This window comes from Hevea brasiliensis, chromosome 9, assembly GCF_030052815.1.
Source record: "Hevea brasiliensis isolate MT/VB/25A 57/8 chromosome 9, ASM3005281v1, whole genome shotgun sequence".
Lineage (NCBI taxonomy): Eukaryota > Viridiplantae > Streptophyta > Magnoliopsida > Malpighiales > Euphorbiaceae > Hevea > Hevea brasiliensis.
Window position 1 is genome coordinate 28,259,447 of NC_079501.1, and position 144,179 is coordinate 28,403,625.

Sequence of the window (144,179 nt, forward strand, 5' to 3'; positions counted from 1 at the left end):
TGATGAGTTATAAAAAAACTAAATAATGCTCATAAAAATCAAGAAAAAATTTTAGAAATCAAATACACTAAGGTTAAATGAGTCGAAACCCTAGGGATGAGTAACCCATAGGGAAAGTGACGGTGAATGCCGTTAATAACCCTAGACCCGAGAGAAAAATTATAAAATAATTTTGAGGACTCTAGAGAAGGGTTATTGAGGTTCTTATGGCATTACAATGCCAAGGAAATACATAGAAAATTTTTTCTATCGGTACACACAATTTTGGCTTGTTAAGCCAAACGGAGGGCATTTTGGTCATTTTGTCTTTAGAGATGATTTTTGACTAACTTGTTCATTTATGTAATTGAATTATATGACATAAAATATGAACAAATATTGATGAAAAATTATTTAAAAATGAATAGGAAATGAAAGAAAAAAAAATGAAAATTATGGGAGTTATTACCTCATGCTTATGTAAGCATGAGGTAATTAAAAATGCAATGGCCAATCAAATTAAAGCAAGATAATGATAATACATTAAAAATAAAGAAAGGAGGCAGAATTCTAGAAAACAAAACAGCAGCCCTCTCTTCTTCTTCAAGCCGTCCCACATACCCTTCCTTACTCCACCATTAACAAACTTCTAAACCTCAATTTCCCTAGCTTTCTTCCACCAAAAACCCTAATTGTCAACACAAAAACTTGCTCTTTCATCTTGGTGAAGCTTTCGGGAGCAAAAAGAATTAAAAAGAAAGAGTTCTTGCAAGCTTAGCTCCCTAAGAGGTTAGTGACTTAAACTTATGTTTCTCTTCAAATTCATGTTGAATAAGGAAGATTGAGTGCAAAATTGCAAAGAATTTGATAAATATCTTGTGTATGCCCATCCCAAAATTTTGGGCAGCCTTTAACCTAGCAGAGTTTTGAAGATTTCTTAGAGTTAAATTGAAATTTGGCTGCCTTTAACATCAATACATTGCTTAGGACAATGGAAGGTATGGAAATGCATGACTTAGGGTTAGGGTTTGGGCATAAATTTGAGACCTTGATCATTTAATAGTGAAAGTAAGCTTTAATGGTCAATTAGTGACCATTTGGTTCTGTTTAAATAAAAAACGAAGTGTGTTGAGTAGTGGGATTTGGGTTTGGTATGGCTGCCCTTGGTGACCTGCAGAATTGGACATGAGTCCGGCAGGTTTGGGCAGCAATAACTTGAATTGTAGAGGTTCAATTGGTGCAAGGCCAATTGAATATGAAACTAGACACATAATGGCATAACTTTAGTGAAGAAACCATGGCCAGCAAACCAAACCAAGTTGGCCAAAAGTTTGCCCTAATCCGGGTGACCTGCAGTCTGTCTGGGCTGTAATGGCCGGGCCCACTAGTGATATTGTCCGCTCTGGGCCGAAGCTCTCACAGTTTTAAAACGCGTCACTAGGGGTTACGAACCACTAACTTATAAACCCAGCATCTCTCCCGTGTTTTGCCGATGTGGGATTTGCCTAGGGTGTTACAATCCACCCCCCCTTATAGGACTCAGCGTCCTCGCTGAGGTTTTGCCCCACCATCGCTCAAGGTTGCACGCGGAGCGGCTCTGATACCACAAATGTAATGGCCCGGCCCACTAGTGATATTGTCCACTCTGGGTCGAAGATCTCACGATTTTAAAACGCGTCACTCGGGGTTACGAACCACCAACTTATAAACCCAGCATCTCTCTCGTGTTTTGCCGATGTGGGATTTGCCTAGGGTGTTACATAGGAAAAATGACCAAATGAACAGTGTTTGGTTATTTGGCCATAACTCAGTGTAGAAAGGTCCAATTGACCTGAAATTTTACCAGCAACAAGCTGAGATATAGATTAACAACTTTCATTAAGAAACCAAACAAAAATTATGACTAGAACATATTCAAAATGTAGGTTGCAATCACTGTTCCTAACACTGTAGATTTGGTCAGTCCAGAAATTCTGGACAAAATTTCAATCCGGCCAGTTGTGGTTTTTGGGCCATAACTAGAGTTACAAAACTCCAAATGGAGTGATTCAAAAAAGGAAATGCAACTAGACAAAATAAGAAACAACTTTCATGTTGATCAGTTTGCCAAATTCCCACTGTAAAAATGACTAATGGAACAGTAAAAACAAAGCATGAAAACTGAAAATTCTGTCCAATTAGCATTAAGCTTAGAAATGGTATTAGCAACCAATACCAACAAGTTTAAAATGCAAAATGTGGTATGTTGATGATATTAAAACCAATGTACCTATTGTCTATGCAAAAGTCAACATTTTAGTTGACTAATAAAATGAATAGTAACATTCAAACTTGAAATTCAAAAATTGTGAAATTTAAAAGTGTAATATGCCCTATTATACCTAACAAGATTGGTTTGGATAGCTTGGCATGCCAATAGGGTTCTGTTAGCAGTACTGCATATGGCTTCATGCCATTCTGTGTTTCATGGCTTTCCATGCCATTCTGTGACATAATAGCCTTTGGCTATGTTATTTGAGTTGTTACACTCGGGTTTTAACCCTAATAATTATTACAGCTTATTAGCTATTCTGTTGCACACCGGGAGACACAATGTGACCGATGATGTGATGATCCGAGGTACTTAGTATCCAGTGCCAGTTACCCGTTTATCCAGTCCAGTCAACTAGTGTGGGTTACTCGGGCAATGATAATAAACTTTATCAAATTTTAATTAAACAATACTGCAAATAATATCAGAAATTAAGTCTACCCAAAAAAATGTAAACATACATTCTGCATACTTATTTTTATTTTATTTTATATTGTCACCACTAAGCAGAATTGCTTAGCGCGTCGCTTTTGCCACGCACAAGTACTGGAGACCTAGCTGGGGAGCCCAGCAGACATCAGACGGGGTGAGCCTTCAGAGCTGCATCCAGGGTCCAGAGTCACCGCACATCTGCACTGTATATGGTAGGATATTAGGACTATGGGTGGCCCTTTTGTATTCTGCATTTTGTATTAGTTTGGATTGTAACTATAAACTCTTGTAATTATTTATTAATGTAAATATATGAAATTTCATATTATTGAAATTTTCTGCATAATGTATGTTGATAAATGAAATGTTGAGAAATATTTATGAATGAGCTTCCAATGATGATGTGAACTGAAAAGAAAAATTTCTGAAAATAGTGTTGTGATTTGAGATTGAGATTTTGAAATTGATTTGAAATGTGTATAATGGAGTTTGGATTTGGAAATTTTATTGGAAGTGTTTTTAAACAGGTCCAGAAGAACTGTTTTTCCAATTTACAGCCGGCACTCTGCCGGATTTTCTATAAAATTTGTGGATAAATTCAGATTTATCAAAAATTAAAAATAAATGAATTAAAAAGGATAAATTGTAATAGAAACATAAATTGGTGCTCCGATACACTGAGTGGTATAACTTGCTCGGCTACACTATAGACGGGTAAGGGGTGTCACACCAACGACCTAGCAACCATGTTATAAGAATCAGACAAATTGAAAGTCAGGCTACTTCCATTCAAGGTTAGCATGGCTTCCTTAGCATTGCAAATTAAAGTTAGACAGTGCCCATCCTCCACGTGTAAGATTTTATTGTAGCATAAGAGTCATAGCCGATATCCTCATATGCAACCAAGGAACTCGTATATGTGCCATCCAATTCCTCGTATATGTGACATCCATGGGTCATATGCATCATTTGGCCTCCTTACTAGGCTACTTGTTGGTGCCATTCTTAGGCACTCTTACTTTAAATCCTCGCGACTAGAACTCAGTTAGGGAGGATTCTAATACCAGACATGAATTATTGTTTCAAGCTTTGGAGGTGGATTCCCATTTAGCACTTGCATAGAATTGGTGGGTGTTTCAATTGAGGCATCTAACACTCATGGGATTTGCTCTGATTTGTCATTTCCAATTGGGGTAAAGTCTAGTGGTGAGCTTCTTGGGAATGGAAACATGAGTGAGAAGGAGAGGGAAAGGGAAAGGGATAACAAAGAGGAACAAGTAGTGGCAACAGTTGAGTAGGTGTGTGTAAAGGTGCAAAGAAAATTGATAGTTTAAGAGAGATGAGAGGGACAAAGAAGGTGAGAGAGGGAAGAGAGAGAAGAGAAGTGGATTGTAACCGAAAAATCGGTTATAAGAGGTTAGAGCGATTTTTTCTGCAATTAATCATGCACACACGCATGCACCTTCTAGTCAAATGAAAGTACAATATTATAATTATTAATAAGCATCGTAATGTAAGTAAAATATAATATTCTAATAAGAAAAAAATATATATCAGCATAGACCATTGGAAGCTTTTATTCAGAGATGATCTAGGCCTATGATAAAGTTGCTATACTTTGTGACTCGCAGGAGAGTTTAAACGACTAATCTTTAATAGAGGAATATGTTGCATTATCAGATTCCAGTGATAGAAGATGATTATCTATACTTGAGAATCGAAAGTGTTTAACAAAAAAAGTGCAATGGTCCATACTATATTTTAAATTGCTGCAACACCCACTAATGGTAGACAAGGGCCCCTAGTATTAACAGAAAGAGCAAGAGCTCAATATTGGGGAGAATTTATTATATTCCTAATCAATACAGATTTGAGAAGCTAACTCAAATATATTCCAAACGACTACATATTTGAGAGTTTATTATAAAAAAAAATAATAAAAAGAAACAAAAAATAATAATTTGGGGTAGTCATGATAAGAAAACTCACATGCTCACTCAAAAAGAATATCTAAAAAAAAAAAGAAAAAAATGATGAAGGATGAGAAAAGAGAAGAGTTTCTAAAGAAAGGTGATAAAAGTCTGTCAATACTTAACTTAAAAATATTAAATTATACCTTTTTATTGATAATTTGACATATTAGTGGTAATAGACTTGTATTATTCTAGTTAAATGATTAACAATTATTAACCATCAGCTATCATAACAATTATAAATTACTCTCCCATCACAAACAGTTAAACTAAATATGTCATTTTTCATGTTAGTTAAACTAAATATGTCTTTTTTCATGTTAGTTAATAGTTGTTTTTTATTTTATTTTTTACTGAGACTAACATACTTTTATTAAGGTTATTAATAACAAAATAATAATTGTTTAAGATTATTTTTTATATAATAAAATTATATAAATAATGATTGAAATAATAATGATATTCGTAATTATAAGCAAGAAAATTTGAGTTACTAAAAATATATAAAAATAGATTTTTTTTAATTAATTTTAATTTACTATTTTTTTAAAAGTAATATAATATATATTAAGGTAGTATTTAGTTTACCGTTTTGGGGTAATTGATAGTTGTTTCATACCCAACAGCTAGCACGTACTCTATATGTGTTTGGTAAATTTATGAATCAACTGCTAACAAGCAATTTTAGTCTTAGTCAACTGTTGATTCCATCAGTTTTATTTTTTTTTAAGTTTTTTTTCTTGTAAGTTAGAAGCTAATTTGAATTTATTTGTTATTTAAATTATATTATTTTTCAAATTTATTAATTATAAAATTTTTATCTTTAAATTAATTTTTGTATCAATAAATTATTTATCATTATTAGAAATATTAGACAAATATAAAAATATTATAAATAATAATTAAACTAGTTATAATATTTATTTTTAAATGATAAAATTAAATATAAGCATATACATTAAAGAATAATTATATTTTTTAGAATTATGTTTTTAATTCTTTTGTATGTTGAATAATAAATTATATATATATATATAATATTAACAACAATAATTAGATATAATTTTATTAAACACTTTGAATATATAAATTACAATTATTTATCATAAATAATTATTAATTATTAGCTACATCTAATAATTAAAATCAAATAGATAATAAATACATTTTAAAATAAATTATATCTTTTTTATCATTTAAAAAATATTAATAGTAACAATTTAGTAATATTTTATCAAATAACACAATTATTAATTATCCAATTAAACTAAATAAGCCTTCTTAACCTAAAAAAATCCATTTTTTTATTACAATGACGAGAGCAGAATCTCAAGTACACATGAGCTACTTGAATTTCTCAGTCCAACCGAATCAAGTATCGAATGAAGAGAACCAATAAGCTTTAGCTGCTTGAAATGTTATCGTTGCCCATAAGTAATCCCGCTTAAAAGCCCTATCAATTAATGTTTAATTTCAACCATCCCATTAGAAGAGTCATACCCATTTAAGTAGAGCCAAAAAATTATAAATTTAAGTCCTGAATACAATCAGTGATTAATATAAATGTTTGGATTTATTTAATTAAAAATTAAAAATTAATTTTTTAAATACATAAATAAGATAAGAAGTTTAAGATATTATTATTAATCTTAAATTATGAAAATAAATTCTTATCATTTTGAGATTTTGTTTATTGCATAAAATTAATTCATTGTTTATTTATATAGAAAAAAAAAACATTATTTTCTACATTTGGTATATTACACAAAATCAACAGAGAAATACTAAATATGGATGAATGTGCAATAATCAAAGGAAGATAAGAGGTGATAGGATATGGGTTTGGTTTGATAAGACATGAGAAGGAGATCCACGTCCACCATCTTATGTCACTACCATCTCCATCTACTCAAGTGCATGAAGACATATGTATCACAGATGCAATCTTCCATCATTCATGTTGGGTTCATTGGGCTACAACGACATATATTTTCCACGTGCAAAGTTATACCTAACTTAATTATTGTGATAATAAGACGACAATTGTCGGTGATGAAGAGATGATTCTAAATACTTAATATTAAAATATTGTATATAATAAAAAATAATGTTTAGATTTAGGTTAGGTATAACAGGTACCATTTCTGTATGTGGCGTTTAGATTTTCAGATGCATCTGAATCGCAATATTCTAATAGGAAAAAAACAATATACAGAAATACAGAGAATGTCTAAATTTTGATGACTTTGTCTCATAATTATTAAATTAATAAAATATTTATCTTAATTTATAAATTAGTTTAATCAGCTTATAACTATTCATTTATAATAATTTTTAAATTTTTAAATTATATTTATAAATAAAAATATAAATGAAAAAAAATAAATTTTTTATTTTGATATTTATAAGTTCTGTGTTTATAAATTAGTTTAATTAAATATTTTATTATATTATTCTCTTTTAATTTTTAAACTTTTATTATAAATCTCATTTAATATCGTTTTTTGTCACTTTTATAATATATATGCTTATAAGTTATTTTTTATCAAACACATTAACTGCTTATCAGTCACTTATAAGTACATTAACTATTTATAATAATTTTTAAACTTATAAATTAAACTTATAAGTAGAAAAAAAAATAAACTTTTTATTTTGATACTTACAAGTTCTGTGTTTATAAATAGTTTAATTAAATATTTTACTATATTATTCTCTTTTAATTTTTAAACCTTCATTATAAATCTCATTTAATATCATTTTTTGTCACTTTTATAATATGTATGCTTATAAGTTATTTTTTATCAAACATATTAACTGCTTATCAGTCACTTATAAGTACTTTAATCAAATACATAACTACTTAAGATTTCAAATGCTTATAAGTTTAAATTAGTATATAAGTACTAAATTTTCATAAGCTAAGTCAAATATCCTTTGAATATTTATTTTGAGATGTATGCAAAATTAATTAAAGTATGTAAATAGATTGCATAAATCTAAATACAAATATTTAATTTATAATTTATAAGCTTATTTTTATATGAGTTTGAACTTATAATAGTTGCATTCAATTTTAATATTTTAGACAAATGAAAATTGAATAATGAAAATTGAATGATTGCTGGTAGAGGTAGGTATTTTATTGCCCAAAATCTCATGATTTAAGCCATATCATATCATACATATCTATTCTGCCAGTCAAGCTTTGCCCTCTTCTCTTGGTTTCGGGTTTTAGGTTTTGGCTGATGCCTTGTGTCTTTCTAGCAACACATTGAATTTTTATTTGGTGAAACCATTGTATACACAATGGTTTAATTATAATCATTAATTATGATGGAACCCACCACAATAAACAGTTATAATGAAATCATTATATGCACATCGATTTCATTGTATAATTTTTCCAACACATCTCATCTCATGTGTCCAAGTTTCTTTTTTTTCTAGATATTATTATTGGCCACCAAATTAATAACACAATGGTGAATTTTGTTTCTTATTTTACTTTATTTTTAAAGACAAAAAAATACCTGATGTAGGCTCAGCAACAAGGACCAAGTGGGGTTGATCCAATGTTTGTTAATTAAAGAGTTCAAAACACATGATTGCCCAAGAACCAGACAAGTTCAGCAATCACATTTTGCATCATCACCAACAATGAAATTGAAAGATCATCAGCTTTAGGCCATTAGTGATTAGTGCTTCAAAATGAAGTTATTTAGCAAAACTGTGTGTGACAATTATCTCTCATGATCTCAGCACAATATATACCGTTAAATCTCATTTGACAAGCCATTTGGCGATATTTCCGTCATTCACTAACAGAAAAATGTTTGCCTTATGCAAATACTCTTGTTGGCTATCATCAGGTGGATTGTCTTATGGCAAAACTAAACCATCAAAAACATTTCTAACAGACATTCCCACTTCGATCAACGTATGAGTATGATTGATGCTTTTTACTTGTATTTCCCCTTGAACTTAAGATATAAGCAATCATAACAACATAACTTCAAAACCTGTAAGTTCTAACCATTGGGGTCAGACCCAGTTGCATGAATTTCGACTTAGCTAACTGATTTTTGTCAATCTCCACAGAGACATAACTTACCATATTATGGGTATGGATGTTATCTTAGGTTAGATACAAAAAGTTGCATAGATCAAGACAAGGGCTTCAATCCCGAAGATAAGAAATAGCAAAATGGCAGGAAATTTTTTTTTCTCCTTATATGCTCACATGTATCTATGAATACATTATGCAAATGAATGCTTCACGCAAGCTTCTCTTTGCTGCCCTCATTAAGTCTGCTTTGCCATGCAATATAATGGAAGGCAACCAAAGTTTTAGTGAAAGGAGCAAAAAGAAGCTTGGGAACTGAACTAACTTCCTTAAGAGGACCAACTGTTTGTCTATAGCTTTACTTTCATGTACATCTACTCTATGAAAAATTAAGAAAAAGCACCCTTTTAAATGTCATTGGAAAAAATAATTTTATTATTTTAGTATTTTTATATTAAAATATGTCAAATTTATTTTTAAATCAAATTTTAGTGCTCTATAACTAATATATTTAAGAAAGTATTTTTCTTAACAGTAATTTTAATAACAATGTCAAATAGACCCACCTTTTTATTTTACAATGTGACACTGTCACATATCGAATTGGTTAAAGATATAATGAGATTATGACATAAGGGACCTTTATATAATATTTTTAAAGTTAAGATATTTTTATGTAATTTTTAAGATTTTTATTTATTGAAGAAAGTACACATAATATGTGATTTTAGTATTTAGAGTTTGTGAAATTTTTTGTTACAATTCAAAGATGTGATTTCACATTATTAACACTTAACTGACAAAATATTTAATGGTATTAAAAATGCTTGCATTACTCATAAAAAAATTCATTTTGTATGACTTAATAAATATAAGTCTCACATAAATTAAAAAATATATATAATATAAACCACCATTCCCCCAAATCTCAAAATTAAATTATAATTTAATGAATTGAGACTTCAACAGAGTTGCTTATTATTGCATTCACGTAATCTACTCTGGTTTTTAAAACCTCAGAAGTAAACCAGCACCCAAATGACAACCAAAGGGAGCAAATCAAACAAGGTGAAATGAACTTTTTAGAAATTTGATTCCAACTGCGATAGAGGTCTCAATAGAGAATAAATGCGTGGCTCTAGTAGTTGTCATGAACCCTACGATCAAATCTAACGACGAGCAAATCAACACCTTTCCCAATGAAATGTTTTGTGCTTACAGTGAGTTCATCGATGGTGAGAAAAGTTTAATCACCGATGGATTGTTGCGTACGTATGATAATAGAGCTAGTGAATCAATCAAGAGACTTTGATGTGCTTGAGCTTATTATCCGTATTATCCTTATTCTATTGCCATTTAAGGATGTTCTTAATAACCTTTCCGTTCTGTCTATATCAATAAAGCCTTTATAGTCCTAATTCCTAAAATAAGGAAATTCTGAAACTCCTAAAGACCTTTGTACTATAACCTTATGCAATGTAATCTTTAAACAAATTACTAAAACCATTGCAAACAGGCTCAAAAAAATTTTGCCTTCTATCATTGGTGAGCCTCAAAGTGCCCTTGTGCCAAGAAGATTAGCCAAGGATAATGGCCTCATTGCTTTTGAAATATTTCATCCTATGAAAAAACAAATTAAGGGCAACAGATGTCATTTTGCATTAAAATAGAACATGAGTAAGGCATATGACAGAGTGTAATGGCTTTTCTTATAGCAAATTATGTTAGAATTGGGTTTTCACCCTAGGGAGGTACAACTAATTGTGTTTTGTGTCTGTTGTGTATCTTATAAATAAATATTACATAATTAAAACATAGCCAAAAGTTATATTATATGATATATTTACTACTATGTTATATAGTTTATTATTTTATAGTTAAAGATTATATAATTTAAAACTAGCTAATATATATATATATATATATATATATATATATATATATATATATATATATATATATATATATATATTATATGATATATTTTTAATTAATAACTAATTTTAAAGTTTAAATGCTAATTCAAGTATAATTTTTTATGGAAATAAAATTGTTTTAAGAATTGAAATCCAAGTTGAAATCATATTGAACAAAATTGAAATTGAAGAATGAAGAATCAAAGTGAAATTGAAACATCAAGAATAGAATTGGAGTCAAACCAAATTTCAATTTGGTTCTGATTTCTAAGCCGACTCTAAACAAGAATTAGAATTGCACACCCCTAATTATTATTATGGTAAATTTTCTTTTAATAATTACGTTAAATAAAATAATGTCATATAATTTAATCACATCCTATCAAACACGGGTAAATAATAATAAAAAAAAACTAAATTTTATGGATTAAATTTATTGGGCTTAATATGAATGATGTAAAACATTGAAATAATATAGTAATGAAACATTGAACAATGATAGGGATAGTTTTGTAGTTAATAGCAAAGGTATGCAATCAGTTATTTCAATTCCAAACAAAACAAACTGCAAAAATTGAAGAATCGAAAAGTATATTTTTGTGAATCGCATAGAACTAATAATAAAATCAAATTGAAAAAATTAATTTATTTTGATCAATTGGTTCTTAGGGCACTTTCTCTTGTCCACATTACAATGCAAAGCAAAAATTACAACATGCAACGGATCTCAAATCTCAAACTCAAATCAAATACAAATCTTAAATCATCAATACATTTCACAAAGAAAAAGCAAAATCTCAAATCTGTAAATCCAAACAAACATCTATAAATTTGAGTTTATAAATATGTATACATCAAATTAAATACAAGAACCCATTACTCATTTGCTTAGGTATACAGCTGCCAAGGTGAATCAAAGGCTTGGACATGCAACAACATTGTGACGCCCCTTACTCGTCTACTATATAGCCGAGCAAGAAGTGCCACATTCGGTGCCGGAGCACCCTATCTTGTTTTATCATATCTATTGTAAACTTTTGATGTCATTTAAAACATGTATTCTATGTGTAGAAATTTTTTTTTTATGACTTATTTCTGTGGAGACCCGGACAGAGCCTCCCCTGTTTTATTAGTATCTGCCGGGTTCCACTATCACCTGTTAACATATTCATAGTTATCTCACATTTTTCCATATCATATTCTCTTTTATCATATCATTCACAACTATTTATGAGATCTCAAAATGAAGTATCATTTATTGCATTCATATGGAAATTCATAGATAATAAATTACAAGTTTTCATTTCAATCTCAAGTTTAATTTCAAGTACAAAATGAAATATATCATAAACTAGTAATTACATCATGACTAAACATAATAAACCAAAATACTAGTCTATATATGGGCCCTACCAAAATACAACTGTAGAGGTGACTAGTAAACATTGGCAGATCTGATTGGTCTCTGTGTGAGCACTACTACTGCTGCTGCTGCTGCTGCGGCTACTGGGACTGATCTCCAGTACCTACGCGATGGAAAGCCAACGCGCTAAGCATAACGCTTAGTGGTGCATAATTTATAATAATAATAATTTAACAATTGAAATAATATCTGCAAATCATAATTTCTGGGTCTTTTACTTTTTTATTGCTCTTTGGAAGCAATTAATATTATCGGGATCTTTTATGATTACTTATTGTATTTTAAGTCTTAATTAATTTTTATCAATGCCCAAGAAACCTATAACAAATTATAAAAGCTGGATGCACGGGTGTTTACTGGTTAGACAGCCGTATGTCTATCCAGTATATATCTGTTAGGCACAAGGCCAACTGTCTGGCACGAGACCCGCTGTCAGGCTTGTAAAGCCAGAAATAAAGTAGGCACAATGGCCAGTAATTAGGCATATAGCCTGTAGAACAATCATACCAGACATATATTATCAGTTCATGATTTTCTTGGTAGGCAGTACTGCTATCTGTAGTCCCTAATTGGTATACCAATTTATCCAAACTAAATAAATAAGTCTAGGTATACTATGGGCAATTAAACATTTTTAATTATTTTAGTACTATTCACTGTTACTATTTTTTGGTACTGTTTATTGGTACCATTAATTTCATATTAATAGGACATTAGTCCCAATTTACATATTCATATCATTTTTAATATTTAATTATCCTTATGAGTATTTTAATTATCATATATAGCATTTTTCCCATGAACCTTTCTTTAGGTTCATGTTGGTGTGTTATCTTTATCTAGGAATTTGACTAGGTTAGGATGTCTATTTAGTCAAACTTCCTTCATAACAATTACTCCTCTATGTTTAAACTTCAATTTTAGTTTTTGAATCACTGAATTTGGGATTATAAAACTCAAGTTATGGTCAAAATACCATAACAGGTCCCTTTGCCTCTAAGCTGTCCAGAATTTACAATTCCTAGCCAATAAATTTTGACCAGTCATTTGATCATTTTATGGTCATTTTTAGACTTATGTTCCTTCACAAGATATGTTCCTCTATGTCTTAGGGACTCCCAGGTACAATTTCATAATTTTTCAATCTTGGTATTGTGAGTTATAGTCAGTGTATTAACCTGGACTCTCAGTCCTATAAGGGCAATAACCAACTTCAGGGCAGTATGTTTAACCCTCTTTTTAGGGTCTTTACACTTAGAATTTGGCAAAGGTGTCTAAATCAATGTTATAGCCCTAAGTATCATGTTTCCAAATCATATTGGCACATCTTAAATGGAATTTCCTAGTGGGAGTTATGGCTAAATGAACACACGGGTATCAAATGGCATTCTGGGTTCAACTTAACATTTTCCAGATTTTAATTTCTAACTTTGGCTAATATTTTCCCTAGGATACAATGGTTTCTAGAGCTTGGTCAAAACATAAAAATTATTGTGCTATGTCTTATAAAACTTTTGGCACTAGTTTCACTCAATTTGCACCTTTGGAGACCAAGTTATGGTATTTTTGCCAAAACTGGTCAAGCATACCAAAGGAACAGTATTTTGGATAATTTCTGGATTGGCAGTGTGACGCCCCTTACCCGTCTATTATATAGCCGAGCAAGAAGTGCCACATTCGGTGCCGGAGCACCCTATCTTGTCTTGTCATGTCTATTGTAAATTTTAATGTCCTTTAAATCAGGTAATTTACGTGTAGAAATTTTTTTTTTTTTTTTTATCTTAGTTTTGTGGAGACCCGAACAGATCCTCCTCTGTTTTATTAGCATCTGGCGGGTTCTACTATCACCTGTTAACATATTCATAGTCATCTCACATATTTCCATATCATATTCTCTTTTATCATATCATTCGTAACTATTTATGAGATCTCAAAATGAAGTGTCATCTATTGCATTCATATTGAAATTCATAGATAATAAATTATAAGTTTTCATTTCAAGTCCAAAATAAAATACATCATAAACTAGTAATTACATAATGACTAGACATAATGAACCAAAATACTAGGCTACATATGGGCCCTACCAAAATACAAAAGACTGATGAGGTGACTCTGATCGGTGGCAGATCTGGTCGAAACTCTGTCCGAATACTACTGTGGCGGCTGCTGATCTTCAGTACCTACGCGATGGAAAACCAACGCGCTAAGCATAACGCTTAGTGGTGCATAATTTATAATAATAATAATTAAACAATTGAAATAATATTTACAAATCATAAATTCTGGGTCTTTTACATTTTTTTACACTTTGGAATCAATTAAAATTATTGGGGTCTTTCCTGTTTACTTATTGTATATTCAGTATTAATTAATTATTATCAATGCCCAAGAATCCTATAACAAATTATAAAAGCTGGATACACGGGAGTATACGGGTTAGACAGCCATATGTCTACCTCAGATACATCCTGCCGCACGAGGCGGTATCGCACGAGACATTGTCGAGCTTGTAAAGCCGTAAATAAAGTAGGCATATAGCCTGTAGAACAATCATACCAGACATATATTGTCAGTTCATGATTTTCTCGGTAGGCAGTACTGCTATCTGTAGTCCCTAATTGGTATATCAATTTATCCAACTAAATAAAGAAGTGTAGATATACTATGGGCAATTAAATATTTTTAATTAATTTAGCACTATTCACTATTACTATTTTCTAGTACTATTCATTGGTATCATAAATTTCATATTAATAGGACATTAGTCCTAATTTACATATTCATATCATTTTTAATATTAAATTTTCCTTATGAGTATTTTAATTATCCTATATAGCATTTTTCCCATGAACCTTTCTTTAGGTTCATGTTGATGTGTTATATTTATCTAGGAATTTGACTAGGTTGGGATGTTTATTTAGTCACAATTCCTTCATAACAATTGCTCTTCTATGTTTAAACTTGAATTTCAGTTTTTGAATCACTGAGTTTGAGGTTATAGAACTCAAGTTATGATCAAAATACCAAAGGAATAGTATTTTGGGACATTTTCTGGGTTGGCAGTTTCAATGACCCAACTTGTGCTAACAATTTGAATTGGTTAAAGGCAAAACTGGGTTAAGTGGTCTTCATGAAAAGTGTAGCCCTATGTCTAAACTTTCCATGGGTAAAATTTTAGGTCATTTGGACCAGTATAGAGAGAGTTATGACCAAATGAACACGTACTGTTCATTTGGTCATTTTCTGGGTTGGCAGTTTCAGGGAAATCCGAATTTGGACAGTATTTAGGTCAAGTTTTGGACAGAATTTGGGCATGGTTTCTTCATGGAAAATGGGCTATTTTGGGTCTAGTTTCACCTCCAATTGGCCTCATACCAATTGGGGTCACATAATTTTATTTATGGCCTAAAATGTACACTGCCCTCAACAAACACAACCTGCAGAAAATTGACACTTCCAAAACTCAACCTCCTCCAACTTCCTTACTTCAATTTGCATGCAATACACTTCTATAAGCAACAATCTCATCCCAATAGATCAATTTCAACATTTTACACAAAGTCCTCAACATTTACACAAACCCTAATTTTCAAAGTTTCAAATTTACACAATCAAACACCCAAACATTTCAACTAATTACACATTCTCATGGAACCATTTTTCATCACTTAAAAGCAATAAATTTCAAGTTCCATAGCTGCCAAAAATTCAAGGGTTCTTTCCTCTAGATTTTCTTTTTGTTTTAATGGTATTTATGCTTAGCTAAACATGCTTTTCATGTTTAATAAAGAGAAGAAGAGGGATTAGTGCACTAACCTCTTGTGACCCACTTCAAACTTTAATCTTTCTTCTTCTAATGGGTATCTAAAGCTTCCTTATGGTGTGGGCTTAATTTTTTGTGAAGGGGTCTATGGGTTTTGGGGAGGAGAAAGCTTGGAAAATCAAGCTTTAAGAAGAACAAAAATGGAGGGAGGGAGACACTAAGGGAGACGGCAAGGAGGGAGAGAGAAGAGGAAGAAGAAGAGGGTTGGTGGGTTTTGTCTCTTGTGGGTATTTATATATATATTTATGTGTACTTTATTGTTTTTAAATTTCATAAATCTATTTCCTTTCTTTTCTTTTCTTTCCTTTTCTTTTCTTTTCTTTTCTTCTTCTTTCTCTTCTCAATTTTCAATTTCAAATTCATAAAATTAATTTATGTTAATTATTCTATTTCCAAATTTTAATTGACATTTATGTCAAAATTCACATCTAGGGGTGAAATGACCAAAATGCCTTTCATGGTGCATATCGGGTTATTTTTATTATTTTTGTACCAAATAAATAAATTCTCTAAATTTTATTTTATTTCTCAAAATTTTTCCTATATTTTTTTAATATTTATTTCATTAATTTATGCCTCCTCACTATAGTTTAAGTGTAGTTCCAGACATTTTTATTGTCCGTACAGACATTAGTCATCAGAACAGTAAAATGTACGGACTACCTTTGGTGAGGACGTTACAATTCTTCCCCTCTAAATAAAATTTCGTCCTCGAAATTTACACAGTGTAATTAATCAAGGGACCGCTATCTCCTTGTCTTTTCACCTTTTTGTGTTATAATACTTTACTTTGTTTTTTTTTAGTCTGTCTTATTAATCCTAGTTCTACAATCTTATCCTTATCTCGATTTACTATTGGAAATACGTAGCTCTACACAATAGTCCCAAGTCGCATCAGAATCTGACTTACAAAGACAAACATCAAGAGCATTGCATAGTTACCACGCTATATCCCAATAGACTATCTCTTTTTTTTTTTTTTTTTTCAACCAGTACTCATGTTCTTTCATCTCACATACAGCCCCCTTCTCATTTCCATCTATTATCTTTAACACGATCCTTTTCGGTTGATAATCTATAATCATCTGGTGACCTAAAGGGTTGGTGACAAGTATGTCATCTTCTGACCCATCCTCAATTGGTAAGAGGCGAGTAAAACCGTGAGGTGATATGGGTTCGAATCCTAGCTCTGCAGGGCCAAGGGATTAACTCCACCAAAGCGGACAGTACTGATTTGAGTTGCAGGCCCGGCCTCTAGAAGATGCAGACCCAGACAGGCTAGGCTCAAGCCCCTATGGGTGGCCTTCTTGCAGCGTGCCCTTCTAGAGGCGGACTGCGACTCAAGTCTTGTCGCTTTGTGGAATTAAATCCGCCAAGTTAGATTCGAACCACTTATCACGGCTCGCCTCTCTCCAATTGTGCTCAATTGGTTCAATTGGTGAGAGGCGAAGCAAAACCGTGAGTGATAAGGGTTCGAATCCTAGCTCTGCAGAAGCGAAGGGATTTAATTCCACAAAGCGGACAGTACCTTGTGAGTCGCAGGTCCGGCCTCTAGAAGGGTACGCTGGCAAGAAGGCCACCCATAGAGGGGCTTGAGCTGGGGCCCCCTAAGCCGGGGTGTGACAGTTTTTTTTTTATATTTTTGTTATTGAGATTTAATGTTGAAAATAGGAAATCTTACAAAATTTAGTTTGATCGGTTTAAAACCAAACCGATATTTATCGATTTAGTCGGTTCGATTCCCTCTTAGTGATCGATTTGGTTCGGTTTTTAAAATTCTTGATTTTTAATTTTTGGTTTTATTGATTCGGTTCGGAACCGAACCGATCGTTTGCACACCCCTATATTTCACAGAGCAAAAGCAAAATCTCAAATATGTAAATCCAAACAAACATCTATAAATTTGAGTTTGTATACCTCATATTAAATACAAAAACCCATTACTCATTTGCTTAGATATGCAACTGCCAAGGTGAATCAGGGCTTGGACATGCAACAGCATGGTGGATCGAGAGAGAGGCATATGTGGAGATAGGCATGTGATGGATCCAGGATAGTCGACGTAGTGTGGATTGAGAATATTTGGCATTGTAGGTTGAATGGGAGAGAAGAAATTGAGAGGTGATGCATTTTGCATTAAATTCTTTGCATTTTGAAGGATGGGTATATGGATTGCTGGTATGGCTAAAGGTGTGTTAAGTTACTCTAATAGGTAATTTTTATAGCTCTTTGGATAAGGCACCCCTAAAAATTTTGCATCACATTTTAAAGTTTGCTTGAGGACAAGCAAAAGTTTGAGTTTGGGGGTATTTGATGCATACATTTTGCATAATCATTTAGGTTTAATTTCATAGCCATTTTATTTGATTATTAGTCATTTTTAGCTAATTTCATTAGTTAATTAGTTAGTTTTTCATAATTGTCAATTTTGGATTAATTTGTAATTTTTACTTTGTTTTGTAGGAAAAATGGTGTTTTGGAAGGACTAAAAAGAAATTTTGCCATTGAGGAGTGATCTCTGACCAAAGATGTCAAAAACAAGTTTCAAAGTTGAAATATGCATTGGCCAAATTGCGCATAACTTGCCGCATAAGCCATGCAGATCTGCATAAGGAGAAAAATCACTGTTCCAATACCTGCCGAATTGTGCATAAGGAGAGTACATGGCTTATGCGGATTCACGCCCCCTTATGCAATCTTACGGAATTGTGCATAACCTATGCACCTGGTCATGCAGTTTCGCATAAGTGAGCCAGAAACCAGCCGAAAACTGCATAAGGGACTGCATGACTTATGCAGTCCACTTATGCAGTCCCACAAAGATTTCATTAATGAGCTGGCAGAAGATTCCCTCAGAAAATCCCTCCTAAAACACACCATTTTAGGGCTCCATGTCAGAAAATGCTATAAATAGCCCAATTTCCCATTTTAGAAGGAGGGGAGCAGAAAAAGGAAGAGGAGCAAAAGAGCAGCTGAAGAGTCATATCCATTTTCCATACCATTTCCAACCAGATTTGGAGATTCCTTTCTTTTCTTACATTTTTCCTACATTTCTAGTGTTTAGTTTATTGTTTCTTAGCTTAGATTAAAGCTTTATTTCCATATAAACTCAATATATCTTGTAAGCATTATGGATAGTGAGTAGTTTTACTTTGATTCTGGAGTAAGGGATGTAATATTTAGTTATTTTTGTGGATTTGAACTAGGTTAGTCCCAATTTAATGAATTTATGAGGTTTAATCCATTTCTTGTGTGCTTATTCACATGCTTAATAAAGGGCCCCATTAAGTTATGTTCTTAATCCTTTGTTGAAGCACCGAAAGGAGAAAACCAAGTGATAGTTAATCAAGAAATTGGACTTAATTAACTTAGATCTAGAAATAGACTAAGGGTTAAGAGGGTTTTAATAGATTGATTAAAAAACCTAATGGGTCTTGGTTAATTTTAACTCCACGAAAGTAGGATTAAGTTAATTAAGGCACTCTTTGTCTCACTCGAAAGAGTTTTCAAAGGATTTTAGAATTAATGTCCTTTAAACCCATAAATTTCATGGATTGGGCTAGCTAGGAAAAATCCCAAAATGACTTAAATATGAACCCTTAACTCCAGAATCGTCTTTCATCAATTATTGCTTGGAATTTTACTTTTGAGTGTTTAGTTTAATCTCATTTTATTAATTTTCATTATTATCAATTTCTTTATTTTGCGAATTATTAAATTAGTCATTGTTTAAATTTAGTTTTGCATTTTCATACCTTATGCTTCAAATTCCTAAATTTCTTTTATTAATTTGATTAAAATACAATTTTAACATATTTTATTTTATATCAAAAATTCAATCATTAACACAACTCCTCGTGGGAACGATATCTTTTTCTATACTACTTGAATGACCCGTGCACTTGCGGTTAGGACACATCAAGTTTTTGGCGCCGTTGCCGGGGAGTTGTTTGTTTAAGATTGAATTCTTAATTATTTTAGTTGTTTATAGTTTTATCTTTGTTATCTTTTCATTTTGTGTTTGTTTGTTCTTTTTCAGGTACTTTTAATCTTTTATGAGAAGAGCTAGAAGCACAAGTGACACATCCTTATTTTCAACCCTGAAATTAAGAAGTTTTGTAAAGCCAACAAGAAAGAAACCAGAAAAAGAAAAGAAGCTTTGAGAGCAGCTAAAATTGAACAAGAAATGGCTGAAGAAAGAGTTGGAATCGGTGGTGATAATGTTGAAAATGATCAAAACAATGAAAATGCAGCTCATGGTGAAGAAGTTGTAAATGCTAATGTGCTTAAGGGAAGTATGATGGATCACGCATTTCCTCATTTTGATGATTTAAGAGAGAGTATAGCAAGACCAAGAATTGATGCAAACAGTTATAAGATGGATTTTGGAGTACTACAAATGATTCAGAATTCACAATTCGGAGGTCATCTTTCAGAAAATCCTCATACTCATCTTAAGAAGTTTGTTATGATCTGTGACATGCAAAAGCAACCAGGAGTATCTGATGATGCAGCAAGGCTAAAATTGTTTCCATTCTCTTTGAAAGATAGAGCATTGGATTGGCTTGATTCTTTACCTCACAACTCAATTACAAATTGGGAGCAGCTCACTGATGCATTTCTTGCCCAATACTTTCCACCTGGAAAAACTCAAGAGTTGAGGAATCAAATGATTGCTTTTAGACCAAGAGAAGATGAGACTCTTTATGAGTCATGGATGAGATGGAAGGAATTGGAGAGACAATGTCCACATCATGCCATTCCTAAATGGATGATAAATCAGAATTTTTACACAAATGTTACTCCTGCTATAAGAGGAATCATTGATGCTTAAACTGGAGGGGAATTCATCATTAAGCATGAAGATGAAGCTTATGAGTTATTAGAGAAAATAGCAAAGAACAGTCATCTATGGAGTAGTCCAAGAGGGTCAACTCCAACTCAAAAAAGGCAAGTTGCTGGAATGTATGAGCTTGATCCATTCAACATGATCAATGCCAAATTTGATGCACTCACTAATGTCCTTGCTAAGAAAATGGAGGATTTAAGTATGCTAGTCAGTTCATCATCATGTTCTGGAAGTTCTCAACAAGTTACTTATGCAGAAGGAACAATGAGCTGTGGAGTAGATTATCCTTCATATGCTTGGAGGAATCATCCCAATTTTTCATGGGAGAATCAGCAAAATCAAGCTTCAACTCAGAACTTTTCACCACAACAACAAGGGCATCAATACCAACAACCTAGGCAACAACCACCTAGTTTTCAGCAAAAAAATGCAAATCCTGCACCTTTACCAAAACAGCAAGAACAAAGTTCCACCACAGAGGCTTTATTACAACAAATTCTTGCTAATCAAACTAAGCGTGATGCAGAGTTGAGAGAGATGAAAGCAAGGCTGGAACAAATGCAAACACACAATAGGATGCTGGAAAATCAGATTGCACAACAAGCATGCTCATCAAGTACCAATTCTATGGGGAAACTTCCTAGTCAAACAGAAAATCCAAGGGAGCAATGTCATACCATCACACTGAGGAGTGGTACAATAGTGCATAATGAGAAGAGTGAAAAAGTTGAAAGGAGAGAAAATGAGGAAGATTTTGAGGGAGATGAAAAACAAAAGAGTCAAAAAGGGAGTGCAAGAAAAGGTAAAGAGGAGGTTGGAGAGAAAGAAGAGAAATATATACCTCCAGAGCCTTACAAGCCACAGCTTCCCTTTCCACAGAGATTTCAAAAAGCCAAGCTTGATAAGCAATTTGGGAAGTTCTTAGAGGTTTTGAAGAAGCCATATATAAATGTGCCTTTTATCGATGCTCTTTCCCAAATGCCTTCTTATGCTAAGTTTTTGAAAGAAATTCTCTCAAACAAAAGAAGACTTGAAGATTATGAGACTGTAGCCTTAACTGAGGAATGCAGTGCTATCCTCCAAAGGAAACTTCCTCCAAAGCTCAAGGATCCAGGGAGTTTTTCAATTCCATGCCACATTGGGGAATCATGTTCTGTAAAAGCTTTATGTGATTTAGGGGCTAGTGTAAGCCTTATGCCCCTCTCCATCTATGAGAAGCTTAACATGGGAGATCTTCAGCCAATCCACATTTCTCTTGATTGGCATGCATCAATTAAATATCCAGAAGGGATCTTGGAAAATATACCACTGAAGGTTGGAAAATTTTACATCTCAGTTGACTTTGTCATTTTGGACATGGAAGAGGATTCTCATATGCCAATCATTTTGGGGAGGCCTTTCCTGGCTACAACTGGTGCTTTGATTGACGTGAAAGGTGAAAAGCTTACTCTTAGAGTCGAAGAGGATCATTTAGTCTTCAACATTGGCAATGATAAGAAGAAGCAACATGAAGATGTAGACTCTTGTTTGAGAATTGATATAGTTGATGAGTTAGCAAAAGAGCACTTTAGAAAGAGCTATCCAAAGGCTTCTCTTAAAAGTTGTCTTATCCATGAAGGGAGTATCAATGATGAAAATCCAAAAGAGGCTGCATTTGCACAACATTTGAATAGTAATCCACCTTGTCCTATGGCACCAATCTTTCAAGTTGAGCAAGTGGAGAAAAGTGAAGCCAAGCAACCATCTCTCAAAGAAAAAGATGCACCAAAGGTCATCAAGAAAGAAATGGTTGGATTTTTAGACAAAGCAACAAGGATCTTCTCATATGATGGAAAGAAAATGAAGTATAGATTCATTGAAGAACCTATTGGAAACAAAGGCAATAAATTCCAATTTCAGCCGCCATGAAACATGAAAAGAGTCCAGCTAAGGACTATAAATTAGCCCTCTTGGGAGGCATCCCAAGTTCTTTTATTTTCCTTTTTGTTGATTTACTTTTATTTACATTGCTTTTGTTTTTATCTTAAATCTCCAAATTCAATTTTTGACATTGTTGAATCTTGTCCCTTGTAGATGTATTTCAATGGAGGAAGGCTAGTGAACTGCTGGGGAGTGACCCTTAACTGATATTTTATCCCTCAACTCTCCCAAAACTGATTAATTTTTGCTGCATAACCTATGCAGGTTTGCTCTTGGTTTATGAAGAAAAATGAAATTTGCAGCAAATGAGGGGGTCTGCAGCAAATGACTTATGTTCTTGGTGAGGTTGGGTGTATAACTTTTAAGTATTTGTGCTTATAATGTTAATATGGTGGTAAGTGGGTCATTTTTACAGTTTTGAGCCTATTTGGGTTGTGGGATTTAAGGTGGACATATTGCATTTTCTTGGCAAAACTTGGGGAGTCCATTCTCATTTGTGGATAGATGCAACTTTATGCAGATTTTATTGAGTTTTAATGTGCTAAATGTTGATTTGCAGAATTTGAGTTGAAATGGCATGATTCATAAATGCCTTTTATGTAGGATTCACTTTTACAAGCTTGTGTGATGCAATTTTGATGGACTTTGTATATATTGATGTGTTTTTTGTGACAATTTCTCATGGTTTATGCTTCATAGAATTATATTTCTTCATTTTAGGGTATTTTTCACACTTGCAAATCATTTTCATTCGTTCTCTCAATTTTATTGAATTGTGCATAAGTAACTGCATAGCTTATGCAATCCTGCATAACCACAATTATTGCCATTTTCATCTCTGTTGCAAACTGCATAAGGAGGTGCATAACTTATGCAACTCTGCATAGCCACATTTTTGTCAAATTTCATACCTACCGAGACTTGCATAAGTGTGTGCATGACTTATGCACATTTGCATGACTTCAAATCCTGCATTTTCTCTCTCTGCCGAAGTCTGCATAAGGAGGGTGCATAACTTATGCACTTCCGCATAACCAGAAACTCTGAAATCCAAAATCTGCCAAGAGGTGCATAAGCAGAGTGCATGACTTATGCACAACTGCATAACCAGAAACCCCAAATTCCAAAACCTGCCGAGAGGTGCATAAGTAGAGTGCATGACTTATGCACTTCTGCATAACTACAAACCCTGAAAATCAAAACCCACCGCAAAGTGCATAAGCAGAGTGCATAGCTTATGCACAACTGCATGACCACATTTTTCAAACACCAAAATCTGCCGAGACCTGCATAAGGAGAGTGCATAACTTATGCACTTCCGCATGACCTATTTCTCTGAAATCCAAAACAGGCCAAAACTTGCATAAGTTAGCGCATAAGCTATGCACTCTTGTATAATCAGTTTTTCACACTTTTTTATCACCCACCGAAACATGCATAAGAGAGTGCATAAGTTATGCACACTCACTTTTCACTTATGCAGTTTTACACAAACCCTGTTCAAATCAAAATTTCTTTTCGGCAACCATTTTTCCCACCTCCTCTTCCCGTCTTTTCTGTTCACGACTGTCCCTCCACTTCCATCTCTCCCGGCATTACCTCTCCTCTTCTTCTCCACTCCTATTTTCGCCGCATTTGCCTTAATTTCTCTCTGCCTTTTTCATTTTCTCCCTCATCTCCTCCATCCTCATCATCGGCAACCAATGGAGTTGCCTCCTCATTCCCCTCAAACCTCCCCTCTCCAAGTTTCGCCCTTGGCAATGCGGCCTCCCAACCCTGATTCCCCTCCACAAGAAACTCCTCCTCCACCTCCATCACCTCCTCCAAAGACCATCACTGACAAAGAACCAAAGCAAAGAACCCTTAGCAGCATCTTTGGACAAGGGCAAAACAATAGAATTAGATTAGTTTCTGCTTTACTTTTGTTCAAACTTGTAGGAGTTTTTATTTGTAGATATGTTGAAATAATTTTAGTTTGTTTTGAATTCTGTTTTTCTTGAAGTTTTATTGGATAGCTATTACATTAGTTTTTCATTGATTTTCATTGCCTTTACTGCCCTTTTGTGCATACTTATCCATACTCTGTATATATTTGCATGCTTTTACTGGTGTTTGCATTTTTCCTTGCTCATCATCATGCAGCAACTTTTGAATGTACTTCACAAGCTGTAAATCCCCTTATGCAAATATTTTGCATAGCCTGTGCAGTCCTTATTGCCACTCATGCAGAAACGCACAGCTTATGCACCTTCCTTATGCACCTATTCTGGACAGCACTTTACTCTGCATAACCTGTGCAGCTTCTTATGCATCTCCATTATTTCTTGAATTCTCATCTGCTCTATACCAGGTAACTCCTTCTTTTTGCTCTTAAATCTCACAATTCCTGGTAATTCCTATTTACTTTAAGTTTTTATAATACAGTGCTTGAGACATTGAGGACAATGTCTAATTTTGAGTTTGGGGGTGCACATTTTGATTTTTGCTACATTTTTGTTACATTTTTCACATTTTGAGTATAGGAACATCTCATCCCATTCCATTTACATATATTGTAAATATTTTACATATATATCCATACATACATATACATAACACATTTACACACACATTATACATCACTTAGAAATTGTACACATTGCACACAAATAGATTTTCTCGATTTAGTTAATGCATTGCTCATTTTTAGGAATCATGCATCATGCATTAAAATCTTTTGCCAAATCCCTTGAGTATTGAAAATGTGCCTATGATAGTAATTTGACTTACCTTTAGTTGGGTTTGTGAATTGAAAGTTTCCTAAGAGGTGCAAGGTTTTGAAGTGTCTATCCCTTGCCTATATCTTCTTAGCCAAAAAGCCACCCAACTAGTCATTTGGAGATGGAAGTGTTTAGAGGGAGTTATTGGATATAAGGTAGTCAAATGATGTCTCACCAATCCTAGAATAAATTTTCTAAACCTTTCGAGGCGAAATACCAGCTTGTACTTGAAAAGAGAGATGATTAGGCATTCTTTGATTTAAACCTTCTCATTTTAAACCTTTGGCCCTTTTCCTAATTAAAATTTACCCTTGCAAACCCCTTTGAGCCTTTTTATTCCTAATTTTTCTTGAAATCCTTATTGCTACCTAGCCAATGAACCAAACACTCCAACCCTTTTCATGAGGATAATTGAATATTAGGTACATAAAAAAAAAAAAAAGAGAGAAAAAGAAAAGAAAAGAGAAAAAAATATATACAATAAAAGGGAGAAGAAATGCTTGTCATCTTGTAAAAGTGCTAGAATATGTGTTTTTCATTATTGTCATTCAAATTGAAAAAAATCCACCCAAAGTATTAAAAGGAATGAGTTTGGGGGTGGCATTTTTAGGGACAATCATCAAAAGAAAATGCAAGATACAAATTTAAAGTATCAAAATGTCTCTCCATTTTTATGTGTTTTGTAAATTATGCTAGCACTTGACAATCCTCATTGTATATTTCTCTCTCCCATATAAATTAAAAAAAAAAGAAAAAAATATAATAAAATAAGAAATATACCTTATGTTGTCAAGATTGAAAATATTCTCATGCTTTGAATCCTTTTTACCCATCTTTCTTCTTAGCCTCATTTTGAACCCCATGGCCCCATTACATCCCTAAAAAGACCTTTGATCTCTTGATAGTACTTGCTACATTAGTGGAGATAGGAGTAGGGAATTTGCCTATGGGATTGGAAAATTATCCATTCATTCATTTAATTCCATCATTCTATATAGAGACACTTTGGTTATTGATTGTCCTAGAATTCCTTTTGAGCATGACTTTCTCTTTTGATTGGTTGGTTTGGGGATTTTGAATGATAATTGACTTGATGGCTAAGCGGTGAAAGCTTGGATAAGCATTAAATTCTTTGCATTTTGAAGGATGGGTATATGGATTGCTGGTATGGCTAAAGGTGTGTTAAGTTACTCTAATAGGTAATTTTTATAGCTCTTTGGATAAGGCACCCCTAAAAATTTTGCATCACATTTTAAAGTTTGCTTGAGGACAAGCAAAAGTTTGAGTTTGGGGGTATTTGATGCATACATTTTGCATAATCATTTAGGTTTAATTTCATAGCCATTTTATTTGATTATTAGTCATTTTTAGCTAATTTCATTAGTTAATTAGTTAGTTTTTCATAATTATCAATTTTGGATTAATTTGTAATTTTTACTTTGTTTTGTAGGAAATATAGTGTTTTGGAAGGACTAAAAAGAAATTTTGCCATTGAGGAGTGATCTCTACAGCCAAAGATGTCAAAAACAAGTTTCAAAGTTGAAATATGCATTGGCCAAATTGCGCATAACTTGCCGCATAAGCCATGCAGATCTGCATAAGGAGAAAAATCACTGTTCCAATATCTGCCGAATTGTGCATAAGGAGAGTACATGGCTTTTGCGGATTCACGCCCCCTTATGCAATCTTACGGAATTGTGCATAACCTATGCACCTGGTCATGCAGTTTCGCATAAGTGAGCCAGAAACTAGCCGAAAACTGCATAAGGGACTGCATGACTTATGCAGTCCACTTATGCAGTCCCACAAAGATTTCATTAATGAGCTGGCAGAAGATTCCCTCAGAAAATCCCTCCTAAAACACACCATTTTAGGGCTCCATGTCAGAAAATGCTATAAATAGCCCCATTTCCCATTTTAGAAGGAGGGGAGCAGAAAAAGGAAGAGGAGCAAAAGAGCAGCTGAAGAGTCATATCCATTTTCCATACCATTTCCAACCAGATTTGGAGATTCCTTTCTTTTCTTACATTTTTCCTACATTTCTAGTGTTTAGTTTATTGTTTCTTAGCTTAGATTAAAGCTTTATTTCCATATAAACTCAATATATCTTGTAAGCATTATGGATAGTGAGTAGTTTTACTTTGATTCTGGAGTAAGGGATGTAATATTTAGTTATTTTTGTGGATTTGAACTGGGTTAGTCCCAATTTAATGAATTTATGAGGTTTAATCCATTTCTTGTGTGCTTATTCACATGCTTAATGAAGGGCCCCATTAAGTTATGTTCTTAATCCTTTGTTGAAGCACCGACAGGAGAAAACCAAGTGATAGTTAATCAAGAAATTGGACTTAATTAACTTAGATCTAGAAATAGACTAAGGGTTAAAAGGGTTTTAATAGATTGATTAAAGAACCTAATGGGTCTTGGTTAATTTTAACTCCACGAAAGTAGGATTAAGTTAATTAAGGCACTCTTTGTCTCACTCGAAAGAGTTTTCAAAGGATTTTAGAATTAATGTCCTTTAAACCCATAAATTTCATGGATTGGGCTAGCTAGGAAAAATCCCAAAATGACTTAAATATGAACCCTTAACTCCAGAATCGTCTTTCATCAATTATTGCTTGGAATTTTACTTTTGAGTGTTTAGTTTAATCTCATTTTATTAATTTTCATTATTATCAATTTCTTTATTTTGCGAATTATTAAATTAGTCATTGTTTAAATTTAGTTTTGCATTTTCATACCTTATGCTTCAAATTCCTAAATTTCTTTTATTAATTTGATTAAAATACAATTTTAACATATTTTATTTTATATCAAAAATTCAATCATTAACACAACTCCTCGTGGGAACGATATCTTTTTCTATACTACTTGAACGACCCGTGCACTTGCGGTTAGAACACATCAAGAGGAGGAGAAGAGATAAGAACAATCGAGATGGCATGCAATAATGTGATGCAGGAGATGAGGGATGAGAGGGCATACAATGGGTCTAAGGGCGCACCTTGGCTAAAAATATTTGGGGGGTGGGGTGGCCAAGTACTAGCTATTTGCATGATTATATGATAATGTATTTTAAAAGTTACTAAAGTGCATTTTTTTTTTTCAAATTTCACAAAGCATTATAAAATAATTTTAAAGAAATAAACACAAATAATACCTCTTTTACAGTACTCATTGATGTTCTTTTAAATCTCTAAATTCATCAATGATGAAATCTGAATTAAAAAGTACAGAAATTTCTCTCTCAATATTGATGACTAAGGGCTTGTTTAGCATTGCTGTTGAAACTGATATTGAGAAAATTATTTTTTAAAATATATTAGTTAGAGAGCATTAAAAAATAATTTAAAATTAAATTTAATAAGTTTTTGTCATAAGAATACTAAAATAATAAAATAATTTTTTTCAAATTATTTTTTTCAACAGCATCTAAAATAGTACTTTTATTTAGAAAAGCAGTTCAACCCTCTAAACACAATGCCAAACAGGTACTAAATTATCTACAAGAAACTCATCTTCCAACTTATTACGGAGTCTTGTTTTAACTAACTTCATTGTTGAAAAGGGTCATTTTGTAATAGCAGTAGACACTAGAAGAGTTAATACCAGGCAAATCAATCAAGCAAGTAAATAATAGACCTTTGATTTTTCTATTACTGACAGTGCTTTACAGAGATTTTAGAAAGAGATTTCAAATTTGGATCATAAGGTGCATCACAAATAAAATATTGAAGCTGAAATTTCAAGTTGATCTTCACTTACTCAACGAAGTCCATGGGATCGTATTTCTCTACAAGCTTGCAAATATATATATATATATATATATATATATATATATATATATATATATATATATATATATATATTCTTAGGAATCAAAGATGAGCAAAGATAGAAGAGCTCTATAATCTCCTCACTAAATCTATAATTCAACTCCTGCAATTGTTTATGTATTGCAACAAGAAAAATGTCTACTCGATAATGATGTTCAATGGTAACTTCATCTTATTGGTGAAAAGCTCGTCCCCGACGCGCTATATAAGGAGCACTAAATTCAGGAATATCAATAAGATGTTATTGATAGAACAATTTAGCATTCTCAAATAGAACATCCCACCTCTTAATTGTTGAATGAGATTTTCAGTTGTTGCAACATATTGCATGGCATTTACAATCTCCTGAAATTGTTGCTGTAGAGCATCATAGGGAATATTAGTAATTCCCATAATCTCTTTTACTAAAAGTAAAATGAAGACAAATTCAATTGAATTTATTAAATTGTAAACAGTATCAGAATCTTCACGTTGAGAGTAAGTGGCTTCATCTTTAGAAATGCTTTAAAGAATAGCATAAGTTGCACCAAACATTGTAATTATACCAAATCAAAATGAGAACTCCAACGAATATCACCAGCTCATTTTAATGTGGTTCTTTGGTTTGCCCAAATTCTAACAAATATGCAATTTCTTCAAGTTTAGCAACTTCCAGTTCATCATGTCATTTGCTTGAACTACAAATTATATTTATTATGAAAGTTAAGTTTACAAAGAATTGATGAATTGGAATATAACCTCTCTCGAAGCAACAAGTGCAAGTTGTAACCTGTAAATGATATTATAATAAATTAATAACATATTAATAAAAAAATTATTAACTAATTAAAATCTAGAAATAAAATTAATCAAAATTTCTAACTTGTGAGCAAAACAATGCACATAATATGCATATGGACATTCCTTCTAAATTAATGCCTGCAACCCATTAAACTCTCCACGCATGTTGCTAGCACCATCATATCTTCATATCCTTGACCATAGAAATTTGGTATATCAAGACAATATCAAGCAAAGACAATTTTGAGCAAAGACATTGAACAATTCATTTTTAAGAGTTGCTCCTATAGTATCTTTAACATGCACTAAATCAAAATATCGTTCTTTGACAAAACAATCTTTGTCAACAAACCTCAAAACAATTGCCAATTGCTCTCTTTTTGACTCATCACATGCTTCATCAACAATAATGTAAAATTTAAACTCACCAATCTCCTCACGAATATAATTTCGAACCCTACTTATAAGGATATGTAAAAGCTCCTTTTGAATTTTAGGGAGAAGTCCACTGAGAATTATATGGGGCATTTTGCAAGACAACTTTTGCTACATCATCATTATATGATGCCAAAAACCTGATCATTTCTAGAAAATTCCCATAATTTTTAGAACTTGATTGCTCATCATGCCCTCTAAATGCACAGCCTTGATAAGTTAACCAATGAATTTTGTCAATGGAGACTTTAAGTCTCAATCTCTTTTTTTTTTTTTTTTTTGGCTTCTCCTCCAAAGATTGCACATTTATAATATTATGAATATGTTGTGACTGATTCAATAAAGTGTCATAACATTTCACTGCATTATTATGCAATTGATAACTAAGGATTCGAGTGATGTCTAAAATGGTGACACGTGGCTAGGATGGTTTTGGGATGATACGAGTGCTAGAGGTTTTTTTTTTTTTTTTTTGAGGTTCATATGATTATTTCTTTATAGTATCATGTTATTACGACTAATTCTAGGAAGGAAGTTTTAGGGAGAGAGTAAAGCAACATTTTGGTTGGGATCATGGAGCTAGCTAGGAAAAATCAAAATCTCCCAATGGGGAAGGATCCTTGTTTATAGAACAAGTGAGCCAATTGTCAGACAAGTGTAAAGGGGCTACAAGTGGGTTTTCTTAATCACTGAAGCCTATTTGGAAGGTTTAATTAGATCATTTTAGAGCAATAATAACTTTAACATGCCTGAGGTGATAGTAACATGTAGTAACGAGTCAAATCGATATAATAGACAACTCATCCGACTTGTTTATTTGAGACAAGCAGGTTAGCAGACATACTTTTTGGAGACACCTTAACTCAAATTGGTCGGAAGGAGACATAAACTATGCCTAAATAATACAATACTTCTCAATCGTGCTTCCTTGAGCTGTGCATAGGACAATTAACAAATGTGATGGCCTTATAAAAGAATTTAGTTTCCCATATTTGCATGTTCCTTAACTATGCCAACTACTTTGTCTCCAAGATACTTTCTTATGACCTACCTCCCCAGTATGAATGAGTGTTGTAGACAAGGCTCCTTATAGAATATGACTAAGGGTCATCTCCATCTTTTCACCGTGTAAACTAGTACAACTATAATCCATACCCTGTATTTGTTGGGCAACCCCTTTTCTCTTATAACTAGAGATTGTGCGACTCCCTTTTTCTTAGAACTAGAGATGAGATCGTTATCAGTGCAATTATGCTATAAAATGGAATCTTCATATAAAGATAGTCAGTAGCTTATATGACTTCTTCACATGCATACACGTATCCAGCATATACAAGGACTTATGTACTTATACCGTAAGGAGCGTCACCGTATACTCGTATTGTATCAGCAATGAACAAGGATCATCTCCAACATGATTAAGGAATGCACAATTCATATTATTGACTTTCTTCCTATTATGAAATCCTTTTTACAGTAAATACATCTGCTATAAGACCACCACTTAGTGACTTGCCAAAGGGATAATATGGAAAACAATATGCAGCATCCTTTGCAACTTAGTATTCTTACCTTGGGAACATTAAACCATACAACACAAAATCTACGAGGATGTTTTTCAGAACAAGAAAGAGGATAACTTTGAAGGCGAATTTGATATGCTCCCTTTTTCAAATATTTCCTTCTCATTTCATCTCTTTGATTGATTGGAAATTCCAAAATTTGACGACGTAATCCTAGATCTCATTCTATATCATTATCATCATCTTTTTTAATATCAATTCTCCGACTTTTAGAAGGACTTTTCTCAGGAGTACTTTTAGCTGTTTGAATTGATGTTGAAGTTACACTTTCATGTTGATCATCAACCTTTCTCTTAAAAAAAGAATCAATAGTTTTTGTCTTAGCTATAATGAGTTGAGACTTGACAAGTTTGTGTAAAGTAAGAACAAGTTACACTTTCATGGTAGCATTGCCACTAGCACATAACTTTTGGCTAATTCAAAAAAACCTCAAGTTTTATTTGTTGAATTGGTGATAAGTTAAATATAATTAGTTATCAATTAATTAAATTTAAGTGAAGCCTAAACTTGAATTTCGATAACAAGACTATTAATTCAAATTAAGAAAAAAAAAGAGCAAAAGAGTAATAATTGAAATTACCTGAGATAATGAGATGAGCAAACCAAACTAATTAATTTTGAAAAAAGCGAGTCACAACGTAAGAGCACTAAGAAAAATCTAAGTGTGCGATGATCCAAATGCAATAGCCTAGAGATTGGAGGAGGTTAAAGGTTGAATGGAGAAAAGGGTTTTATAATGATAGAGAAAAAGCGATCTAGTGACTTAATGCATTTAAAATTATTAATAATAAAGGAATTCCCCGTTGGGGATTCTATTGAATGGAGAAAGTAAAAAAATGATAATCTTAATCAATAAGAAAATGATGAAGAGAGATACCCCGCAAATTATGACCACACCGCTAAGAGCTTGAGACTTTTGGATTATGAGAGAGAGAGAGAGAGAGAGAGAGAGAGGATTTATTGGTTAGGAAATCTAATATGCCTTTTATTTTTTTTTCCATAAATTCTTGAAATTTAAATCACGGCCTATTGTAATTTCATGGGCTGTGTGAGTTAGAGAGCTGTTGTCCATTTAGTCTTTATGACTTTTCTAAATATTACTTGAAGTTTTTTGGATACCATATATGTATTTTTTTTTTTTTTTTTTAAAGTTTGGGGTTGCACGGCCCTTTATGCCCCTTAAATAGTCCGCCCTGGATGGGCCCATGGAAACTTGGGGACTAAGGGAGAAATTAGAGAGGGAGGGAGAAAGGTGGAAACTTTGGGACCGAGAGCATACAATGGGTTAGATGGTGGCATCTAAGCATGCAAGGCTTTGGATATGAAGAATGAAGTGGACATGGACAGGAGAGGCAGGAAAGGAAAGCTAAAGGATGAGGCGTGACCTCATAATTGAAGGAAGTGAAATTATTTACTGAAGTCCACAGTAAGGAGGGTTTATATACAAAGACTAAAACACGCAACATTAAGGCACAGTTGGGTTTGGTTTTTTTTTTTTTTTTTAATCTTAATAACCGAATCAAACTGAAAAAACTGACATTTTTTCAAAAATTACTATTTAAAACCAAATCAATTTGCCAAAAAGTAAAACTAAACTGGTTCAAATTTTTAGTTAAAATCGATCAATATTCAGCCCTAGTTAAATAGCAATGGTGGAGGGCATTTAATGAGTAGTGTTTTGAAGAAGTTAAAACGAATGAACAGCAATCAAAGGGCAAAAGATTGAATTCAAATATAACATTGAGCCTAGCAAAGACAATGGTTGGTTAAATGCAGAACTATAATTTCTCTCTAAGTCTTCTCTCATTTTTTTATTTAGTTCTAGGGTTCTTCTGTCGCTCAGTTAGCTTTCCTCTACCCTTCCGAGTAGGAGAAGGCATTACTTCTCTCAACCGGTTTGTGGGTTTACCTCCCCACCACTGGGTTGGGACTGTAGATATTGTTTTGGTTCTAGCAGTGCAACCGAAATTTATTGGTTCAAGGATCTTGAAGGGCTGCCTTGTTCTACTTTGTTTTATCTTCTTTTCTTGATTGTGCGTGTTGCTGTTGCAGGAGACTAGTTTTCGTCAGAGATTGGTTACTAGTTATCTCGGGGACATTTCAGCGCCCACTAATGGCTTTCCTAGTTCCTAAAAGGCTGTAAGAGACTGAGAGTGCTAGAGCTCTGCCACGTTTCTCAGTTTCATCCAACTGATTCCATGGTTGCTGGTGTTCTTTTTGTTGTTGTTATGGGTTCTTTTAGTTTGCTCGACGCCTTGTGGTTGATGTATTATTGGGGTTCTTCTATTGTGGTGATACGACCATGCATAATCCCCTTGCGCTTCATCCGGTGGTCAGCGTCTGTATTGAGATGGCTTCTTCCTGAGGTTCTATTAGGACTTAGCGGCGGAGTTCTGTTTCAACAACTGGATCCCTCTCTCGAATTGTGTCCCAACTGAGGTTTTTTTTAGGGTTGGGCCTTAGGTCTTTTCAGTGCTAAGTTGGGCTATCTTTAGGACTTAACCTTCAAACCATGATTTCTTCTCGTTGTGGTTTTCTATTTGTGAGCCTTGAATGCTGAGTTTTGTCTTGTATATGATATTTTTGGGTCTTTGTTAGAAACTAACTTTGTTCTAGGCCCCTAGGCCTTTTATCCTGGTTATGAAACTCTAACTTTCCAATATATATATATATATATATAAGCCAGCAAATAGGAATATATGACCAGCCGTTGATACGCCACATTGATTGATATAAGATTCCAACGTTTTAAATCATCAAAAATGCATATTACGGGACGTGATACACATGAACTGCACTCAACGTAGAAATGAATACATATAAAAATAAATTTAATAACTGTCGAAAAAATTTTATGTTATTAACTTAGATTGAGATGAATTTTGAGTTAAAAAAAAAGTTTAAATAAATAAACAAATAAAGCTCACAGTAGGAAATATAATTTGTTAATTTTTTTTAATTTTAATATTTTTAAAAATATTAATTAATTAAAGAAAAAAATTCTGGGAAAGCAGTGGCCTTTCACCCTGGGAAATGGCAAGTAATATAGTGATTTGGTTGACAAAGGTGAAAAGTAGATAGTTACTGTATAAGAAAGGTAGAAACACGTGGGGTACAAGTGGCAGTCACGTGACACGCATGCACTGGAGGGGCACGGAAAAGATTGGTCGGCAACCTTTATATGATTTGAAACTTTTGTATGTTTTTCATTGCAAGTGCCGCCCGCCAGCAATTGGCTGTGCCTTTTTGTGTGACTTGCTAATTTAGCATGAAAAATTATATAATAAAGTATAACATGTATGTGAGTTATAATAAGTGAATATATATATATATATATATATATATATATATATATATATATATATATATATATACATGAGTAAATTCAAAATTTATATGTAACACCCCAAAATTTTAAATTTTATGAGCATTTTTGATATTTTAATTTTTTTTAAATTTTAGGAATTTTTTTTGAGATTTTTTCGGATTTTAAAAATCGGGTTCGATTTTTTAAAAATATAAACTTTGATAATTTTTAGAAATTAATTTAAAGACCACGTGGCAAAACTAAAAATATATTTGGAGTCTACGTATTTTTCTGAGTTTTCTGAAATTTTTTCGGAATTTTTAGACCTCGTTTTCGGTCCCGAGGCAGAGTAAAAAATTCAAAATTTTGTATTTCGAATCGAACCGGCCGGATCGAACCGGACCGGATCGGACCGATCGAATCGGACCGGCTCCCTTTCCTTTTTTCTTCCCCGCGCGCGTCGTTCCCTCTCCCCTTCTCTCTCTCTTTTCTCTCTCCTCCCTCCCCTGCCACCACCTCCCGCCACCCAGTAGACTAGCGCGCCACCACTGCCACCCAGCCCAGTGCGCGCCGCAGAAGCAGCCGCGTAATTTCCTCCCTCCGTAGCATGTTTCGACTTCTCCGGCCAAAATCCAGCCGATCCGGCCACCAATTGGACCGGGTCTTGTGTCTAAAATCATCTACTCGGCGAGAGCTTTCCATAGACACCAAGAACGCCGAAATCCATCGAGCGGTTTGTCCGATTTTTGCTCGGGAAGATTTGAGCCCATTTCGACTTTTGGGCTAGATTTCTCGAAAACCGTGAATCCCACGAGAAAACCGAGGGTACCAGCACGCTCCACTCGTCGAGAGCTTCGCGGCGACATAAATGTCAAATTTTTCCGACACCGTTTTTCGGTGGGTCCCACGGAACTTCGCAGTGTTTTTCCTAGCCTTTAATGAGTTTAGAAAATTCTAAAAAATTTATGTACTAACCCCCGTGTTATGGGCTTCGTGTAGGTATCCTCAATTGGTGGAAATTCGACGATTAGCAAGTTGCGAAATTCCACGGACATACCGTTCTAGAAAAGTCTCCGAATTGAACCGAGGTTTTGGCTAGCCCCCCATTGTCAGACATCCCGAGCGCGTTCCCGAAGTCGGAATTGGCAAAGGTAAACCCGAACCTTACTTTTTCGTAATTTTCTAGTGCTTAAATAGGATTAAAAATCCATAAAATATTCGTGATAGCTTAGAAAATTATGATTCTTTTTGCAATAGCCTAGTAATATTGCTAAGGACCGCGGGGCAAAGTTTTAGAATTTTTAGAGCTTATTTGGGCAGTTTTTGCAAAAATGGTCAATTATAAGGACTAAATTGAAATATTGCATACTGTGATGGATGATTGATTTGATGGGCCCAGGAGGGGCTGTGTGATATGATTGAGCTGTGGATATATGGATTGTAAATATAGAAGTGTGTTTTGAGCCATTTTGCAGGTTGGGTAGGTCCTAGGTATAGGGGAGACTCTGCTGGATTTTCGGCACGACTTAGGACGTATTGGTCTTTTTCTTTGTTTGTATTGAGTCAAATTTATTAAATGATTGTAATAAAATTGTCAGGTGAGCCGGGACAACCTTCTTCCTCCGCCCAGCCACCACAGTGATTGTCGTCAAGTCTGTGAGTAAAATATTAATTTTAATTGTAATTTCGATATTATTATATGTTCAGCCTGCCCATGCATCACTTATATGCATATATTTATGTAGTTAAACTCTAGGCACGATTTATGTTGCATTGATAACTGTTAAAGTGCCATGGATGTTGTTGTGGTAATTTGGAGCAGTGTGCGTGCGTTGGCGTGCGTGTGATGTGGTGTGGACTATGGATAGGACGGGTAGTCACGGCTTGAGTTCTTCGCTGGGACCCGATCCTTCGAGGGGTAGTCACGGCTTGAGTTCTTCGCTGGGACCCTCGATTTGGTTTATTAAGCGAAAGTCCGGCTTTAGTTCTTTGCTGGCACTAGGTTGGATTTAAGAGAGCTGTATAGGGGATCAGCTCCCATATGTTATGATTGATGCTACAGGGTGCGTGAGTGCTCCAAATTACCTTTTTGATGTTATGATGTGAAAATGATGTCGATGTTGCATTTCACTTTATAGGGTGCATTAGTTTTAGATAGTTATAGAGATTATGGTTAAAATTGATATTTTACTCTCTGAGTCGAACGCTCACTCCTGTTCAATATTTTTTTTCAGGCTACAGGAGGATTTTATTTTGGTTAACCTGCTTTTCTCCTTCGCAGGTTGTTTATCAATATTTGTGTAATTTTATTTACTCCTAGAATTTCTGCATGTGTTAGAAGTATTTATTTGATTATGGTCTGTAATATTATTATCATGTTGGACCTGTAAACGTATAATGATATGCATGTTTGATGGATTGGATGAGGGAGCTGAGCTCCCATTTATTTTTATGAGGATATGAGTATGTGGAGGGTGAGCTGAGCTCCCCAATTGAGTATTTATTATGTTTACAGGTCGGGTGAGTCGAAAACTCCCCGTTGGGAAGTCCATTTTATGGCCGGACTCTGTCCGTTTGTTTTCTTGATATTGGGCCCAAATGGGCCTTAGAGTTGGGTTAATGAACAGTTAGGCTTACTACGGGCCTCGGGGGCTTTAGGCTGGCCCAGGTCCTAGTGCCGATCCGGCCCATAGGTTGGGTCGTGACAAATGTGGTATCAGAGCTTAGGCTCCAGATTCTTAGGGAATGTTGTCTAAATTGTTGGGAAGAGTCTACTAGGAGTCACATGCGGAAATATAGGGTCCACATTCGTCTTGCATTGTCATCTTTGCTTCTAGTTTCTGCTCCATATTTTATGTATAAATATGAGTCTACAGAGCTGTGTAATGAGCAGTTTTGAATTTTTGTGGGCTAATGCTGCTGAATTTCAGGAAAATGCGTAGAAGCAGGAGAGCTGCCACTGCACCAGAACCAGATGTGCCCGACGAGGTGTCGGCACAGGATGAGGCGCCTGCCCCGAGGAGGCGGGGTAGGAGGCCTAGAGCTGCTCAAGTAGAGGAGTAGCCACCCCCAGTACAGGATCAGTCCTTTATGGCACAGGGTCCCATGGACCCCATGGCAGCTACTCTAGCTGGGTTGCAGAGGACCATTGATATGATGGCGCAGTATATGGTCCACCCTCCACAGCAGCAGCAGTCCACCGCACCAAGAGAGGAATCTTACAAACAGATCATAAATTTCAAGAAGTTGGTGCCTGGTACTTATGATGTGTCAGACGATGCATATCGATTTTTGGATTCCTGCAGACAGGCAGGAACAGAATTACAGTTGACTGATAGAAGACTGATAGAGTGTATGCAGCATGTCATGGGGCCTATGCCTAGACAATGGATGAATGACTACGTGTTACCCCGGATGGAGGGTTTGACATGGGCTCAGTTTGTGGAACTTTTTATCAATCGGTTTGTGCCAGAAAGCTTCAGAGATCAGAAGCAGTGGGCCTTTGAGGCCTTAAGACAGAATGGCAGGTCTGTAGATGAATATGCTACAGAATTTCTGGAATTGAGCAGATATGCCCCTGCAGCAGTAGCTACAGAAACTATGAAGGTGAAGAGATTCCTAAGGGGGCTTGACAGGAGGTATGCGAACCTAGCCATGATGTCTGATCAGTCTTTTGACGTGGTAGTTGATCGAGCTAGACAGATAGAGATTAGCTATGCTGCGGATGACAGCGGGAGAGCCAAGAAAAACAGAGCAGAGGGTTCCTCAGGTGTCCCTTCCATGGGTACTCCGGACAGTGGTGGCCAGAGTAATTACAGAGGAAGAAGTAGGAACAAGAAGAGTGGTTTTAGACACAAACCTCGAGGATTCAGACCAGGGTACGGATCCAGCAGTGGTCACGATTCGAAGTCTGATAGTTAGGTCCAGTTCAGGATCCTCCTTGGCACCTTGTGCACATTGTGGAAGAGGACATTCATGACCATGTATGATGAAATAAGGAGTAAGCTTCATGTGTGGCAAACCAGTACACTTTGCTAGAGAATGCCCCGTTTTAAGTGAGCCACAGATGGGGTCACGAGGTTACTTGCGAATGTTCCTCGCCGATTGTATCCGGTACTTCCAACATGGCAGTGATCGATTCGATGGCAACAGGCCGAGGACAAGGGGCGTGGATTTGGAGGCGGTCAGAGGTAGAAGTCGATCGTGGTTACGCCACTCGGGGTAGGGTCAAGCTCGGGTTTTCACCACGACCCACCGGGATGCTCAAGCTTCAAATGCGATTGTGGCGTGTATTCTTCCAGTGCATTCTTATGAGGCTCGTGTTTTGATAGATCCGGGTGCTACGCACTCATTTGTCTCCCCTGTGTTTGCCATGAGGTTGGGTAGAAACCCTACAACTTTAGAGTGCCCTTTGTCAGTAGCTACCCCACTTAGCGACAACATAGATGTAGATATGGTTTTTCCGGGTAGCCCAGTGGTAGTGAATGGAAAGATCCTCCCAGCAGACTTGGTTCCTCTACCAGTAATAGATTTTGATGTAATCCTGGGGATGGATTGGTTGTCGACTCACTATGCCACTTTAGACTGCAGGAACAAAAAGGTGTATTTCCACATACCTGGTGTGAAAGAGTTTAACTTTGATGGTGACAGGAGCGTGGCTCCATATAATTTGGTGTCAGCAATTAGTGCTAGAAAAATGTTGAGGCGTGGATGCCAAGGGTATTTGGCATTGGTGAGAGATACATCTGTAGAAGGTGTCAGCATGGAAAATGTTCCTGTTGTCAGAGAATTTATGGATGTCTTCCCAGAGGAGCTTCCAGGGTTGCCACCAGAAAGGGGAATAGAGTTCTGCATTGATGTTGTTCCGGGTACAAACCCCATATCAATGCCACCTTACAGGATGGCCCCAGCAGAATTGAAAGAGTTAAAGGAGCAACTACAGGAGCTGCTGGACAAAGGTTTTATATGTCCGAGCACTTCACCTTGGGGCGCTCCTGTTCTATTTGTGAGAAAGAAGGATGGGTCATTGAGGTTGTGTATCGACTACAAACAGCTGAACAAGGTGACTGTGAAGAACAAGTATCCACTTCCTCGGATCGATGATTTGTTTGATCAGCTCCAAGGAGCTAGATTCTTTTCCAAGATAGACCTGCGATCGGGCTACCATCGCTTGAGAATCGGGAATGAGGACGTGTCCAAAACGGCTTCGTGACAAGATATGGTCATTATGAGTTCTTGGTGATGTCTTTTGGACTCACTAATGCACCAAAGACCTTCATGGACTTGATGAACAGGGTGTTCAAGCCATTTTTGGACCGTTTTGTCATCGTATTCATAGATGACATTTTGGTGTACTCTCGGACCGAGGAAGAACACGTGTGGCACTTGAGAATGGTGTTGCAGACTTTGAGGGAGCACCAGCTATATGCCAAATTTTCAAAATGTGAATTTTGGCTAGAAAGCATCTCATTCTTGGGACACGTGGTTTCTAGTGACGGCATTCAAGTGGATCCCAAGAAAATTGAAGCTGTAACTGATTGGCTTAGGCCTACAACAGTCACTGAGGTGTGAAGTTTTTTGGGTTTAGCTCGCTACTATAGGCGTTTTGTACAAGATTTCTCCAGGATAGTGGCTCCCCTAACTAAGTTGACCAGGAAGAATGTTCCATTCATTTGGACAGATGACTGTGAGGTGAGTTTCCAGAAGCTTAAGGAGTGTCTAACCACTGCCCCTGTGTTGACACTACCTGTGAGTGGTGAAGGATACACCGTGTATTGTGACGCCTCCAGAGTTGGCCTAGGGTGTGTTTTGATGTAGAATGGAAAGGTAGTGGCTTATGCTTCAAGGCAGCTGAAGAGGCATGAGCAGAACTACCCCACCCATGATTTGGAAATGGCGGCTGTAATCTTTGCACTAAAGATCTGGAGACACTTCCTGTATGGTGAAGTGTGCAAGATATACACCGACCACAAGAGTTTGAAGTACATCTTCCAGCAGAGGGATTTAAACTTGAGACAGAGGAGATGGATTGAGCTTCCGAAAGACTATGATTGCACCATCCAGTACCACCCTGGGAAGGCCAATGTTGTAGCAGATGCCTTGAGCAGAAAATCTTTTGGCAGTTTGGCGCACATTTCAGTAGAGAAGAGACCATTGATTCAGGAGGTACATGAGTTGATGGATCAAGGTTTAATCCTAGATCTTTCAGATGAGGCGGTATTGTTGGCTCACTTTTCAGTGAGGCCAGACTTGAGGGACAGAGTTAGAGTTTCCCAGCACAGAGACCAACAATTGATGAAGATTATAGAAAGAGTACAGCAAGGTGAAGGTGGTGAGTTTGGATTTGCCAATGATGGCGCCTTAGTGTAAGGTTCTAGGATATGTGTGCCCGATGTGGACAACCTCAGGAATGAAATCATGCTAGAGGCACACTACACACTGTACAGTGTCCACCCAGGTTCCACCAAGATGTACCATGATGTAAAAGATAGCTATTGGTGGAATGGCATGAAGAGAGACATAGCAGACTTTGTGTCCAAGTGCTTGACTTGTCAGAAGGTAAAGTTTAAACACCAGAGACCGTCAGGGAAGCTGCAAGAGCTCCCTATCCCAGAATGGAAGTGGGAAATGATCACTATGGATTTTGTGACTGGGTTGCCTCGTACCACGCGAGGATATGATTCGATATGGGTAATTGTAGACCGCTTAACCAAATCAGCTCACTTCTTACCTGTAAAGACTACATACTCTGTGGCACAGTATGCCCGGCTCTACATTCGAGAAATAGTCAGATTGCATGGAGTTCCGCCCATAATATCCGACAGAGGGCCCTAGTTCACTTCTCGGTTTTGGAGAAAGTTGCGGGAGGCACTTGGCACACGCTGAACTTCATGCGGCTTTCCACCCTCGCAGACATTTAGCGATGCGAAAGGACAATCCAAACACTGGAAGACATGCTTCGCATGAGTGTCTTGGATTTTGGAGGTCAATGGGATGAGCAGCTAGCTTTGGTGGAGTTTGCCTACAACAACGATTACCACTCCGGATAGGGATGGCACCCTATGAGGCATTATATGGAAGAAAGTGTAGGTCTCCTCTGTGTTGGACAGAAATGGGGGAAGCGAAGGTGCATGATGTAGACCTAGTGCAGTACACTTCAGAGGTAGTTCCTTTAATCGAGCGGCGAGGGCGGCTTTCAAGATGGCGTAAGAGTTATGCACTCCCCAGACGGAGGGATGTGGAGTTTGCGATGGCGACTATGTATTCCTAAAGGTTTCTCCAATGAAGGAGTCATGAGATTTGGAAAGAAGGGCAAGTTGGCACCTCGGTATATTGGACCTTTTGAGGTTCTTGATAGAGTTGGAGCGATTGCCTCTGGGTTGGAGCTACCACCCAACCTCTCTCACGTTCATCCCGTGTTTCACATCTCCATGCTCAGGAAATACATTTCCGATCCTTCTCATGTACTGCAGCCGGATGTGATAGAGCTAAAGGAGAACTTGACATTTGAGGAGCAGCCTGTAGCCATAGTGGACTACCAAGTGAGACAGCTGAGATCCAAACAAATCCCTATGGTTAAGGTTTTGTGGAGTCAGTCAGTGGAGGAGTGCACCTGGGAGTCAGAACGGGACATGCGTAGCAAGTACCCTTATCTGTTCAATGTATAATCATGTGCTTTATTCTGCCTTGTGTAAAATTCGAGGACGAATTTTCTGTAAGGGGGGAAGAATATAACACCCCAAAATTTTAAATTTTATGAGCATTTTTGGTATTTTAATTTTTTTTTAATTTTAGGAATTTTTTTGAGATTTTTTCGAATTTTAAAAATCGGGTTCGATTTTCCGAAAATATAAACTTTGATAATTTTTAGAAATTAATTTAAAGACCACGTGACAAAACTAAAAATATATTTGGAGTCTACGTATTTTTCTGAGTTTTCTGAAATTTTTTCGGAATTTATGGACCTCGTTTTCGGTCCCGAGGCAGAGTAAAAATTTAAAATTTTGTATTTCAAATCGAACCGGACCGGATCGAACCGGTCGAATCGGACCGGCTCCCTTTCTTTTTTTCTTCCCCGCGCGCGTCGTTCCCTCTCCCCTTCTCTCTCTCTTTTATCTCTCCTCCCTCCCCACGCCGGCCACCACCTCCACTGCCAGCAGATCGGCCGCCACCACCGCCATCCCCAGCCCGGCCACGCCCGAACGGCGAAACCGCGCGAATTCTCCTCGCTGCGTTTCGGCTTCTCCGGCCAAAATCCGGCCGATCCGGCCACCAATTGGACCGGATCTTGTGTCTAAAATCATCTACTCGGCGAGAGCTTTCCATAGACACCAAGAACGCCGAAATCCATCGAGCGGTTTGTCCGATTTTTGCTCGGGAAGATTTTAACCCATTTCGACTTTTGGGCTAGATTTCTCAAAAATCGTGAATCCCACGAGAAAACCGAGGGTAATAGCACGCTCCACTCGTCGAGAGCTTCGCGGCGACATAAATTTCAAATTTTTCCGACACCATTTTTCGGTGGGTCCCACGGAACTTCGCAGTGTTTTTCCGAGCCTTTAATGAGTTTAGAAAATTCTGAAAAATTTATGTACTAACCCCCGTGTTATGGGCTTCGTGTAGGTATCCTCGATTCGCGGAAATTCGACAGTTGACCAGTTCATAAATTCCTACAGCATGCACTGCACTGGAAAAGTCTCCGAATTGGACCGAGGTTTTGGCTAGCCCCCCATTATCAGACGTCCCGAGCGCGTTCCCTAAGTCGGAATTGGCAAAGGTAAACCCGAACCTTGCTTTTTCGTAATTTTCTAGTGCTTAAATAGGATTAAAAATCCATAAAATATTCGTGGTAGCTTAGAAAATTATGATTCTTTTTGCAATAGCCTAGTAATATTGCTAAGGACCGCGGGGCAAAGTTTTAGAATTTTTAGAGCTTATTTGTGCAGTTTTTGCAAAAATGATCAATTATAAGGACTAAATTGAAATATTACATACTGTGATGGATGATTGATTTGATGGGCCCAGGAGGCGTTGTGTGATATGATTGAGCTGTGGATATATGGATTGTAAATATAGAAGTGTGTTTTGAGCCATTTTGCAGGTTGGGTAGGTCCTAGGTATAGGGGAGATTCTGCCGGATTTTCGACACGACTTAGGACGTATTAGTCTTTTTCTTTGTTTGTATTGAGTCAAATTTATTAAATGATTGTAATAAAATTGTCACCGAGCTGACCTTTCTTCCGCTCACCGCCACGATGATTGTCGTCAAGTCTGTGAGTAAAATATTAATTTTAATTGTAATTTCGATATTATTATATGTTCACCGCCATGCATCACTTATATGCATATATTTATGTAGTTAAACTCTAGGCACGATTTATGTTGCATTGATAAGCATAAAGTGCCATGGATGTTGTTATGGTAATTTGGAGCAGTGAGCGTGCGTTGGCGTGCGTGTGATGTGGTGTGGACTATGGATAGGACGGGTAGTCACGGCTTGAGTTCTTCGCTGGGACCCGATACTTCGAGGGGTAGACACGGCTTGAGTTCTTCATTGGACCTCGATTTTGTTTATTAAGCGAAAGTTCTGCTTTAGTTCTTCGGCACCAGTTGGATTTAAGAGAGTCAGATAGGGATCAGCTCCCATATGTTATGATTGATGCTACAGGGTGCGTGAGTGCTCCAAATTACCTTTTTGATGTTATGATGTGAAAATGATGTTGATGTTGCATTTCACTTTACTGGGTGCATTAGTTTTAGATAGTTATAGAGATTATGGTTAAAATTGATATTTTACTCTCTGAGTCAAACGCTCACTCCTGTTCAATATTTTTTTCAGGCTACAGGAGGATTTTATTTTGGTTAATCTGCTTTTCTCCTTCGCAGGTTGTTTATCAATATTTGTGTAATTTTATTTACTCCTAGAATTTCCGCATGTGTTAGAAGTATTTATTTGATTATGGTCTGTAATATTATTATCATGTTGGACCTGTAAACGTATAATGATATGCATGTTTGATGGATTGGATGAGAGAGCTGAGCTCCTATTTATTTTTATGAGGATATGAGTATGTGGAGGGTGAGCTGAGCTCCCCAATTGAGTATTTATTATGTTTACAGGTCGGGTGAGTCGAAAACTCCCCGTTGGGAAGTCCATTTTATGGCCGGACTCTGTCCGTTTGTTTTCTTGATATTGGGCCCAAATGGGCCTTAGAGTTGGGTTAATGAACAGTTAGGCTTACTACGGGCCTCGGGGGCTTTAGGCTGGCCCATAGGTTGGGTCGTGACATTATAATTATATTCTTTATATACGAAATATATTTCATTTTAGTTTATAAAAATTAAAATGATAATATTATGAAAAATTAAATAATAATATCAATAATAATAAAAATACTTATAATGAAATCAAAATGAGAATTAAATATTTAGTATAAAGATAATAACTACTATCATTATAAAGCATAACAATTTTTATATGGTAAGTATCGTTTAATAACACTAAAAAAATATGTCTACAGTAATACTATAAAAAAATATTTTTGCTTTATATATATAAATAAATATATTTAATAATTAAATAAATAAAAAATTGAGATAATAATTGTAACACCCCTGATTTTTTATATATTATTATTGGGCTTCGTGTAGGTATCCTCAATTCGCGGAAATTCGACAGTTGTCCGAATCTGTGAATTTCCGCCGAACAGACCTACCTAGGAAAAGTCTCCGAATTGGATCGAGGTTTTGGCTACCCCACCATTGTCAGGCATCCCGAGCGCGTTCCCGAAGTCGGAATCGGCAAAGGTAAACTCGAACCTTGCTTTTTTGTAATTTTCTAGTGCTTAAATAGGATTAAAAATCCATAAAATATTCGTGGTAGCTTAGAAAATTACGATTCTTTTTGCAATAGCTTAGTAATATTTCTAAGGACCGCGGGGCAGAGTTTTATAATTTTTAGAGCTTATTTGAGCAGTTTTTGCAAAAATGATTAATTATAAGGACTAAATTGAAATTTTACATATTGTGATGAATGATTGATTTGATGGGCCTAGGAGGGGCTGTGTGATGTGATTGAGTTGTGGATATATGGATTGTGGATATAGAAGTGTGTTTTGAGCCCTTTTGCAGTTGGGTAGGTCCTAGGTATAAGGGAGACTCTGCGATTTTCTACACGACTTAGGACGTATTGGGTCTTTTCTTGATTTGTTTTGAGTCATTTGTATTAAATAATTGTAATATAATTGTCGTGAGCCGGATGACCTTCTTCCTTCGCCTACCACCACAAAGTGATTGCCACAAGTCCGTGAGTAAAATATTAATTTTAATTGTAATTTCGATATTATTATATGTCAAGATGCCCATGCATCACTTATATGCATATAATTATGTAGTTAAACTCTAGGCACGATTTATGTTGCATTGATAATCATAAAGTGCCATGAATGTTGTTGCGATAATTTGGAGCAGCAGCGTGCGTTGGCGTGCGTGTGATGTGGTGTGGACTATGGATAGGACGGGTAGTCACGGCAGAGTTCTTCATCGACCCGATCCTTCGAGGGGTAGTCACGGCTTGAGTTCTTCGGGACCCTCGATTTGGTTATTAAGTGGAAGTCCGAAATGAGTTCTTCACGGCACCAAAGTTGGATTTAAGAGAGTCAGATAGGATCAGCTCCCATATATTATGATTGATGTTACAGGGTGCGTGAGTGCTCCAAATTACCTTTTTGATGTTATGATGTGAAAATGATGTTGATGTTGCATTTCACTCTACAGGGTGCATTAGTTTTAGATAGTTATAGAGATTATGGTTAAAATTGATATTTTACTCTCTGAGTCGAACGCTCACTCCTGTTTAATATTTTTTTCAGGCTACAGGAGGATTTTATTTTTGGTTAACCTGCTTTTCTCCTTCGCAGGTTGTTTATCAATATTTGTGTAATTTTATTTACTCCTAGAATTTCCGCATGTGTTAGAAGTATTTATTTGATTATGGTCTGTAATATTATTATCATGTTGGACCTGTAAACGTATAATGATATGTATGTTTGATGGATTGGATGAGGGAGCTGAGCTCCATTTATTTTTATGAGGATATGAGTATGTGGAGGGTGAGCTGAGCTCCCCAATTGAGTATTTATTATGTTTACAGGTCGGGTGAGTCGAAAACTCCCCGTTGGAAAGTCCATTTTATGGTCGGACTCTGTCCGTTTGATTTCTTGAAATTGGGCCCAAATGGGCCTTAGAGTTGGGTTAATGAACAGTTAGGCTTACTACGGGCCTCGGGGGCTTTAGGCTGGCCCAGGTCCTAGTGCCGGTCCGGCCCATAGGTTGGGTCGTGACAAATGTGGTATCAGAGCTTAGGCTCCAGATTCATAGGGAAAAATCATCTAAGTGTTGGGAAGAGTCTACTAGGAGTCACATGCGGAGTATAGGATTCTGTTTCGTCTTTTCCTGTAATTCTTTGTTTCTAGATTCTACGTTATACCTCGGGAAATATAAGATTACCTCAGTTAGTGTCTTGATTTTCGTGGAGTACACAGAAATGTGAAATAGAGTTAGTAGACATGTGAGGTCTATCGTGAGGATACATACTCCAAGAAATGTTATATTTTTGTCAGTATGGGTTTAAATGGTGTGCCCATTTCGTGTAAGGCACGAGTACATAAAAGTGAGTCTTAAAAGTACAAATTGCCTAGATAAGGATGAGGATACCACTCTTCGGGCAACATCGGTAGATGACCCCGCTGTAATAAGTTTGTGATAATAGAAGATTCGGAGAGATAAGAAATTAGGAGACCTAGTCCGACAGACGTATCGTAGTAACTATACAATGTTCTCGATGTCCGCTCTGTAAGCTACGATTACACAGCATCGACATGAGATTATTGTGTAGAGTGCGTGCATCCCCGTGGTGCTCCATAATGAGGGTGTTTGAGATGGCTTCGCTTTGGTACGCTTATGCCGTAGCAGAGTTCTATATTTGCAGAGGAGTTGGGAACTCCTGGCAAACAGTCTAGAGTTACCATATTGAAAGGTCACGGTTGGGTGATAACTAGAGTCGTTGACTCGATTACTCCCAAGATGAGCTAGAGTTACATCAAGAGTTGCCATCGACTAGAGGTTTCGGACTAGTTGCAAAGTAAAGGTGACACTTATAGAGTGAGAATAGTATACCTTGTGTGTATCAGTATGGAATAAAGTACAACTCTACTACCTAGAGAAGGTCGAAACTATGAATTGATGATTTATAGAGCTATGATATGATAAAAGAGTCATTAACTTGACATGGTTCGGCAAGGTGGTAGATGTAGTACCTTTGTTGCGACAAGTTAGGATATAGTCCTATCTTTCGTAATGGATCGAAGGTTATTACTGATAATGATGACTTATGGAATAGTGTCCCAGATGGGACTGTAGAGTGTGGTAGAGAGTAGTTGGCTCGGGTATCCTGGAGAGGATACAAGTTCCATTATAGGAATCATATATAATCAGATCACGATGGATGTAAATCCTTTGAATTGGATGACGGGTTTGGGTGCCCGAAATCTTAAGTTTTGGAATTGAGTAAACATGGAAAATAATAATAATAATAATAATAATAATAATAATAATAATAATAATAATAATAATAATAATAATAATAATAATAAATAAAATTACTGCAGAATCAGTTCTCGAGGTAGTAAGGGTATTATGTAAGCTAAAGGATAAGAATAGAGATCATACAATAAAAGTACGATCAGTAATTTGTTGAGTTCCTTTCTAATTTCAAATTATTCAAAACAATAGTATAATCTAATTATAATAGTGTTAAGAGTAATAAATTAGCGAAGATAAATCATGAAGGCCAATGGATAAAGAAAGTGCAGAATGAAAGTTTGGGCAATTGATTGCGATGCAATATAATCTAAATGCTAGTGGAAGTACTAGCTAGAGTGGTCAAAGGACCAAACTGAGTAGCATGGACATATGATAACGCGATAGAGACTCAAAGATATAGTTAGCAAGTACAACTATTATGTTAGGAAGAAGAATGGAACCAGGATAGAATAGTCAAGTTCTATTTTGGGTAAGATAAAGGAAATAAATGAAAGGACAACCTAAAGAGCGCATAATAAAAGGAACAAAGTTAAGATATAGGATAGGCTAAGTGTTATTCTTGGCAAGGAGAATGACAATGATGGAAAACCCAAAATGGGACCACATTAGTGAGAAAAGTGATGGAGGTATGGAATACAATAATAATGAGTAAATGTTAGAAGGTGTGCGATGGTATTGCGGACTACCTAAATAGGTAGAGAAAGAGAAGTTAGTAAGCAGTAAGTTGAATAAAAGTCAGTCTAAGGGATCAAATAGGTATGATGAGAGGAAAAGAATGATAGATAATGACACATAGGTTTTAGGTTAGACTTTTGAGATAGTGAGAAGGTAGTTAGAGGTTCGTTATGAATGTCAGGCAAACATTTTTAGTGTGATCAACAGAATCACTTTGTAGTGAAGCAATAACGACAGGACAATAGTAGGGTTAGAACGAAAAGTGACAAGTCTGGATGGTTATAAATCACTAGAAAGTTCAAGGATCAAATTAATGACCCTAGATAAGGGTGGAATTAGTGTTGGAAGAATTTATTAGTGAGAGAAATCTTTCAGGAATCAACAAAAGTTAAGGGCACAATAAAAACGATGATAGATATGAATCATAGGTCGAGTATAAGTAAAGTTAATAAATTATAAAATATTATGTCAAGAAGGAAAATGGTACGGTAAAGGGTTCATGCAGATGATACCTTATAGGTAGAGCATAATTGTGCTAGGAGATGATGAAATTTGGAGAGAAAGACCAAGAAACTTAGGTGAAACGTTATAATATGACAATCGGGTGTAGTTGAATATAAGAGGATATTTTCTTTCTTTTCAAGTTTAGCTTGTGCTTTTGGTTCTAGAAGGTTATATAAGGAACAGAAACTGAGTCAAGGAGACCTAGTTATTGAGAGTTTAGTAGGCACAAATTCATACATAATTTCCTGATATGAGAATGACAGTAAGTGCATACCTAGTATTAAGTATGAAAGGACGAACAGAGTAATGACAGGAGTTAAATTGAGTTAGCTACTAAGGCTTGCAACTGTTTTAAACTATGAGCTGGAGGAAGTACTATTTATGGTTGAGATTCAATAGATGAAATTGTTGCTGATGGGTAATTTGAGGTTGAAGTTTAGAAAGCTATGGGCAGTATATATGATTATATTAAGGAGAATGAACACGTGAAGTATCTTGTTTGGAATTAAGGCATGACACATATTTCCTACAGCCGTGTTAGTTCAGATGGAACTTATAGTTTATGGGGCTCATATTCATCCAGGATAAGCAATTTCCTACTAAGGCTGATAGGGAATGATAATGTTCTGATAGTTAAGTTGGAAAAAAGGGGATACAAGAAAAAAAAAATTTCTATGAGTAATTATAAGTGTTACATAAGGTGAAGAATGTGCTGGTAGGAGTAAATCATAGGGTTAGAATTCTTGAAGTAATGAAACTAGTATTCAAGATAAGACTAAGAAATAAAAAGAAAGTTAAAGTTGATGATGGGATAGACATCTTTGAAGGAAAAGGTGTAAGGATGAGATAAGACTAAAATTAAGGAATAAGTACAGCAGGTTGAAATGATACCAACAATACCAAAAATAGGAAAAGGGAAGTGGATAAGATGCAAAGGACAGGAAGAGAGCTCGATAGAGTCAGTTATAATGATGAGGATAAGGAGTGTCTAACCACTGCCCCTGTGTTAACACTACCTATGAGCGGTGAAGGATACACTGTGTAATCGTAACGCCCAGAGTTGGCCTAGTGTGTGTTTTGATGCGGAATGGAAAAGTAGTGGCTTATGCTTCAAGGCAACTGAAGAGGCATGAGCAGAACTATCCCACCCATGATTTGGAAATGGCGGCTGTAGTCTTTGCACTAAAAATCTGGAGACACTACCTGTATGGTGAAGTGTGCGAGATATACACCGACCATAAGAGTTTGAAGTACATCTTCCAACAGAGGGATTTAAACTTGAGACAGAGGAGATGGATGGAGCTTCTGGAAGACTATGATTGCCCCATCCAGTACCACCCTGGGAAGGCCAATGTAGTAGCAGATGCTTTAAGCAGAAAATCTTCTGGCAGTTTGGCGCACATTTCAGCAGAGAAGAGATCGTTGATTCAGAGGTACATGAGTTGATGGATCAAGGATTAATCCTAGATCTTTCAAATGACGGGGTATTGTTGGCTCACTGTTCAGTGAGGCCAGACTTGAGGGACAGAGTTAGAGTTTCCCACCACAGAGACCAACAATTGATGAAGATTATAGAAAGAGTACAGATAGCAGAAGGTGGTGAGTTCGGATTTGCCAATGATGGCGCCCTAGTGCAAGGTTCTAGGATATGTGTGTCCGATGTGGACAACCTCAGGAATGAAATCATGCGAGAGGCACACTACATACTGGACAGTGTCCACCCAGGTTCCACCAAGATGTACCATGATGTGAAAGATAGCTATTGGTGGAATGGCATGAAGAGAGACATAGCAGACTTTGTGTCCAAGTGCTTGACTTGTCAGAAGGTGAAGTTTGAACACTAGAGACCGTCAGGGAAGCTGCAAGAGCTCCCTATCCCAGAATGGAAGTGGGAAATGATCACTATGGATTTTGTGACTGGGTTGCCTCGTACCACGTGAGGATATGATTCGATATGGGTAATTGTAGACAGCTTGACCAAATCAGCTCACTTCTTACCTGTAAAGACTACATACTCTGTGGCACAGTATGCCCGGCTCTACATTCGAGAAATAGTCAGATTGCATGGAGTTTCGGCTTCCATAATATCTGACAGAGGGCCCCAGTTCACTTCTCGGTTTTGGAGAAAGTTGCAAGAGGCACTTGGCACACAGTTGAACTTTAGTACGGCTTTCCACCCTCAGACAGACGGACAGTCCGAAAAGACAATCGAAACACTGGAAGACATGCTTCGCATGAGTTTTTTGGATTTTGGAGGTCAATGGGATGATCAGCTAGCTTTGGTGGAGTTTGTCTACAACAACAGTTATCACTCCAGCATAGGAATGGCACCCTATGAGGCACTATATGGAAGAAAGTGTAAGTCTCCTCTGTGTTGGACAGAAATGGGGGAAGCGAAGGTGCATGATGTAAACCTAGTGCAGTACACTTCAAAGATAGTTCCTTTAATCAGGGAACGACTGAAAACAGCTTTCAGTAGGCAGAAGAGTTATGCAGACCCCAGACGGAGGGATTTGGAGTTTGCAGTGGGCGACTATGTATTCCTAAAGGTTTCTCCAATGAAGGGAGTCATGAGATTTGGAAAGAAGGGCAAGTTGGCACCTCGGTATATTGGACCTTTTGAGGTTACTGATAGAGTTGGAGCAGTTGCCTACCGGTTGGAGCTACCACCCAACCTCTCTCACGTTCATCCCGTGTTTCACATCTCCATGCTCAGGAAATACATTCCCGATCCTTCTCATGTACTGCAGCCGGATGTGATAGAGCTAAAAGAGAACTTGACATTTGAGGAGCAGCCTGTAGCCATAGTGGACTACCAAGTGAGACAGCTGAGATCAAAACAGATCCCTATGGTTAAGGTTTTGTGGAGGAGTCAGTCAGTGGAAGAGGGCACCTGGGAGTTAGAACGGGATATGCGTAGCAAGTACCCTTATCTGTTCAATGTATAATCATGTGCTTTATTCTGCCTTGTGTAAAATTCGAGGACGAATTTTCTGTAAGGGGGGAAGAATGTAACACCCCTGATTTTTTATATATTATTATTGGGCTTCGTGTAGGTATCCTCAATTCGCGGAAATTCGAGCTTGTCCTGGATGCAGAATTTCCAAACAGACCAGCTACCGGAAAAGTCTCCGAATTGGATCGAGGTTTTGGCTACCCCACCATTGTCAGGCATCCCGAGCGCGTTCCCGAAGTCGGAATCGGCAAAGGTAAACCCGAACCTTGCTTTTTCGTAATTTTCTAGTGCTTAAATAGGATTAAAAATCCATAAAATATTCGTGGTAGCTTAGAAAATTACGATTCTTTTTGCAATAGCTTAGTAATATTTCTAAGGACCATGCGAGTTTTATAATTTTTAGAGCTTATTTGAGCGATTTTGCAAAAATGATTAATTATAAGGACTAAATTGATATTTTACATATTGTGATGATTGATTGATTTGATGTGCCCATGAGGCGCTGTGTGATGTGATTGAGTTGTGGATATATGGATTGTGGATATAGACTTGTGTTTTGAGCACTTTTGCAGGTTGTGTAGGTCCTAGGTATATGGTAGACTCTGCCCGATTATCGGCACGACTTAGGACGAATTGGGTCTTTTCTAGATTTGTATTGAGTCATATGTATTAAATAATTGTAATATAATTGTCAGTGAGCCGATGACCTTCTTCCTTCGCCCGGCCACAATGATTGCCACAAGTCTGTGAGTAAAATATTAATTTTAATTGTAATTTCGATATTATTATATGTCAGCATGCCCATGCATCACTTATATGCATATAATTATGTAGTTAAACTCTAGGCACGATTTATGTTGCATTGATAACTGTTAAAGTGCCATGAATGTTGTTAAGGTAATTTGGAGCAGCAGCGTCGCGCGCGTGCGTGTGATGTGGTGTGGACTATGGATAGGACGGGTAGTCACGGCTTGAGTTCTTCATTGACCCGATCCTTCGAGGGGTAGTCACGGCTTGAGTTCTTCAGGGACCCTCGATTTGGTTATTAAGTGGAAGTCCGAAATGAGTTCTTCACGCACCAAAGTTGGATTTAAGAGAGCTGTATAGGGGATCAACTCCCATATATTATGATTGATGTTACAGGGTGCGTGAGTGCTCCAAATTACCTTTTTGATGTTATGATGTGAAAATGATGTTGATGTTGCATTTCACTCTACAGGGTGCATTAGTTTTAGATAGTTATAGAGATTATGGTTAAAATTGATATTTTACTCTCTGAGTCGAATGCTCACTCCTGTTTAATATTTTTTTCAGGCTACAGGAGGATTTTATTTTTGGTTAACCTACTTTTCTCCTTCGCAGGTTGTTTATCAATATTTGTGTAATTTTATTTACTCCTAGAATTTCCGCATGTGTTAGAAGTATTTATTTGATTATGGTCTGTAATATTATTATCATGTTGGACCTGTAAACGTATAATGATATGTATGTTTGATGGATTGGATGAGGGAGCTGAGCTCCATTTATTTTTATGAGGATATGAGTATGTGGAGGGTGAGCTGAGCTCCCCAATTGAGTATTTATTATGTTTACAGGTCGGGTGAGTCGAAAACTCCCCGTTGGAAAGTCCATTTTATGGTCGGACTCTGTCTGTTTGATTTCTTGAAATTGGGCCCAAATGGGCCTTAGAGTTGGGTTAATGAACAGTTAGGCTTACTACGGGCCTCGGGGGCTTTAGGCTGGCCCAGGTCCTAGTGCCGGTCCGGCCCATAGGTTGGGTCGTGACAATAATGATAATAATAAAAATACATAAATTCATAATTAAAAAATTTTATCTTTTTTGTATTTTATTATTTTGCATTTCTTTTATAAGTTTTCAATCATTAAAAAGAAATAAAAAATCATTCATTCAATTTTTTTAACTAAATAATTCTCAATTATTATCATTGTATTAAAGTTCAGAAAAAAAAACCAAGGCGAAATTGGAATCAAATCAAACTGTGTCGATTCAAGATAGCATTGGAATTGTGACAGTCAAAATCAGAATTGAAATTACTTTGAATCGAACCAAAATTAAATAGAAACTAAAATTAGTTAGGATCAATGTAATTTAGACTCATTTCAATATTTAGATTTTTTTTTTAAACAAAATTTAAAGAGAGAGGACTTTTTTTAATATTTAATTTTTTTAAAATTAAATTAAATTTTAAAATAATAATTTTTTAAAATAAAAATATTTTATTTTATTTAATCAATAGAATATTATTTTATCTTTGAGAACTCTTACCCGCCACACTTCCACACTTTTCTAGTAGAGCCCATAACAAAAAAGTTCGTATATACATTTCTTTCATTTGCCTTAACAAGTAACTAATGAAGCTGAAATGGTGATTATGGATATTTCCATCTTCTTTTTATAGCCTTTTCTTCCCCCTCCATATCTATAATCACAAGGATGAGGAAGCAAAAACACAAATTATCATTGAATTTCTTGGTAATTTTAGGGAAGTTTTTCCCAGTGGTAAGAGTTTTATTTGTAACGTTGCTGGGTTTCAATTTCACAAAAACCCCACTTGGGTTTTATTTTTTCTGTTTACTATGACTAGGGAAATGTGATAGTCTAATAGAGACTTGGCAATGCAAGATTTCATATACATTAATTTAATGAGAGAAGAGAACAATTGAAGGAAACAAAAAATAATTGGACTAAAATCCGGCCTTGTAATTGCTATTTATGTTATCATCGAGCATGTAGCGTGGTGGTTAATTGGATGGATGGCTTTGTTCCACTCAGTTAAACTCTTTACGTCAGTATGATAATTAAATATTATCTCTACTTAATAATGTAATACAAATTAACAGTGAGTTGTCCAACAGTGCGTCTTATTGGGTGTCATTTCAATTTCGGTAATAAATTCCTTTTTATTAAATTAGGTTAAATTAAAGACATAAATCAGTGACTCCAAATCTCAAATTTAAAGAGAGTATAACATTCATGTTTAGAGAATTCTATTTTTTTAGATAAAAAAAAATTATTTATTTTTGCATAAAGATTATCATATTCCTCCAATTAAAAGTCTAGAACTGATCCCACTCTCCAATTTAATTTACAAATTTTAATTATTAAGATGTTTGTTAGATTAAGTGTTTTTTCATTTATTCAATAAAAGCTTAATGAACAAAATAATATATGTTGAACTGCACTCTCTCATTTTCTTATCATATTGATAATCTAGGCCAGAGAAGGATCAATGTCGTTCAAGGCGAAACACGGCCCACCCTGCTTGCCTCACATGCGTGCTTAGCGTCAACGATAAACACGACATTTGTCTGAATTGTTTAGCTAAATGGCTAATCAAAATTGAGAATACACTCTTCCACTTCCACCTCCAATCAACACCACGTACGTAGAAGTAGCTTCACTTGCTACAAAGAAATCGAGTGGTGGTAGTCAAGATTTCGAGATCGAAAGCTGACCGTAGCTACCAGCAGTGATTCACAATGAACGGTAGCTATATGGAGCAAGTACAACCACTGCAGTGCTCATTGCCGCAAGATGAGTTGAACGGATGAGGGATTGTCGGATGCATTCGATCATTGGAGAAATTATTATCTAAACTTAATATATTATAATTTAAAATATAAATATATAAAATTTATATTTAATAGTTAACTCATATTATATATTTTATATTTTAAATTTATAATAAATTATTTTTAAGTGAAAAAAATCATAAATACAATATTCTTTTAGTGAAAAATATGAATAACATTTTTTATAAATAAAGAAAAGTAATATATTTATATCTAAAAAAGTGAGTAAATTACACTAATCATCTCTCGATTTATGTAATTATTTTATTTTAATTACTCAATTTTATTTTGTTATCATAAAGTCTTTCAATTTTAATTTTGTTTAAAAAAAAAATCTCTGTAACCTATAATAAAATAACAAGTTTTCAAATTAAAAAAAAGTAAAATTATCCTTTTATTCTTTTTCTTTTATTTTTTTTATCACCTTTATGATTAAATAAATTTATTTTATTTTAACCAAATTTATTAATAATATATATGTTATTTATTATTATTAATTTAAATTTAAATTGTAACAACATAAAAAATAATAATAAATTTAAAATTATATTTTATTATATTTTTGCTTTTATATAAAAAAATAATAAATAATGTTTATTTTAGTTAAATATTAATTTTGTGTTGATTTAAAAAAAATAACGTAAAAACTTGCATGTAGTCAAGGGATTTTATTTTTATAAATTGAAATTAATCACTGAATTGAAATAATTAAGTTGAAGAATATAAAACAATGTCTCCAAAATCCAATAATTTATAAAATATCACATTGATTATATCAACATTTCACTTGGAATAACACATCAATCATTAATCTTCACATAAACGATTACTGTTATATTTTAAAAAAAATTACTGATTAGTATTATTTTCTAATACCCATTAATGGATAGTTTTCGTTTCATGGAATAGCAGTACCGTGTAATTTCTCCCAAAATTCACCAGAGGATGACGACGAACGTGACGCGCAGCAACACTTACGCACACCATGTGGCAGCCATGCAACCGCCAAATAAACACCACACGTTACGTGGGCCTAGTAGCACCATGATACATGGTAGACACGTGGATCTCACTAACCAACAAGCGACACATGGTGAATACGTGAACCAGTCAATAGTTGACACGCCGTAGCGAACAGTTGAGACTAAAATTATAAGTCGGCCCTTCCTAAGGTTTTTCAATATCCCAAACACAAGTTACACGACGAACAGTTGAGACTAAAATTAAATACTCCCCTTGTTTATAAATCATAGTCATATTTAATTTTTTATTTTATTTAAAATTATTTATTATATTTAAAAAATTAAGAAAAATTAATATTTTTTTAATTATTTTTTATTTTTATAAAATATAATAAATATTTATATAATTTTTTAAAATTAATATTATTATCTATTTCTTAAGTAAATCAATTATTTTTCACATTGATATTCATGCCCGTCTTACAATTCCAAATCAATTCCTTGACTCAGGATTAATTATTAAAAGAATAAAAAATATAAGAGCAAGTCTTCTTTATATTTATACACCCAATTAATTAATAAATAACATATTAATTAAAATTATGATATGTCCAATAGATAAAAATATGTTTATGATTTTATATTAGTGGGTGAAGTGTATAATGATTTAAGTAAGAATTTTAAAAAATTTCAAATAGTCATATAATTATTATAATTAATAAAAAAAATTATAAATTGTATATTTTATTAATTTTAAATAATAAGGAAAATTTGATTAAAAAAGTCAATATATCATAATTAATATTTATTGCAGTATTTTTTAGCTATTTTAGAGAGTTAAAGTGCTAAAATTTCATAGAAAAACTAAATTTAAGTTTTAAGAGTTTAGATATATGTAGAAATATTTTACCCACTTTGCATATTATTTACTTTTTTTTAATTATTTTAAAATTTTATCATCAAAATATATTAAATTTAATTTTAAATTAAAATTTCATATTATTTAATTAAGATAAATTAAATATATACTTTCTCAATAATAATTTTAATGACAATGCCAAATATTGAAATACCAAAGCTAATTAGTAAATAAATTCAGATATCTATTTGTATTATTTATTTTATTCAAAATTTCTAATTTTGAATAATTTAATAAAAATTTTCAAAATTGAAAGAATTTTATTCAAAATTCATAATATAATTTGAAAATTTTAACTTTAATAGTTAGGGAATTCTGACTTATAACCATCATTGTGATACATTTTCAGGTGATAAAAAGTCAAAATTTTTAAATAAAATTATGAATTTTGAATAAAATTTCTACTAAATTATTCAAAATTAAAAATTTTAAATAAAATAAACAATACATATAAAAGTTGAAATTTATTAAAATATCAAACCTATCCCATTATTTAAATTCATGACCTATATGTCACAAATTCTCTACATAGAAGCAATTAGAGACAAAAACAACATTATAAATTTAAAAATAAATAAATAAATTCTAATGTTTTTCCTTCTAATTTGTATCTTTGTAAGAAAAGAACATGGCATGGCATGGCATTGGTGGAATTTACAGACAAAGGTTGGTTAAAAACTATGAAATCCATAAGCATACTTAAAAAAGGAACATGCCAAAGTCAACAATGGATATATAAATTTAAGAAAATGTAAAAGCCTAGAAGCACAGTTCAAGTACAGCTAAGATCTCTATCACTCCTAATAGCACAAATTCCCTTTCTCTCACACCCTCCTTACACACACAAAAAAGGTATACCTCAATAAACCAACCACAGCCACTCATAATGGCCCACGTGGAACATCATGCTATCCTCTGGACCCACAATCACTAGAAAGGGCGTCTATAGGGACATGATCATGACCATCCATCTAACCTATGGTTTCGCTTATTGGCCCCACAGTTACCCACTAACCCACATGACAGGTACCCTAAAATAAATAAATAAATAAATAAAATATGCAGAAATATTGGAGGAATTTAATTTTCCAGAATAAAAACAAAATAATGATATGTGCACTTCAGCTCCAGGTGTGCATCAGTGATTGTAATTAAGTTACTGCAGGATGAAGCAACTTTGACACCTGTCAATCAATAGGAGTGATGGTGTGCACCTATCTTTTTTGCATATTATTGAGTGGCAAATCTTCAAGATTCTGAGAAATGTTAGAGAGATGGAAACAGGTTCTTCCGGTTACCGGTCACGCTAGAAGACAGAAAATGGGTTTTGAACTAGAATGCAAATGTGAAAACGGAGAGAAATCCAATGACTGGTTTTGGACTCCATAGACTTTGCTTTAGCTCACCTCTCTCCTCTTCTTCAATGGTTTACAAGAACAGGTCAGAGCCTCCACCTTCTCCCCTCTCCCTCTCGCTCTCTCTCTCTCTCTCTCTCTCTGTCTCTCTTTCTCTCATTATAAGACTTGTATTCTTTTGGTGCATTTTTTGTTTGTTTCCTTCATAAAGGTGTAAACTTTTATGGTTGTTTTTGTATATCGTTTGAAGGGTTGGCATTGAATTTTGATCTTTAGTCAAAGGATTTATGGTTTTTTCTTATGGGTTTCTTTTCTAATTCTCTGTTTGCTTTTCTTTCAAATATTTTGGTAGCTTTCTGGTGATCAAGTTTTAAAGAGTTCAAAAAGTTTCAGTTTTGATTCTTTTGTCGTGAGTTTGGATTTTTCTTGAGGAAATTTAATTGCTTAGCTTGAGTTTGAGTTCACTTTGGGATGTGCCATGTGTGATGCAAGTTTGAAATATGGATTATGCTTTTTCTGCCTTGTCATACAGCTTACAAGTTGTGTGTACATAATTTGAGCAAGGTACTGAAATTTAAATTCTGTGTCATGAACTAGGTGATTGACGAGCACATAGATGCTTTCCAGAAATTTCTATTCGGGAATTGTGGGTTTGCTTTATTTATACAGCATTAGATGGTCTTTTGCTGGATTGATCTCATATTTGGCCTCATAATTGTGCTAACCCAGATGCTACAGTGGAATCAATAGCAGCTGAGTTAGTTGTGTGACAAAAGTTAGAAATAGAGTGTGGTTTTGATTAATGTTTTCTCATAATTAGGATTGTGCCTTGGTGGTATGGATATTCCCAATATCAATGGCATCGACCAGCCTTCATTACCATCTTGCAAATGTTACAAAGTATCAAACTTGACTCAGACTATTTTGGATGCTACTGAAATTTCAAATTTTAAAGATCGGTATGTCCTTGGTGAGCAATTGGGATGGGGTCGATTTGGTGTTATAAGGGCATGCTCAGATAAGATGACTGGTGAGCTTTTGGCTTGCAAATCTATTGCTAAAGATAGATTGGTCACACCTGAAGATGTGCGGAGTGTGAAGCTTGAAATTGAAATAATGACTAGGTTATTTGGGCATCCAAATGTCGTAAATCTTGAAGCAGTCTATGAAGAGGATAAATATGTGCATCTGTTGATGGAGTTATGTGCAGGAGGAGAGCTTTTTCACCAGCTTGAGAAGTATGGGAGGTTCTCAGAACATGACGCTCAGGTTATTTTTAGGCATCTTATGCAAGTGGTTCAATACTGTCATGAGAATGGCATTGTGCACAGAGATTTGAAGCCAGAGAACGTTCTCTTAGCCACCAAGTCTTCATCATCACCAATCAAATTGGCAGACTTTGGTCTTGCAACTTACATAAAACCAGGTAAGGCTTTTATCCTTTTTTATTTCATTAGCACATGTCATTATCAATAAGAAATTCAAAACATTTTCCATTCTAAGCACACAACATTTGCATGTACAGGGTATAATTTGCATGGAACGGTCGGAAGCCCATTTTATATTGCCCCTGAGGTACTGGCTGGAGGATATAACCAGGCTGCTGATGTGTGGAGTGCTGGTGTAATTCTTTACATTCTTCTTAGTGGGATGCCTCCATTCTGGGGAAAGACTAAATCAAGGATCTTTGATGCAGTTAGGGCTGCTGATCTTCGGTTCCCTCCTAATCCATGGGATCAAATATCAGCATCTGCAAAGGACTTGATAACTGGAATGCTTTGCGTGGATCCTTCAAAGAGGCTCAGTACTGGTCAAGTTTTAGGTATTTCCCATGCCTGCATGTTTTTATGACTAGATGAGGATTTATAGCGTGCTACCAGGAAAACTCTGCTTATGATTTTGCAAAGCTAAATCCATGGTTCCTTAATGTGATTGGTGGTTCATCAAAATTGAGAAATGATTTGATGATTGGAAGTACAGTAAAATTGAAGAAGTGTTTCTTTTTGACAGGCTGCTTAATTAGGTCATAATATATGAAGTGAATGTCCTGTGAAGGGCTTTTGTTTCACCTTCATTATTGCATTTTGTGATAAGCACTTATAGAACTCAATTCTGTTTCTAGTTTACAAAGAGTTACAAATTAGTTAGTTCCTTGGCCTCTGATTTTTTAAAATTCTTTTTCAGGAGAACTTATTTTTCTAAATAATATTACTGGAATGAATTTTTGGGAAGCCAAATTACCTCTTCTTTTTTTTTCTCTGGTTTTCAAAAGCTTTTTTTTTTTTTTTATTGAGTGCTTTATTTGGGAACAGTCAGTCAAATCTGATCCAGAGAAAAAAAAATCTGTATCTGAAGACGGTAGTTGAATTCTAAATGTGTCAATACACAGTGCTACTGCAAACCAGCAGCTTTTGCATCAGAATGTAAGACTGATATAAATGATGAGAAAAGGTTCTAGTAATTTTTTACGTTTTTTGGTATAGCCTATTTTAAGTCATGATCTTAGCTTTTACTTGGTTGAATATTATACCACAAGGCTCAGAAGCTCCTCTTATAATAGGGGTACTGTCTTTTTACAGCTCACTCCTGGATGCAGGATTGTGCAGAGACAACTCAATCTTACAAGCAGGACAACTTAGACTTTGAACATCTAGAAATGGGTGGTGATTCTTTCTCTATCCCGTTTATTACAAGGGGTCAAGACTATAGTTTCAGCTATGGATCACCTGTAACTGGTGAAGGTCAAGAGGAGCAATCCCCTACATTTACATCATTTTCTTCATTGCTAGCCGACAACGATACTCCATGCTCTGCATCAGGAGGTTTCTCTTTTAGCAACTGTGATGAATCCGGTGCAACAGAGTTCCCAACCACAATCCCATCAATGTTAAGCTTTACCTTCTTCGGTCCAAATTCTGCAGTTGAGAAAGGAGAGGTTGCCTTTGGATTTAACCCCATTGAGTCAAATATGGATTCAATTCATGGAGGTGCGTATGCGATGTTCTATGTTTTTTCCACTGTATATAGTAGCTACTGAAGTAATTCACTGCAAGAGATAACTATGGCATCACCTTCTTTTTACTCTACATTCAAGAACAATGAGAGTTTAAGGTTTTTCTTGGATTAAACTTTTCTATAGATAGAGCGTGTTATGTACATAAAACCTCTAATATGAGCTCTTGTTGGCAAATGCAGAGTCCACCACAGAAAAGCCATTTGTATTGCCAGACACATCTTCTGTGAAACGTGGAGTAGGAGAAATAATGCAAAGGTCGGAATTTCGACGAGAAGGAATCAATGGGTCAAGGGTTTCCAGCATCCACAGCAGAAGGAATCACACCATTGGACTTGGCGAGCTTGATCAACTTAATATCATAGTCACTGAGTCAATCATCCGCTGGGCATCATGTACACAAATCCCAACTGCCCCATCACTTAGATTATCACTTGTTTGCTAGAATATTTTAGCTAACACAGATTATTTGTACAACATTAACAAGAATCTAAGGAGCTGAACTCTTATAACGGACCTGTTTTGGCCTTATTTATGTGGTGTCGTGGAATAAGAGTTTTTTTTTTTTTTTTTTTTGGTTATTAAATGTAAATAAATATTAAATTTCTAACATATAGTTTAAGGGATACGCATTCTAGCCTATTTATTTGCATTTCAAAATATTTTATTTTGCATTCATTGGCTTTCTTTGTTTACTGGATTTTTTTTTTTTTTTTACTTAAATTCAATTCACCATATATCTAATATATTTTACACTGTAGTAGCACATATAGTGAACTGGATCCAAGCAAGCCCTTCTATTGGATACAAGCTCCAGAAGTTCTGACCGATTTAAAGCAATGAAGAACTATAGCCTTCCCTTGCTCATTCACCAAAATTACAAATGAAAACTGCTATACATCATTTAACAAGAAAATACCATATAATTTTAATGTTTAAATGGATCATTTTTTTTTTTCTCTCATTGTACAAGTAATTTAAATACAATTAATTTAACGGGACCAAATTATGAAAATTGACCCCAGTTAATTTTTGGCTCCCCAAACAAGTTGGCTTAGCTCCTAACAAGCTCATCACTGCAAAATTTGAGGATCATGTCATTCAATTAATTTCATGATGCAGGAGCATATTCTTGTATTGCTGTTGCTAATTTATTTCGATCCTCCTCTGTTTTTGTTCTAATTAAGAAGGTGCGTGCCACCACATTTTCACTATTGCCACCATCATCACCCTACAAAAGCCAATTTAAGTTTCAGGACATAGAATACAATAAGTACTCCGAGAAATACTGAGTCGAAAAAGATCTAAAGAAAGTGCAACTAGAACTCATTATTTTTTATGGCTTATTAAAAAATGTCCAACTGTGGACACTTAATAGCTTTTCACATGAAATTCCAGTAAAATAGCTAAAGAGCATAAAAATTGAATATTTATTTGGACAAGGATTGTGCTTCTCATATACACAAATATCTAACATAATAGCTTTTCCGACAAACATTTGAAAATTTTGTAGCTACTGGTTTAGGGGAAACAAAAGTTTTAAATGTTCCATTCTAGTGTAAAAACTGTAGGGCCGTAACACAAATAACATAATTTAGTGAAAGGTCTAAAGTTATCACATTTCAACGGGATAAAAAACGGATATCATGTTTGAAAAGGAAGGAGCTGCTATCTAAAGAGTTTTAGCAGTCTTGCAATTCCTAACCCCAGTGCCCACACTGACAGTAATGCATTTTATGTTCACCACTTCTCTACAGGAAAACAGAAAATAAACACACTATCAAGTACTATTATTTGATCCTGATGCAAATTAGGCTACAATAGTCTAGATCTAGGCTGGAATAATATATATTGCGTTTGGAGAAAACTGCAAAGAACAAGAACCGCATACAAAATAGTCTTACAAGACTATTTATGCTTTGGTTACATCACATCACATATTAAATCCATGCCCTTATTAAACCTTTTTAATCTACACCCTCCCATCTAACTTGGCAATCCATTCCACATGCTAATCACACAACTATTCATTTAACTAAATAATCCTTAAAGAAATACTGAAACTAAACTGAATAAATCAATATACTATATGGAGAAGAGGCACTTATATGATCTGAAGACTATAATAAACCTAACAAAAATATTGTAAATTCACAAAGGTACAAATACTCAGCAGAACAAGTGTTACCGCAGTATGAAATATTGCAACGAGGGAATTCTTTTGTGCATTTGTCTTGATTCCTGGATATAGCAAAGCATTTAATAACACTCTTCCCACCTGCCATCAGCATAACAGAACAGAAAGTAAATCAACACATGCAGCCAAATGCAATAGTTTTAATAGCAACAGTGTGGAGTAAAATTTATGGTGCACCAATTAACAGTTGCCATGCATAATAATTTTGCGATAAGGGTGTGGGGGAAGAAACTAGTTAATGATTATATCATTAATAAAATATTTTAAGATCCAAGATAAGTCTGCAATAGAACGTACATCATTTCGGACAACTATCGTTGGTTTGGATTCTTTTGTCCCCTTGCCAACATCCTCTTTGCATTTGATAGAAAGCTGCCCAGTACCTTTGTCTTTCCATGTGTCTTTGTCTGCTGGATCACTTGACTGCAGTGGGATTTGTCAGTGAAAGCAATATAATACATGTACACATGATATCTGTTAAGATTTAAGAAGAAAAAGAAAGAAAGGAAGAGAAGGGAAAGAACAAAAAAAAAAAAAAAAGCTACATATTTATTCTCATTAATTTTATAAAATAGAACATTACATATTTATATATAAATCTCCCATAATTACTCCACTTAATTAGTATTATAAATCCTAACTATATAGGTCTACTAATTAGGAACACAAATCATATCTATTTAGGAATATAAATCCTATAGTAAATAGAAATGCAACTAAATATAAATATTGACTTTTCATAACAATATCAATTTACTTTGAGAACAAATTTGGGGCAAATCTAAAATTTTCGTAGGTGAAATACCATTAAAATGAAATGTCCAAATAAATGGATGGAGCTAATAGGAGTGAGATTACTTTGGAAGCAAATTTAAAAATTCAATGTGGGCAAACTTAAAATTTTATTGGATAAAAATACTGCTAAAGTGAAATATCTATAGAAATGGGTAATGTTAGTGGAGCAAGATTATTTCAAGGATAACTTTAAAAAACCTAAAATTTTAGTGGGATCAAATATATATATATATATATATATATATATATATATATATATATATATAAAGAGATACAATAGCTCTGCTGCTGCTTGACTGGTCATACCAAGGAGCAAAAACCAAATAATTTATTCATAAAACACGAACAAACATCACTTCAAACGCCACAACAGTTGAAAAGGCTAAATTTTCCAACAATTCAAATACTTCTCCCCCCTTAATGCAGAAATTGGGAAAGTGAATAGCTTAATACCAAAAAGATGATCCTTAAATGCCTCCAAGGCATAGAGTGATATATTTTACCTTGACATACAGCTTGCACTTGACTTCATGAACTACAACAATACCCTTCTCTTCAGACTTTTTGACTGATGGGCTGCTGGGTTGCTCTGGTTCATTTTCTGATAAATCAGAAAAAAAAAAAAAAAAGCAGCTCAATTCAATATCAATGTAAACTAAAACTACTCATTATCATCATTATTATTTGTGTATTTTTTTTTTAATTTTCTTCCTTTATATATATTGGGTTGCGGCGCTGCCCCCCCAGTGGATGATTGGAATCTTTCAGGCCATGTAGGAAAATATCTCTGAAACAACTGATGACAGTACCCACTGCTATTTTGGATCTCAATTTTAAAAAGCATGCAAAAATATTGTTTAAATTAAGCTCTAAGTGGATAAGTTCTTCGACCACGAAAGAAAGCCAAAATCATGAAAACACAAATCTAAACCTAGATATTCTATTTTAAGCCTTTAAAACCTTTTTTCAAACATCATTATCACATGAAACCCAAAGCAATTACAATAGAGAAGTGCAAACTTTGTAATTATATCTTATCACATTAGATGATGAAAAGGAAGATCAAAGAAAAACAGGCTCTACAGGGTTGAAGTTAAAATAAGTAACAGCATTGGAGAATCACAAATCGCAAAAAACAAATACAAAAATTTCATCATCTCACCATCATCGACGTCATCTGAAGTGTTATTGTTTGTGGAAGCCAAGTTTTGACTCCCTGAGACACAGCATAGGAAAGAACAGAGTCAGACTTCACATCACGCACACTAAAGTAGCATCTTCAGCTCCATATAAAAAAATGCAATTATTGATGCATATAATAAAGGTTATTAGTTGTAACCTTCTAACCCTAGCAACCGAGGTTTGTGACGGGCATTTATCCCATCAGTTAAAGATGTGGTTACAAGTAGCCAGATAAGCATCCCTCTTACACCCAATATTTGAGGATTATGCATACAAGTGTCGTGACTACAACACCACCATCCCATCTTCCATCCTTTATGTGTATATTCCTTACTCCACCAAAAACAACTTATAATTTATAATAGCCCTACCATGATCATCTGGATATATTCATTTTAGTGAACTTTACAATATTATATGTTTAGGAAGAAATATTGTAACCTACAATGGAAAACTTTAACCTCCACCGTCCACTGGAATAAAACTACCTTATTTGGGTTCTTTCTAGAGCATGGCACCCACTTCAGTGTCACAAATGTATTTTGCTCATGCAAGTGTTTCCAACTTAGCATCTTAAAGCCATTGATTTACAAGTCATAACCAATCTAAATTGAAGTAATGCAGTATAATACCTACCAAACAAACTAGGGGTTGAAGTACTGGAAAACACTCCTGCGCTTTGGTTGCTGGAAAAAAATCCAGAACTTTGATTACCAGAAGAAAGTCCAGAGCTCTGACTGTTGGAGAACAATCCAGAACTTTGATTAGTGAAAGAACCCGCAGAGCCCTGACTGGTGGAGAACAATCCAATGCTTTGATTGGCAGAAGAAAGTGCTGAGCTCTGACTGTTGGAGAATAATCCAGAACTATGGAATCCAGTGCCTGGACTCTTGGAGAATAAACCAGAGTTTTGATTACTGGTGAGCATACCAGAGCTTTGGCTACTAGAGAATACTCCTCCAGAGCTTTGATTGCTGGAGAATAAACCAGAGCTACATGATGCAGTAAAGCTTGTATTCGTACTTGGTGAAACAAATCCAGTTTTCCCCTGAAATAGCTTACTCTCATTGTTGTTTACTTCAGGCACTAGATTCTTTTCAGCACCAAGAGATTCAGCAGCAGTTCCTCCTTTTACAGTATTTGTTTTGAGCCACTTCACAACATCACTGAACTTCTCCTGCAATAAGAAAAAAGCAGATCATGAGCTGCTATAAACAAAAGGAAGATGAGAAATATATGCCACCTCTTTAAATTAGATAAAGAACTGTAACAAAATACCATAATGTTTGAAGCATGAGCAAGGTAGTCTCGAACCCCATCTTCCCAAATTTCATCTGGGTGATTCTTCAGTTGTGCTTGCACCCAACTATTACACATAGAAGTAAAACAGACATTTAGTAACACACATGGGATCTTGGACAAACAAACAAGTATATAATTAGTGAGGAATATATACCTTATGATTCCAAAGACCCATTAATAGAATTTGAAAATAAAGAGGAGGCAATACAATCAAACACATCAAAAGAAAAATGTATAAACATGAGATGAAATCCTTTTGTCAACGTTAATCACAAAACAGAAGGCAAGACTATAAGAAATAGACCATGACATCAAAGCTGTAGTGATACTAAAGAAAAAGTAGACCTGGCAAATTGAGTATTGAGAGCTCTCACATGCTGTCGAGAAGACTCAGCCCTGTGCACATCCAATGGTGGCATAGCAGTTGACTGCTGTTCAGATGGTTCTGCCCTACGAACATCAAAAGAGGATCCTGCCATTATTCTTTTGTTCCGCAACTGCAATGTCAATGAAATTCATTTAATCAGCTCTCAGAACACGGCCGAACCTCAAGAAGAGACAAAAGCACATAAAGGTTCTTGCATTTTGCAAATATCATAACACCATAAATTCCATGTTTTACGTGCACTACACTCAAGTCAGAGGTCTATCTATTTCCTAACAACATGAACTGAAGAAGCACTCTCTTAATAAAAATCACTTAACCATTGTGTTTTCTTGTCACAAACTTTTCTTTTCTATTCAAGTCTCATAAAAAATGGAGTAACTTTACCACATTCAGTAAAAGCAAACTCTACATAGTACTTCGAAGGCTTCCCGCTGCAGAATATCAGAACAGACAATTCTAACTGTCATAGCATACTAGAACTAAATTTGTGTAGAAGTACCAAAAAGTTTTCACCCATATAAAGAAATCGTATCCCATATACAATCTATACAAGAACTTCTGCTTCACTATCTCAATAGAGCTCAAAGTCCTGAGACCGGCGCCAGAATATCTAGCAGCCAAAAAAATATATACATATCAAATCATTTACCCCGATTTCACCTATATTACCTAAGAAATCGAAAAACCAATACCACTTTACGCATTAAAAACTCCCAACCCATCCACAGCACACACGCACACACACACACAACATATTAAGTTAACCTTGATGGATATTTGTGTTTCCTAATACTCCAATATCACTACTAAAAAAAAAACAAGAAAGAAGATAAAAATCAATCTGATAGAACAGAAGAACTAAATTAGGGTTTTTTGGAGCTAAAAAAAAAAGGGAAGGAGACTCACAGCCGTGTCGTTGGTGTCCGGCGCCGAGTCCGAGACTACAAAACGTTTGGCTCCTTTCATAATTTTTCCGTTTTGTTTTCTCGTATCGGTGATGGTGAGGATTCAAAAAGCAGCAGAGTGAGAACCTTTTTGAAAAAATTTTGTGGCTTTTGTTTCAGTCTAATAGTACTGACCACGCTAAAAAGCAGAAGAATTTATTTAATTAAAAGTGGGGATAATTTTTGGCCGTCCGATCAGGTGGGGAAGTAACATTCAATTGGAACCGTTGGATGTATCATTAATCAGGATCTGGTGGGGAACTAACATTCAATTGAAACCGTTAGACTGGTCCTCAATTGGGGCTCGGCTCTCCTCTCCACTGCTCTCCGCGAGTTACAGCGCCACGTGGGACACATGCTCAGCGCCACAATGGGCCCAAACTACTCAACGGTGTGGAATTTTTATGTAAATTATACGGACCCACCTAAAGTTAAAGCCATACAATACTAAAATATTTAAATTTTAAGGGTTATTTTGTATGAGTTTAATAAAGAGTAAATGCTATTTTATAATTTTATAATTTTTTATTAATATTATTTAAATATTTAAAAAAATTAATTAATATTCATATTTTTTTAAGGTTAAATATTAATATTAAAAATATAAATTAATAATTATCTTTTTAAAAGTTAAAATTTACAAAAGTAACGTTATCAAATAGATATTAATTTGTAATACAAAACGTTTAATGAAATTAAAATTTTTTCAATAAATATTAAATTAATAGAATAAATATAAATTTTAATATAATAAATATTTCATCAATAAAAATAATTTAGAAACTGAATATCGAAAGTCATATAAAAAAAAATTATTTTCTGTTAGGATATCTTAACGTTACATATTCTTAATACCATCTATGTAATTTTTTTACTCGAATTTTTTTTTTTTTTTGACATTGGCCTGAATCCTTATATGGTACATTGAGTTGAATTGGATATCACCCAGCAGTTTCTGTAATTGAGTTATTATTTCTATGCGTGTCTAATAATATATTAGTAATTTAAATGAATCAAATTATGATATTCCCTATTAATTTCTAAATTATGATTCAATTATAGCAATTTCTACAATTGTGTTACTATGTGTACTCATTGAAACATTTAATCTAAAACATTATTCTATAATAATGCAATTAAAAAAAAATTTACATCACAACTGTATTTTGGCCAATTTCTCTATCCTCTGGTTCTCTCTTTTCTTCCTTGATATACTTCTGTTATTTCTATTCTGTGACTACCCCTTGTGTTTAATCAGAAACAAAGATTAAATTTAACCAACAAAATAACAAATAAATTATGAGCTTCATCTTTATTCTTCACACTAAGGGCCTATTCTCTTCATCTCCTTCACCCTCTCCGTTATCAACAAGACTCGTCTCTTCTTTCAAATGAGACTTCCCCGGCCTAATGGGAGGATTGTTATCTAGCAATATCTTCAGTATTATTCCCATGCCTATGAGCAGTAGCCCTGTCCCATGCTGGTCTGTTAATGGCTTAGTAAATATCATGTATGACAGTAATAAGGTGACTGCCTTTCTAGCTGTTGTTATCTGCATCAACGTAGAAATCAAACTCAGCTGTTAGATATATCTGTGGCAATTGTGCAATCCAGCACTTGAATTTCAACAGACAGAATTTATACTACCTTTTTTCTGATGATGATTGAATGTTTCAAGTCCCATAATTTTCAAAAGTTGAAAAAAAATCAGACATCACAAATTGAGAGCAAAGCATCAGAAAATTAGACGATATATACTCAGTAATTGCTCTCATGCCCAACACTATAAAAGAAAGACGCTGGGTTGTACAGGTATATGTCCACCATTACTATTTCAGTGGTCCACAGACCATGGATGCGCAAAAATCAACAGATTCTGTAACAAGGTCCATGGATGTAATAATGTACTGGAGATTTTCTCCCAAAAAACTCAATGCCCCCATTTCAAACCCATCTAACAAGCAGTAGATCAACCCACTAGTCCCTTGAGTGGGGTATTAAACTAGTAGACAATAAATTTAAAATTATAGAGCAAAACGCAACAAAAAAATATATATATAGGAGGCTAAAAATACACATACCATGGCAGTGGCAGCAGCCCCAAAAATAGCAATAAGGGATAAAACAGACACTTGCCCAATGAATGTGGCCATTGCTTCAAATACTAGCACTCCATACACATAAGGATGCTGAAATTGACACAAAACACATTATTAGTCCAGAGTCCAAACAATAAACATCAATGGTAGTAAAGATCTAAACCACAAAAAATAAAAAATAAAAAATCAAATTTTCATGTATTGTTGATCTTCAATCTTGATCTTAATCAAGAAGATATAAAACAAGCAAAAGGAGTTATCAAACACATACAATCTTCATCTGTGTCTATTTCCATCCATCGAAGCAGAGCAAATAAACTTTTGTCTTCCATCATTGCACTCAACCCCTTAATGTGTAGCACACACATTATGTACATCTTCACACACAGCTTTACTTTTCCCTTTCATTATGATTTATTACATATTTCCAATATTTTTGTTGCTGGGTCTATTCTCACTTCCGATCCATCAATTAGAAAAATCACCACTTGAAGCTCGGCTATGTTAGCATATTGTATTCACCAATATATATACTAATGAAGAGGGCCATCAACAACCAAACCATTGGTTTCTCCTACTTAGATCTTTTTGCCATGCGTAGGCCAGCAAGTTTGTGCGACACAACTCCCAAACCATTGTAATTAAGATCATAAAAGTGTACACGCCTTTTAGAAGAAAAATTAGATAAGCATACATAACACATATTTACGTATAGAGAGATACTGATATTTAAATAATAGAAATATTATTTACTTGGGAACAAGAATTCCAAGCCTTAAACAGCTCTCCTGTCAATATCATTGGTGGAAGCAAGAAAGGCAATCCTACTACTGTTGAGCAGAATAGCACCTCAATCTGTTAGAAAAGAAATGTAATAAAAAATCAATATAAAAGAGTGGAGTTTTGTCAAATTAGAATTGAATTGAATTCATTTACCAAAGAGAAATCGTGATCACCTGTTTTGTGTCAGGATTCATCGTAAAAATTGCTTCTTGCAAGTTCCCCATTAAAGAATCCATAACTAAAGCACCACAGATCATTAGAACGCCAATTATGCTAAAATTTGGAGAAGTTTGGGCATCTGCTAAGGTGAAAAGGATCAGACCAATAACTAGAAGCAGAGCAGAGATGTATTCATGAAATGAATATTTCCTCCTCAAGCCCGGAATAAAGGCACCCATTACCATGACAGGAAGCACCTAAAAAATTGTCAAAATCATGCAGACTCGTCTAATTAAAAAGCAGGTACGAAGAAAATAACGTTTGTTAAGAAATTTAACAACCAAAACTAAATTTACCTTGGTTGATTTGAACATGATTTGGGCTGGATAGTTAAGGAAGGCCAAGGAACCCTTGGTCAATCCATGAGAACCCATAAGAACGGCAGAGAGTTTCACATACGTTTTCCATGGGTTCACCATTTGCTTAGTGGTGAAACCCTGAAAGCATATTAGTACCAGGTACACAAATCCTTGCACAAAAGTGAAATACCAGCCATAGCTGAAATCGAAAAAGAGCAAATGATTACACTTAAAACTTGAATAATAGAATAGAACTAGCCGCCAAGTCACAGTTGGTTTAGGAATGGTGATTTACCTGAACTGAAGCCGATTATACACATATTCCTGAAATTAACCAGTGAAGAATTATCAAATTTATGAATATTCATAAAAATTGAGGTCAAAAGAAGAATTCAAAAACAATAAAACAGTGCACAAAGAACAAGAAAAGAACATCCTCTTTTTAGCACGACAATGAGCCTCAGAATGCCATTGAATCAACACAACCTGTTTGGTAGTTGAGAAAAAGGATGTAAGCGAGAAGAGAGGGACTCCGTAAGTAAATAATTCTAATACTTTTTCGTCATGTAAAACCAGCTTCTAAACTAGTTTGCTTTTCAACAATATCAAAATCACACAGGAGATAAGATCGGAAATTCTCGCATTTTCTCAGTTACCAAACAGAGCACAACCAAAAGGAGAAAAACAAAAAGTAAAAAAATGCATGTTACACACAGAAACAGCACCAAATGAGAACTGCCCATCAAAGTCAAACAAAAAAAAAACAAGAAAAGAAAAACCCAAATACAAAATAATGCCAAATACATTAAACGGACCTCGCAAATGCCATTAACGAGATAACCAAAGAAGAACCCAGAAGAACAAATAAGGAATTGCTGCCATTTAGGTCGATCAGATAGAGAAATTCCGAACAGAGACCTCGATTGATCCTCACCCTTCATATCCCTGTCCCTAAATCCTGATCACTAAAACCAAATTCAGTAGACTAAAACCGTCAAATACCCAAGAAGTTCAAAAGGGTCTTCTCTGGAAAAGATTGATTGCTTGTGTTAGCGGTGCATGACAAAGTATTAAAAAAGGGTTTCAGTTTGATGAATCGGAGAAGAAAAGTATCAAAGTAGAAGGTGAGAAAGCCTCAAAATTCTCTCTCCCCCTGGAAAGAGAAGAAAGGGAGAGCACGCGAGGCGTTTGAGTTTATTGGCTTTAGGCTGGAAACCAAGGAAAAGGGCTTAGGGAGGAAGGAAGAAAGAAAGGAGACGACTGGTGACTCACACATCCCGACACTAAGGAATTAGTAGAATTACGGGTTTCACTTAAAACGTTTTCTCGCGATAAAATTGATCACGAAATGGGAATGCGTTCAGACTCACCTATGTACTGTTAATTATGGGGTGAGCATAATTTGACTAGGGTAAATTATAAAATTTAGGGTTAATTTTACCTAGAGCCTCTTAATTTTTTATAATTATATTAGGATCATCTCTTAATTTTAATTTATATTATAAAAATTTTTAAATTTTAATTTAAGTATAAAATCTCTTTGATTTGACTTGTTATCATAAATTTTTAGATTAATTTAAGATTAAATTTTACTATTATCTCTCAATTTAAAGAGATTTATTAAAATTATCTCTTAATTTTATAATCAATTTAAAAGTTTAAATCTTATTTATTTTTTATTTATTAAAAATAAAATCAAAAATAATTTGATATTCTTAATAATATTTATAATTAAATAATTATTTATTTTATCATATAAAAAAATTATTTTTACATATGTTATATTTTAATTCGATTTTAGGTTAATATCTAAAAGATTTATATCTAATTTATTTTAATTTCTTTGGTTTTATTTTTATGTAAGAAAACAAATTAATAACATATAATTATTTTATTTTATTTTCAAAATATTTAAACCCTAATTAAGTATGTACGATTTTTTTATATAGGCTAATATTGTATAAAGGTTTTGACTTTATTTCTTAAATTAGAAAAATAATATATGTAATCTTAATTATTATTTAGTATATTGTGTATTAAAATTATTTACATATTAAATTAAAATTTAAAATTTTTTGTAAGACAAATTAAAGTTGAGGGATGTCTATGATATATTTATTGAAATTGAGGAACGATAAATAAAATTTAGCTATTAGTTCACTTGGAAACCTATAATAGTAGATCAAAGATTTTAATAATACTTAAAATAAAATTTAATATTTTTTATTATACAAATTAAAGTTGAGAAATATTACTGATATAATTAACTAAATTGAGGAATTATGAGTAAAATTAATTCAATTTCTTGATATTTAATAAAACTTACATATTAGTATTTGAAATAAGTTTGGTAACCATTTGGCCTCAAATTTTATTTTCATTAATAATTTAATTCTTATATTTTACTTCTATTAATAAATTAGTTCTTATAATTAGCAAATTTTAAGAATCAATTTATTAATATATAAAGACTAAATTATTAATAGAAATAAACTTTAAGGATCAAACATTACTAAACTTACACCCAAAAGTATTTTATAAATTTTATTAAATCTTAAAGGCTTAATTAATTGAAAAATTGCACTATCACAAATCAAATTAAGTAAACCCAATTGCAAATCCTTAAACCACATAGTTTTTTTTTTTTTTATACCAATCTAAATGTAAATGTCTTGCCTCATCAATGAGTCCATTTTTCCATTCAAATTAAATGCAATCCAAAATAAAAGATTTTCATTTATTATTGTGATATTGTTCATATATATATATATATATATATATATTTTTTTTTTTCTTTTTTTTTCTAAAGTCTCATTTTAACTCTTTAGTTTTTGGCTAATACTCACATTATTTGGACTTTGCACAAAAAAAAAAAAAAAACCTCGAACATGCTTTTTTTTTCATTAAAAAAAACATTTTCAATTTTAATAAAATAAATGTATATATTTTAATTATAATCTATTTGAGTTCAATTCAATTAATGGTTAAATAACTGTCATATAAAATAATTAATTATTTATTCATGCGTTGCATAATAATAATTTAAATTTTTATTTAATTTAAATTAAATTAATTTTAACATGTTAAATTAATTAAATTATTTAATAATTTCTTTATATATTTAAATATTTTAATTACTATATTTAATTTTATAATTCAAATCGAATACTATTAAATTAATATATATTATTAAAATAATATTATTAAATTAAGTTTTATTTAATTTTATTAAAAATAATTTAAAAATTATTTTTTATTGACATATTTTTCCAAATGCCCGCCTAATATTAGAAAATAAGAAAATTTTTCACATATTTTCTGGTAAATGAACGGAGGTTAACTCAAAGGTCATTTCGGGGGCAAATACATGGACGTACAAGTAAAGCAGCAACACCAGATGAGGGCTTCTCGCTCATGCGATATATCGCGAGATATTGGGATACGGAGTATTGGCTTTGAACCTCATCCATCAACCTGCCACGTGGAAGGTGATTCGCTGACCTGGCAAACTAGGATGACGTGCCATTAATTGTCCTCATTCTGAGGGGTTCATAAAGCATAAAACAACATTTCCTACCTCTTCTATTTAACTCCGTCAAGTGTTTGAAATATTCAACTTTTTATGTTTATTATATAAAAAAAAATATTTATCTTGAAAACTTTTAAAATTTTATAGCCTTTTAAGTTTATTATGAATATAATTTTATTTATTTATTATAAATTATTGTATTTGCTATTTTGTATGAGTTATTTTTTAAAATAAATTATAATTAAAGAACACAAATAATATTTTTTAAAACAATATAAAGTTATATTTTTTAATGATATTATAGTGTTACAATTTTGACAAAATTTAGATATGAAAATATTTGTATCATAATTTAATTTTAATATTTTTTAAATTTAAATTAATCTATAAATTTAAGATATTATATTAAATTATCCAATGAATTGAATAATTGGAGTGAAATTAAATTATTAGTACTTGATTATTATAAATTACGCTTATTATTTTATTATAGTCATGCTAACATAAAATGGCATTGAAAACTTGGCTAATTCTCAATCCAATGAGAAGGAATAAATTTTAATAATCATATCTAAACTTATATAATTCTAATATTACAGTTTTTAAATTTAAAAATATAATATAAAACTCCTCTCAACTTTTAAATTTTACATAGTAAAATTTATCTAATCTCAAATCACTGATTTTCTAGTTAAACACTGACTTAAACAGTTTTAGCATGGAGCATAGTCAATATTTCTCTTTTTTCTCTCAAGTCATATAAATTGAATGCTTATCCTCTCTACAGAGAAAATAATTTTTAATGTGTAGAGAGAATAATTTTATATTTTGCATAAGAGATGAGAGAGAAAAATACTGAGATGCTAATGTTATTCATTTAAGCGTCTAGCTAAAAAATGAGTAATTGAAAGTCAAAGAGATTTTATTGTGTAAAATTTAAAAATTGAGAGGATTTTTTTTCTATATTTTAAAGTTAAAAAATTATAGGGTTTGCAATTATATAAGTTTAAAAACAGTTATTAAAATTTATCCCAATGAAAAGAGTACGCTTTTAGGGTTGGGCTAATGGTAATTCAATTCTATAGGCCTATTTCACACCAGTTACAACTGATTTTTCTATAAGTATGAATAATAACGAGTAGGATATATGTGAAAATTACTAAATCTGAATTTGAATTCAATTTTGATTGACATTCTTATTACCAAATCTATCCTAATTCCAATTATTATTAACAAAAAAATATCTAAACTCATTTAATTTTATATATTTTAATTAATAAATTACATAAAAATATTTTTATTAATAATTTATATTTTAAAAATTTAATAATTATATAAAATATTTAAAATTTATTTATTTAAAATATAATATATAAAAATTTATAAATATTATTATAAAAAATATATTTTATATTTAATTAATTACTTAATTAATTAGGTTCAGATGATAAATACTTAATATGTAAAATTTAAATCAATTATAAATATTATTTTTTAGATTTGAATTTATTTTAAATTTAATTATATACTTTTCAAACCTATTTATGAGCATTCAATTGGCCATAAATACCCGCTGCGATCGGTTCCTAGCTACGAGGCCTTTTTGCAACTCCAATGTTATTTTGTTTATAAAATCTATCTATATACCAAAACTGGAAATCCCATAATTAAATAATGAGGTTTGCGTTAATATTGAGTTATTTTTAGGAGATTTCAAATGTCAGTCAAAATCAAATTAAAAAAAAAAAAAAAAACTCATTCAAATGAATAATTGAACCTACCAAAGAATATTAATCAAACAAAACAGCCTTCTATTAGAATAAATTATTAATAAAAAAGAATTTAATTAAATTTTTACATAATTAATTAAATTAAATTTTTATAAAATTTTAATTAAAAAAAAAAAGAAACTAACGGATTTCGATTTTGGATCAATCTTATGAAATTTGGCGCATTATTTTTGTCCATAACAATGCTGTTAATTAAGTTGGCCATGCATATTGTTGATTCAATCCTACAATGCTTTGATTAAGATTGGACAAAGCTACAAAATACGATGCAGAACGAAAAAGAACAAATCAATACAAGAGATATTCATATGATTTTTCAAATTTTAAAATTTCACAATCCCAAAGTGTATTCATGCTTCAAGGTGGCTTTAATCATTCAAGCTAAATGGCCTGCCTCCAAATGAGTAAAACAACCTTGAGTTAATCCATATTTGTTGTACTAATAATCAGATAAATTACCTGAGGAGATCAAGTATGACTTCGTTCATCAAAGAAGTAAAGATCTCAATCTCCAACTCTAAAATCATCTCTTCTTTTTCTTCATCAAAATTTCTCCAGTTCCCTTTCCTCTCCATTTCTCTAAGGTAGACAACCCTGGAATCCTTCACCTCCCACCCCAAAAACATTTCTTGTGGATGCCCATTTATCCAATCTTGTGCTACCTCTAACTCTTTCTCCAAGTCTTTATTTTGTCCTTCTACCATGCTAACACTTGCTTTGTTTTCCATAATTTTCTCTCTGAAGAAGTCTAGCAATATACTGTCTGCCTCTGATATCAGGCGATGATTCGATGGTATTGTTGCCTTGACGAGCTTAAGAAGCTCGTAAGCACTTTTGTCTTCTTTAATGTCACTGAACATGTTGTTGTGGAAGGACGATGAACGAGCTTTTATAGGAGATTTAAGGGTTTCATCCTCTAACCCTGCCAATTCCATTTGCTTTTCCAAGTTGAGTGGATCTAACTGAGCAAGCTTCTCAAACCTTATGATATTTGCCCTAAATCTCAGTTTAGCTCCTGCAGGTATATCCAAAGTTAAATATCATTCAACAAGATTCATAAATTTTTGATTTGGTAAAAAAATTAATTAGCCAAACACACCCTCCATCCGGACAAGACTACGCTGGAAAGGAGGGCTAATATCTTCTTCATCTTGGAATGGACAGTCCAGCACTGACACTGGACTAAATTGCTCTTTGTTCTCCTCATTGGGCCACTCCTGCTAAAAATATACAAAAAACTAATTATCAATGAAATTAAAATGTTCTGGAGAGCCAAGACTTCCATTTCAAAATAAAATAAAAGGATACAATTCACTAAAATCCACCTCCCATGCCTTTTAATTACTACCCATGTCTCATGCCTTCCTTCTATTTCAAAAGTAGATATGATCTTATTTTATTTTAAATAGTACGTCTTTTTTTTTAAATATTATTAAAAAAATTTTAAAAAATTATTTTTATTAATTTATTTTTATGATGCCACTCAAATATCATATTAACTCAACAAAATAGTTTACATCCAGATTATTTATTTAAATAAATTTTAAATTATTTTTTAATATTTTAATTAAATATTTTTTTAACAATAATAACCCTAATAATAATGCTAAACAGTACTATACTGGTCAACTACGTTAAAAGGAAATCTCACTTTTATATTAGTAGACAAAGATCAAACACTCAACGACTAAAGGGAAGTAAATCCAAAGATTAGCTACTTAGGCCTTAGCTTTTTAATAATTGATTAGGTCAACCCACTACTAAACCAATTTAATTATTTTTTTAATCATAATTATTTTTTTAATCATATTAGCACAATAAATAACTCTAGCTGGCAGTTAGATTTGATATGCCTTCTACAACCAACACAGCAAAAATCAAGCTCTGCATTTTCTTCAACTCTGAGTCATACATCATCTTCCCAGCTCTCATCGACCCAAAAAGAAAATTATAATAATAATAATTCGAAAATATAAAAGAAAAACTGCAGGAATGTATGAATGATCTGATGTCTCGAATACCATGAAAACTAAATACTCCCGCGAGTTTTAGCGCCGTAGATCCCGCGTTTAGACTCACGTAGCGGAATCGTAGCCCTCGAAGAATTCGATTGCATTTATTTATTTTTTTTTTGTTTTTAATATAATGGAGAATGGAGATATCAAAATCGAATAATATGAACCAATCAGAGAGAGCCAACAACCGACAGACGATAATACAATTTACACATGCGAAGTATTAAATAAAAATTCTAAGCCACTTACCTTTGTGTTTTTTTCCACCGAGAAGGCGATGGAATCTTCACCGACCGTTACGCCTTCTACCTCGCTGACTTTCTTCTTGCTGGGTAAATCTTTTTGGCCTCTTGCGGCGGCGTTTTGGTTGCTGTAACTCTCTGAATTACCGCTCTGAGCAGTAGATTCGCTATCAGTCCAACTCTCACTGTTACTGCCTGAACTCGTTGAGAGTCTGCCGTTGGTTAATGCGGTTGTAACGAGTGAGGTGGAGTTTTGATTTGTGTTGTGATCTGACGGTTTATCTACTTCCTCAAGGAACTCACGGAAAGTTCTCCACCGTCTGATCTCGCTGCCTTCTCTTTCTCTGTGATCAGCCTTCCTCCAGAAGCTTTTCTTGAATAGCTTCCGCGAAAGGCTTCGGGGCAGAAGAAGTCCTCCTTTTCTACTTCTGTTGTGTACGAACGGAGATGAAGACTTGATGAAGGAGGAAGGAATCGGAAGCAGCTTAACAGCTTTAATAACGGCCTCCGATGCCTTTTGAAGAGCAGAGATTGTTGTAGAAGCTGCTTTAGATGATCTGCTTCTTTTGAAAAACTGTTGACGTGTATGTTTGGGGTTGGGTTTGGTATTGAGATCGATCTCGAGTAGAAATCGGACGGTGGTGCAGCATTGTCGGCGGGGAAAAGATTTGAAGCCATTGGAAGAACAGGAGCTGAGATCATCCCTGAGGTAATCCTTGAGCATCACTGGCCTGTTCTCAATCAAAAAAGGTTTTTGACGAGAGAAAGTGATAGTAGAAATAGAACCCATATTGTTTTGAAATTTAAAAATAGAAAAGAACAATGATATACAGGTTTAAGTAAAGGGAAATGAAATAATGAGAGGAAGCAGAGGTTGTGAAAAGCTGGAAAAGAAACAGAGAGGCATTTAAAACAGGAAGAGCAGCTTTTTAGTACAAACACTAAAAACTAGCAGAGAGTGAAAGAGAGAGAAGAGAGGGATTTTACAGAGGAAGGTAGGATCCAAGGTGAAGATCTCAACGAGTTGCAGGAGGTAGTAGAAGAAGCTTGGATGATTCTTAAGGTGAAGTATTTGAATCTAAAGCTTGGTTATTTTAACAGTGATTTTTGAATTATAGGATTTGGATTTTATTTTTAAAAGGAAGTTGTATTACAACAAGTGGAGACGTGTGAGACCAGTAGTTGACTTTGAAAAATCTTGAAAGTGATAGGCTGTCTTCCTCCATGCAAAAGTTGACTGGCCATTCCTCACGCGCCTTGACACGTGTGCTTGTCCTTAAGTTTTATGGCAATGTAAGCGAGAAAAATGATCTACTGTTAGATTAAGCTGTGTAAGATCATCACGAATTAATTAAGATCTCTCTTTCCATGTATAGTTTTGTAATAAAAAGATGGAGTTCGAAAGTACATATACATATGCACAATTGAAAATGATTTGATTAAATTAGGAGATTTTTAAGACAATGATATATAGTGACAAGGACATGGACAAGCCTTGAAATGGTATGTTTGGTAGCTAATGGGTCATGGCAATGCACTGGCGTTTGGCACCATGGCAATAAATTTCCAGGTACCCACACCTACCCAAAATTTGTTAGTTCATCTGTCTCCAAAATTAAACTTGCAATTTATTAAGAAATTTGTGATGGCAGGAATAGATTTTGTTGTTGCTTAATGTTTTAAAAATGGTGATTCGGTGGTTCGGATTCACACCCAACAACTAGTACTGTAGGTTTAGTTGCTCATAATGTTGGTTGAGATTGGCTTAATGGGCATTTGGTGGATGTGATACGTGTTTGCTATGGCAGATAAATAGCATTTGCTTCACTTGGAATGGAGTGGGTGCTGATCGCTGATAAATAGCATTTTCATAAGTTTGTCAAATTAGAAAAAAAAAAAAAACTTAATTTTTGATTTGAGATGAAAATATTATATTTAATTTGCTTTATTATCAGGTTTTTATTTGGAAAATTTAGCAATTCTTGACGACTTGGCTGATATTCGCCATTTTTGAACTTCATATCCAAGAATTCTATCGGGCTATGTGACTCTTCTTTTCTGAAAGCATTATTCCATAATGGTGGATTAAGAATTGGAATTGGGCCAATAGCTCCTTATGGGCCTGAGTATCTTTTGAAAAGAGTAAGAGATTATCATAGAGATGAGTGAACTATGTAGAATGGGCTCAAATATTCAAACCATGGCCTTTTGAAAGAGTGATGGTGCCACCTTGAGTCCAAATGGCATAACAGTCCATTGGTACTAGGCATTTGGGATATAGAATGTTGTTTTGGGCCTGTCTACTGGATCAATTCCAACCTACCAAAATCCTACTTTTAAGTCAAACTTTGAGAATGTGTGAGCTTAATGAAGGTGAGTGAATAGAGAGCTAATTTTTAGAAGTGCAAATTTATCATCTTAAAGAAAATGATTTAAAGGCTTGCAATCTATTACTAGCCTCTTTTTCCCTTTGAGCATCTCTGAACTTTTTCATACATAAAAAGCCTGATATGCCCAAGCAGAACTTGAAGGTTCAATGAGACCTTGCTGGAGTAGTTGGTGGCATTTTGTCTGAGCTAGTGAGAGATCTGATGGAGTCATTTTAGGATGAGAAATCTTTGTAGGATTGACATCTTCATTTAGCTTAAAATGAAGCTTAATGAAAAAGTCTTTGTTTTTCCACATTGACTTTGGATGGGTAAACTCTACATGAGAATCTGCACAAGACTAAAGGAGTAGATCTCTGTGTTGTTCAAAATCAGGAGGAGCTTCTGATAAAGAGAACATTTTTGGAACTGTGGTGAAAGGCTCAAAATTCCTTTTGAACTTTAATTCTATAGGAAGGATTTACAACTTTTGAGCTTGTTGATAAACATCAAAACTAATCAACAAATCTTTATCTGGAAAATCTGTCCAAATGACTCTTGTTCATGTTATACAGTCTGGAAAAATTGTATTCTTATAGCCCTTTTTGTGATCAAACTTGTCTTAAATATCTTTCTATCTACTACTTGAAAATATTCTAAGTGGGAAACCCATGCTTCATTAGGGAGAACTATAGGATTCATTGTGCTTTTATGTGCATTATTATCAAGAAAATCAATGATAGGTATACGTCTGTCATATTTGGATGATAGCACATTAATGTACACCAGAGGAATAGGAATAGAGGGCTGAGCCGAATAACAAGGCTGTAAGGTAATAATGGAAGCATAATTAGAATCAGAATCTATTGTTTCTAGAGATTCTTCACTTTGTGATGATACTGCTTCTAGAGCAAAGACTGTTTCTCCATTAGCTTCTTCTTATTCAAAGAACAAAGATTCAACATCAGCATCTTTTAAATTCAAATGAGTACTTTGATGGATTTGCTGAATAAGCTTGGCTTCCTTCTTAGAATTTTGTGGACAATTTTTTTGCAAAATGTTCCCTTTTCCCACAGATATAACACTTATCGGATTTCTTGGTTTTGCTGCGAGCTTTTTTTTTTTTTTGAAGAACCGAAATGATATGCTCTTCTTCTTGCCTTTGTACTTTCTAGAGCAGAATTTGAAGTATTTTTTATTATGAGACTTCTTTTTTGTTTTACAAATGCATTTCTTTCTTCACATTTGATTGAGAGATGAGCCTTTTTGTAAACCTGTTTGAGAGACTGGTTATTTTCTACTAGTTCTTGAAATAATTTCTGCTAATCACACATTTTGTTGAGGGTTGCTAGTGTCATATGATGAATTTCTTCTAAAGACATTTGAGCTACTTCCCAGTGAGTAGCTAAGATTGATCTCCACAATTCAAGTTGAAGTTGTTCTGGCAGGGAGGCTATATAAGTATGGCACAGTTAACATCAGTATATCCATTCAGCATATAATAACATTGCAACATTCTCTAATTGTGCCTTTCAATGTCTCACTGTCTTAAAGAACAACACTTCATCTCAAAAATTTCTTGTCTCTCTTGTTTGTTATAAAGAGCAGCATCACCAATGAACTCCTAATAAAGGACATTTATTGCTCCTAATATGTAAAGTTGATAAAACTGAAGCAATAAAAATGAAGTAATTTGTAGTCTCCCAGGGATGGAAAACCATTCTTGTAAAGTTGTTTAAGAAGAGAACTCTTTTAAGACTTTTAGTAGTTGAGCATCTGGTTTAAGCATTTGAACTTTAAGCCATGCCCTGAATTCTGCTAGACGATCCCTCCATTTTAAGGCAGGAACATCATCAAGGGTAAACCATGGTCCAGTAAAAGGTTTTGAAGGTGCCATATTTACAGTTTCCACAAATTCAATATCAGGGGGAAGCTTAATGTGAGGTTCTGTAACTCCTTCATTAGAGTCTGTAGAGGTTGCCATGAGTAAATTGGTAATATCTGCTAAATGCTGCTCAAAATTAGAAGACAAAAGATGTTCATCATGTTCATCTTCAGAGGAAGACATAAGTAAAGCTGGAGAGGCCATTTGCTGAAGAGGAGGCTCAGGGGACATTTACTGTTTGTCTTTTTTAGGTTTAAGTTTGGGCTTGTCTTCTTCCATAGATTCAAAAGAAGAAAAACTGTGATGAGCAGTTGATAAAGAAGGTTGAGTTTTGGGTTTTTCTAAAAAAACTGTGGGAGTGAAAGGAGACAGTTGATCAAACGATTTATAAATAGGAGATGAGAATAATAAGTGGAATGGTTGTGGATTGTATGGTGCTCCAGTAGAGGAGGCCATAAAAGGATTTTGTAGTGATTATGATAAAAAGGGATTATGCATGGGAGTTGTTTGTTTTGTAGAGGTAAGTGTGTAAATAAACTAAGCCGCTTGTGAACTGCTCGAGATTCGGCTCGAAAAAAGCTTGATTTGGTTCGGCTCGTTTTCTAAACGAGCCGATCTCAAGCTCGAATTTTAGGCTTGTTTATTAAATGGCCAAGCTCAATAGTATTTGGTTCAAGCTCAAGCTCGAGTTTGGCTCGTTAATAGGCTCATGATCTAGCTCGTTAAACAGGCTCACGAACTAATTCGTTAATTAAGCTTGTAAACAAGCTCATGAACAGGCTCGTGAATAAGCTCGTGAATAAGCTCGTGAACAGGCTCGTGAATAAACTCATGAATAAGTTCGTGAATAGGCTCGTTTATAAACTCGTGAATGTACTCGTTTATCTGCTTTGAATATAAAATAATATGTTATTAAATATTATATTATTATATAAATTTATGATATAATTAAAATAAAATAATTCATTTATAAATATAATTATTTTTATATGCTCCTAGAAGGTTATTATAACTTTTATGCATAAAAATGATTTAAAACTAATTTATTCATATTAAATTACCAAATAAATGAAAACTTAACTACATAGTTTTTTGTGGTGGCCGAATGAATTAAAATATGAATTCATGTATCTCTCTTCCTTTTTCTCTCTAAATGTTGAACTTTTAAAAGATTAAATTTCAAATTTAACACTAATCTATCTAATAAGTATTACTACTTTTTATTTGTGTGTGTGTGTGTGTTTGTAGTCTCTCTCCCCTCCCTAGTTTTTTTTTATTAACACTAACTAATCTACCTGTATATTATTAATTTATTATACTCTATATACTACCCCTATCCTAGTCTCTATTTGACTCTCTCTCTCTCTCCTATTTCTATTAACACTAAGTAATCTATCTATATAGTATTAATTTATTATTACTTTGCATACTATCCTTCTTTCAATCTCTATCTCTATAAACTCTCTCTCTCTTTATAGTCTCCCCCTATTTCTTTCTATTAACATTAACTAATCTATAATTATTATATTACTTAATATTGTACATTTATTTCATATAAATTAAATTATTATTTTTTTAATAGAGCATTAGTGAAAGATATAAAGCACCAAATATAATTTGATAAATTAAATAATATAATATATTTAATTCTTTTAAACTTATTTAAATAAATAAAATAGAAAAATAGAAAAACACCCGAATTATAATATATTTATATAAAAATTCATAACTGACACTTTATTAAGAGTATAAATTAGTTAATAATATAAAAAGTAATGTATTTTATTAGAATAATATTAGAAAAAATAAAATAATAAATTTAATTATAATTACATAAAATTAATAATATTATTATAAACTACGTAGTTTCGATTCAAAACGATGTAGTTTTGAATTTTAAGAATAAAGTAAACTAAAATAATAAAACACAGCAACCCACGATCTCTCATTTTGATAACCCACTAACCCTAGACTTCTATTCTTCTCTCGTGTAAACATAGCAACCACCGCACCGACAGTCGATTTGCCATTTTTTCTTCCTTGGACAAAAGCAAAGTGGTCGAACACAACAACTTAGGTCTCAAATCTCAGAATGCAGCAGCTTCAGTCTCAGATCTTGGACAAGAGAAGGGTCAAACGCAGTAGATTTGATCGGACAAGGGCAGATCGAGTTTATTCCATTTTCAATCAGTAAATGATTTTTTTTAGCTTTTTTGTTATATTTTTCTTTCATAGGATTTGCTTGTTTTATTTCTTTAATGGGTTTATCTATTTTCAACCAAACTTCTATTCCATTTTTTTACTTTTTTTTTTCTACTTTTGACTCAACTTAATTTATCAAATTATTTCTTAATTTCTTAGACATGGAAAGTTTCATGATGAACTTGTTTAATCAGGCGTTTATAATAATCAAGATAAGGAAATAGTGGCTTTAGTACAATTTTAGTTTCCCTCTATATATAGAACAGAGATTAAAATAGAGAAAAAGATTAATTAATTAATTAATGAAAAATAATACGAGGATAAATTTTGCAACAGAATACATGTATATATAAATATATGAAATATCCCTATAGGAATCTCACTTTATTAATATAAAGGAAGACGCAACTTGAAAAGGGAAGAAAATGCTTAATTCTTTAATGTCAATATCATGCAATGAGAACAGATGAAATGAAAGATGTAAAATTAAACCAATGGAGAAATGGAAAAAGGAGAAGTTGAAATTAGATGATGGTAATGATTGCTATCATCAATTTCCTCCAAGTTTCAATATTTTTCAATATTTGTTGCAAGAAGCCTTGGTAAGAGTTGGAATATATAGGAATTTCGCAAATGGGATTTTGCAGGTCAATTTGTTTGACATTAATTGATTAATTAACAAGGTAATTAAACAAATATTTATGTGAAATGAACAGAAGAATTTTATGTTTTGCTAAATAGAACGTGTTTATGTAAATTCTTCACCATGTGAGGATTTTGGTCAATACATTACTGTCACTTGTAATAATAACTGGTATCAATTCTTGACTTAAACATAGTTAAAGTTATCAATTCTTGACTTAAACATAGTTGAAGTTGATTGATTCTTCTAATCTATTGACTATCTTCTTTTGCTACATTTCTCTGTATTTGATTGTTACATTAGTAGAATTTACAAGTTTTACCTGAAAAATAAAATTTGGGTTGGTAAGTGAGATATTTGCTTCTCTCAAATCACCTCACACCAACCGTAGTTCCTGTGGCCTAATCAATTACCTTAGGTCTTATCACCACTGTTTCCTATCATTAAGGAATTATGAAACCCTGCAACTGCAATAGCAAAAAAAGTAAAAGTAATCTTCATATGCTAATTTATTTGCTTATGGCTTAGAGAAATAAATATTAATGAGTTGTAAGGTAGGCAGCCTTACTTGTTGACTTGCTTAAAAAAATGTATATTTGTTACTTTGATGGCTTAGATTGAATTTTACTTGCTTAGAGAGAACCAAGTGGACAAAGAAAATATAGGCCGAAAAGTCCATTAGAACAGTTGGCGCACACACATATTCATATCCTATGCTGTATAGAATGCTAAAAACTATCATATATAATTAAATTCTATTCAACGGGCCATACTTCTCTGGATTTAGCTCTAATTCTCATTTTTTAATTAGTTGAAAAATGTGTTCCGCTTCTTGTACACTCAATTGCTCACAGGCCATATCACTTCACATTCAATCATTGTGACAATTGCTCACAAGCCATTTCACTTCACATTTAATCATTTTTTTAATAATAATAAATAATTAAATTAATTTGAGTTTTATTTGGATTACCAATAAAATAAACTCATCAATTTAATTATTGAATTTTATTTTGATTACCAATAATTTCTTTTTCTTTCAATAAATTAAATTAACAAGGATTTTCATTGATGGTCTATCTTAAATTAGGCAACTAATTTGGGATGGATTCAATTGAGATCCTAGTAATTTAATTGATCAATTTTGATGTAATTTATCAACTTAATTATTGAATGTTATTTTAATTAGCAATAAATTCCTTTTTTTTTCCTATTATATATATCATTTTCAATAAATTAACATATATATCTTTTCCTTTCACTAAATTAAATTAACATATATATCCTTTCCTATTATATATATCTTTTCCTTTCAATAAATTAAATATATATAAATTAAATTGATGGTCTATATATCCTCAATGGTGAGCATTTCTATTCTATATATCATTTCATTTTTATATAAATAACATGCGAAATTTTTTTAGCAAAATATCAAATAACTCAAACTCAAATGTGATTGACTTAACTTCTCGTATTGATCAAGCTTGTTCTAATGCTTTTCTTTCTACTCAAGATTCATCTACAAGCCCAGTCATGGATGATGCTACTCCAAATGTTGACGAGGCAAATTAGAACAAAGAAAAAGATGTCACTGAGGCAAATGAAGAGAAGGAAAATCCATTTGCTTCAAAGAAAAGGAAGCAAACATTTAAGGTAGCTGAGTTTAAAGAAGTTGCTCTTCCTGATGGAACAGTACCGTTATTTGTATGTTAGTTTAACCGAATAAAAATTCCAATTGGTTGAAAAATGAAGGAATTGGAAAGAAAACCTTCTCCCAAAGGGAGAATTGGTGGGATTTGTATGTTTCTTGGGAACAATGGGCTTAATGCCGAGAATTAAATAAGTGAGAGTTTGGTTTGGGCCTTGTTTAGCCCACCTTCCGATAAGGAGGTTGAATGAAAGGCAGTGACAAACAACCAAGAGGGCTGTGGAGGGGGAGGCAATAGAATATCTTCAGCGGCCCACGTGATTCTCGGAACTGGTAACCACTCACCACTTGGCCTATCTGGCTGAGTTAAGGCATGGTTCAGCTTTTTTCTATTTCCGTGTGGTGTGTACGTCATCATCCGTTTCATATCAATTTTAATTGCTTTTGTTTTTTAGTTGCTCAATTACTTCTCAAATCACGTTTTAGATAATTCTGTTTAATTACTTCTCAAATCACGTTTTAGATAATTCTGTTTAATTACTTCTCAAATCACGTTTTAGATAATTCTGTTTAATTACTTCTCAAATCGTGTTTCACGTTCTTTACTTCATCCATAAACCTTCTCTCTTGTTCTTCCAAATAAAAATTTAATTAAATATAATTAATTAGGAATAATTTCATCTTTTTTCAAAAATATAAAAAATAGAGATTTAATTTCTTAATCCAAACCTACCCATATACCATTTTCAGAAATATTATAAGGTTTCAGTCGTTTGCAGAAAAATCTTGTCATCCTGTTAGTAAATTCTTTTAGAATTTTCTATAATTCTGCACAAAGTTTAATCATTTGAAGTTCAATCTAGTGATTTAGCTATTTTTTGTATTTATATTTCCAGTTAAGCATTTTCAAGTTAATTTTTATATATTAATTTTTTAAAAATAATTTTAAATTTATCGATTTAAGAATTGACCTTTCAGATACTTCGTAAAAAAATAACAAGATGAGATTCAATCAATTTCTTCTACTCCATTCGTCTTCCTCTTATTTTCTCATGCATGATATTTTCCCAAGAAACATATGAGAAAAGTTTTTCTCGCTTAAAGAACAATGTTCATCTATTCAGAAATTGGCCTAGTTATCTGTTATTGATACAAATGGTCAATTAAAACTGTTAAATTAATCCTGTTAAAAAATGATTTCGATAATCTTTTAGATGGTATGAGAAAATTCATAATTATTTGATTAATTTTTTTTATTTATATTTAACATATCATATATAATATATAATAAAATTTATTTATTAAATATAAAATTTTATATATTTATATTTTAAATCAATAATAAATAAAAATTTTTGGTTATTGTACATGATGCAATGAGTTAAACGCAATGGTTGAGGATGGAATGTGAAACGAAGAATTTATACAAATTAAATGAGAAAAGAAAAAAATTGATAAACGCATTATTTAAAAGTTTGCTTGAGTGTGTACGGCCTCAATATTTAAGCACAGTTGACATTCATCGCACGCAGCGCAATTAATACAAAGACGAAGGACATAATTTAATTTAACACATGACCTGACCAGATCAGACCATTGTTTTCAATTTTATCAAACACGGGGCCAACACACTCTTCACACACTTGTTACACTGTCAGCGCCGCGAGCAATTTTTAGGTCCACCAGTCTTCTACGTAAGCTCGAAGGTGTTTTTCTACGAACACTACCGTAAGTACACTTGTCGTCAGTCGTCACCAGCCCCAACCTCCTCCAATCTTAAACATACACGTAGTCTTTTTCAACCGAAAGAAAAATTTGTATTATTATTACTATTGTACACGTTCTTTACACTTTCTTTTCATGTCAGTTCACTTTTTAAGACTAAAAGAGCTCTTTTACTTTGAGTTTACTCCGTGTCCAATTCCTTATCCTCTGAAAATTTTATATGCTCTCACTATATATGAGTATCTTCAAGCCGACTCTCTAGTCTAAGCTATAGCATCTTCCCTTCCCAAAAACTTCAGAAGTTCAATTTCATACCAGATTTGGAAGCGAAGTGAACCCATTAATCTATATTTAATTTAGCTAGCTGATTCCCTTCTTCAATGGACTCACACCCATTTTACAGCAGCCAAGAATCATCTTCACCGTCCCATGCCAGCAGTACTACTGCAGCTCATTCTAACTCGGATGAAGAAGTACCGTTGCTAGCGAGCAGTCGTCCCAAGAAGCGCGCTGGGAGAAGAATATTCAAGGAGACTCGCCACCCAGTTTTCAGAGGTGTGAGGAAAAGAAATGGTAATAAGTGGGTGTGTGAGCTGCGAGAACCCAACAAGAAATCACGTATATGGCTTGGTACCTTCCCTACACCAGAAATGGCAGCCAGGGCACACGATGTAGCGGCATTGGCACTCAGAGGAAAGTCCGCTTGTCTTAACTTTGCTGACTCTGCTTGGAGGGCGTTGCCTGTGCCCGCTTCTCTAGATGCTAGGGAGATTAGGAGGGCTGCCAAGGAGGCTGCAGAGTTGTTTCCGACTCAAGAATTTGAAGACGGTGATCAGATTACAGTACAAGGTAGTAACATCGTGGAGGATTCGAGTGAAGATTGTAGTAATGAGTGCAAAACTTTTCAAGAAAATGCCTTGTTTATTGATGAAGAGGAGGTATTTGACACGCCAAGGTTACTCGTGGAAATGGCACAGGGTCTTCTACTCTGTCCACCTCATTTTGATGCGGATGCTACTGAGCCGAATCGCTGGGAAACCGACGTTGACATGTCTTTGTGGAGTTACTAATTATTTTTATTAATAGTTAGTAATAGTTTTCTTTAACCCAAAATCATGGAGTAAACAATTCATATAATCAATCCCAAATTTTTAAAATAAAGGCTTAATTTAGTTGAATTGAGTTGAGTTAGTAATAGTATTTTGTTTTTACTATTTTATTTACAGGAACTGTAAATGTCATCATAGAGGAAGACTCTAAAATAGATCGAAATAGAAAAAAGTTTTTTTTTTATTTTTTATTTTAGAAGATAATTTTCATGTGTTTTTTGAGAGGGGGAGAATAAACTCTGTGTAAACACAATGATTTCTCATCATAGAATATCATTTGTTTATAAATACGAAAAAGCTTCCTTTTAGTTTGATAATTTAATCTAATAATGTGATTATGGCTTTCTTTCTAATAAACTTTAAAAATAAATTAAATTAATTGTTGTATATCTTATTAAATAAGATTTATTATGACTCAAAATATGAACATGTGAGATTAATCTCACTGTATATTTTGTATTTTAAATTTATAATAAATCAAGTTTATATAAGAAAAATTTTTAATTTAATTACTTAGCAAATTTAGGAAAAAAAAAACTGTGATTATTGGCTAATAAGCCTTCAACGTTGCTTTTTCTAAATCATCCATTTAACCTTTCCTTTTATAGAAGGAAATACTTAAATAGTAAGAATTAAAATTTTGACATTAAGAAGAAAAGGACATTCAACCAAAAAGAATGGACATTGTGGGGAAAAAAAGATGTGAAGACGATATTTTTAAATGATTTTCTTAATTAAGTGGCTAAAAATTAACTGAAAAATTCTTACTAAGATTCTATTTATATAAATATATAGTATTTATATATTTAATAGATGAATTTCATTATATATATTTTATATCTTTGGTTTATTATGAATGTGTCTAAGCAAGAAAAATTTAAAACTATAATCACAATTTTCTTAAGTACAGAATCAAAATAAAGATTTTTTTTTAGGGAGAAAAATTGTTAATTTGGTTAAAGTTAAACTCAATTTTCTTGTATTTGAATTCAATCGTATTGTATACTTAAGTGTAATTTCTTATTTATAAAATTATACTAATTGAAAGTAGAGTACATATAAGTTCTTTTGGACAAAAATTAAGAAAAAGCAACCATATACTACACAAGTTTAAGACTTTTTTTTTTCCACACAAGTTTAAGACTTTCAAACCCAGCTAGAAGCATAACTTAATTACTTGGTAAATCATAAGAAAATAAATTTGAATTCAACTCCCAATGTTGACAGTGGACTGTTGTGGCGGAAGGCTGATATGGTGAAAGATTTTTGACTTGGTCTCTTTCCCTCCGCCCTTGCCAAGTCCAAATTTCACATTCGAAACTGGATAGCTTTGCAATTGTCAGCGAGAAACTAGACTCCCGTGGAAAAATCCGTAGGCCAAGTAGGATAGGCCCGGACGCCTTTGAACATGCTCTTTCTCTGGGACACATGCATGATCTGACCCCAGAAGTTGGAGGTGTACTGTAGTTTTGTTGGGCCTCCCATGATTTATATTATCCAAGATGGATATTGCTTTCTAGAAGTTATCTTTAATATGGAGCCTCTCTATTTAGCTTACGAGTACATCATTGAATTGAACCACAAAATTATTTAATATTTTATTATATATCAAGCGAGTTCAAGACGCCAATCCATGTTTGATGACAACTAAATGATAATTTTACATAATTTCCTTCTCTTTAATTACCAAATCAGTTCAATTAACGATATAATTTTAATGATTTGTGTTTTGCAACTATACAGAAGTTATGACAAAAGAATTCTATTTATATTCCAAATTCAATTAAATGATACAATAAAAATAAGAATCATTTGTTTCTAATTAATACCCATTATTCAATGAGCAAAAATTTCCTAATATGCTACTTCGCTAGCTAATTCTTTAGCATTTACAAAAAAAAAAAAAAAAAAAAAGAGAGCCCATTGTGGCCAACTAGCACATCAATTTGAAAAACTCCATAAGGACACTTCAGTGTCGATAGGTTCTAAGTCATCCCAGTTGATACTATCATTTCCGGCGGAATGTGGAGGCGAAAGTAGAAGCCCTTTTGCCATATCTTCAATCAACATTGGCATGTCAAATATTGCTTCTTCATCTATGTACGTGAGGCTTTCATGTTTCTGATCAGTACTTGAAATTTCACTGGCATCCTCCACTCCAGAATTTGGTAGTGAATTTTGCATCATTACTTCACCATCTAATTCTTGACGCCCAAACATCTCTGCTGCTTGGTGTGCTGCCCTCCTAATATCATTAGCCTCCTTGGAATCAGGCACCGGCAACTTCCAAGCAGAATCAGCAAAGTTAAGGCAAGCAGATTTTCCTCTAAGAGCCAATGCTGCTAAGTCATGAGCTCTGGCTGCCATTTCAGGAGTAGGATACGTACCAAGCCATATACGGGACTTCTTCTTAGGCTCCCGGAGCTCACAAACCCACCTTTCATTTTTCCTTTTCCTGACACCTCTGAAAATGGGATGGCGAGTCTCCTTAAAAATCCTGCGCCCTGCTCGCTTCTTGGGATGACTAGATGCTAGCAGCACTTCTTCGTCGGAGTGAGCAGAGCTGCTGGGGGCGGCACTACTGGCGTCGGAAAGGGAAGAGGGTTGGTTCTTGTCAGCAGAAAAGGAAGTTGATGGTAGTTGAAAGGGATCAGAGAACTGGGAAAACATGTTGAGATTTGGTGAGTGTAATTGTACTTTAAATTTTGCCAATAAAGGGATATTGTCTTTAATCAGGTTGATATTTTCATGCGACAATCGCGCTTTATATAAAAAAGTCACGTAGTTTGGGCGCGAATTGGACGCGGAGACGGAACAAGATAGAAAATGGTTAGACTTACAGGTCACAGCCGCGGCTCACACTAGGGGATCAGCGAAGCATCTAATTAAGCTGATGGAGAGAGGGCTGTGACATTTTCAATTGGGCGTTTTCCAGCTTGTCTAACACTTGTTGTCCAGCTCAGGCATACAAGTGAAATCTGTGTTTACCACGTGTCCCTTTTGGGGTTTCTTAGTCATTAAACAATTTCCTAGGGGAGCTTTCCTCAAACTCTTTTAAGTACAAACGACACGTGTGTCTTTTTTTGGGTCTTATCTGTCGGCCACTCTATGGCTTAGTCTATTCTCCCCAGTGCCTAACTTCTTGCTTCTATTTTTGTCGCCTATCACTCTGAATTTTTAATTATTTAATTTTTAAACTTAATCATACTTATCCTTTCATTTTTTTTTTTAACATTATTTTCATGATTTTATCATTTATTTTAAATAAAAAAAATTATATCACTCAAATTTATTTATAAATAAAAAATTATAAATAAATTAATATTTAATTTAATTTATAAATTAAGAATAAATATTATTATTTATAATAATGGCAAAGAGAAATCCCTGTTGGGTTTTGAGCAGTGAAAATTCTGTGTGGGGTGACGTATTGCATGAAATCTGAGGTGCAAAGGTCAGTAGGATGACATCAGATTATACTTACTGTTGAGTCTAGAAAAGCATAACTTTTTTATATTTTTTTACTTTTATATTTTATTTTGCACGTGATAAAGAGCGCTGGCAGAATTGTGGTCTGCAGCCAAGAGGGCTAAGCTGTTGAGGGCCTGAATATGGGCTGTCCTTGTGATTTTATGAAACTTAAACAAACTCAAAGCCCATATAAGGGGCAAATCTAGACCATACTAGAGCCATGTTGTTTTGGGCCTAAAACCCATAAACTAAATTTTAAAAATTTTCTTTTTTCTTTGAATAATATATAGAATTAATATAAATAATGAGATATTGGGTTTATTAATTTTCATATTTATCATTTTTATAATGAGAAAAGGTTGTAATACATTAGCTATTCTGTTACTTAGCCCATTGAACCTCCATTTAATAAAAATATATAAATATTTATTTATTTTTTATTTTTTTGAAGCTAATTTATTTTGCATTAATAAAAGTATACATGCATAATTTCTATATGTGAAGGAGAATGAATACAAATTCATATTTCATAAGTCTTTATTAATATATTCAACATCGCCCTTTTATTTTTTTAATTTAGCTTCGATTGAGATCTAAAGTTGAAATTTTACGGTAATAAAAATAATTCTAATATCATTGAATTAAAGTTTATTAATATATTCAAATGTCGCTCCGAAATTTCTCTTTTCTAATATTTAAAATTAAAATTCTTATCTATTTAAAGTTTAGTCACTATAAATAAAATTAAGAGATTAATTAGCGTTAAGTTTGAAATAAAAAGGGCTTTCTAATTCATCCCATAATTCATAATTAAAGTAACTATTTTGCTTATTCATAAGATTGTACTTGGATGCATAGGTTTTTTTTTTTTTTTTATTTTAAAGGAGGGTTGCTAGATTTTTTTTTTTGAAAAAAAACCAGGACACTAGACTCTCTGATCATCAGCCGAGGCCAATCAATGTCTTTTTTTTTTTTTTATAAACTGAAAAATTTTATTAATAGAATAAAATTAGAAAAAACTTAGTATAGGCAAATCCAACTATATATTGGTCAATCGACCACCCGTATATCCAAACCTAAAATCTGGAATGTTAAGTGAAAAAATCTGATACAAAAGAACAGCTAAGAGCATACCACAAATATAGCAATATGAGTCCATTAATACAACTAAAAGAACTACCAAAACATTGACAAAAAGAAACCACAAACCTTTTATTGCAAAAGAAAATAAGAAAACAAAGATATGATTGAACGTAAATTTTCATATGCCAAAGAGACAAAACGAAAGGACGTGTAATAACTCGAAATTTTAAAAAACAATATATACAAATTTCATATTTTTATAAAGTACTTTAATATCATTTCAAAATAGCCAATTTTAATTGAATGGTTGGTTTTATAAACTCATGTTAAATCAACTTTCAAAATATATATTATTATTATTTCATTATATTTCAATCTTGATTTTTAAGGTTTAATTTAATTTAATTTTATTATTATTATTATTATTATTATTATTATTATTATTATTATTATTATTATTATACACAAAAATTTCATTTTGGACTTGATTGAAAAATATGAAAGAGTTCAAGGACTAGTTAGGTAATTAGAAAAAAAAAAAAAGAAAGCTCAAAACGTAGCGCAGGAACCCCTCCCCCCAATCTCTCTCTTCCTCTCGTCTCTTTCCCTCTCCCTCTCTATTCACTGTGTTTCAAGCCGACCCAGTGGCGAGCGACGGCCGACAGGGCTTTGGCGGGCCTCCAGCTGTGACACCCCTTACCCGTCTATAGTGTAGCCAAGTAAGATGTGCCACACAGTGTGCCGGAGCACCACATATTATATTATTGATATTTATCATTTCAAAATTTATTTATTTATCGGTCACTCATCGCTGGGACTACGGCTCATTTAACCTTTGTGCATTTCATTTTTAAAAATTTTTCTTAATTTTTCTTATCATTATTTGGTTTATTTATAACTTCTCACTCTAGTTTAATTATGATTTCAGATATTCTAGTTGTCCGGACCAACATTGGTCATCGAAACAGTAAAACGTACAGACTAGCTAAAGTGAAGATGTTACACCAGCGGCCCTTAGCTACACCGGTTAACCCCCTGGATGGCGAACAGCGGCGAATGGGGCCTTAACACATGCACACAGTCTTGTCCTTCCAGGCGAGATTTTGGGGGTCTCTGGAGACGTTTCAGCCAGTGGAGGGTGGCGCTCGACTCTTAGGACCACAGGCTTCCCATCCCGACTAGCGGTGTCCCGTTCCATGGAGGTTTCCAGCGGGTTTTGAAGAGAGAGAAAATAGTAGCAGTGGTTTTCGGCCACTGTTTCTGCGATCCGACTGTTAGATCGGAAATCCAAGACCACCGATGGACTCAGGACAATGAAATATTCAAAATGGGTCTGATCCCGCTTCAATCGGACAACGTTTGAAAGAGGTAATCATCCGATGGTCTAGATCTCTTGGTGAGATTTTTGAACTTTTTCGATTTTTAAAAATTAAAAATAATTTTATAATAATTATTATTAAATTTTGGACTTAATTTTGGAATCTAGGATAGCTCACCGGTGCTAGAACCTCATTTTCAGTCAGATCCGGCTGCCTAGCTGCTGGTCTCGGAACGTGGTTGATATTATAGTCAATCCTAGTGTTTCAGACGTTCTAGACATGTTCCAAGTGTCAGATTTGGTATAGGTAAGCCCGAACTCTAAGTTGCTCATTTTTGCCTATTACCAGTTTAGAATAAAAATTCATAAAATATTCGTGGGTGATTAGAAAATTATAATTCTTTTTGCAATAGTCTTATAACCTTATTAAGGATCGCAGGGCAAAATTTTAGAATTTTTTGAGCTCGTTTAAGTAATTTTTACAGAATATCAGTTTTAAGGGCAAAAATGTAATTTTTAATTTTGTGAGATTTTGCTTGGATTGGAGGGCCCAGGAAGGGCAATGTGTTATTGATGAGATATGGAGATGGGATGTGTAATTTTAGAAGCGTGATTTAAACTACTTTACAGGTTGGGTAGGTCTTAGATACAAGGGAGACTCTACTAGATTTTCGGCATAAATTAGGGTGTCCTTATTTTCTTTAAAATTCTTGATTTGGGTTAACACTGATAAATTTATCATATGATTATTTAGGTGATCAAGGTCAACCATCCTTCCCACTCAGCCGTCACAATAATCCCTGATGATCAGTTATTAGATATTGATTTTATTTTCAATTTCAATATTATTATTATTATTATATGTCATAGCATGTCCATGCATCACTTATAGATATGTCATAGCATGTCCATGTATTAGCTACCATAGGTACATTTTGTGTTGCATCTTTACTTGATGGTTTGATGTGGGTGTCGTCTGGGATAATTTGAAGCTGTGTGCTTGTGTTGGTGTGCGTGTGGTATATTGGTGGTGGATATGAGTAAGACGAACAAATTGACTTGAGCTACTCTTGCTTAGGGCCCGGTCTTTTTGTGACAAGTCGGGGTGAGTACGGCTTTGATTTGATCTCATTGACCCCTGCACTTGGATTGTAAGTGAGAATCTGGCTCGAGTTGATCTTGCTAACAGGCCTTGGATTAAAAGAGCTGTATAGAGGATCAGCTCTCATATTATATTCATACTAGTATTGTCACGACCCAACCTATGGGACGGACCGGCACTAGGACCTGGGCCAGCCTAAAGCCCCCGAGGCCCGTAGTAAGCCTAACTATTCACTAACCCAACTCTAAGGCCCATTTGAGCCCAATTTCAAGAAATCAACCGGACAGGGTCCGGCCATAAAATGGACCTACAAACGGGGAGTTTTTGACTCACCCGACTTGTAAACACAGTAAATACTCAATTGGGGAGCTCAGCTCACCCTCCACATACTCATATTATCATAAAAACATATGGGAGCTCAGCTCCCTCATCCAGTCCATCAAACATGCATATTATTATACGTTTGCAGGTCCAACATGGTAATAATATTACAGACCAAAATCAAATAAATACTTCTAACACATGCGGAAATTCTAGAAGTAAATAAAATTACACAAATATTGATAAACAACCTGCGAAGGAGAAAAGCAGGTTAACCACAATAAAATCCTCCTGTGGCCTGAAAAAATATTGAACAGGAGTGAGCACTCGACTCAGAGAGTAAAATATCAATTTTAACCATAATCTCTATAACTATCTAAAACTAATGCACCCTATGGAGTGAAATGCAACACCAACAATAATTTCACATCATAACATCAAAAAGGTAATTTGGAGCACTCACACACCCTATAGTATCAGTCATAATATATGGGAGCTGATCCTATCTGACTCTCTTAAATCCAACTCGTGCCGTGAAGAACTCAAGCCGGACTTTCGCTTAATAAACCAAATCGAGGGTCCCAGCGAAGAACTCAAGCGGTGACTACCCCTCGAAGGATCGGGTCCCAGCGAAGAACTCAAGCCGTGACTACCTGTCCTATCCATAGTCCACACTTCATCACACGCACACCAACGCACGCACACTGCTCCAAATTACCACAACAATATCCATGGCACTTTAACAGTTATCAATGCAACATAAATCGTGCCTAGAGTTTAACTACATAAATATATGCATATAAGTGATGTATGGGCATACTTGAACATATAATAATAGTGAAATTACAATTAAAATTAATATTTTACTCACAGACTTGACAACGGTCATCGTACCGGGCGGAGGAAGAAGGTCATTCGGCTCACCTGACAATTACATTACAATTTTTAATATAAATGACTCAATACAATCAAGAAAAGACCAAATACGTCCTAAGTCGTGCCGAAAATCCGGCAGAGTCTCCCCTATACCTAGGACCTACCCAACCTGCAAAAAGGGCTCAAAACACACTTTTATATTCACAATCCATATATCCACAACTCAATCAAATCCCACAGCCCCTCCTGGGCCCATCAAATCAGTCATCCATCATAATATATAAAATTTCAATTTAGTCCTTATAATTGATCATTTTTGCAAAAACTATCCAAAAAAGCTCTAAAAATTCTAAAACTTTGCTCCACGGTCCTTAGCAATATTACTAGGCTATTGCAAAAAGAATCATAATTTTTTGAGCTACCACGAATATTTTATGGATTTTTAATCCTAGTTAAGCACTAGAAAATTATGAAAAAACAAGGTTCGGGTTTACCTTTGCCGATTCCGACTTCGGGACGCGCTCGGGACGTCTGACAATGGGAGGTAGCCAAAACCTTGGTCCAATTCGGAGACTTTTCCAGTAACGGGTCTGTCTGGCCCGAAATTTGCAGACCCGGTCAACTGTCGAATTTCCGCGAATTGAGGATACCTACACGAAGCCCACAACACGGGGGTTAGTACATAAATTTTTCAGAATTTTCTAAGCTCATTTAATGCTCGAAAAGACACTGCGAAGTTCCGTGGGACCCACCGAAAAACAGTGTCGGAAAATTTTGAAATTTATGTCGCCGCGAAGCTCTCGACGAGTGGAGCGCTCTGGTACTCTCGGTTTTCTCGTGGGATTCACGGTTTGTGAGAAATCTAGCCCGAAAGTCAAAATGGGCTAAAACTTCCCGGATAAAAATTGGACAAACCGCTTGATGGATTTCGGCGTTCTTGGTGTCTATGGAAAGCTCTCGACGAGTAGATGATTTTAGACACAAGACCCGGTCCAATTGGTGGCCGGATCGGCCGGATTTGGGCCGGGAAGTTGAAACATCGCGCGCGCTGCGCGTCCCTTCAAAGGCCGTTTTCCGGCGTTCCAGGCGGCGGCCGGCCGTGGGGGAGGACCGAGGTGAGGCGTCGGCAAGGTGGGAAGGCAAGGGAGGCGGCGGCGCGGCAAGGGGAGGAGGGAGGAGAGAGAAAAGAGAGAGAGAGAGAATGGAGAGAGGTCGACGCGCGCGGGAGGAAGAAGGAAGAAAAAGAAAAGGTCGGTCCGATTCGACCGGTCCGATCCGGTTCGGTTCAATTCGGCCGGTCCGATTCATGATACAAAATTTTAAATTTTTACTCTGCCTCGGGACCGAAAACGAGGTCCAAAAATTCCGAAAAAATTCTAGAAAACTCAGAAAAATTCGTAGACTCCAAATATATTTTTAGTTTTGCCACGTGGTCTTTAAATAAATTTTTAAAAATCATCAAAGTTTATATTTTCGAAAAATCGAACCCGATTTTTAAAATCCAAAAAATCTCAAATAATTTCTTAAAATTTAAATAAAATTAAAATACCAAAAATACTCATAAAATAATAAAATCTAAAATTTTGGGGTGTTACAAGTATGGCACACGGGTGTGTGAGTGCTCTAAATTATTCTTTGTGCGAGTATTATTGAAATTGTTTGAAATTATTGATCTATGCTATATTTCATTCTTAGGGCTGCATTTCATTCTTAGGGATGTATTAGTACTAGATAGTTATAGAAATTATATGTAAAATTAATATTTTACTTTATGAGTCAAACGCTTACTCCTGTTCATCATATTTTTCCAGGTTACAGGAGGTATTTTTTTTCAGAGTAACATGCTTTCTTCTTCACAGGTTTAATATCAATTATTTATTTATTTTATTATTTTCTGAATTTAAAATCTAGAACTCCGCATGTATTAGCAGTGGCATGTAGGGGTGTGCAAACGGTCGGTTCGGTTCCGAACCGAACCGAACCGAAAAAACCAAAAATCGAAAATAAAAAATTTTAAAAATCGAACCGAACCGAACCGATTGATAAGAGAAAATCAAACCGAATCGAACCGATAAATATCGGTTCGGTTTTAAACCGATCAAACCGAAATTTATAAAATTTCATATTTTTAACATTAAATCTAAATAATAAAAACTTAAAAACAAAAAAAATTAGAAATCAAAACTCAAAAATCTTAAGGTTCGATTCGGTTTTCTTTGATTTTGGTTCGGTTCGATTCGGTTCGATTTTTTCGGTTTTTTATGAAAATAACCGAACCGAACCGATTAATCCGAAATTATCAAAATTATAAACCGAACCGAACCGATTAAATTTTAAAATCGAACCGATTGAACCGAATTAATCGGTTCGGTTCGATTTTTCGATTTAAACCGAAAACTACACACCCCTAGTGGCATGAGCGTTATTGAAAACTATATTAATTTAAATTTTTAATATCAATAAATAAAATTTTTTATGACGTTTGATATCAATAATTAACATTGTATAAAAAATTAATAGACTAATAAGATGTTAATTAACATAATGAAGGAAATTACTGATCAGATTCATTTGAATTCAAGTTTATGGGTGAGGTGGTCCATTGGCAGTATTGGTGGGTAAGTAGTGAGACGGACTGTAGTTGAGTAGCCACAGAAAATGGTTAGACTTGCAGGTCACAGCCGCGGTTCGCACTAGGGGATCAGCGAAGCATCTAATTATGCTGATGGAGAGAGGGCCGTGACGTTGTCAGTTGGGTGTTTTCCAGTTTGACTAATCGCTTGCTGTCCAGCTCAGGCATACAAGTGAGATCTGTGTTTACCACGTGTCCCATTTGGTGTTTCTTACTCATTAAATATTTTCCCACGAGAGCTTTCTTTAAACTCTTTAAGTGCAAACGACACGTGTTTTTTGTATGTGCCTTATCTGTCGGCCACTCTATGGGTTAGTCTATTCTCCTTTTTAACTTAATCATACTTATCCTTTCATTATTTTTTTAACATCATTTTCATGATTTTATCATTTATTTTAAATAAAAATAAAAAATTATATCAATCAAATTTATTTATGAACAAAAATTATAAATAAATTAATATTTAATTTAATTTATAAATTAAAAATAAATATTATTATTTATAATAATGGCAAAGAAAATCCCTATTGGGTTTGACTTATTGCACGAAATCTGTAACACCCTTAATTTTTAAATTTATTATTTTTAGATAAATATAAATATTTTATTTTATTTAAATTTTATGAAATTATTTGAAATTTTTTAAATTTTAAAAATTGGGTTCGATTTTTTCGAAAATAAAAACTTTGATGATTTTTAAAAATTAATTTAAAGACCACGTGGTAAAACTAAAAATATATTTGGAGTCTACGAATTTTTTTAAGTTTTCTAAAATTTTTTCGGAATTTTTGAGCCTCATTTTCAGTCCCAAGACAGAGTAAAAATTTAAAATTTTGTATCCTGAATCGAACCGGCAGAATCGAACTGGACCGGATCGGATCGATTGAATCGGACCGGCTTCTTCTTCCTTTTTCTTTTTCCCCGCGCACGTCCCGACCTCCCCTCCTTCCCTTCCCGTTTTCTCTCTCCTCCCTCACCCCCAGGTCGCGCTGCCGCCTCCCCAGCCACCCCACCTCGCCGGCGCGTCGCCCCACCACCTCCCCACGGCCGATCGACGCTCCAGGCGGCCGAAAAACGCTCGCGAACGCCACCCCTGCGCACACCCGACGCTTCATCTTCCCGGTCGAAATTCGGCCGATCCGGCTACCGATTGGGCCGAGTCTTGTGTCAAACAACATCTACACCTCGAGAGCTTTCCATAAACACCAAGAACACCAAAATCCATTGAGTGGTTTGTCCAATTTTTGTCTAGGAAATTTTAGCCCATTTTGACTTTTGGGCTAGATTTCTCGCAAACCGTGAACCCCACGAGAAAACCGAGAGTACCAGAGCGCTCCACTCATTGAGAGCTTCGCGGCAATATAAATTTCGAAATTTTTCGACACCATTTTTCAGTGGATCCCACGGAACTTCGTAGTGTTTTTTCGAGCATTAAATGAGCTTAGAAAATTCTGTAAAAATTTTATACTAACCCCGTGTTGTGGGCTTCATGTAGTTATCTTCAATTCGTGGAAATTCGATAGTTATCCAGGTCTGTGAATTTCCGGCCAGACAGACCGACTATCAAAAAAGTCTTGAAATCAGATCGAGATTTTGGCTACCCCACCATTGTCAGACATCCCGAGCGCGTCCCCGAATTCGGAATCGATATAGGTAAACACGAACCTTGCTTTTTCGTAATTTTATAGTGCTTAAATGGGATTAAAAATCTATAAAATATTCGTGGTAGCTCAGAAAATTATGATTCTTTTTGCATTAGCCTAATAATATTGCTAAGGACCGCGGAGCAAAGTTTTAAAATTTTTAGAGTTTATTTGGATAGTTTTTGCAAAAAAGGTCAATTATAAGGACTAAACTGTAAATTTACATATTGTGATTGATGATTGTTTGGATGGGCCCAGGAGGGGCTGTGTGATATGATTGAGTTGTGAGTGTATGATTTGTGAATATAGAAGTGCGTTTTGAGCCCTTTTGCAGGTTAGGTAGGTCCTAGGTATAGGGGAGACTCTGCTGGATTTTCGGCACGACTTAGGACGTATTTGGTCTTTTTCTTAGTTTGTATATTGAGTCAAATTTATTAAATGATTGTAATAAAATTATCAGGTGAGCCGGGACAGCCTTCTTTCTCCGCCCAGCCGCCACAGTGACTGCTGTCAAGTTTGTGAGTAAAATATTAATTTTAATTGTAATTTCGATATTATTATATGTTCAAGCATGCCTATGCATCACTTATATATATATATATATATATATATATATATATATATATATATAGTTAAACTCTAGGCACGTTTTATGTTGCATTCACAACTGTTAAAGTGCCATATATGTTGTTGTGGTAATTTAGAGCAGTGTGCATGCGTTGGCGTGCGTGTGATGTAGTGTTGGCTATGGATAGGACGGGTAGACACGGCTTGAGATCTTCGCTGGGACTCGGTACTTCGGGGTAGTCACGGCTTGAGTTCTTCGCTAGGACCCCGATTTGGTTTATTAAGCGAAAGTTCAGCTTGAGTTCTTTGCTGGCGCAGGTTAGATTTAAGAGAGCTGTATTGGGAATCAGCTCCCATATATTTATGATTTGACGTTACTGGGTGCGTGAGTGCTCCAAATTACCTATTTGCTATTATGATGTGAAAATATTGCTGATGTTGCATTTCACTCTACAGTGTGCATTAGCTTTAGATAGTTATAGAGATTATGGTTAAAATTGATATTTTATTCTCTGAGTCGAACGCTCACTCCTGTTCAATATTTTTCCAGATCACAGGAGGATATTTTTGAGATTAACCTGCTTTTCTCCCTCGCAGGTCGTTTATTAATGTTTGTATAAACCTGTTAACTCTTAGAATTTTTGCATGTGTTAGAAGTATTTATTTGATTTGGGTCTGTAATATAATTATCATGTTGGACATGTAAACATATTATTATATGTATGTTTGATGGACTGGATGAGGGAGCTGAGCTCCCATTTATTTTTATGACATTGAGTATGTGGAGAGTGAGCCGAGCTCCGCAATTGATTATATATTGTGTTTACAGGTCGAGTGAGTCAAAAACTCCCCGTTGAAAGGTCCACTTTATGGCCGGACTCTGTCCGGTTGAATTCTTGAAATTGGGCCCAAATGGGCCTTAGAGTTGGGTTAAGGAATAGTTAGGCTTACCACAAGCCTCAGGGGCTTTAGGCTGGCCCAGGTCCTAGTGCTGGTCCGGCCCATAGGTTGGGTCGTGACAACTGTGGTATCAGAGCTTAGGCTCCAGATTCATAGGAAAAAATTGTCTAAAGTGTTGGGAAGAGTCTACTAGGAGTCACATGCAGAAAATAGGGTCCACATTCGTTTTGCATTGTCATCTTTGCTTCTAGTTTCTGCTTCATATAATTATGTATAAATATGAGTCTATTGAGCTGTGTAACATGATGTTTTGAATTTTATAGGCTAATGCTGCTGAATTTCAGGAAAATGCGTAGAAGCAGGAGAGCTGCCACTGCACCAGAACCAGATGTGCCTGACGAGATGTCGGCACAGGATGAGGCGCCTGCCCGAGGAGGCGGGGTAGGAGGCCTAGAGCTGCTCAAGTAGAAGAGCAGCTGCCACCAGTTCAGGATCAGTCTTTTGTGGCACAGGGTCCCATTGACCCAATGGCAGCCACTCTAGCTGGGTTGCAGAGAACCATCGATATGATGGCACAGTATATGGTCCACCCTCCCCAGCAGCAGTAGTCCACCGCACCGAGAGAGGAACCTTATAAACAGATAATCAATTTCATGAAGTTGGTGCCTGGTACTTATGATATGTCAGACGATGCATATAGGTTTTTAGATTCCTACAGATAGGCAGGAACAGAGTTGCAGTTGACTGATAGAAGACTTATAGAGTGTATACAGCATGTCATGGGGCTTATGCCTAGACAATGGATGAATGACTACATATTACCTCGGATGGAGGGTTTGTCGTGGACTCAGTTTATGGAACTGTTCATCAACCGGTTTGTACCAGAAAGTTTCAGAGATCAAAAACAGTGGGCCTTTGAGGCCTTAAGACAGAATGGCAGGTCTATAGATGAATATGCTACAGAATTTCTGGAATTGAGCATGTATGCCCCTACAGCAGTAGCTACAGAAACTATGAAGGTGAAAAGGTTCCTAAAGGGGCTTGACAGGAGGTATGCAAACCTGGCTATGATGTCTGATCAGTCTTTTGATGTGGTGGTTGATCGAGCCAGACAAATTGAGATTAGCTATGCTGTGGATGACAGCGAAAGGGCAAAGAAAAATAGAGCAGAGGGTTCTTCAGGTGTTCCCCACATGGGTGCTCCAGATAGTGGTGGCCAGAGTAATTACAGAGGAAGAAGTAGGAACAAGAAGAGTGGTTTTAGACACAAACCTCGAGGGTTCAGGCCAGGGTACAGATCTAGCAGTGGTCATAGTTCGGGGTACAGCAGTTCTGGGTCTGGTTCAGGATCCTCCTTTGCACCTTGTGCACAGTGCGGAAGAGGACATTCAAGACCTTGTATGATGGGTTCAGGAGTATGCTTCAGGTGTGGCCAACCAGGTCACTTTGCTAGGGAATGCCCCGTGTTCAGCGAGCCGCAGATGGGGTCACAGGTTTCTATTGCAAATGTTACTCGTCAGTTGTATCCTGGTACTTCCAGCATGGCAGACAGTTAGTTCAGTGGCCAACAGAGCCGAAGACAAGGGGGACGTGGATTTGGAGGCAGATCAGGAGGTAGAAGTCAGTATCAGGGTTCTGCAACCCAAGGTAGGGGTCAAGCTCGGGTTTTCACCCTAACCCACCAGGATGCTCAGGCTTCCAATGCAGTTGTGGCAGGTATTCTTCTAGTCTATTCCTATGAGGCTCGTGTTTTAATAGATCCGGGTGCTATGCACTCATTTGTCTCCCCTGTGTTTGCCATGAGATTGGGTAGAAACCCTAATACCCTTTGTCTGTAGCTACTCCACTTAGTGACAACATAGATATAGACAAGGTTTTTCCGGGTAGCCCAGTAGTAGTGGATGGAAAAATCCTCCCAGCAGACTTGGTTCCTCTACTAGTAATGGATTTCGATGTAATCTTGGGAATGGATTAGTTGGCAACTCATTATGCCACTTTAGACTGCATGAACAAAAAGGTGTATTTCCACATACCTGGTGTGGAAAAGTTTAGCTTTGATGGTGACAGGAGAGTGGCTCCATATAATTTGGTGTCAGCAATTAGTGCTAGAAAAATATTGAGGTGTAGATGTCAAGGGTATTTGGCATTGGTAAGAGATACATCTGTAGAAGGTGTCAACATGGAAAATATTCCTGTTGTCAGAGAATTCATGGATGTCTTCCCTGAGGAGCTTCCAGGGTTGCCACCAGGAAGGGAAATAGAGTTCTGCATTGATGTTGTACCAGGTACAAATCCCATATCAATGCCGCCTTACAGGATGGCACCAGCAGAATTGAAAGAGTTAAAGGAGCAACTACAGGAGCTTTTGGACAAGGGTTTCATACATCTGAGTACTTCACCCTGGGGTGCTCCTGTTCTATTTGTGAGAAAAAAGGATGGGTCATTGAGGTTGTGTATTGACTATAGACAACTGAACAAGGTGACTGTGAAGAACAAGTATCTACTTCCTCGGATCGATGATCTGTTTGATCAGCTCCAAGGAGCTAGATTATTTTCCAAGATAGACCTGCGATCAGGCTACCATCAGTTGAGAATCAGGAATGAGGATGTGTCCAAAACAACATTCAGGACAAGATATGGTCATTATGAGTTCTTGGTGATGTCTTTTGGACTCACTAATGCACTAGCAGCCTTCATGGACCTGATGAACAGGGTGTTCAGGCCATTCCTGGACCGTTTTGTCATCGTATTCATAGATGACATTTTAGTATACTCTCGGATTAAGGAAGAACATGTGTGGCACTTGAGGATGGTGTTGAAGACTTTGAGGGAGCACCAGCTATATGCCAAATTTTCAAAATATGAAATTTGGCTAGAAAGCATCTCATTCTTGGGACACGTGGTTTGTAGTGAAGGCATTCAAGTGGATCCCAAGAAAATTGAGGCTGTAACTGATTAGCTTAGGCCTACAACAGTCACTGAGGTGCGAAGTTTTCTAGGTCTAGCTGGCTACTATAGGCATTTTGTGCAAGATTTTTCCAGGATAGCGGCTCCCCTAATTAAGTTAACTCGGAAGAATGTTCTATTCATTTAGACAGATGATTGTGAGGAGAGTTTCTAGAAGCTTAAGGAGTGTCTAACCACCGCCCCTGTGTTGACACTACCTATGAGTGGTGAAGGATACACCATGTACTGTGACGCCTCTAGAGTCAGCTTAGGGTGTGTTTTGATGCAGAATGGAAAAGTAGTGGCTTATGCTTCAAGGCAACTGAAGAGGCATGAACAGAACTACCCCACCCATGATTTGGAAATGGCGGCTATAGTCTTTACACTAAAAATCTGGAGACACTACCTGTATGGTGAAGTGTGCGAGATATACACCGACCACAAGAGTTTGAAATGCATCTTCCAACAGAGGGATTTAAACTTGAGACAGAGGAGATGGATGGAGCTTCTGAAGGACTATGATTGCACCATCTAGTACCACCCTGGGAAGGCCAATGTAGTAGCTGATGCTTTGAGCAGAAAATCTTCTGGCAGCTTGGCACACATTTCAGCATAGAAGAGACCGTTGATTCAAGAAGTACATGAGTTGATGGATCAAGGTTTAATCCTAGATCTTTCAGATGAGGGGGTATTGTTGGCTCATTTTTCAGTGAGACCAGACCTGCAAGACAGAGTTAGAGTTTCTCAGCACAGAGACCAACAATTGATGAAGATCATAGAAAGAGTACAGCAGGGTGAAGGTGGTGAGTTTGGATTTGCCAATGATAGCGCCTTAATGCAAGGTTCTAGGATATGTGTGCCTGATGTGGACAATCTCAAAAATGAAATTATGCGAGAGGCACACTATACACTGTACAATGTCCACCCAGGCTCCACTAAGATATACCATGATGTGAAAGATAGCTATTGGTGGAATGGCATGAAGAGAGACATAGCAGACTTTGTGTCCAAGTGCTTGACTTATCAGAAGGTGAAGTTTGAACACCAGAGACCGTCAGGGAAGCTGCAAGAGCTCCCTATCCCAGAATGGAAGTGGGAAATGATTACTATGGATTTTGTGACTGGGTTGCCTTGTACCATGCGAGGATATGATTCGATATGGGTAATTGTAGACTGCCTAACTAAATCAGCTCACTTCTTGCCTGCGAAGACTACATATTCTGTGGCACAGTATGCCCGACTCTACATTCGAGAAATAGTCAGATTGCATAGAGTTCCTGCTTCCATAATATCTGACAGAGGGCCCCAGTTCACTTCTCGGTTTTGGAGGAAGTTGCAGGAGGTACTTGGCACACAGTTGAACTTTAGTACTGCTTTCCACCCTCAGAGAGACGGACAGTCCGAAAGGACAATCCAAACACTGGAAGACATGCGTAAGTGTTTTGGATTTTGGAGGTCAATGGGATGATCAGCTAGCTTTGGTGGAGTTTGCTTACAACAACAGTTACCATTCCAGCATAGGGATGGCACCCTATGAGGCACTATATAGAAGAAAGTGTAGGTCTCCTCTGTGTTGGGAGAAGCGAAGATGCATGATATAGACCTAGTGCAGTACACTTCAGAGATAGTTCCTTTAATCAGGGAACGATTGAAAACAGCTTTCAGTAGGCAGAAGAGTTATGCAGACCCCAGACGGAAGGATGTAGAGTTTGCAGTAGGCGACTATGTATTCCTGAAGGTTCTCCAATGAAGGGAGTCATGAGATTTGGAAAGAAGGGCAAGTTAGCACCTCGGTATATAGGACCTTTTGAGGTTACTGATAGAGTTGGAGCAGTTGCCTACCGGTTGGAGCTACCATCCAACCTTTCTCATGTTCATCCTGTGTTTCACATCTCTATGCTCAGGAAATACATTCCTGATCCTTCTCATGTGCTACAGCCGGATGTAATAGAACTAAAAGAAAACTTGACGTTTGAGGAGCAACCTGTAGCCATAGTGGACTACCAAGTGAGGCAGCTAAGATTAAAATAGATACCTATGGTTAAGGTTTTGTGGAGGAGCCAGTCAGTGGAATAGTGCACTTGGGAGTCAGAATGGGACATGCGTAGCAAGTACCCTTATCTATTTAATGTGTAATCCTGTACTTTATTCTGCCTTGTATAAAATTTGAGGACGAATTTTCTGTATGGGGGGGAGAATGTAACACCCCTAATTTTTAAATTTTTTATTTTTGGATAAATATTGATATTTTATTTTATTTGAATTTTAGGAAATTATTTGAAATTTTTCGGATTTTAAAAATCGGGATCGATTTTTTCGAAAACAAAAACTTTGATGATTTTTAAAAATTAATTTAAAGACCACGTGGCAAAACTAAAAATATATTTGGAGTCTACGAATTTTTCTGAGTTTTCTAAAATTTTTTCGAAATTTTTGGGCCTCGTTTTCTATCCCAAGGCAGAGTAAAAATTTAAAATTTTGTATCCTGAATCAAACTGGCCTAATCGAACTGGATTGGATCGGACCGGTTGAATCAGACCGGCTTCTTCTTCCTTTTTCTTTCTCCTCGCCCGCGTCTCGACCTCCCCTCCTTCCCTTCCCTTTTTCTCTCTCCTCCCTCACCCCCAGGCCGCGTCGCCGCCTCTCCAGCCACCCCACCTTGCCAGAGCGCTGCCCCACCACCTCCCCACTGCCGGTCGACACTCCAGGCGGCTGGAAAACGAGCGCGAACGCCACCCTTGCGCGAGCGCGACGCTTTGTTTTCCCGGTCGAAATTCGGCCGATCCGACCACCGATTGGGCCAAGTCTTCTGTCAAATAACATCTATACCTTGAGAGCTTTCCATAGACATTAAGACACCAAAATTCATCGAGCGATTTGTTCAATTTTTGTCCGGGAAGTTTTAGCCCATTTTGACTTTTGGGCTAGATTTCTTGCAAACCGTGAACCCCACGAGAAAACCGAGAGTACCAGAGCGCTCCACTCGTCGAGAGCTTCGCGGCAATATAAATTTGAAATTTTTCGACATCATTTTTCGGTGGGTCCCACGGAACTTTGTAGTATTTTTTTCGAGCATTAAATGAGCTTAGAAAATTCCGTAAAAATTTTATACTAACCCCGTGTTGTGGGCTTCGTGTAGGTATCTTCAATTCGCGGAAATTCGACAGTTGTCCGGGTCCGGCCAGACAAACCAGCTACAAAAAAAGTCTTAGAATCAGATCGAGATTTTGGCTACCCCACCGTTGTCAGACGTCCCGAGCGCGTCCCGGATTCGGAATCGGCATAGGTAAACCCGAACCTTGCTTTTTCGTAATTTTATAGTGCTTAAATGAGATTAAAAATCCATAAAATATTCGTGGTAGCTCAGAAAATTATGATTCTTTTTGCATTAGCCTAATAATATTGCTAAGGACCGCGGGGCAAAATTTTAAAATTTTTAGAGTTTATTTGGATAGTTTTTGCAAAAAGTTTTAATTATAAGGACTAAATTGTAAATTTACATATTGTGATTGATGACTATGTGGATAGGCCCAGGAGGGATTGTGTGATATGATTGAGTTGTGAATGTATGATTTGTGAATATAGAAGTGCGTTTTGAGCCCTTTTGCAGGTTGGGTAGGTTCTAGGTATGGGGGAGACTCTGCTGGATTTTTGGCACGACTTAGGACGTATTTGGTCTTTTTCTTAGTTTGTATTGAGTCAAATTTATTAAATGATTGTAATAAAATTGTCAGGTGAGCCAGGACAGCCTTCTTCCTCCGCCCAGCCGCCACAGTGACTGCTGTTAAGTTTGTGAGTAAAATATTAATTTTAATTGTAATTTCGATATTATTATATGTTCAAGCATGCCAATGCATCACTTATATGTATATATATATGTAGTTAAACTCTAGGCACGTTTTATGTTGCATTCACAACTGTTAAAGTGCCATGTATGTTGTTGTGGTAATTTGGAGCAGTGTGCGTGTGTTGGCGTGCGTGTGATGTGGTGTTGGCTATGGATAGAAACGGTAGACACGGCTTGAGATCTTCGCTAGGACCCGGTCCTTCGGGGTAGTCACGGCTTGAGTTCTTCGCTGGGACCTCGATTTGGTTTATTAAGCGAAAGTTCGGCTTGAGTTCTTCGCTAGCACATGTTGGATTTAAGAGAGCTGTATAGGGGATCAGCTCCCATATATTTATAATTTGATATTACTGGGTGCGTGAGTGCTCCAAATTACCTTTTTGCTGTTATGATATGAAAATATTACTGATGTTGCATTTCACTTTACAGGGTGCATTAGCTTTAGATAGTTATAGAGATTATGGTTAAAATTGATATTTTACTCTCTGAGTCGAACGCTCACTCCTGTTCAATATTTTTTCAGGCCACAGGAGGATATTTTTGAGGTTAACCTGCTTTTCTCCCTCGCAGGTCATTTATTAATGTTTGTATAAACCTGTTAACTCTTAGAATTTCCGCATGTGTTAGAAGTATTTATTTGATTTGGATCTGTAATATAATTATCATGTTGGATCTGTAAACGTATTATTATATGCATGTTTGATTAGGCTTACTACGGGCCTCGGGGGCTTTAGGTTGGCCCAAATCCTAGTACCAGTCCGGCCCATAGGTTGGGTGGTGACAAAATCTGAAGTGCAAAGGTCAGTAGGATGACGTAAGATTATACTAACTTTTGAGTCTAGAAAAGCATAATTTTTTTTTGTATATTTTTACTCTTATATTAAGTGGGTTTATTTTGCACGTGATAAAGAGCGCCGGCCGAATTGTGGGCTGCAGCCGAGAGGGCAAAGCTGTTGAGGGCCTGAATATGGGCTGTCCTTGTGATTTTATGAAACTTAGACAAACTCAAAGCCCATATAAGGCACAAATCTAGACCTTACGAGAGCCATGTTGTTTTGGGCCTAAAACCCATAAACTAAATTTTAAAAATTTTCTTCATTTTTTTTAAATAACATATAGAACTAATATAAATAATAAGGAGATATTGAGTCTCTTAATTTTTAGATTTATTATTTTTATAATGAGAAAAGATTGTAATACATTAGCTATTCTATTACTTAGCCCATTGAACGGAGATTTAATAAAAAAAAATATAAATACTTATTTATTTTGTATTTTTTAAAGCTAATTTATTTAGCATTAACAAAAGTATACATGCATAATTTCTATAAGTGAAAGAGAATGTATACAAATTCATATTTCATAAGTCTTTGTTAATATATTTAACATCACTTTTTTTTTTCTTTCAATTTATCTCCTATTGAGATTTAAAGTTAAAACTTTGCAGTAATAAAAATAATTCTCATATTATTAAATTAAAATTCGTATCTATTTAATTAAAGTTTAGTCATTATAAATAAAATTAAGAGATTAATTAGCATTAAGTGCTTTCTAATTCATCCCACAATTCATAATTAAAGTAACTATTTTGCTTTTTCATAAGATTGTATTTGGATGCATAGGATTTTTTTTTTATTTTATAAATTTCAAAGGAGGGTTGCAAGATTTTTTTTTTTTTACAAGCTGAAAAATTTTATTAATAGAATAAAATTAGGAAAAACTTAGTATAGACATATCTAACTATATATTGGTCAACAGACCATTCCATACATCTAGACCTAAAATTTGATGTGTTAAATGAAAAAATCTAATATAAAAGGACAAGCAATAGTGTACTACAAATATAGCAATATGAGTCTATTAACACAACCAAAAGAACTATCAAAATATAGACAATAAGAAGCTACCAAGCTGTTATTACAAAAGAAAATAAGAAAACAAAGATATGATTCTCAATGTGCCAAAGAGACAAAATGAAAGGGCGCTAGAAGAGTAGTGATGAGCCTCCAACCTTGATTGACAGGATTTAGACATAGCAATAAATACAACCAATCAGTCAATTCACAAGAAAGTAATAAAATTCTGAAATTTAGATAGCCCTTGCTTAACCAAATAATCAGCCAACAAATGCCTTTAATTTGAATTCAATGTATCCAAACTGGATATATTGCATTTTCTTTTTTTAAAATGTGTAGATTATCTTTTGCTTCAAAGTAAAAACATCTTGTTAAAATTAGAGTTTAAAACTTTGGAGATTATTATATATATGTATAATATAAAATCTTTTGAATATCAAAGAAGGAGATATATTATTGGTGAAATTTAAATATTATATATTAATGTTTAAATATTTTTTTATTAATAAATTAATAAATTAATTTGAGTTCGTATTTTAATTGAAGTTAATTGTATAAAAAAATTAATAGACTAATAAGATGTTAATTAATATAATGAAGGAAATTACTGATCAGATTTTTGAATTCAAGTTTATGGGTGAGGCGGTCCATTGATTGGCAGTATTGGTGGGTAAGTAGTGAGACAGACTGTAGTTGAGTAGCTACAAATATACAAATTTCCAACACTAATGAGCCGTCCAGCCGCAAAATATGACTATTTTTTAGCTCTCTGAGTTAGTGTACATATGGATCGAAAATATTCAATAATTTATTGTTTATATAATCTCTTTTGAGATGATTAATTATTATTATTAATGGATGAAAGAACAATAAGTTTATTATATACAGTTCATGACAAAAATAAAATGACATTCCTAGATCAAAGTAAATGAAAATTACACTACTATGTATATATATATTTTAAAGTGTGGTGCATGTCTCAAATGAAACGATATACTTGGAAAACTTATAGTTAATTTTTGATGCTGCTCGCAAGTATACTTCACTGGCTTGGACCTCTAACACAAAAAAATAACATTGCAGGGATGGCCTAGACAATCTCTCTTATACTTAAATTAGTTAAAAGCAATCTAAGATTCTGAAAATTAGTGAGTGAATTAAGAAGGAAAACTTTTGACTAATATAGGCATCGAATGGACCCCTATTAAAATTAGAATTGTAGTCCTTAAAGATTTGTATTTAAGAGTAATCTTAATTTGAGTGGTATTTTGAGTCTTCCATAAGTGACATACCTATTCTCTATTGCTAAGAGTTACTATTTGAGTAGAAAACTATCATTCGATTAGGTGAATATCACGGTATTTCAATCATAAGAGATGATAGGTGAATCATGATATTGTCCGTATCACAATATAGACCCAAACCATAAGATAGTTCGGATAGCAAACTCTTGAGTACTCAAATATATGAATCATATACTTGGATATTTTAAGAGATATATTATCAATCTTTTTGAAATGACTATGTATAGAATTTAATTAACCAAACCTAAAAGAATTATGACATGTTTTAATATGCAAAATTACATGGGGAAATTTGCAATGATGAAAACAGAAATTCATATTTCGTGCCTTATTACATTCTTGCTTTGGGGTTCAAGAAAGTAATTAAAATGATTAAAGATAAAAGTTTTAATTAACTCCAATGAAATGATAATGGGTAATTAATAACAATAAAAAAAACACATGATAATGAATACTAATAATCATGAAATGGGGGAGGGAGAAACCAATTAAAATTAAAGTTAGGAATTAACTCCAATGTGTGTGATGAGACACAAATTAATAACAAAGAGCCATCATATAACTAACAAACCAAAAGAACATAATGATTGGCATCAATGGGGAGACACTTCTTCAGTAGACCACTTGACTCTGAGTTCAAGAAACCCCCCTATATTAATTGTTATGAAAGGGAAGGGGCCGAGGGGGGCCTGCTAGAAGAAGACCGAGAGAACAAGAGCAATATGCAAGAAGAAACTAAGGCTTTAATTCTTGAAACAAGCAATACTGATGAAAAGAAGAGATATGACAATCATATATAATTTTTGTCAACCACATTGGATGCTTGTTCCCCTCCTCTTCAACGATGATTTGAGAACCATATTCATCACCGATCGATTTGCCAAAATATATAGAGTTGGTGGCTGTGTGTGTTTCCACATTACCCGAAGAAGGGAAAGTGGATTGATTAATGTGCATGATAAAGTAATGTCTCTTTTCCTAAAATAACCATTCCTTCACTAGTCATCTTTTGACTATATATATATGTCTAAAGCTTTGGTTGCTAAAAATATAAAATATGTTATTTCTTTATACTATGATTTGTTTAACTTGCAAAATTTTCCAGGAGGGAAAGGTAAAAAAGAATAGCAAAGAGCTCAGTCCAAGCAGTACTATTGATAATTAATTTTATATTATAAAAATAAATAAAAAATTAATTAAATAAAAGAAAGTATATGTAATAAATATTTGGTATTTTCTTTAATAAATATATAATATAAAAATAATAACAAACTATTAAATAAACGGATGGCTATCCGAATTTTTAATATTATACTTGTTTGATTTGAGTTTTTTATTTTTTATATTATAAAATATGATATTATATATTAATCTATTTTTATATATGTAGTCAGCCAAAACGTATTAAAAACCTCTTTCAGATTTTGCTTTCAATCCAAAAACTAAATGGATGTAAACTTGATAATGTATATTACACTACATAACGTGTGAAGCTTATAGATGATGACTCTTAAGAATAATTTTATAAATGTAATATACCTTCGCATGGAAATATTCATTGAGCTTAGAATATGTTGTACTAAAATATTTTATTCAACTAATAAATAAGAGATGTTAGAATTTCAATTTTGAACTTTATTTATTTAAGAGGCTCTAATAATACATTAAGAAATTACTCCATTAAAAATTTTAATTTTATGTATAAGAGTTTCAAAAATAGTTTTATAATTATAATATATATATATTTGCAAATTTTATATGAGGAGAGAGAGAGAGAGAGAGAGAGAGAGAGAGAGAGAGAGAGAGAGAGAGAGAGGGAGGGAGAGAGACGTATCACCAACCAGGGAAAGTGAAGGATGGAAAAGGTTTGTCGGCCATGGAAATATTTTGGGTAGCCATGGTCAAACTTTTTGCTCATTGAAAATTTCAAGGGGAATATCGGCTTCCACATAATTTTTGTATCAGACAGAATCCCAAACGTACCCTTTTTCTTTCGATTTCATGATCGATTACCCAACAAGACTTAACTACTGCGTCAACCTTTTCAAGATTTGAAGCCACCCCTTTGTATATCATGCCAGACTCCAGACTCCAAACACGCCTTCACTTCAGTCCCTTTTGATTAAATTAATTATTAGTTTTCAAATGCTTGATTAGAGACTCCATGGAAACACTACTTTCTAAATTAAAAGCACAAGACTAATTAATGTTTTATTTGACTCCATGCAAGTTCTATCTAGAAAGTGATATTGGTTCCCTTTTACTTTGGTTTAAATAAAAGACCAGTTGCTTTGGACTTTGATTAGATAGCGTTAATGATGGTTAATTTATAACTAATTTGTTCGTAATTTGCTTCTTCTTCATCATGATTAAGATTAAATTATTGTTTCTCATCATCAGACAAAGTAAAACTAAAATGACTTTAAAATTCGAACTATTTACATAATCGGTTGTGAATTCATCAAAACAGATTGGATAATCCAAAACTTAAAATAAAACAAAAGCAAGAAACCAAAAAGAGATTCTTGTTAAAGAAAAAGAGAAGCGTTGATTGCTCAATGAAACACCTTTTACATTCCTATGGTTTGAGATTTATATATAAATGCAAAGAATGGACGCATATTCTTAGATTATGAAGCGATCTTCTTTGGACTATCATTTCACAGAGGAGTCCAACATTTCACAATTGCTTCCAAATGGATTTGTGGGGTGCTGTTTTTATATGCTTATATATAAAGAGGGTCCACCAGATACAACCAGAGATGTTTGTCCCCTTGAATAGTAAAGAAAAGCAATGTAGGCCCTCATTATGACTCTGTTAGAGCACTCAAGATCTCTTCTTCATGGGTTAAAGTTGGGTAGGTTTGAATCCCCCTTTTACTTGTATAATATAAAATATTATATATATATATTTTTTCCATACTTGAAATCCATTCTTTTAACAGTCATGATTTGTTCTGTTTCATTTGGTTTCTTTGTTTCAAAGGGACATCACTTTCTATCAATCTTTCATCACATAGATGTTGACACTCACTTAAGCAAAGGGACCCACACAGTTTTGACTGATGATCCTGAAACTACAAAAGAATGTGTAAGTTTATGCATTTGCTTGTGACACACATCATTAAAGAAACACCACTTCCTAATTATAACCACTTTTGCTTAATTTTAGTAGTAGATATGTCTGAAACTTCTTAGATTTTTTTTAAAAAACTTTTCTTTTTTTTCCTACACTGAATTAGACTACTATATATGCTGAAAGTCCAAAATTTATCTTTATTATTATTATTATTATTATTATTATTATTATTATTATTAAATGAATTGAATGAATTTCATAAAAAAATTTAATTATATATATAAATTTTTATATTTGGTATCTTATGTATTAATTATAGAATTTTTGTTAAACTTGTAACCTTATTAGTTTATAGTATTATAAATTTTTATTTTCAAATTATATTAATTTTTAATCAAATTCAATTAATTCCATAAAATTTAAATTAAAAATTTTAAATTCTAATATACATATATATAATATATTTAAAACTTTTTGAAATTCACTTATAGTTGTAGAAAAAAATTAAATGGATCAGGATACCAATTAACTTTTGAGTTTGTTAGTTATTTAATTTCAAATCACTAAATTGCTGTTCTTCAAGCTTCAATGGAGGACACATGGCAGAAAGCGTAAGCAATGACCTTTAGTCTATTTTGATTTCTCATGATACAGAAAATTAATAAAGAAAATGGAAAAGAATAAACAAGAAATTTGGAGAACATTATATCATTATCTCAAAAAAAAGCAAGCCAAAATATATACTACAGCAGCAAGACCGTATTGCTCACAGATCACCATATTATGCAAACCCTAAAATCTCTCACTCTTCTGAATGATCAGATTCAAAAACTCTACGTGTTGGGAATCACTGTTAAAAATTCTTTGATCCTGTTTTTCTTGAATTTCCCTCCATGATCTCTTCTTTTTATTCATTGATCGATGAGAGGCCAATTGTGCAAAAAAAAGGTCACTAGATGCGGCCATGTCCTCTTGTATCTTTCTATATGTTGTTACGCTTCATGTTAATCGATCCATTCTTGAAATTTAGAGATTAAGGAGCTAGCATTCTATAAACTGATTATGTATTAAAAATAGCTCCACAGACTCTCTCCATCGGAAGTTCCTGCAGAGTCATCGGAAGAGGTTATTCTTGGCGGCGAAAGCAGCATTCCCTCCGCCATGTCCACCAGCAAATTTGGCATATCAAACAGTGCCTCCTCATCAATAAATTCTTGACCTGCTGTAAAATTGGCATTAAGGGTATCGTCATTTCTAGGCAGCTGTGCCAATTCTCGATTCATTTCAGCCTTTTTAAATGCAGCAGCTGCGGCTGCTGCATTACGTATATCGGTAGATGATGATGAAGCAGGAACGGGATAATACCCAACAGAACCAGGGAAATTTAGAACTGCATCTCCACCTTTTAAGGCTAGAGCAGCAACATCATAGGCGGCAGCTGCCATCTCTGGGGTTGGATAGGTGCCAAGCCAAATACGAGTAGTTTTGCGAGGCTGCCGGATTTCAGACACCCATTTGCCACTTCGGCTGCGGATTCCTCGATATAAAGGGTGCCTTTTGGGAGCGGCAGAAGGGGTGGCCATGGCCATGGCGGTAGGATTGGAGTTGGATGGTTGAGGTTGAGGAGGGTGTTTTAGGGAAGGGCTTTCACATGGGGTTGTAGGGATAGAGCGTGACAGAAATGGGTCAAGTGGGTGCGGTATAGGGGGAGAGCTAGGGTCAAAAGATGATGATAATAGTGGCTGAGTTTGGTGTATTTGGGGCACATTAGAGGGCATGTTAGGGTCAGCCATATAAAATATTGGGGATAGGGTTTGTGAAGGAAAAAGACCTAAGACTAGAAGAAGATGTTGAGAGATATCAAGGTAGGTAAGCTCACACAAGGCAAATATATACAAGTGTGATTTTGTGTCTGGAAACAGTGAAAGCGTGGGGATTTCGCGGGCAAGTCGACTCAAAATCGTGGCTATTAGTTGTTATTTTTAGGGTTTTAGAGTTTCCAAGAATTTTGATTTTTTTTAGTAGAAAATGATATATAGTTCTTGTATTTTTTATAGTAATTGATGTTTTTGATATTTTATATGGTGGACGAACACGTATTAGAGGCTCAATCTGGATAGCTAGCACTTAGCTGGTATGTACCCCTACTTATCTCTTATTTCTGTAATGCCAAAACCTTCTATCTGGATATTAATGCTTCACTTTTTCTTTTTTGGTATTTTTACATTTGATGTGTCTGTCTTTACTAATATATCTTCTTCTTTGTATTTTATTGTTTGTAATATATTGGAATCAGAGTTCAGTTTGCTTTAAAGTTTTACCCAATTAAAGAGAAATTAATTAATATATATATATAAGTTTAACCTATTTTACATATATTTAATAGAGAAAAAAAACACTTTTATCATCTGAGGATTAAGAGGATATATAAGAACTAATACAGCAAATTAATCCAATTCTTATTGCTTTCCAATTTTAGATTCTACTCTTTCTATTGAAATTTACCAAATATCAAAATGGGTAAACTTAAAAGCTGTGTGAGCAACCCATTTTGATTATCACAATCGGTATTCCAATGGTCAAACTCAGCAACCCATCTTTTATTGTGTAAATCCACCACTGTGTAAGCAAGTATGTTTTTGCATTTTCAATGGCTTTACATTTAAAATCTCTTTACATGGACTAATAATTCAATGCTCGAAATTTTATTTTGCAATGCAATCTCTGATAATTATAATTCTTTTAAAATTTTTTAAAATATAAAAAAAGTTAAATTAAATTATATAAGGTTTGGTCACCAATGCGGTGAAGTGGTTTTTTTTTTTTTTTTCCTTTAATTAAGTGAACATATAGATGCTAAATTCATTCACTTCTTCTTCTTCTAATTATCTTCATGGGATGTTTAGGATTTTAAACAGCTCTTTGAATCCACTCTCTTCTCTCTCTCTCTCTTTTTTTTTTCTTTGTGAATTCTTAAAGGTGGTCACCAATGATTATTTTCACCATTGATTATTCGTCTTTCTTTTTTTTTCCTAATAATATCTAAATCTGTCTTCTTTTGAAATAGATTTGTTTTCTCCTTAATTTATTCTTATTGATAAATCTAAGTTTTGTCTTTTCTTTTTAGAGTATTTATTGTCTTATCTTTTGTGAAAATTTGATATTTTCTTATCTACGAGGATTTATTATTTCCTCTATTGTAAGGATTTTTTTTTCTTCTTTTTAATTATGTTATTAAGTGTTTTACCTGCATAGTAGTGTAATAATAGAAAGTATAAATTTTCCTTAGATTATACTTGTAAAAAATCATGAAGTCGAATAGTGGTAGATTACCACTAAATAAAGCGTGATTCTTGCTGAATGACCAACTCAAACTATCAACATGAATTTTTCAAATCAAGTAGTTATTATTATATTTTGTATAAATGGTTTCTTTGTAATTTTTTTTAATGTAAAATTCTATTAATATGAAATTTTATACTTATTTTTATATTTTATCTTCATTTAATAAAAACCTTATTTTTTATTTTCCAAAAAAAAAAAAAAGAAAGGCTTAGGATTTTCAACAAATAATCTCATGTTGAATACCTCTTGGGCGTGAAAGGGGAGAACTATCATCATTGTATAATTCATTTAAATTTTCATTAAAAATATCCGTTGCCTTTATTTGAAATTTACTAAAAGCCAACCCTAATTTAAAATTCTATATCATATTTAAGTTCAAAGCAACTTTAATTTGTTCTTAAAAAAGCAATTTTAATTTAGTTAGGACTTTATATAGAAAGGCATTAATCCCGTAATTGAATTTAATAAATTCATAATACAATTAGTTGAAGATCATTCAATTCTCTAGACTACACTCTACTTACTCTCCCGTCCCTTGACCTAAAAGTAATTTTCAAATTTTAACCCCTTTTCTTAATTAATACACTCTTTTGATCACACTTTTATATATATATATATATATATGAGTACAAATAAAAAAAATTAAAACTTTCATATTTTTTTTAGCATTTGAGCACTCAGAAAATGAGATCGATAAAAAATATTTTTCTAATCAGATGAAAAATATTTTTTTCAATTAAAAGAAAAATTAAATTATTTTTAAGAAAAATGATTTTCTCTTTCTAAGAGAGGAAGTTATTTTTTAAAATATTAATGATCTTAAAAAAATGTTCAAATATTATATATGCATTATATAAATATATATAATTAATTTAATAATAAAAAATATTTTCATAAAAAATATTTTTTTAAAAATTAAATTTTATAAAAAAATATTTTTTATATATAAATTACTTTCCGTAAAATAGATTTTCTGTAAAACAGATATAACCTAAATGAAACAAGATTGAGTATAAGAGACATCACTGGTGTCACGAGATAACTAGGATAAGAAATCTCTTGGAGGCTCCACTAATCAGTGAGAACCCACTAAAAAGTAGTTGCCCAATTCGCTGCCAATCCACATTCACTTCCCTATAAATTAGTGCATGAAAGGAAACTACGTTCCTAGTTGCCTCCCCCTTCCCTTCTCTTTCTTTTAGAGGGTTTCTACATGGTCATATAGCTAGTGCCTCAAACAGTGATTGAAATTAGATTTTTTTTCCCCGTCATCTCATATGAGATTTATTGTTATAAATTAACTTTCCATAAGAGATAATGACAAAGATCTCACATGTTCTTGAGTCGCAATGAACATGATATTATTATTATTATTATTATTTAATCTTAGATTCTGCTGGTACATTTCTCCAGCTCCAGGTATTGTTTTTCTGATCAAACCTAAAATTTTTGTTTTGTCAGATTGGGGATATAAATCCCTTGGACGATATTATGCCAACAAGGAGATGTTGCTCCAAGGGAGGGCCATGAAGGCTTGAACCCACCATTAATGAAGGACTCCTTTCTCTGTGCCACACATGTTTTCTCTGTTTAATCTAGAGTTGAGTCCATTGTATTCACTATTCAGAGAATCCTGAAATCGATTGCCCTTTTACCTTTTGGGATACATCTATAGGTAGTTTTGTAATGGTTGCTGGGACATTGTCTTTCATGATCTTTCACTTTCATGTTCTGATTTGAGTTATTGCTATGACATATATGCCTGTAGTGGTACACATGAAAATTAAGTGAGAACAAAAGGTAAAAAGGGTAAAATGGTAACAAGTTCTATAAATATAAAGATTAGAATTGAATGCATGAAAAATAACCAAATATAAATAATTTGTATGAGTTTTATTTTTTTACATTTTATAATAATTTGAAATTTCTAAAATTTCTCTCTATATATATAAATAAAGATTGAAAATTTTTATCACAGGTAAATTTTTGGTAAATTTTCAAAGCTAAGAAAATTAAAAAATAAAATGAAATTGAACTTAGGCCAAAATCAGTCAAGCCCAATCACACGCAAGCCAGGATCAACGACGCCGACAAGCCTAGCAAGCTAAGCTTAATCTGCACGCTAGTCCAAGCTCATTTCGTGTCAAGCGAACCACCAATCAGCGACACCATTTGTTACCAGATCGACAAGTAGCAAGTACATCACGTGAATGGCACGTGCAAGTTCAATATGCAGAGACGACAGAGCATTGGCGTCGGGAAATTATATTGTACCACGTCATGACAGTAAGGTTACCAACAAAGAAAAAAAAAAAAATCAAAAAACAAATTTTATTAAATTATTAATGTGTTGATGTGTTATAATTCTAATTGGTTGGAGTACTAAATCATACATGAAACATTGTACACCTGGAGTATGGTATAATTTCTCCTTAGGGTCATCCTCCGCCTTCAGTGTAGACCCTCGTCAGTCCTACCATTGCATCACCATAGGCAAGGAAATGATCGACCCTCTACCAAATCGCGTAGTGCAATTCTAGGTAAGTTGATTCTCGACTACAAAGAGCTTGTGCAACTCCGGCTTCATTGCATCAAGTTAATGGAAAAAATTCGAGTTTTCTAAACACTTCCTAACCAAACGGCCAAGCAATGCTGCGAGTGCCACCCTCCACTGTACTGTTGTCGCTACCATGCTTGACAAAACACCCCTTAAAGCCAGTTTTCATCGCCTAAACAGGGAGAACAAGAAATATCTTCTCCCTTCTGTCCCCTTCGATTCACCATCACTGAAGCCTTAACTTGACGAGTACACACCGCAACTGGACTTTATTTATGATATTGTTAGAGAACTTACGGTTGACAAGAGGGATCATTGGCTGACGGTCTTTATTATAAGTTATCGGAAAGTTTTTTTAACTATTTTATTTTTATTCATTAAATTTGTATATATTTACAATTGCTTTATAGTTTTTTCCTAAAAAAAAATTTAATTTGCCTTATACTTTCCGACTGCTGAATCAAGTGAACGACTTCTGAATTATTATGGGCATATATTATTAAATGATATTTCGTGATTTCAGCTAGTTAATAACATTTTTAAATATCATATTATTTTAGTTGGACTATTTAAATAAATGAACTGAAAATTCATGCATTTATTTATGCATTATTCGTTTGTGTTATGTCCATTGTTTTATGGACTATATTAAAAGTTATTGCATCGTGAGCACACACATATATATTAAAATTGAAAATATTATGATTTAAAAGAATGAAAATTTATAAAATTTTTATACTTGGCATGCCGATAATTACATTAGCATGAGATAGAGAAAATCAAGACAAGAAAAACGACGAGGTATAAATAGAAAATAAGACTATATTTGATTTAATTATATGATAAAATTCATTTCATTTGTAAATAAATTTCATGATATAATTTATTTAAAATAAAATTTTTTATTTAGTATATTTTATATTATATGTAGAATTCATTCTAAATAAAATAAATTTTATTTTTAAAATAAATAAAATAAAATAAAATAATATATAGTAAAAATATAATTTTATGATTTGAAATATATATGATTTTATGTTTGAATTTATTTATAAATTATAATAAATTAAATGAAATTAATTATTAATAATTTTAAATAAATTTTCAGTTAAATCGAATATTAAAATTTTAAATTTATAAATAAATTTTATATAATTTTGTGAAACACTACCTAAGAATAAAGATTTAAAAGAATGTTTTACTTGAAACAGTAAATGCCTATATATACTGCTGAAGCTCCAATAGCTTATTACGTGGATGTCAATGCCAAGTGAGTATGCTCTATTCAGCTATATATCTATCATAAGTCAAAATATGTCTCTAGCGAGATAACCATGATTTTGACATTTAAAATGGCGGTGATTGAAAGTCTAGTAAATATAGGCTTAGCAAAGGAGCTGTGTAATAGACTATTGGCACATTGATGATGGGCAGTTGGCTTAAAATTCAAGTTGACTGATTGACTTGTCTAAGGTATTGTAGGGTTATGTGCTTATTGCACACATTTTCTGACTTATATTTTATCGAATTAAATAACTCACAGTGTAATAAGAGGTCATTCTCATAGGTGTATGACATTTCTGAGTAGTAGTAGCTGACTTCCTTTATTCAATTAGTAAGGAGACGATGGAGTTCTTGGGCCATCCGACTGGTTGTAACGGGCTTGCTCATTAGTATAAAGGAAAGGTTAGTATTTCAGACTACTAATGTATGTTCATATATTATATCCTCATATAATATTCGGATGATATCTAGGAATATGACGCTTCTGAGACACATGTCACAAATATCTAAGAAGTCACACACTTTATAATGTATCATCGAGCACATTTCTAATATGTGTTAGCTTTATTTATTATTATTATTTTTTTATATACATTAATTAGAATCTTTCAAAGGAAGGAAGATCTTAAAATTTGAACCCTTGAATTCTTACATTGAAATAGGTATTTGGCCATTAAACCCTTAATTATCAAGATTGAAAAGGTATTTTTGATTAATGAACTAATATTCTATTACGAACTGCAAGCCTTTTATCATTCAAGCATAGTTTTGGACATTGACAAAAAAGCTTCCGCGAGTGCTGGTGCTTGTCCAGAGCTAAGAAATAAATTCCTAGCTAATAATTTTACTTAGTTGGATCATTGCTGTGATGTATTGCGTTTTTTAGTTTTTTTTTTTTTTTTTAATTTTTATAAATAAATAGTTTTTATTAAATCAAGGAAAAACTAAACATGCACAATATCATCGAAACCCCATATAACAGATCACCCAAAAACATTCAACCTAAACAATGACATGCTAAGTGAAAATATTTGGAAAACCTCAATATAAAGCCGACACACAGCAAAGACCAGATCAACAAACCAAACCAGCATATAAGCAACATGAATATAACAAAAGACAAAGCAAAGATTTATCACAGCAGAAGAAACACAAAACAATAGCAGCTAACTTAGCAGGACAAGACCCCAAGCTATACTGCACAAAGAAAATGCATAGCACAGTGGATAATAATCCACCCAGCAGCACGCGCCTCAAGCCACAACCAAGCAACAAAGTCATCTGAACGATGCAAGCACTGTTTTGCCAAAATGTCGACAGTCCAGTTCGCTTCTCTAAACACATGTTGAACAGAAAAAGTAGACAGAACCTTCAAGTTCTGCACATTGGAATTATAGACAGCAGCAAGTCTCCATGGATGGTTATATGGAGAAGATACCATGAGACAGCCACACAGGAGTTAGATTCCACCATAATCCCTAACTTTGAATTCCAAATTCCGAGTTTAGAAACTATAAGAGATAATGCTTTATCAATTGCCAAGAACTCCACTGTGTTTGAGTCTTCATAACCTGCAAAATAAGAGAAAACACAAACAAACTTGCCAGCAGAGTCACGAATGCACCCCACTAATGGCAAATTAGCCTGATTTGCCTAGGGATGAACCTTATTAGATTTGTATGGAAGAGAAAACTGAATCAATTGAATTAAGAAGCTAAGCTCAAAGTCTTATATACAAGAAGTTAAGCTAACCAACTAGAGTAGCGGGACATAACAACTTCTTAACTAAGCTAAATGAACTACAATTGAGCTACCTAACAAACAGTAACAAATTAACCTAAAATAAGTTATACAATAATTGCCAATAAATCACACTATCCATTCTCTATATCCTATGGTAAAACCCACCCGCAAGCTGGAGAATGTATAGTAAGCATTCCGAGCGCATTCCGAGCTTGAGCATGATAGCATGAAAAGGAGCAACACCTAAAGGTTTGGTGTGCATGTCAGCTAATTGAGCAGTAGATGAAATAGGCAAAAGTTTGATGAGACCCTGCTGAACCTTCTCTCGAACCAAATGACAATCTAGCTCAATATGTTTTGTCATTTCATGAAATGTTGGATTAGCAGCTATGTGAAGAGTAGATTGATTATCACAGTAAATGATAGTTGGCTGAGGATGAGGAACACAAAAATCATTTAGAATGTAAAATATCCATTGTAGCTCACAAGTTGTAGAAGCAAGTGCCCTATATTCTGCCTCAGAAGATGACCTTGAAACAATATTTTGTTTCTTGGATTTCTAACTTACTAAAGAATCACCAAGATACACATTGTCGCAATAGATTTTGCGGTTGCCTGGACGATCACTCACCGAAGTGGGAAAAAGTGAGGAGTCGCCACCTTAGTTTTGAGGGAAACTAAAGAAAACCATTTGAGAAGTTAAATTAAAAATGAAACCACTTCAAAACAGAGATTCTAAGTTCGGGGTCCGTAAACGGGTGGGGAAGGTGTTAGGCACCCCACCTCGTCCCTTAATAAGGGTAAGTAGATTTAATTCTGCGTCCTTTATAAATTAGTTAGGAGGGCTTAGGCGGCAATGTTAATCCTTTTGGTAGAAGGAATATTTGATTTTTCACTAAATTTGGATCACCCAGATACATAAGTAAATGAGACAACCTTAGTGAACGGGTGTGAGAATCGGATAAGAACTCTCCTCCAATCTCTTTTAAGTTACTTATTAAAATTTTGAGGGGAGACCGGATAAGAACCCTCCTCCGATCTCCTTTAGAGTTATTTATTAAAATTTTGAGGGGAGACCGGATAAGAACCCTCCTCCGATCTCCTTTAGAGTTATTTATTAATGTTCCGAGTTGAGACCGGATAAGAACTCTCCTCCGATCCCTATTTAATGTTTATTAGAATTTTGAGTTGAGACCGGATAAGAACTCTCCTCCGATCTCTTTTAATAGTTATTAAAATTTTGGATTGAGACCGGATAAGAACTCTCCTCCGATCTCTTTTAAATTAGAATTTTGGGTTGAGACCGGATAAGAACTCTCCTCCGATCTCTTTTAAATTAGAAAGGAGCCTGAAAGGGATTTTTCCGATCTCCCGAATTTTGGTGTCCTAAGAACCTAAGGATAAGGATCCTTAAATTTAAAGAGGTTGGGGATAAGATTTCTCGATACCTTTTGGCTAGATGGGGAAAACTAGACTCGATTTACCGACCTTCCATGTATTCATTTTACCAATATCTATTAACATCCGATCTATGCTGTTATGTTTACTTTGGTTCTATTTCGCTTTATGACATCTTGCCGAATTGTCGCTTACGCCACCTAATAGTTTGGCTATCTTCTTGACGTGTTATTCATGTTCTCTCTTTTAAAAGAGACCCCTAAGTTGCAGCTACCTATGTTTACCCAACCATTTACATACTACTAGGAGTTAGAAAAACTTGTTTTCAGAAATGACGGAGATCAATAAAACGAACTGAGCACTAAAAAGATGATTTGAGAGTGACTTTCTTTGGGATTGCTTGTGCAGAAATGATCTTGAAGAAAATCGCAGATGTGAGAAGAACAAGGAAAATGCGGGAAATAGACGTAGACACTTAATAAAACAGTAGCATGAACTCTTACAACAACATTTTTCTTGGGTTCTCTTGTACAAAATAATCTTGAAGAAAGTTGCAGATGTATGAAGAACAAAGGAAGTGCAGAAAATAAACGTAAACAGCAGTATGAACTCTTACCTGTGAGGAGCCGGGTCTACTAAAGTAGTTACGGGGTGGCAAACAGGGATGAGACAGTAGACTGATTAGCCTGAGGGTGGTGTTCTTCGTGAACTGGAGGGTACTTAGCTAAAGAAATGAGTGATATGAAGTTGATCTTGGGCAGTGAAAACAGAGATGATAAAACAAATAAAGTGAGAGTATGACCAGATAATGAACAAACTGGAAATATAGAGTTCCAGTATTCAAAATCTCTTCAAGAAAACACTTCAGAAAACTAGTTTCCAAAGTCTTTTTAATCAACACTTCTAAATAGCAGAGTAACAAACTAAATGAACTTTCAGAGTTCCTCTTGCTATAATAACAGCCTCTCGTCTATTTTTCCGTCCGTCCCCTTAACAGTTTTTCATGCAGGTATTTATAGGAATCGGGCGCTCTCCGTGAAGGGTCAGGATTTATTTGAGGGAGATGGAGGGTCGAGATTTCGAAGGACATGATCGGAGGTTCAGGAATTAAAGAGAATCAAAATGAATGGTTGAAATCACTCTTCATAATATTTGTCCTTTTCTTCTTTCCATCTGACGGTCCCAAATTCCTTGTCCGGAACGATCCGAGGGTTAAGAGCGAAAGACGCTGGTATTGTCGTCTTCTCTCTTGATCTAAGGGTTCCGGGTTTGTCCTTACAAGTGGGATCAACGGTGGAGATTGGGATGTACAGGACTGTTATGATATACCTCGCACTGCCAAGATTATGGCGATTCTTTGGCGTGCGGTGGAGATCTCGTCTGCAACGCCTTAACTACCTCGGCTCTGATTCTGACGACGGTTATTGGAATTTGTCTTATTCTTTTTGCCTACCGATCCCTCCTCTTTCTGATCTCTTTCACATGTTCTTTCCGACCTTTCGTGCTGGTCTCCCACCTTCCGATCTACTATTCCGATCTTTTCCCTACTTCAGTACCGGGCTTGGACAAAGTATTAATTGTCCTCGATTCCCGGCGTTAAGCCGCTTTCTGCTCAAAGAATAAATGCTCATTTTCCCTATATATATACTCCACGACAGAGACATTTCTTTCATCCGATTTTCCTCTCTTCTTTTCTTACTTTCCTGTTCTAGCCGCTCCTGGAAGTTCGCTATAATCGTGGCTTTGATCTTTTCCGATGAACTTCTTTACTTACCGATCAAAATTCATGATCCGGTGATCGAATGACCTTACCGATTTATGGTGAGAGGACCGATTTGACCGACCTGTATTGCGGACTTTGGTTGTACCGATCTCGAGTCGCTCAACTGAGTTCATTCGGCTTCTCATCGCATTGGGTGTTCCGACAGCGTCTTTCCTCCACATTGGGTGTTCCGACAGCGGGTCGGTTTCGAGTGGTAACATCGGTGACGATGTCTCTCATCTTCATGGGAGTCATAGTCACCCCATCTGAGCTGCACATCTATCCGATGCCAACAGCCGGTCTCCTGGTCAAACACATCTTTTGATTCAGCCACAAGACTAGGCTTTGACATAGGCCTTTTAGATAGGATGTTCCACCGGTCTCTAGAGATCGCCCAAATGATGTAATCCTAAAATGTAATCAGATCTCTAGAGATTGCCCAAATGATGTAGTTAGACCTTTATTGTAGTCCGATCCCTAGAGATCGCCCAAATGATGTATTTTATTTTCAATGCAATCCGATCTCTAGAGATCACAGAAATGATGTGATCCAATGTTAGTGTAATCCGATCCCTAGAGATCGCCCAAATGATGTAATCCGATCTTTTGAAAATAAAGACTTTATTTTATCGGTTATCATCTTATTATTTTTGCATTGATTATTTTTCCGATCTCTAATGTGGTTATCCGATCTGGTTCTTTACCTGAATGACACTTAACTGATCCTTTATTCAAAATATTTAACTTATTATGCCGATCTCCAATTAACCGATCTCTGAACATTCGGATATTTGAGAGAAGTGTCAGAACAGCTGTCGAGTCCCACCAATGGATGCACTGCCTAGAACCTCGCGAGCATTAAATGCTCGGACTAGTATAAATAGGGGTGGGAGGGTTAGCTAGTTGTTCTCTCATTCCATTTTCAATCCCCTGCTCACAACTTCGAAGTTCTCTCGTTTTCCCAAGTTCTTCCTACGCCGATCAGACTCCGGTAAGGGCTTTGATCCTCTTTTTAATTTAAATTCTTTGTTTCTTTTGAAAATGAACGGTGCCAAGGTCGAGAGCGCGAGCCCTCCTTCGATTCAGTTCTCGTGGTCATCGTCTGAAGAAGAGGCAGTCGGGCCAAGCGTTCAAGAAGAACCTCCCAGGGCCTCCGCTCCAACTCGGGGGCGGGTCATACCATCGAGGCTCGCACCTTCTTCAAGGAGAGAGACCCTTCCTATAGACGAGCTTCCGTCGGTTCTTCGAGAATCCGATCTGCAATCGTTTGTTCAAGAATACAATATTTGTCCTGATTCATATGAGCTGATCAAGTGCCATGGCGATCTTCGTGTCGATCACTCTTTTGAAGAGAATGACATGGTCATGGTGTACGAGGAACGATTAAAGGCCGGTCCGAGGTTCCTCTAGCCGATTTCTATAAGGAGGTCCTAAAACTTCATCGAGCATCCATTGTTCAAATTCACCCCAACTCGTGGCGGATCTTGGTAGCTTTCCGAGGTCTATGCCGAGCTAAGGGAATCAGACCTACGGCTAAGGTGTTCGCCGAGCCGCATGCACTAACTCGCCAAAGGATGACGAACATCGGTTCTTTCAGCGAAGCCTCATTGCGGACTCTTTTCCGATCCGCCTCATCCCTTAAGAATTGGAAGAACCTGTTCTTCATTCCGAGGAGTAAAGATCCGAGCCGCTTGAGGACTTTCCTCGTAGTGGTGGTACCAGGGCCCTCGCTCAAGCACATTACCACGAGTCAAGAGGAAAGCTTAATAGTGATGGAGCTGAAAAGTCGTGCCGCCACTCTAAAATATTCTGTCCAAATGCGGTGATCGCCGAATCGCACCATTGGACCATGCAATCGATCACCGGCCAAGATCGCGAACTTCCGCTTTCGACCTCGGCATTGGTATTTTCTATATCTCGCTTCTCGGGACCTTAGCGATCTCACTAACCTCTTTTCTGCGGTGTATGGCGGGTGGTGAGGGTTCTAGGAAGCGGAAGAAGGAAAGAGAGATCTCCCGGAAGATAAAGGAGATGAAGCATTCTGAACGTCTTCAAACACCCGGTCACGAACCTGGGGAGATACAAAGAGACCCACCTCAACCTTCAGGTCCACCGACCACTGAAGCTGTCAAGTCTCCTCCTAGATTGGAAGAGCACTCGCCTCTCTCGCTATTCCAAGCACGGAAAGGGAGCCTACTCAAGCTTCGGGAGGACCTCTTCTCGTGGCGCCAAATACCGATCGATCGCTTGAAGAATAACCGATCGTTAGGAGAACCCCGATTTTGCCAAAGTCCCAGGATCTACCATCTTCTTTCAAGAGGATCGGACAGCTATCCCGAATGGTCTCGATGATATCTTGACTCGAACCATGAGATTGAATGTGGAGGTTCCGTGAACCGGACCATGGTTCGGAAAAGATTCAACGTCTGGGTAAGGAGGTCGGGAAGAAAAATCAGAATTGGCTTCCTCCGATCCCAACTCTCATCCGCCGGATTATATATCTCAAGTCGAGGGACGGGCGAAGTACCATGAAGACCACCGCCGAGAAGTCTCGTGACTGGCCGAAAGAGAACGCTCTCGGAGAAGTCCGTGCACTTCAGCCAACGGCCGCCGTGTCGCTCAACTTATAGAGGAGCTTAACGCAAGGATAAGGAGCTTACAGAGAAAGGCAAAGAGCTTAAGGAAAAAGATGAAGAGATGGTGTCAGGAATAGCCGGAGCCTATGTGAATGCTCATAAGGATCTCTTGGCTGAACTCCAAAAGCGCTACCCTGAAGAGGACTTCTCCTGGATGGATGACCTGGCTCCCGAGGGCGACGAAGATAGTGAGGAGGAAGCCAAGGTGAGGGAGAGAGGGAGAGTGATCCAAATAGATCAGCCGGGGTGATCCCCACCAATAACTTGTACAGATTATGACATGAAATGGAATGCCTCTTTGTTCAATGAATGATTGTGATCGGAAAATTTTAAACCATTGTTTGTCTGAGTATTTGATTGTATGAGCACAGCAAAACAAAAACTAAACGTGATTATTAATCTAAGTATGAGAGATCGGAAAGCACTTTAAGCATGAGATCGGTAGGGAAGAAATGATGAACGGAACTTGATTGAAAATTTAACTTGAACACTTAAGATCGGAATCCTCATTAAATCGAACCAAAACTTTAGCTCTTAAACCTTCGGAAAGGAGGTCGGCAATAAAACTGGTAGGAAAAGATCTAGTGCGCTTCATTTTATTTATCAACAGAGATCGAGAATATACTTGACAGTCCAAAATTCGACAACGGGTTTGGGAGGTCGGTAAATGATTTGAGAGATCGGCGAGGCTTTAATGAATGTGAGGACTTAGCATTGATTCAATTCTTTGTGAGGAGAGATCGGAAATGTGACCGCCTATCAAAGAGGGATCGGAAACGTGATTAGCTGTTCAAAGAAGAATTTTTATTGATTCTAGGGGTCGGCCAAAATATGGTGTCGACAGCTGCCCCTCTTTACATAATTTCTATTAAAGGAAAATTTTCCGTATAGGAATTATGTAAAGATTCCGACTCATATTTTGGACGATTAGGTGTTTGAAGTTAAGGAACTAAAGCACACCTAAGTTAATGACCTAGAAATAGGCAACACAACTTAGACCCAAATTAACTTGGATCAAAGAATCGGGGAATAAAAATTAAAGTCAACTTAGATCAAGGATCCAGAGGTTGATGACAGAAAACGTAAATTGCAGGAAATTAAAATCAACTTAGATCGAGGAACCAGAGGTTGATAACAGAAATGTAAATTGCATGAAATTTAAAACCAGATAATGTAGATTGCATGAAATTAAAATCAACTTAGATCAAGGAACCAGAGGTTGATAACAGGAAATTAAAATCAACTTAGATCAAGGAACCAGAGGTTGATAACTGTATATGTAAATTGCATGAAATTAAAATCAACTTAGATCAAGGAACCAGAGGTTGATGGTGGAAATGTGAATTGCAAGAAATTAAAATCAACTTAGATCAAGGAACCAGAGGTTGATAACAGAAATGTAAATTGCATGAAATTAAAATCAACTTAGATCAAGGAACCAGAGGTTGATGGTGGAAATGTGAATTGCAAGAAATTAAAATCAAATTAGATCAAGGAACCAGAGGTTGATAACAGAAATGTAAATTGCATGAAATTAAAATCAACTTAGATCAAGGAACCAGAGGTTGATGGTGGAAATGTGAATTGCAAGAAATTAAAATCAACTTAGATCAAGGAACCAGAGGTTGATAACAGAAATGTAAATTGCATGAAATTTAAAATCAACTTAGATCAAGGAACCAGAGGTTGATAGCAGAAATGTAAATTGCAGGAAATTAAAATCAACTTAGATCGAGGAACCAGAGGTTGATAACAGAAATGTAAATTGCATGAAATTAAAATCAACTTAGATCAAGGAACCAGAGGTTGATAACAGAAATGTAAATTGCATGAAATTAAAATCAACTTAGATCAAGGAACCAGAGGTTGATAACAGAAATGTAAATTGCATGAAATTAAAATCAACTTAGATCAAGGAACCAGAGGTTGATGGTGGAAATGTAAATTGCAGGAAATTAAAATCAACTTAGATCGAGGAACCAGAGGTTGATAACAGAAATGTAAATTGCAGGAAATTAAAATCAACTTAGATCGAGGAACCAGAGGTTGATAACAGAAATGTAAATTGCATGAAATTAAAATCAACTTAGATCAAGGAACCAGAGGTTGATAACAGAAATGTAAATTGCATGAAATTAAAATCAACTTAGATCAAGGAACCAGAGGTTGATAACAGAAATGTAAATTGCATGAAATTAAAATCAACTTAGATCAAGGAACCAGAGGTTGATGGTGGAAATGTAAATTGCAGGAAATTAAAATCAACTTAGATCGAGGAACCAGAGGTTGATAACAGAAATGTAAATTGCATGAAATTAAAATCAACTTAGATCAAGGAACCAGAGGTTGATAACAGAAAATTAAAATCAACTTAGATCAAGGAACCAGAGGTTGATGGTGGAAATGTAAATTGCAAGAAATTAAAATCAACTTAGATCAAGGAACCAGAGGTTGATAACAGAAAATTAAAATCAACTTAGATCAAGGAACCAGAGGTTGATGGTGGAAATGTGAATTGCAAGAAATTAAAATCAACTTAGATCAAGGAACCAGAGGTTGATAACAGAAAATTAAAATTGCTGGAGATTAAAATTGCAGGAAATTAAAATTAACTTACAAGGCAAGTCTAACCCTGACACATGAAGTTCTTTCCCTGACGAAGTGTACTTAACAAGATACTGAAGGCCGACGATTAATGGAAAAGAAGTTGCAAGACTTGACCTATAACCCCATTTCTTCAAATGCCCCTCTTCTGTTCCCGATTTTCTTCTTATTCTATGGAAAGCGCCCTCGCGGGTTTTCACTTTCTTTCCGTCCATTTAACTAGAAGCGCCCTTTCGGGTTTTCACCTTTATTTTTTTTATTTTTTTTTTTTTTTTTTAACGGCCATTCCCTGCAAATCTCATAATAAAGTACGTGAGGTTATCAATTTTTGAATTCAAATCTTATGGCAAAAATTTAACTAATTAATAGCACATTAAACAAAGATAAAGGATAGTATTAAAAGGTGAGTAAATAGGAAAACAAAAGCAGAAGGAATAAAGTATGACTTTATTATGGCTTCAAGAGAAACATGGATAGACTTTGAAAGGGAAGGTACAAGGATAGATTTCACATAATCCTTATAGTTGGTTTTGAAGTCTTTAATCGCCAAGATTTCAGTTTTCAAGCCTCCTGTCAGAATCTGTCTCCATCCTTGGTTTCATACCCCCTTCCTTATTTCTCCGTTTTGGTTCTTGGGTTGCCCTTTCGGGTTTTCACCCCAATTTTTTTTTTTTTTTTTTTTTTTTTTTTTTTGGACGCCCTTTCGGGTTTTCATCCTTCACTCGTTTATGCATAATACCTCTTGACAGTGTCGGCATTCACAGGTCTCTGAAACTCTTCGCCGTCCATTTGGGTCAAGATCAAGGCTCCTCCGGAAAATGCCCTTTTAACCACATAGGGTCCCTCGTATGTTGGTGACCATTTGCCCCGTGGATCGTTTTGGTTCGACAGCATTTTCTTCAGAACTAAGTCCCCGGGTTGGAATTCGCGTGGGCGAACGCTTTTATCAAATGCCCTAGCTATTCTCCTCTGATATAATTGCCCATGACATGCCGCTGCTAACCTTTTCTCATCAAGCAAGTTTAACTGATCCAACCTTGACTGAATCCATTCTGACTCATCAATCCCTGACTCCTTCAGAATTCTTAGGGAAGGGATTTCAACTTCAATGGGCAATACTGCCTCCATACCATAGACCAGCGAGTATGGAGTTACCCCGGTTGAGGTCCTCACGGAAGTCCGGTATGCGTGAAGAGCGTAAGGGAGCATATCATGCCAATCCCTATATGTGACCGTCATTTTCCGGATTATCCTCTTTAAATTTTTGTTTGCAGCTTCCACTGCTCCATTCATCTGGGGACGGTACGGGGAGGAATTGAGATGCCGGATTTTGTACCGATCACATAATTCTTGAATCTTTGGACCATTCAAGTTCTTGGCATTATCAGTGACAATTTCATTCGGGAGACCATGCCGGCAGATGATGTTGCTTTTGAAGAATTTAAGGAACGTGTTCTGCGTGATGTGAGCATACGACGTTGCTTCGACCCATTTGGAGAAATAGTCGATGGCCACTAGGATGAATCTGTGCCCATTGGATGCCTTAGGATTGATAGGACCGATCACATCGATGCCCCACATTGCGAAAGGCCATGGTGAGACGAGGTTGAACAGTTTATGAGGTGGGACGTTTATCGGATCGGCATAGATCTGACACTTATGGCACTTCCGGAAATACTCGATGCTATCCCTCTCCATTGTGGTCCAAAAATACCCACGTCGTATGATTTGCTTAGCCATCATGTGTCCATTGGCATGGGTCGCACAATTTCCCTCATGTGTCTCAAAGAGGATTCTCTTTGCTTCTTTTGCATCTACACATCTCAGTAATTCGCCGTTGGAGCTCCTCTTGTATAGGGTTTCTCCACTGGGGAAGTATCCCAATGCTAATCTCCGAATCATCTTTTTTTCATTTTTGGTTGCCCCTGAGGGGAATTCTCTGGTTCTACAGTAGACCAGGATGTCATGATACCAAGGCTTTCCATCAGGTTCTTCTTCAATCGTGAAGCAGTAGGCTGGTTCATCCCTTGCTTTAACCCTCAATGCTTGAGTTGTCTGCCCTTCTTCCATTTGGGCCATAACGGCTAGAGTAGCTAAAGCATCGACAAATTGATTCTTGTCCCTGCTCAGATGAGTGAAAGAGATTTCCTCGAATTCCTTGATCAGCTCCAGTAAGTACTTCTGATATGGGATCAACTTGGGATCCTTAGTTTGCCATTCTCCCTTGACTTGATAAATTATCAGAGCCGAGTCTCCGTACACCTCCAACTTTCTGATTTTCATTTCGATAGCAGCTTGTAGACCCATCACACAAGCTTCATACTCTGCGACATTGTTGGTACAGTCAAACCTCAACTTGACAGCTATCGGGAAGTGTTTTCCGTCCGGGGATACCAGTACAGCTCCGATTCCGTTTCCGGATAAATTGACTGCTCCATCAAAGTACATTTCCCATACATCGGCGGGTCTCTCCTCTACGCAGCCTACTTCATTAATATGCTCATCAGGGAACTCAAAATCCAGAGCTTCATAATCCTGGATAGGATTTTCTGCTAGGAGGTCAGCAATTACGCTGCCTTTTACCGCTTTCCTGGTCATGTAGACTATGTCGTACTGGGAGAGTATAACCTGCCACTTGGCTATCCTTCCTGGCACGAATGGGCTCTCGAATACATATCTAATAGGATCCATCCTGGAGATGAACTATGTCTTGTGATTCAACATGTAGTGCTTGAGGCGATTTGCTGTCCAGGCTAACGCGCAGCAAGTCTTTTCTAAGGAAGAATACCTTGACTCACAATCGTTGAATTTCTTGCTTAGGTAATAAATGGCCCTCTCTCTTCGGCCGGTATCATCATGTTGTCCCAAAACACATGTAGTGCTTGAGGTGATTTGCTGTCCAGGCTAACGCGCAGCAAGTCTTTTCTAAGGAAGAATACCTTGACTCACAATCGTTGAATTTCTTGCTTAGGTAATAAATGGCCCTCTCTTTTCGGCCAGCATCATCATGTTGTCCCAAAACACATCCCATTGAATTCTGCTGAACTGCCATGTACAGTATCAAAGGCCTGCCCGCCACAGGTGGAACCAATACCGGTGGATTTGACAGATACTGCTTGATTTTCTCAAGAGCCTCTTGACAAACTGAATCCCACTGAGTAGAGTTGTTTTTCTGGAGTAATCTGAAAATAGGCTCAGCTTTGGCAGTAAGATTAGAAATAAACCTCGAAATGTAGTTCAAATTTTCCTAAAATCACGCACCTCCCTTTCTGTTTTTGGGGATGGCATTTCTTGAATAGCTCGAACCTTGTCTGGATCTACTTCTATCCCTTTCTCGCTTACTATGAATCCTAACAACTTTCCCGATTTAGCTCCGAATATGCATTTAGCAGGGTTCAGCTTCAAGTGGTACTTCCTGAGCCTTTCGAATACCCTCCTTATCACCTGAACGTGGCTCTCTTCTCCCCTGGATTTAATGATCATATCATCCACGTACACCTCCACTTCTTTATGCATCATGTCATGGAATAATGTGAACATTGCGCGCTGGTAAGTAGCCCCTGCATTTTTCAACCCGAAGGGCATGACCCGATAGCATAATACTCACCATTGACTGATTAAAGCAGTTTTATCCTTGTCTTCTTCGTCCATTGGGATCTGATTGTACCCTGATGCCCCATCAATACACGAACACCTGCCCAATCCCGCAGCATTGTCAACTAACACATCAATGTGGGGGAGAGGGAAATCGTCTTTCAAGCTAGCTTTATTAAGGTCCCTGTAGTCAACGCACACTCTGACTCTCCCGTCTTTCTTCATTACCGGAACGACGTTAGCCACCCATTGGGGATATTTGACCACTTCCAAGAATCCGGCGTCATACTGTTTCTTGACTTCATCCCGAACCTTGAGCAGAGTGTCGGGATTCATTCTCCTTAGTTTCTGCTTCACCGGAATTGTTCCTGGGATTAAGGGAATTTTGTGCGTTACTATCTGAGGGTCCAAACCCACCATATCATCATAGCTCCAGGAAAACACATCGAGGAATTCCTTAAGCAGACAGATCATATCTCCCAATTCCTCACTCTCCACTATCTTAAGTTCCCTTTTTACTTCCTCCGTGCCTAAGTTTATTGTGCGCGTTTCGTTTTCACAAGGCATGAGGGAGGGTTCATCTTTTTCATCGTCTTCTTCTGTGAGGTCTTCCTCAGAATCACTTGAAGTAATGGCAGTTATGGGGATTTCAAAATTAACCAGAGGGATTTCTGAGTCTATTGGATTATTAGGTGTTAATTGATGAATGGTCCTGAATGAATAAAGAATAGAACATGTTATAAGGATGGAATTTAAAAAGGAAAGAAAGAGAGTGTTGGATTTAAAAATGCGCTATCAATTCATTAATAATATTAATGCCATAAGAAAAGGTCCATTTACAGTATTACACTTGTCACCATGGACAAAGTGATCAAGTGTAGATAACCAGAGGTACTTTACTCGAGATTGAGTACAGGGATATCCTCCGTTGTCCAGTTGTTCAGCTCCTGCCCCTCAACCACTGGCGAGACTAGGGCCTCATACAAGGAGTCCAGTTGGATGACATCGATGGATGGATCATCGGGTGATTCTTCTGTATTTGCCGGATGTTGAATGACCGGTTTGGTGAAGATCTCCGTGATTCTCGGGACTACTTTCATCTTTTCCATCTTCTGGTCAAACCTCTGATCTCGAAGTATTTTCCTCATCCAGAATCGCCCATCCACGAGGGCATCCTCCTCATATCCCAAACCACTACGGCCCACCTTCTGAATAGCCGGTATGGGTTCCACGATCCCTTGTAATGTGGCGCCTAGGCCTTTACCCTCTTCATACCCGTTCTTTGACAGCACTTTGGCTACCATAGCCATAGCCCCCTCCTTCCCAGTATCTTGCAGCTCAAGGGCCTGGAAAGAACTCTCCAACGATTCCTCGGCCGCTTCCACATAGGGAAGTGATTGCGGCTTGGTGACCAGTATGGCCTCTTCGCCCCTCACAGTGATGATTTTGCCGTCCTTAATGTATTTGATCTTCTGGTGCAAAGTCGAAGGAACAGCATTCGCAGAATGGATCCACGGCCTTCCCAACAGCATAGTGTAAGCCGGCTCAATGTTCATGACCTGGAACGTGACATTGAAAGTACATGCACCAACTTGGATTGGCAAGTCAATGTCTCCCAGCACCTCTCTCCTGGTACCGTCAAAGGCTCTTACCACCATAGCACTCTGACGTATATATGATTGGCCGACTGGCAGCCTGGCTAAGGTTGCACTAGGCAGTATATTAAGGGCCGATCCGTTATCGATGAGAACTTTGGCCACTATACAACCCTTGCATTTCACAGTTACATGTAGAGCTTTATTGTGCCCTAAGCCTGCGGGGTCTACCTCCTCTTCAGAAAAGGCTACAAAGCTGGATGCCTGGATTTGTTCTACTATCTTCTCAAATTGCCCCGGAGTAATGTCGGGGTTCACAAAGGCTTGATCCAGGATTCTTTGTAAGGCTTGTCGGTGCACTTCCGAGCTCAGGATCAGTGATAACAGTGAAATCCGGGCGGGTGTTTTTCTCAACTGCTCCACCACATCATACTCGCTCTGTTTCATTATTTGGAGCAGCAGTTCTTCATCTTCCTTGTGCTCAATGGGCTCTGCTTCCCCTGCTTTCTCAACCTCCTCTTCCGTGTTTCTGGACGACTCTCCCATTTTTACTTTCCCTTTTCTCTTCTCTCTTTCTTCGTTCCCGTAACACCTCCCACTTCGAGTTATAAACTCGACTTCTTGCTCAGGTGGAGAGGATTTTGTTGCAATAACGGGCCGAGAACTGGTTTGGGGAGTAATGTTGCTAGCAGGTCCAGCATAAGTCATTCTGAAGTGCTCATGAGGAGCGAAACATGGTTTTGGTGGTGTCGGAGGTGAGGCAAGACTAGGAGCGGATGTACTGCTTGACGCTCCCTGAGTGAAAACTTGGAAGTTATAGTTCCAAGGGACAGCGTGAGTATTGGTGATGGGGAGCTGAGGTGGAGTTTGGATAACTGTTACCGGCGGAGAGGCTACCGGGGGTGAGAAGGTGATTCTGGGTTTGGAGGTAGAAGCGTTCTGGCTGTATCCAGTGGTGTTCACTCCTTTTTCCGTCTTCAGCCTTGTCTGGCATCTCAGAACCTTGAGTGACAATAAGTTCCGGACTTCTTGCCTGAACCCCTCACAATCTCGCAGCTCATGGTCAGCTGCCCCTCCATGGTAAGGACACCTCGTACTCTCTTCGAATCCCGCTACCTGAGGGCAAAGGTAGCCTTCCCTTGTTGCTACAGTAAAAATCTCCTCGAAGTATGGAACCAGCTTATCCACTTCTGGTGTTGATCCCTCTCCCTTAGACTCTATCATATTTACACCACTGCCCGCATTGTGGTTAGGCAGTGGGTTTGAGGTAACATTGGGGAGGGAACCATTTCCCTCGATCTTCAACCACCCGTTTCGGATTAAAGCGTGCACTCTTCCTCTGAGTGCCCCGCAGTTGTCGGTTGAGTGCCCTTGTGCTCCTCCATGACACTCACAACGGGCAGTGGCATCATACCACCTGGGATATGGCGGCTGGATTGGGTCCAAGGAGACTGGTACAATTTGGTTTATACCGACAAGGTATCGGTATATTTCACTGAGAGGGAGGGGAAGAGGTGGATCAGGGTTCCTTGGAGGTCTCGGGTTGTTTTGTGGTGGTCTTGGTTGAGCTGGAGGAGGAGGTGGTCTTGGTTGGAAATTTGTAGGTGGGGCGTATTGTGGGCGTGGTTGTGGATAATTAGGGAAAGAAGGTGGAATGTTTATATGGTTTGGCCATGAGAGGGAGGATATGGCCGGTAGTTATTTTGGGGAAACTGGGAGTAATTATTCTGACGGGTGATAGAGTGTACATCACCCTCCTTCTTCTTGCCAAAGCTGGCAGTCTTCTTTACAGGGTTCTCAGCCAACTCCTGTAGTCTTCCTATTCTCAGATTAGCTTCAATTCTCTCACCGGCTTGGATGATATCTGAGAAGCTGTTGGAGGTATTGCCAATCATCAGGTTGAAGTAGGGAGCCTTCAATGTCTCGATGAATAGGGAGCAGAGTTCATTGTCAGTCACCGGAGGATATACTTCTGCAGCCTTCTCCCTCCATCGTTGGGCATACTGCTTGAAACCTTCCCGGTCTTTCTGTACCAGGTTCTGGAGGTCCCTCTTTGTGGGCGCCGCATCACAATTGAATTTGTACTGCTTTAGAAAGGTATCGGCCAAATCCTTCCAGGAGTGCAGCTTGCTCCTGTCCAATTGTATACACCATCTCAGAGCTGCTCCGGAGAGGCTCTCGTGAAAGAAGTGAATGAGAAGTCTATCGTCTTCTGTTAAGGCAGACATTTTGGCAATGTAGGTTGCCAAGTGGATGCGGGGATCTGAGTTTCCGGTGTACTTGTCGAAATCCGGAACCTTGAATTTGGGTGGTACCACCACATTTGGCACCAATCTCAGCGACGACACATCGACTGAACCATACATGTTCAGCCC

At 35.3% G+C, this 144,179-nt stretch overlaps 7 protein-coding genes and 1 non-coding gene across 12 annotated transcripts; 2 read left to right on the forward strand and 6 right to left on the reverse strand.

Moving 5' to 3' along the window:
- Window positions 1-20,579: 20,579 nt before the first annotated feature.
- LOC131183626 (small nucleolar RNA R71) lies at window positions 20,580-20,687 on the reverse strand. The gene has a single exon (XR_009151666.1). It is a non-coding gene; the product is annotated as a small nucleolar RNA R71 (small nucleolar RNA).
- Window positions 20,688-59,890: 39,203 nt separating this feature from the next.
- Window positions 59,891-63,620, forward strand: LOC110654794 (calcium-dependent protein kinase 26). 3 transcript variants are annotated; one of them, XM_021810896.2, is made up of 5 exons: window positions 59,891-60,050; window positions 60,786-61,391; window positions 61,491-61,787; window positions 62,545-62,952; window positions 63,161-63,620. In XM_021810896.2, exons 2-5 carry the CDS (start codon window positions 60,803-60,805, stop codon window positions 63,421-63,423), a joined length of 1,557 nt encoding a protein of 518 aa, XP_021666588.2. In that variant the 5' UTR covers window positions 59,891-60,050; window positions 60,786-60,802; the 3' UTR covers window positions 63,424-63,620. The 3 variants fall into 3 exon arrangements, with proteins under 3 accessions (XP_021666588.2, XP_021666586.2, XP_021666587.2); XM_021810894.2 differs by having other exon boundaries at window positions 59,892-60,050; window positions 60,563-61,391; XM_021810895.2 differs by lacking the exon at window positions 59,891-60,050 and having other exon boundaries at window positions 60,085-61,391.
- A 235-nt stretch (window positions 63,621-63,855) lies between these two features.
- Window positions 63,856-69,926, reverse strand: LOC110654795 (nucleoporin NUP152). Of its 2 annotated transcripts, XM_021810898.2 has the most exons (9): window positions 69,749-69,926; window positions 68,800-68,951; window positions 68,431-68,518; window positions 67,789-68,329; window positions 67,133-67,186; window positions 66,474-66,571; window positions 65,473-65,598; window positions 65,167-65,256; window positions 63,856-64,209 (listed from the first exon to the last, which is right to left on the reverse strand). In XM_021810898.2, the coding sequence occupies exons 1-9, from the start codon at window positions 69,806-69,808 to the stop codon at window positions 64,090-64,092; spliced, it is 1,329 nt and encodes a 442-aa protein (XP_021666590.2). In that variant the 5' UTR covers window positions 69,809-69,926; the 3' UTR covers window positions 63,856-64,089. The 2 variants fall into 2 exon arrangements, with proteins under 2 accessions (XP_021666590.2, XP_021666591.2); XM_021810899.2 differs by lacking the exon at window positions 69,749-69,926 and having other exon boundaries at window positions 68,829-68,951.
- Window positions 69,927-70,889: 963 nt separating this feature from the next.
- Window positions 70,890-74,450, reverse strand: LOC110654793 (UDP-galactose/UDP-glucose transporter 4). The gene is made up of 7 exons (XM_021810893.2): window positions 74,003-74,450; window positions 73,483-73,511; window positions 73,185-73,386; window positions 72,843-73,085; window positions 72,640-72,741; window positions 71,869-71,976; window positions 70,890-71,339 (listed from the first exon to the last, which is right to left on the reverse strand). The coding sequence occupies exons 1-7, from the start codon at window positions 74,126-74,128 to the stop codon at window positions 71,106-71,108; spliced, it is 1,044 nt and encodes a 347-aa protein (XP_021666585.2). The 5' UTR covers window positions 74,129-74,450; the 3' UTR covers window positions 70,890-71,105.
- Window positions 74,451-78,794: 4,344 nt separating this feature from the next.
- Window positions 78,795-81,853, reverse strand: LOC110654791 (uncharacterized). Of its 2 annotated transcripts, none has more exons than XM_021810892.2 (3): window positions 80,771-81,853; window positions 79,606-79,723; window positions 78,795-79,521 (listed from the first exon to the last, which is right to left on the reverse strand). In XM_021810892.2, the coding sequence occupies exons 1-3, from the start codon at window positions 81,551-81,553 to the stop codon at window positions 78,962-78,964; spliced, it is 1,461 nt and encodes a 486-aa protein (XP_021666584.2). In that variant the 5' UTR covers window positions 81,554-81,853; the 3' UTR covers window positions 78,795-78,961. The 2 variants fall into 2 exon arrangements, with proteins under 2 accessions (XP_021666584.2, XP_021666583.2); XM_021810891.2 differs by having other exon boundaries at window positions 79,606-79,726.
- Window positions 81,854-91,420: 9,567 nt separating this feature from the next.
- Window positions 91,421-92,661, forward strand: LOC110654790 (dehydration-responsive element-binding protein 1E). Its single transcript, XM_021810890.2, has one exon. It carries the CDS (start codon window positions 91,616-91,618, stop codon window positions 92,303-92,305), a length of 690 nt encoding a protein of 229 aa, XP_021666582.2. The 5' UTR covers window positions 91,421-91,615; the 3' UTR covers window positions 92,306-92,661.
- Window positions 92,662-94,090: 1,429 nt separating this feature from the next.
- LOC110654789 (dehydration-responsive element-binding protein 1A) lies at window positions 94,091-95,096 on the reverse strand. The gene has a single exon (XM_021810889.2). It carries the CDS (start codon window positions 95,012-95,014, stop codon window positions 94,286-94,288), a length of 729 nt encoding a protein of 242 aa, XP_021666581.2. The 5' UTR covers window positions 95,015-95,096; the 3' UTR covers window positions 94,091-94,285.
- A 24,879-nt stretch (window positions 95,097-119,975) lies between these two features.
- On the reverse strand, window positions 119,976-121,142 carry LOC110654750 (ethylene-responsive transcription factor ERF027-like). Its single transcript, XM_021810855.2, has one exon. It carries the CDS (start codon window positions 121,077-121,079, stop codon window positions 120,354-120,356), a length of 726 nt encoding a protein of 241 aa, XP_021666547.2. The 5' UTR covers window positions 121,080-121,142; the 3' UTR covers window positions 119,976-120,353.
- Window positions 121,143-144,179: the final 23,037 nt, after the last annotated feature.

Excerpts from the sequence above, each read along its gene's own strand:
- LOC110654794 (XM_021810896.2), top strand. The coding sequence starts at position 60,803 with ATGGATATTCCCAATATCAATGGCATCGACCAGCCTTCATTACCATCT. Across the intron at positions 61,392-61,490 it reads TGCAACTTACATAAAACCAG|GGTATAATTTGCATGGAACG; the intron begins GTAAGGCTTTTA and ends TTGCATGTACAG. Across the intron at positions 61,788-62,544 it reads CAGTACTGGTCAAGTTTTAG|CTCACTCCTGGATGCAGGAT; the intron begins GTATTTCCCATG and ends GTCTTTTTACAG.
- LOC110654795 (XM_021810898.2), bottom strand. The coding sequence starts at position 69,808 with ATGAAAGGAGCCAAACGTTTTGTAGTCTCGGACTCGGCGCCGGACACC. Across the intron at positions 68,519-68,799 it reads CTCAATACTCAATTTGCCAG|TTGGGTGCAAGCACAACTGA; the intron begins GTCTACTTTTTC and ends TATGTGTAATAG. Across the intron at positions 65,599-66,473 it reads AGTGCAAGCTGTATGTCAAG|TCAAGTGATCCAGCAGACAA; the intron begins GTAAAATATATC and ends ATCCCACTGCAG.
- LOC110654793 (XM_021810893.2), bottom strand. The coding sequence starts at position 74,128 with ATGAAGGGTGAGGATCAATCGAGGTCTCTGTTCGGAATTTCTCTATCT. Across the intron at positions 73,387-73,482 it reads TATAATCGGCTTCAGTTCAG|CTATGGCTGGTATTTCACTT; the intron begins GTAAATCACCAT and ends TTTCGATTTCAG. Across the intron at positions 73,086-73,184 it reads TCATGTTCAAATCAACCAAG|GTGCTTCCTGTCATGGTAAT; the intron begins GTAAATTTAGTT and ends ACAATTTTTTAG.
- LOC110654791 (XM_021810891.2), bottom strand. The coding sequence starts at position 81,553 with ATGGGTTCTATTTCTACTATCACTTTCTCTCGTCAAAAACCTTTTTTG. Across the intron at positions 79,727-80,770 it reads CGGTGGAAAAAAACACAAAG|CAGGAGTGGCCCAATGAGGA; the intron begins GTAAGTGGCTTA and ends GTATATTTTTAG. Across the intron at positions 79,522-79,605 it reads TAGTCTTGTCCGGATGGAGG|GAGCTAAACTGAGATTTAGG; the intron begins GTGTGTTTGGCT and ends ATATACCTGCAG.
- LOC110654790 (XM_021810890.2), top strand. The coding sequence starts at position 91,616 with ATGGACTCACACCCATTTTACAGCAGCCAAGAATCATCTTCACCGTCC.
- LOC110654789 (XM_021810889.2), bottom strand. The coding sequence starts at position 95,014 with ATGTTTTCCCAGTTCTCTGATCCCTTTCAACTACCATCAACTTCCTTT.
- LOC110654750 (XM_021810855.2), bottom strand. The coding sequence starts at position 121,079 with ATGGCTGACCCTAACATGCCCTCTAATGTGCCCCAAATACACCAAACT.